Genomic DNA, 144,179 nt, shown 5'->3' on the forward strand with positions numbered 1-144,179 from the left:
TTCTGATAGGTTCTTTTCCTGAACTTAGTTTGACCACTTTAAGTGTATGTTCCACAGGCTGTCAATAATTCAAGGTGTTTGCAGGCAACCAGCTTAAGTCTTTTTAGTAAATTTTTAATGTATTCGTCTAGGGTTTTAAAAAACTAATTTACACAGAAATTGTATGTTGTAAGCCATGCCCAAACCCTTCATGGTTCATTAGCATGTATGAACAGGTTACACAGACTGCATAATCCTTTGTCATTTTAGCCAGGAGAGGAGCTGAAAGCAGTACTGTGGTGTCGTAGCAGGGAGGTGCTCTTGGTTTGTTTGCTCAGGACTGAAGAATGAAGAGACTTGAAAACATGTACTTCAGTTTTAACACTGGGCTCAGGCACTTGCAGATCTCTTTGAGATTTATACGCCTGTTACCTCTTGTTTTTCAAATCACCTTTCTTGCCCTAACCTACCTCAACTTGGCTTCACATGCTAGCCCAAACCTCCAAACCGTGGTCAGATCCCAGTCATTCCTCTCTTCTGGTCTTTCTTCATGGACTCTTTATCTGAGCTATTATCTTTTCCCCTGCCACATCTTCTTTTTCAGTTTTCTCCCCCAGCTCTTTGTCTCAGGCCTTTTGGTGTGTGAATCCTTCTTTGCTTTCTCATCCAGCGCTGTGCTATTTCATCATTTTGTACTAGCTGCTTTCTCTTGATAGACACTTAGTTGCTGGTACCCTCTTTTAGGGTCCTACTCTTACCCTGATGCCTCTTGGGACAAATGGCTTCCCTCTCCCCAGGTATATAAATTCACTAGTAGGGTCCAAGAGAATAGAGACAGAATATACTGAGTCTGTCTCTCCATACTTAGTTCCTGTACTTTCTACTGTCCTGTTTGCCTCTTCCTGCTGGGGTGTGCCTGACTGGCTTGAGAGGCTGGCTCAGTCTCAAACCTGTCTGTGAGTAAGATCTCGAAGGGGGTGGTAGCATGTATGGCACAGATGGTATCTTCAGAAACGTAGGTGCCAGAGCCTAACAAGATTCTGTAAGCACGTGCTAGCTGTTTTTTTCCCCATTTTGATGTTTTTGTCTTGACGTGGGGGGAAAAAACCCACCACCAAAAAAAAAACAGCAAAGCCCAATCTTCCTACTTGAGTCTTCTTTCAAAAACATCAGACAAAGCATAAAATAAGTCAATTTACTTCACTGAAACACCAAACTTCTCAAAAAATTCAGCTTAGGGGCAAGCATGTAGCATTGCATCCTGTAAGCTAAAATATATGAAATTTGGCAATCTTAAAAGAATTTACAGTCAGAAATGTATAAGAAAAGAGGTTTGAATAAAAACAATACTACCAGTTAAATTTTTAATTTAGAAAAAAGTATATTTCTGACAAGTGTTTTGCTGATTAAAGTGAAATATATATACATATATATATACAATATAATATCAGTAATTACTTTGTTCTGAATTGGTTATGTTTTTTTCCTGCAGAATCCTGTCTATGAAGTGCAAGTTTTTGCACCCTTAGTTACAAAAAGTGTTTGCAAGTATTTCTTTGTCTTGACTTCTTCAGTCCCTCTATATCTCAACAGATGTATTTATAAGAGTAACCATAAATATCTGCTGGTTTTTATTACTTGTCTCCTTCACCTTGGGTCTCTGTGTATTGTCCTGTTTTTCACACTGGTGCAGAATTAGTGCGTAGCTGTTGCTCTGAATTTGTAATATGTTTGTGCTTATTTTGCATGACATTTGCACCCTTTTTGTCAGCCCTCTAATGTTCCCATGGGCTTTGTTTTCCAGTTCTGTAGGAAATGCATTGATATTGAGATGGTGATCTGAATTTCTTTATATTGTTTCTGATCAAAAGAGTTTACAGGTGAAATACTGTTTTTTTTAAATGAGATTTTCTAGTTGATGATAATTTACTGTATCAGTGCCTTCCTATCCATATGGCTGCATATTGCATTCTAAGTATTTTTATGTACTTGAACTTTTATGTGTTTATAGGCTTAGTAGGGACAAGAAACACCAGTGAGAATAATAGCCCCTGAACATCCAGTCTGCAGGGTACCAGGTTACACATCTTACCTTATTTGTTACAGTTTTTGAAGGTGAGCCAGCGTGCCATGGTTAAGATTTTCTGCGCAAGTGATGAGCCACTGGAAGACTGGGGTATTACTGATTTACAGAGGTGGAGTGACTTGAGATATTCAGCAGGAAAAGGAGCAGGAGTGGTAACAAGCAGCAGTAGTGGTAGTAAAGGCAGAAGCAGGTTCCTCAGCAGACTTCCCAGTGTGAGTCAGTGACTGCACAGCATACCAGCTATAGCTGTCAGGAGGAACCCAAACCCGAGTATCGCAAGAGATTCAGGGTTTATGTTTACCATGCGAAGTCATGTGGTCTTACTATATCTTAACTTGCCAACTTAGCCTTAGTCCAGAGAAGATCCTTTGCTGCAGTGCTTAAAAAAAAAAAAAAAAAAAAAAAAAAAAGAAAAGAGGAAAAAAAGAGAGAGAGAAAAAAAACCAGAAGGAAAAATAAAGAAAACTGTGCAATGTGTGTTTATGCCTACATCATGCCGAGGAGACACTTAACAGTAAATAACCTGTGTATACCTGAGGTAAGATACTGTTTCTGCTTTCCCTGCACAGTGCTGCTGCAGCACGGAGCTGATCCAAACATTCGGAACACCGATGGGAAATCTGCACTGGATCTGGCAGACCCTTCAGCAAAAGCTGTACTCACGGGTAAGATGCATACATCTCTCAGCAGCGTTACCTGTAGTTCATTTTGTGTGTATAAGTTCAGCTTCCTAAGAGCCTTCTGCCTTTTCAGGTTTTCTGTTGTGTAAGAGCATTTTAAAACTGTCTTTTACCAGGTTTCGTGTTGATGTAACTGTCATTAATCTGCTGTGGTGCTATAGGTTTACTTATTCTACTTATGCTAATGCTGTAATTTTCTATTGTAACATCATTCATTATTTACTGTGTTTCTCTGGTTTTTTTTTCTTTTTAATTGATACCCAATAAACAGATTGAATAGGAGCCCCTAACCCTTTAAAAAAACCCAAAAATCAGGTCAATTGTTTTAAGACCTTCACTGTTGAGCAAGCAAGGACGTTTGTGTAACTATAAAAGTACCTGTGATCTGAAAGACAACCTGCTACTGATTGCAGAGATCAATAGTTACATTATATTTTGCTGCAGATTCACATGCTACCCTTTCCTTCCTCTTCTTCATTAGTCATTTTGGGTAGAACCCTTTCTCATCCATCAATTTTTTTCCTTTTTAGAGACTATTAGCTGCAAAACAATGTTTCATGAAAATATCCTAGAGATATAACTTTGTTTTTACAGAGCTTTGATTTTTTTATAAATTAACTGTTGTAGCATACCAGTAATCATGAAAAGTATAATATAGTAGCCTGTCAAATTTATTTCAAGAAATACATGGTCCTCTGTGCTGATTTTGACATCTAGGAAATAATGTTTAGAACAAAGTGATATTGGATTTTAAAATATATACAATTAGATTTATAGAGAGGGATTCAGCAACTGAGGTTCATTTGAAGAAATAGTTGTTTTTCTTTTGCCTTTATTTTCCCTAGTGTCTCTCTCTCTCTCTTTTTATTGACAGCTTAATTTATAGGTTATATGCTATGCAACACCCATATTCTTTCTTCAGATTGTGTTCAGAGCACACCAGCTCCCTTCACTTTGTCAGGAACATTTCCTCATCTTCTTTTTTCAGTGCGCTGACTGCTATACATAATTATCTACAGCGCTGCAGTGATTTGAGTGCCTTTGGAACAGTGTACTTTAAATACATGTGATTTACTTTAATTACTCAGTGTCAAGTTTAAACACGTTCCTACAGTGTTAACACTAGTATTAGCTGTGCTAAGCAGGTTAATCTGACTTTTGGCTGTTAATGGGTACAGTTGTACAGATGCTGAAGATAGAGAGGGCACCAGGGAGTCAAGGTACCTCAAAGGTATCAATGGATATATGACATTTAGTTGTGGGCAACTTGACATACCTACAGTTTGGGGGTTCCAGGCTTCAAGCTGCTCTTCAGGCTATGCAACTTCAGAGAGTAGTAGAAGATTAGGAAGGTCTGTGGTGGTGGTTTCATGTCTGCTCCACTGAGTTCTCTGGGCACTAGACTAGCTTGTGCTTTAGGCAGTGGAGAGGGCAATGTGTCATAGCAAACAAGTGGAGGTAGGTTAGAAGCAGCCTCTGAGAACATCCTGCCAAATGCAGCAAGAGCCCTGTGTCCCTGTCCCTGTCCCCGCCCCTAATGCCTCGCACAAGAGTATCCAGGGACCGCAGGCTTCTGCAACCTGCTATATTACCAGGTTGTGCATGTAGACACACATGCACAGAACCACTTCTGTTGCTATGTAAGTGTTTAGTTGTTCATAAAAAGATGTCATTTTTGTACATGTTTATTCTTCCCAGCAAGAAAATCAGCATTTGGTTTTATCAGCTTTGTCCTCAAGGTGGCTCTTGGCTACACTGGGCTCTCTGTGCTGTGCACCTGAATTCCAAGCTGTGCAAACAGGGTTTGGCTCCAGCTGTAGCTGCTGTATGATGCATGGTAACTGAAAGCTGACACTGGATGCCATTTAAATAGAAACTAGCCATTAAGAGCTGTATTTTTCTGGGTGCTGCCCTCCTTTCTAGTATCTCTGTTAGGCTGCGATTTCTCATGCATTTTCCACATGTTATAACCTTCCGATCTTGCTTCATCCCTCTGGAAAAAAGGGGTCTTAAGGGATTTCTTAGGATCTATCTGGCTGGGGATAATCTTTAGCTACAGCAGTACTTTGCAATTAGGTGCATCAGAACTTAAAGGTATTACTGGATTAAGGATGAGTAGGATATATTAACTTAATTTTCAGTATTTAATATTGAATAGTGGGATTTTAGAAATGCTCATATTTAGAGCTTTTAGAAGTGGAGTGATCCTGAAAGCAGTCTGTAATTTGTTACTATATTTGCATCTTTAAGCAGCATAAGTGTCAAGGTTGTTTTCATTATGTTATTTTTGGGTTCCTTTTTCTAACTGTGTCTATCACAGAATGTCCTGGGTTGGAAGGGATGTTAAAGATCATCTAGTTCTAGCCCCCCTGCTATGGACAGGGACACCTCTCACTAAATCAGGTTGCTCAGAGCTCCATCCAGCCTGGCCTCGAACACTTCCAGGAACAGGGCATCCACAACCTCTCTGAGCAACCTATTCCAATGCCTCACCATCCTCACAGTAAAGAATTTCTTCCTAACGTCTAATCTAAACCTGCTCTCAGTTTGAATCTGTTCTCCCTTGTCCTATCACTACATGCTCTTGTAAAAAGTCTCTCTCCATCTTTCTTGTAGGCTCCCTTCAGATACAGGAAGGCCACAATTAGGTCACTCCAAAGCCGCCTCCTCTCCAGGCTAAACAGTTCCAATTCTCTTAGTCTTTCCTCTTAGGAAGTATAATAGACCATATAACCATAACAGACTTTTCCACATTGCTGCTGTATTGATTGTTGAAGAACAAGGTTCCTCTTAAAACTTTTTGACCAAATATTTGCATAAGTTCATGCATCTGTGTTAATTGCTTTGCAAATGAACTGTGATTATAGTCTCCCTTTGACCTCCAACACAGCAAAAGTGAACAGAAAACTTGTAGGTAATTGATTAAATCTTTTAAATTTTACAAAGAATTGTGTATATGTTTTAAAAGGGACATTCTTGCTGCATAAAAATAATTTCTGCTGTTCCAGCAGCAGATGCTGAATCCACAATGACTTGTTCTTTTCTGTCTTCCAGTCTAGAATAATGTATACTGTCTTTTTCACCTGAATTACAGAAAGGATATATAATGCAGTAGTTTCTGGGATGACTTCCAGCCATTTCCCTGCAACATCCTCTTAAAAATATGTAGTTTGTAAAGAATACATAATGCAAAGGAAGGGCTAGTATTTTGATGGAAATGGACTTTGAAAATTTCTTTGTAGATTAAAGTGCATTTTATAGAAATTAAATACCCAGTACCAGCTTCTTAAAGAACAAAAGTTACATAATTGAGGAATCTGCTTCTTAGAAAGCAGTCTGTTTTTCCCCTTCTGCAGGATAAGCAGCATTTGTGTGAGCTAACCACTTCATGATTGAGAGGGTGAATATTTTGTTTCTTTTTCCTTAGCATCCCTTACTGTTCCTGAATCATGTTGCCAGAAAAAGGGTTGTAATCCTCTTTTCCTCTAGGCTGAAGTGGTGGTACAGAGTCCAAAAACATATAAGAACATATAAGAACCAGAGCTGTTAAACACATCAGATGACTATCCTAGTTAATTTTATTTTAGCTTAATTGCCTTTGGAGTGTGTGGTTTCTGAGGTGGGGACTCGTCTGTGTTGCTGTACATAGCACTGTGGGACTCCCATCCAGAACAGGGCCTTTTGGGAGCTTTTACAAGTCATATTAGTCTTCATTATTCTCTCACACTGATTGTTGCCTCTTTAAACATTAACATCCTTTTATATCTTTCTTGTATAGTGCATGAAGAGCCAATAATATCGTGAATGATTTATGCGAATTATTTTTTCTGGTTTTTTTTTTTTTCTCACACAGTGATGCTTTTTTGCTATGTCTTCCCCATATTATCTGCTATTCAGAAATGCTTTCTCTATGTGAATGGCCAGTCTTTGTACTTGAGCAGTTTCCAAAGCTGTTAGCAGGACCTGAAGGCATTTTTGTTGGATAATATATTTTTGACTGCTCCATGCCACTGTTTTGTGAGATTGGTTTTTGTTGGTCTCAAGAATTACTCCCTTGAAACAGATCAAAATCAAAGAAGTCTGGAAACTGCTGCATCTCCAGATAAAAGGAAGATTTCTTGTGTAAGAAATAATGTCTTATTTGTTAATAGAATCAATTTTCAAAGTTAAATAAGACTCCGATCTTCCTACTTACTATGGAAATGATATCATTTACAAACAAAGTGTGTCAGGTCCTACTGAGCATTTCTCACTTGTGTTTTTAGGATGTGAAGGACAGCTTGATGAGTGGAAGTACAGCTGGGCTAAGGTTACCAGAGGTGTTACTGAGGATTCATGTTTTCATCTATTTGTCATGTCAACTTTTTAATTTAAGTAGGGTGCATAGTTCATTTATTGACATATATTTGCACAATTTTTTTTAAGTGCACTGCTATTTATGGATAATTTACCTGCAAGGCAGGGGAAGATCTGATATTTCACCATAATAAGTTTACTGAACTTTAAAGAACGGAAAATGGATTCTAGGTACAACTCAGGCATTTTAAAATTAGGAGGAAGAGAAGAAATTATTTTAGTTTGAGTTTATTTTGACTTTTTTTGACACTTCTGCAGCTTGACTGTCTCAAATCCTGAACTGTTTCCTTCTGGGTTATGGTTATTTCCTTTCAGGTACTCGTAGGATATTGAAGGCCTTCTCAATAGACAATAGCACTTCATTTTGGGAGGTGCCAACCTCCTCCTCCTTTCTTTTAATTGATCTAATTCTTACGTAGTGTATGTTGAAATCAGATAATTTGCACAAGATTTAGCTTCCACCTTTAAGAAACAGTGTAATGAACACCTGTACAAAAGGAGAAGTGTTTTCATGGTAAGGGAGGGCAGGTGCTGCTAGAATGGTTTGGGCTACCCCTATGTATGGGTCATTGTTCTTTCTGACAGCGGCACTGGGATCTGCTGCCTTAGAGAAAAGAGCAAGAAATCCAGAGCAGTTGGGGTATCCGTGCCCTGCAGAAAACTTTTGCCTTATTTTGTATAAGTTCTTGACATACATCCTGAAGCAAGAGGTCTGAAGGGCCTCTTCCAACACTTGCTTGAGCTTTGAATGTATGTTTTTGTGATTGTTACTTGTTTAGCATTCAGGTAGGTTTACTCTTCCTTTTTACCAAGACCTAACAGAAGGAAACAAACAGTGAACTCTAATTCACTGGTATGAGTGTCACGTTGTGCTTTTACATTTGGAGTCCATCGTGGTGCTTTACATCTACCTTCTGGAGAATTATGAGGAGTATCAGCTTTCTTTTAGGAATGCTCTTCCAGTCTTTGGAAAGATGTGGGCAAAAGGAGCTGTGGCACAGACCTAGAACAAAGTCTACCACTTCAGTGGCCCTCATCTAGAAGCTCTAACTCTATGGATTTATAAATCTTCTGTTTTTAGAGAATATTATAATGATTACTATCTTGGTATATTTATAAATATATATTTTTAAAAAATCTTATTTCTTGTTTGGCCTAGTTCCCACTTGCTTCTTTGAAAGAAGTGCACAGGTTGCTTAGTAAGCCAGGAGTGAAATGCCTTCCTTTCCCAGTTCTGAAATAGTCATGTTTCAGTTCTTCACATTTCCTTTTTTTCAGTTTGAGAGGAAAGAGGAAGAAACAGTCCTCTCTTTGTTCTAGATGCTGTGCCATGCTTAGTGTGCACTTCTGCTGTGTTTCCCTTCAAGAAGAGCAGTCCTTTTCCATTAAACTGTCGACATACAAAGTTTCACCTCGCTGAAAATGAAGTTGCACTTTGGTGGTGCTGCTGAAATCGCTGATTCTCTTTCCACTTTCCAGCACTGCATTACTATTTCAAGATAACATGTCTTGATTTGAGCACTGTGTTCTGGTATAACATCCGATTGACTTCTGTAGTGATGATTTAATAGCTTTCCTGGTGTTTTGTTACTCCAGGTTTTATTCAGGCTAAGTTTGTTTTTATGACCTCTCTGATTGCTGAAGAGCTAAATGTTTTATGGGAGCCTCTAAAGCAATTCTGAATTCTTTAGTTTGTTGCTTATATTCCAGTATGATTCCAGATGATTTGTATTATCCATGCAGTGTTTGTTGTTTTGATTTGTCACTACTCCTTTAGTCTACCCGTTTTATTGCCCATTCCATCAATTTCCTTTAGGTCCTTCTAGCTTCTTCTGTTTTGTCTGGTAATTAAATAATATAAATATTTCCTTCAGTGTGGTAGGTTATTTAACACAAGTTGCAGTGTATTTTATCATAAAGGAAACAAGTTACTCCTACTTTTAAGTGGCCGAAGTATTTTGGTTCTGATTCCATGACTGCACAATTTCTTTAATCTCTTACTGAGGGACTTGTGCAAGGATTTATGTGAGCTGGTGTGTGTATATTGTGCTGCCTGAATTGCATTTCTGTATCTTTATGTGCTTGGATTTCTTCCTAATGTAACTTTAGCTCTGGATGCTCATTTCATAGGGCTTAGTATTAGGATAATGAGAGCTTCTCTCATTTCTCCTGTTCCATATTTTAGAGTTCAGTGCTATCATCCTTTTCTTTTGTCTATACTTAGTTGTGTGTCTTGAAGTACCTTCTTTGGAATGTGGCTTTCAGCCTGGATCAGGCAACATTTCATTCCTCTTTGTAACCTTGATTTAGGCAAGGAGTTAAAAGTTTCTAGTCTGTTGTGTAGCTAGTCAAGTAAGGACTGTGGGATTTAGGATTGGTGCTTTTATGAAAAGTATGGTTTTGATTTATATCATCCCCTTTGCCAGGTTTTTCACTATTTCACTTTTTTTTTTAAATGCTATAACCGTTTACTAATATTAAGACCTCTTCAAATGGAATCAAACTCTTAAGTTGTCAAAGAAACAAATTAACTTTTTCAAAGTTTTCACAAAACACCTTAATAAAGTCTTTTGTTTTCTGATTTTCAGCTCTGCCGTTATACAGAGTTGTGGGTGCTTTGAAAGTTTTTGTACCTGATGCACACAAATTTATTTAGCCTGTACTACACATTGAAATTTAACAACATCAAACTGAAAAGAAGCTTTTCTTCCTAAGGTTTGTTGTTATTCAAATGGACAGAATAACAAATAAGATCTCCACAGCTTGTAAGTAAAGAATCCAAAATATGTTTTTCATGCTGCCCTAGGAAAAATAGTTGCAGAAACATGCAAGAAGCGCTTCTGTTTCCATACTGCATCAAATCACTCATCTTTCTGTTCCTTTGCCTTGAGCACTGACCAGTCTTATATTTTACTGAATATTTTTCTTCTCTAAATGTTGATTAGGTAATTAAGTTTGTTTTTAAGTTTAGGATTTGTTTGTTGGATTTATTTTTCTTTTTTTGCATATTCTATGCTGTACATTTCTGGTTATTAATGGCAATTTCTACCAGTCCTGAGACCAAATACTATTTTGATCTCTACTACATTCTTCCATTGTCCATGGATAACTTCTCGGATTGTTGTACCAAAATGGTCTTTTCACACTGTATACTCTGTGTGACAGTAAGCCAGGTGTAGTGGTCAGAGGTGAGTGGTTGGAGAATATTATATTCTGTAACTTCTCATGTATTTGGTTCTGTTTGTAAATAGGATAGCCAAGCTACAGTTTTAACTATTTTAATGTAGTTTTTGTGTATTATCTTTGATTTTAATATGTAATTTAGTCTGTAAGCAAGCATGCAACTGTTACAAAAAAATTTTAGCTAGCTGGATAATTCCCACATACAAAAGTTCCCATTGCTTTTATCTCTTGTACTGTAGCTTCTAGAGCAGTCTTTCATACTTGTTTTCTTCTAAAAATGAAGCCATGTTTAAATATTGAAAGCGATGAGCCAGTCACAGCTGAAATCTGTGCAGTCTGTGAGTACATGGACAAAACATTTAAGAAGATTTTTGCCAAGCTGAGCAGATGAATCGGAAAGAATGTTAATGTTCCGTAAGCAAAATATACTGACTAGAAAGTGAGAGAGGCAGACAAGCTTAATTTTACATTTTTATGCAGGTGTTAGGACACAAACTCTGCTTATGAGACTGCTTACTGTTTCCCACTGCCTCATTTGACAGGATGGATGACTATGCTCTGGGGAGGAATCAAGACTGCACAGTGTGGCTGTGCTGGACGCTCTTTCTGTACAGAACTGCTGTACCAGTTTTGCTGTGGTGAGAGGGGGCTTGTTCTTGCCACCAGAGAAGTGCTCCTGCCTTGACGAGTAATGGGAACAGGATGCAATTCAAGTTCTCTGTGCCATAGGGCACCTGATTGGGTCAGAAACCTTGTTTCCCCTTGAATTGTACTACACATGTGCTTGATGTCATTTAAGTTCAATGGTAAGACTTTACCAAGGAGTTAACACTCTTGAAATTTAAAGGAACTTGGGTACCTGAGTTAAATTTTGTTAGCATCAATGATCAGGTGTTTTTACGGCAGTGTTTAGAAAGGAGAAATAAAATTGCTTTTTGCTTCTTTGTTTCCTTATGAGATGTTAAAAGTCTAAAAGAATTTTTGTACAAATTTTATTTAGAAATGTCTTCACGTATTGTTTGTGTAACTTTTATTTCCTTCAAAACTGTTGTGATAGTTCTCAAGTCCCTGTGCCTTCATTAACCTAAGATTTAAGGTTGTGATTTCTCTTGTGTAGTAGGAAATAGATTTTTAACAATATGTTTAAAAATCCTCTCTTAGATCAGACAGTTTACACTCCAGGTTGTGACAGTCCTCTGTGGGTTTATTTGCAGCTCTTTGCAACTTCCATGCCCCAGATTTTGTCCTGCTCTTTTGCTGGGCTTGAAGCACAGCATGTGTATTTGTCTCAGATATCCCATTTCACCCTAAGAGGCTCCATCATAAACTGCTCGGTGATGTGCACTGGACTCCACTGCTGCATTTGCTCCTTCCAGTAGTTCCCACATACTTTCCCATTTTTAAATAAAGCAGGTGTCCTGCAGATAAGATTTAGTTTGTTGTGCTGTCCTTATTCGTATACTGAATGCAGAGAGGGAGTCAGAGTTCCTCTGAAAGCAGTATGGTCATAGCAAATGAACATACATGCAAGTTGAGTTTAGTGTGCATGGGAAGTCAACCAGATAGTGGAGAGGAATGTGTTTTAATATAAATAGACCCCTGTAGCATCACTTTTTTTAGACTTTCCCCAGAATTCTGCTTTACTCCTGTCCCTTATTTGCTTAGGCGTCTACTTGCTTTTCCCTGAATCTGTCTAATCCAAGTTGCAGTCCTCAACAACCTACAGTTTAGACAGATGGATTTGGATTTATCAGGTTGGCCATACTACGCATTTCTTCTAAGTTTGAAATGTGACAGAACTCTTGGGTCATTCAAGTCTCTCCTCTGAAATGCCTAGGTATTAATGTTTCTTCTCAAAGAGAGTAGAGGAGTCCTATATTTTGTTCAAATACATAACACAAAAACACTCATTGTCTTAGAGATGTGGTGCAGTTCTTTTAGTATAATTTCAAAAAACTAGACTGAGATAAGCAAGAAGAATTTCCACCTGAAGGATTCGAAGTTGGCAGAATTACAATTGGAAACTGGTGTTTAAGTCGTAGTTGTTAAGTAACCTTTAGTTTCCTAGCAGCTATCAGAATTGCTACCAGCTCTGTCTACAACTGGTGTATTGGAAAGGGTCCAGTATTTCTTGGGTGCAGCTTGTTTTGCTTTCATGTGGTGCTGAGCTTAGACCACCTACCTTGAGGTCTTTCAAGATTAATTTCATGGCATAGGGAACTTTTATAACTGTAGAAATAGGTAATGGAAATGCAATTGACCTGACTTACGTGATGAGATGATCTGATTCAGCACATCAGATGCAGTTTACATTTCATGTAGCCATGGGTTGGTTCTTTGTTGTGCTGTACAAAACTTTTCGGAGATGAATAAGGAGATAAAAGAAGCTTATATTTAGTATCATGTAACTTACTCCATCACACAGGCCAAGCACCACAGATCTGATGTGCATCTTTTGTGCCATGACATGAGCCCAGCGTCCAGACACTTGAGGCTATCCACCCAACTTGTTCTGTTGAAGGGGCAATCAATTGAAGAGAGGAAGGAAGGGGAGGGAGGTAACATAAGGCAAATACCTGTAACCTCTTCTTTGTTGGACACATTGCAAAGTATAGTTTGAGCCTGTCAGAGACTCCATTTTCTTTCTAGAAATGTTCCAGATGCCCCTCTACAGTTGACTATGGCACTGTATGGAGTCTGAACATGGTGCCTTGGTGCATATATCTCTATTTAGAGTATACTGCACATAAAATTGAAATAGAATTGCATTGCTTTTGTGGTATTTTACATATACTTTTTAACTCTGGAGAAAGTTTATGCTGTTTTGTACTGGGACTGTTGCGTGTGGGAGTGTTGTAATTCTCGTGTGTACGCACATATGCACGTGTATGTTTATATTAGCAACAAAAATGAGGCAGTTCTCAGGGTAGGTAATGGCAGTATTGTTTTTACGTAGTTAAAGCCAAAGTGGTGTTTTTTATTGGTGCATGAAGAGACTTCGAGAATGGACACTTCTCTCTGGGTATTTTAGTGTTACAAGTTTATGAATAAACTAGTAGGTTTCTACTAAACAAAGTAGGCATTTCAGTGGTCACTAATTCATTGAAGCTATTACGAATAATCTAAGTATTGACTACTAAGTTTCAAAAGTCACAGGCTTTAGTCTCCTGAGATTCTGTTTTGCAGGGGAGAAAGAAAAAAGCAGTCTCATAGTCTATTATTAAAAAAAAAATTAAATTGTTTAATTAATGGTTAAAATTATTTAATTATCAAACAAAAATCATCCCGGGCTTTCTTTCCTTAAAACAGAATGTAGCTTTATAACCAAACCAACCAAACTGTATTTATATCCTCCTAGGAGGCTGGAGTAAGAAAGGAAAAAACCTACTTCCATAGTGTTTGTCTTATTTCTTAATTTATCCCTGAAAGGCAGACAGGTGCTGCGGTGAATAGTGCTGATGAACAAACTTGAATTTTGTAGAATATAATGTATTTTGTACTGTATAGGTAGCACTAAAAAGAATTATTAAAAATAATTATTTAAGTAGCCGGATGTTTCAGTTTGTGTGGTGCCAGTATGTGGATCTGTGACTGAAGAACATGGAAAGTTTAGTTTAAGATGAAAAAAATCAGACAGAACTGTTTTTCAAAACTTTGAGTACTTTTGCTTGTTGAAAGTGTCAGGCTCAACAGAAGATTTATTAGCTTCATTTCATGCTTTCTAACTATTCGCTGTGATCATTAAATAACAATCAAGGCTCTTTCGGTGTGATGAGAGATCGCTTGTTATACTTCAATTTTCACTGGGAAGAATAAGTATTAGCATTTAAATGGAAATTGCTAATTTCTTCTTGCATGTGTCCTTAGGGCTCAATCCTACCAGGTGCTGAGTCACCCTAGTTATGATCCAAGAAAGATCTGTGGTTAAGCTGGGGTTTATTGAGGTGTTTGACTGTTGCATGCTGAAGCAGGGCCATAATGCTGACCATATCTGGAGGGAAGATGGAGACTATTCCAGCAAAGGTCTCAGTGAGTGCTGTTCTGCTCTGGAGTGTATGATGGGTGACATGAGGGCAGTGGTTGTAGTCTGCATCTTGTGAGTAGAGAAAGCCTTGTTCCAGATTTTATAAAATGAAGCAAGTTACTTGTTTAAAGTCCTTTTTTCTGTAAGCAGTTTTTTTAGGAGAAATACAATTTGTGGTTGTAAAAGAATAAGTCAGGTCCAAGCAGCATTTCCCATCACAGTAATGAGCAGGCAGATCCATTATTTTTCTATTTTTATTGTCTTTATGTGCAAAGAAACACAGGTGGCTTTTTTCTCTTTAAAAATTAAAGTTAAATTTCTGAGCTGCAGAGAGAGGTGTCTTTAATGTGGTGTTTGAGCTTTCATAACTTTGAGCATTATCCTTGATGGCTATTCATGAATGTGTTGTGCTCAGGTATGAAAAGGCAGGACTTGCCCTTCAAACTGCATGTGTTGATGTGAGTCAGGTTCTTTTGTGTGTCTGTCCAAACATACTTCTTGGCTGCAAGATGTTTGTCTTGGTGCTCTGTAGAAAAGGGGCCTAACATGTGAAATGCTTTTAGTCCTGGGATTAACATGGGATCTCTTTCCTCTTTAGCTTTCTCCCACAGCCTCCTGCAGTCGTTGCAATGCAGTCTTCTGCTTTGGGCATGTGGTTCTTCACAGTGGCATTGGCAGGAACATCTGATAATTCAGGTGCACACCACAAGCCTTGGAAGTCTGCCTATGCTGATTTCTCCTTACTGCAAGCAACACAATGTGGACACAGAACAGTAGCCTTTTTACTGTCTGTATCTTTGGTCCCCTTTTGTACCTTTTGTAGAAATGAACATTGTTACTTTTTCTTCTTAAAGTTCAATTGTTCTTTTTTTTTTTTTTTTGGTCTTCTGATTTTATGACTAGAGTTGTTTTTTTCTAGGTGGTGGACTCTTTCTTCTCATACTTACTGTTCATCCAAAGCCTACCTGATGAGGCTAACTGCTGCTTTTTTGTTTGTCTTTTTTTTGTTTTGTACTGTTTTTCCAAGGGTAGGGAAGGAATAGGATTTTTATTGTGTGTGAGGGCTATTGTAAGTCTCTTGTGGACATACAATGAAGATTCTTTCCGGGCTATAGGAAAATAGAAATCTCTGAAATTAGATTGAATTTGTCATTTGTACATAGCTGTTTATCTGACTGTCATGAAGGTTCAAAGTTTAATTTATAATACAACAAAAATTAACTTTGTGTCAAGCTTTATGCTAAACTTCTATGTAATAATTTTGGAGGCGATTTTAAAGAGCATGACCTCATTGGGAGGTAAGAAGTCATCTCTGAAAATGCATCAGCTCTGCTCTTCCTTTATCTTTACGTCTTTCATACATGAAATGCAAACTTAGGCAAAAAAGACTCAAGTTTCCATGTCTCACAAACCTGTTTATTTCTGGTATACTTTAGAGATTTTTCAAAATTATGGAGTTGTTTTTGTGATTTTTACCTAATTTAGTTACGTTTAATCATGTGTTTTATAACTTTCCCCTCTAGTGCAATGCAACTGTTCTTATGCTTAAAAGAACTGTATGATTAAGTGCTTTACTTGATTAGTAGCATTGAACAGTTTCTAATTTTAACATAATAGTTAAGCTATTGTCAGTCTTGCACAAAGGCACAAAATTTTGAATTGGTACCACATTTCCACTGGAAAATTTTCACGCATCTGGCAAACTATAATGTAAGTTAAGCAAAACTCTTTTGTTTTGGAAATGCATTGAAAAATCATACTCTGTTATGTTGCAACTCTTACTAGAATTAAAACACAGTAGACCATAAAATATGAATGTCTGTGTGCTATGCTACTGTCTCTCATAGTTATTAGGTATCAGAAATCTTTGTTTTCCACAATACTTTTTCTATTCCTGTCCCACAAAGACAGCTACACTTTTGTTCAGTGTAGAATATTAGTTTTTAATGCTAATTTAGAGACAGAGTAGCTGAGACTTGTTACAGGTATGTTATAGATACAATAGATAGACATTGGTGGCATTTTACTTTTCCTTGCAATAACTTACAGGCCCAAAACTTGGACAAAGGAGTTTTTATCCTGTGTTGCAATTCTTGTAGTCTAATAATTTCCTTTTTACAGCCAAAGCAGGCTTTGTCCTGATACTTTATTAGTCTGAAATGTTTTAAGATTAGGCTTCTTCCTTATGGATAATAAGCTTATTTCTCTGCTGCTTTGTTCCAGACTCCACAGATCCTGCTGCTTTGGGTGATAAGTGTTTCCATAATTTTAAGCACTTATTAGACCATACATGACTCATGTATTAGTCCTCTTAAACAACTTGGGAAATGAATTGTGGTAGCAGAAATTCTGTCATTAGGTCACCTAACTTTGATCTTTTGAGGGCTGATCACATGAAGCAAGCTGCAGAGTTACAGCCTAGATTAGAAGTGAGAAACACAAGCTAATTCAGTGAACAAGAACTGTTTTATAAAATAAATGCAAATCTGCCCCCTCGCATTTATCCAGTAAATAAAAGAAGCACTTTTCCATTCTTTTTGAGGACATGGAAGAGAACCTGTGAGTTAATTCTTTCCTCTTCAGTTTTCCAATACTTCTGTGCATGTATATTGCTGACTGAAGAGGAGTGTGTCAGTGAGGAAGCTGTTTTTAACTGTCTCCTCTTAGTACTTCATGAGGAAATTATTTTCATATCCCCAAGCTTATTTCTTTGGAAATAGCAATTTATGTAGCTGTGTCTGTGAGAGTTAGGACACCTTGGGTCCTGGGAGGGGTACTCTAGGCTCTACAGAACAGAGGACAGTGATGCCTGTGTTAAGTCTGGATGAAGTCTTTAGAAGTAGAAATAAAGTAGCATTGGTATTTAATTGACCCACAAATATAATGGTCCGTCTCTGCAAACCAATTTACTTCCCTTATTAAAACCTCAGGTCAATTATCGTTTATACAGGTATTTGAAGCAAGTTTCTACAAAGCTTTTCTTGTCAATAGTTACTAAAAAGTTACACCCTTAGTAATTAAACTTGCAAGCATTGATCATCATAGCAAAGTCCAGACACTGGAAGACCTGGGTGGTTGGCTCTGTGCAAGGAGCAAACTGACAGCAAAGTTCATGTCACTGGGTTTCTCCCCTTGCACTTTCCTTAGTTCCCTGCAGTATCTTTATTGTGGCTATTCCCTGTATCCCTTCTCCTTATTCTCTTTTCACATTTCTATTTGTACACCTTGTTTCTGGCTGATGTGCCTCCTCTAAAAATTAGGTATCTTTCTTGCCTTCCACAGGCCGTTTTACTTGCTGACACATGGAAAAGGCAGGCAGACCCGACAAGCTGGGAGACAACAATACAGGGCTTGCCTAAGATTTATAAAGTACATGTTGTGATGAGCATATTATTTACAGCAAAGTAGCAGTGGGCTAAATTAGAATAATTAGACAGTGCTGTTATCTTGAAATTTCATAAAAATACCATTTTAAACAAAGCCAATAACTTTCTTCTTTGTTTCTGTTAGAAAGAAACTCTGTTCTCTATGCTCCTGAAAACAGAGAAAAGGAGGCAGTGAGCATAGGAAGCTGGTGGTCTTCTGACCAATCCAAAAAAATCTGTATTGCCTTGAATAGTGATATTCATCAGTACAGGATTAATATTTTCTGTGATGTTTGTCAGGATGGTGAACCAAGAGTCTTTTTGTGAATAAACAGATGCAAATACAGGCACCTGAGGAAAACCTACACAGTGCTAACAGATGTGTAGACTTTTTTTTTGGTAGTACCAGTTGTTTGTAGAACGAGTCTCATATTTCTTTAGTCATGTAGTTGTAGTAGATAATGAATTCTGGAGATGTTTATTAATCCTAAAGTTAAAATGAGGCCAAAAGAACTGGACATTCTCCTTTTTAAGAAAAATTCTTAAATTAGTCGAGTACCCTCAGTTTACTTTACATGTGAACTGTGGGTTGGCGTTCTTTGTCTGTTTCAGGGTTTTCTGGACATCTGAAAGATTGACTAAAACCTGTTAATCGTCATTTTAGTAATTTGGTTGCTGCTCTAGAGTGGGTTCCCCCCACCCAGTCCCACCTAGAACTGTTCCCCCCACAGTCCTTTGGGAATTAAGATTAGATTAGATTATTAGGAACTAGATTAGATATTAGGAAAAAGTTCTTCACCCAGAGAGTAGTGGAGCACCAGAACAGACTCCCAAGGGAAGTGGTCACAGCACCAAGCCTGACAGAGTTCAGGAAGCATTTGGACAATGCTCTTGGACACATGGTGTGATTCTTGGGGTGTCCTATGCAGGGCCAGAAGTTGGACTTTGATGATCCTTGTGGATCCCTTCCGATTTAGGATATTCTGTAATATAGATTCTCTAATTATCTTCTTTGATGTGGAGCCTTCCAGTGGCCTGCAGTTCTTCAAGAACTGGTCCAGCATGGTTCCCCCTGAGGCACAGCTGCCAGAAGACCTCCTTTTGTGTGAGTACTCCACAGCTTCCTTCAGGGCACATCCACTTGCTGCGGTGTGGGGTTCTCCATGGACTGCAGTGTGGATATCTACTCTGGGGCTGCAGGGGGCACCTCACCACTGGCACCTGGAGCACCTTCTCCCCCTCTTCCTTCTCTGACCTGGGTATGTTCAAGGGTAGTTTCACACTCACTCCCCTCTCACAGCTGCTGTGAAGTGTTTTTTACCCTTTCTTAAATATATCACTGCAGAGGCACCACCAACACAGTGCTGACGGGTTCGGCTTTGGTCAGCACTGGGTCTATCAGAGCCAGCTCTAAGTGGCTGTGTCCAGCACAGGACAAGCCCTGGTCCCTTCTCAGAGAGGCTACCTCAGCACCACCTCCTGCTGCCCAAACCTTGACTCCTGCACACAGTCCAGCTTGAAAACTAGGTGGGTGAAGTCTCCTATTGAGACTCAAGTTTGTTAAAGGCAGGGTTAACTTCAGCTCCCAAAATGAGCCTCTGCTGTAGTGATTGACATCTGCTATACTATATATACAGTGCTGTCAGACTAATTTGAAATACGGCCATCTGGATCTTAGCCTCGCTTACTTAACAGTGCCCATTCCAGAAAGCCCCTTGGGTTCATGGTGTGAATATATCAGTCATTCTGCTTCTATCCAGCATGTAACTGTTCTGCAATATATTTGTAATTTTTTTCCAAAATCATATTTATGTAAAGAGAAGTACTCATCTCTTCTTTCTCACTGTAAAACAGCCTAAATTTGCAAATGGCTATCTTCATGTTAAAACGTATCAGAATTGGGGATAGTGTAAACGTAGATGTACCTCCTCTGGCTCAAAATTGTGCAACTTACCTTTTCACATTTTACATGTAGTTTTTTGGAAATATTTTTAAAACATGAATTTTGGATTTTCCATTTTACATTATCTGTCCTGGAAAAACCTCTGCAGAAGTTAGACATGAAATATTATCTGAATTTCTGTGATTTGAGCTCTCAAAAGAATGACTCCTCAATGTGAATAATGATACTGTTTACTCAAGCCATATGTTTCCTTGGAAGAAACATATTACTCTAAAAAATGTGAATAGTTCAGTTCTGCAATAATTCATGAGTTTTTCTTGAGAATTTTAGCTGTAATTAAAGACATAGTGTATGCCATTATAAAGTAGTCAGCTCCTCAAAGATGACATAAGTGTAGAATGCAATAGTAATTTGTCAGTGTGCATGAAGAGCAGCTATCGTTTTTGGTATACACATTTAGCATTTAGCACTTACACATTTTGACTACTGTGAACTTCAGTCATTTTTATTGTGTTATGCTTTACAGTCTGGTGATAACTTTTAAAATGTACCTAGATTTTATTTGGCACTGTAGCAGTGATGGTTGTTAATACTTAACTAAGCAAAAAACCTCTATAATGTTAAAAGCAAAATTTTATGCTAAGTGGGGTAACACTGTCTACTCTAAAGAAAGCATTTAGTCCTCTGTATAGAGAGAATATAAATAAAGCTGAGGATATCAAGTATTGCATTTAATGGGTAAGGAAAATGTCATGCTGTGTGACTACTTACCAGAAATTTTATTTCCTGGCATTCTTCTTACCCCAATAAGTCTCTAACATTTTTCAGAGGCTTCAAAGCTAGTACTTTAGCTAATAATATTTTGATTTTGGTATCACAACCAGAATAGTAATTTAAAAGTTCACGAGTATGCTTCTAAAATGTCCTTCCACTCCCTTTCTCTAAGGGATATTGCTAGGAAGCACATAGTTTCCTGTCTATTATTGTGACATTTCCACGTCTGTTCTGTTTTTTAGGATTAGTTGGCTCTATAGAGCCATTCATGATGGGTATATACTGTGATGCAGAAAGCACAGAGGAATCCCAGGAAGAGAACAGAGACCAGTCTATTTGCAGAGGAGGTGGGATCTATTAATACAGTTACCAGTGTGCCAAAACCAGTCCTAATCTGAGAAGAAAATTGTTCTCTGAATACCTCAGGTACCATCAAGAGTACTGAAAGTGAGGGGTTTTTTCCAGGTCCAGCTCTCAGGGCTCAAGGTCGTGCTACCACTTATGTTTTTCCTTTGTACCACTGTATCTTGTGCTTCTTTCTGTGGAGTGGCATACTTAGCCAGGAGGTCACTCTTTTTCCCTGTGTTAATAGTGTTCTATATACCATGTGCTAAGTCTGTGAAACTTGCTTCAAAGATACTAAAAAGTGTTAAGTCTATGAAGATTTGTACAGGATAGGCTTTTTGTTTCCCTTTTGTGTAGATATTTTAGTCTTGCTGCAGGCCAAGTGCACAAAACAGTAAATTTGAATGCTTACTACAAGACAATTGTAGTCATTTTTTAATCAGACTTAGGTGACTTAACTCTTGTCCAGCATGGTCCTTCTGAGAACATCATGGGCATGTCAAAGACATTATTCGGCATGAGGTTGCTGCATCATATTCATATCAGCATGCTGTGTGATCTACAGATATGTTTTTTTTTTAAAGGCTTCTAAAAATGTCTTCTTGTTTTGAGTCTCTGTCTTGTTGCTGTAATGTTCTTGTTGTGTTTTCTGTTTGTTGACCCCATAAATGCTTATCCTGATTTCCCATACTTGGTAGCTAAAGCAAGCAAGTGTCGTCAGCTTGTGCTGTTTAAATCAAAATGTACTATGGGTCTATTCACAAAAATTTACTTAAATAGAAACACTGAAATGATTTAGTTCAACAATTCTGCTCGATTTTATTTCTTCCTTCTTAGTTGTCACTTGCCCTTGGGTTTAACAGTGAAACGAAACTGCCTGAGAGCCAGAAATGTCTGAGATTTATTTATTACTATTTCATTTAAACCTACCATCAAAGTTAATGGATTTGTCTTTTTCATACTTCATAGTTTGAAGACCTGAAATCTAAAATCTGGTTTGGTGTCACAGAGTTGCAGAAACTTTCAGATTGGAAGGGACCTCTGGAGACAGTCTACTCCAACCCACCTGCTCCAAGCAGGGTTGACTAGCACAGATTGCCCAGGGTCATGTCCAGCCAGGTTTTGAAAAGCTCCAAGGGTGGAGAATCCACAACCTCTCTTGGCAGCCTGATGTAGTGTTTGATTATTCTTGCAGTTAAAAAAAAAGTAGGAAAGATTTAGTAGCAACAAAGTAAGAACAATTAGCTTTCTTAATGTCTGAAACCAAGTGTTTCTGTTGAATTGTTTCAATATATTTATGGTTGGTGCAGGAACTTCAAATTTGGCAGATGTTTGCACTGGATTCAGTGATTTTTGCCTTTAGCTTCCCCTATGGAAATCCACCTCATTTTCGATGAGCTGTAAGTTTCTGAAAATTTTCATTTCCAAAACTTCCAAAGAACTTACTATCAGGTTACAACTGAAAGTTGGACACTTCTTTGCTGCAGGAAGTATTTTTTTCAGTTGACTTCCTGAGGGTACCAATTATGCATCAGAATATGCTACCATATATTAAAATGGTGGAAATTGAGAAAGTTATGCAAATGCACACCAACAAGTTTTCAATCTAAGTAGTATTTACAAAAGTTTGGAAAGCAAATGATACTGGAATGTTTCAGCTTGACCATGAGTTGTTAAAGACCTATTCTAAATCCACAGTCATTCAATGTAAATAGGGTGTATAGAGTTAAGTCGTTGTTAGTGAAATGCTTTGAACAATAAAGCAGTTAGCAAGGGTGATTTTTAAAAAAATTCCTGTTGTCAGAGGCATATTCATTTGAAATTAAGGAAACACTTAACATGAAATTACTGTTTCACACTCTGTGTAGACTCAGGCATTTCATTACTAAATGCAGATTTCAGCATTTAGAAGCATCACATTCTTCTCAATCCTTGCTCCATGAAGCTCATATGAGGATAGGCAGGGGAAGGCAGCTAAATACTGTCAGACTTCTCACCCTGATGTGCTGAGTGGAACTATGCAGTGGGAGAGCTTGTGATAAAGGTTATGTTTATTAGTACTAGGAGATAGCTTTGAAACAGTCTCTTGGCATACTTTGCTGTTGGCCTTCTTGGGTATGTCAGAAGAGCTGGCTTTGAATAGGCAATAGCATCCCTCTCCTCTCTATACTGGTGAAATTTAGTTTCAGCCTCCTCTCTTAGTAAAGTGCTTATTTCTGTATTTTCATTCTCTGTTACAGGGTGAGATTATATAAATACTGAAAAGTTCTGTGTTTGTTCCTGCTTTGCTTGAAAATTTAAAATGACAGCTCTTTAATTGTGCAGAGATGTCAATTTTTCTCACATTAATGCGTCTGGAATCAGTTTTTCTGTACTTTTCCCCTAATTCATGTTTCTTTGCCCTTTATCTTCTTTCCACTTCCTCCTCTGCCATATTTGCTTTTTCTTCAAGTTAGGGTTTTAGTTTACTGAATTTGGATGTTGTCAGACTTATCAACAGTCAGGTTCAGTTCCCTACTTTGGAAGTGCAAAATCTTAGAAGTCTTTGCTGACTCTCCTGTCAACAACTCTAAATATAAACTTGTTTTGTTTTTTGTTTGTTTGGGTTTTCTTTTAATACAGGGTCCTGTGGACTCAGCACACACACAGAGTTATTAAGTAAGGGTCTGGAGTGCATAGTTTTGAAAATTTCCTGAAATACATCTGTATGATGCACCCCAGGACTGCTACAGTAGTATATGCACAAAAGTACACTAAGTCAGGATTATGATTACTTTGAAAACCCTCTCCAGATCTAGAATAGTAGTAGTAGTAGTATGGCCAGTCTTTGCGAACGAAGATTTGGGAAGGGTCATTACCCTTCCAACCTGTGCAATGGATTTTTAGGTGAGACACAGTGTGCGCTGAACTGAGCCCACCCTTTAATCCTGAGGTTCATCTGCCGGGGCCGAGTGAGCTCGGACGGTGGCAGGGAGGTCCTCAGGACGTAGGTTTGTTTAGAGTGACCTTCTCTTAGATGGATGGCCTTGCAGGGCTGACGAGCTTCGTCTGCCCAGAGGGGTTCCCTGACCGGCAATCGAACCCGGCCGTGGCGGTGATCTAGAATAAACGCTTATGTAAATACACTAGAGTTCAGAAGTATCAGAGGCACATTTGTCAGCCCCTCTTGTTACAACCCTCTGGCTAAACTCTTCTAGGTCATTGAGCTAACCCAGACTTTTACAGTAGTTTTATGGATTAACATTGCCTGTGGCAGAAATAAGGGGAGGTGTTTCAATGTGTGGCCAAAGATGCATTCTTCTTAGAGGATTAGGTTTTTTCAGTCACTTTGCTTTTCATTCTGTTAATGCCTGATTTATTGTTCCTAATTCATTTGATCCTGCCACGCTATGTTTAATGCTATTCTATGTTATTGAAGCAGCCAAATCTTTTTTAATAAGTTGAGGAATGACATCAGTATGAATTTGCTGGTGTTTGTGTATTGCTTAAGCACAGCTCTATGCTACAGGTTGCAATACTGCTCTCGCTCTTATTCCTTCAGTCTTTGCAGGTGTTTGCTAAGCACATATGGAGGTGCGATGAGTCTTCCTATTGTTTAGAGGGGTGAAGACTTTGAGGAATGTCACCAGGTTCTGAATATATTTCCCTTATTATTGCAATATGAATATATGCTTGTGTGTATCATAGCTGTCAGATGAATAGGGTTTACAAGCCCTGTTTCTCAGGTACAGTCTTGTGAGGGAAAGACTGCCTTGAGCATGGCCTTACTAGTGGTGAAGGTAGTTTGAAGAACTTTATCTGTAGCAATGCAGTATATCAGTGGCCAGTGTTTTATGACTGCAGTCCAGGGTGTCTTAAGTGTTTGGAATGGATTTGGATGCAAAGTCCCTATTTTTTATGTTTTATTCTGTTTGTGTATATGCTGATGGTATTCAGTGAGGTTTGCTACACACCAAACTTAAACACTTTAATTCCCCTGAAGGATTCTTGATGTTTTTCTTCATATTAGAATAATCCCCATCTGTAACTCTTCTGTCTCTTGTCCTGTACCAGCTCTGCCTCTGTCCTGTTTTGTTTCTTTTCTCTGCCTGTCATATTCTCTAGAACAGCTTCCTTCCATGTTTCTAAGTACCTATATACTTTGAGAAAGTCATGTCTGAAACAAATCCTTATTTTCCCCCCTATTTTCCTCCACCTCTGGTCGTCTCCAAAGGGTTGAAGTGTACCTCTGCTTGGCAAACAAGGAGAGGTTATAAAGATTTGAAGTGAAACTGCCTGAAAGAATCAAGTCTGTATCAGGTGGAAGTTGAAAGAAGTGCTTGTCCTAGCTGGTCTGAAGTGAAGAGGATTTGGTACTCAATGCAAGTGCACAAAGAGTCCAGATTTTCACAATTCTGTACTCACAGTTGCTTATTATTCCTACAGAACGCTGAGTGCTTTAGATAGACTGATAACTCTATTACTGTTATTATTGTGGTCCCTCACTATTATACAATGCATGTGTAAACCACTTGAGGAAGGAAGGTTGGCTGTGATAATGGTACCAAGTAGAGTAATTGATTATGTGGCTGCAGAGGTGTCCCTTTCTTGGGAATTGTGTTACCCAGTCTACCTTGCTGAAAAGGCAAAATGACAGGAGTTGAAGAACAGATTAATGAAGTAGAGTTGATTTTCGCATTCTGAAAAAGGCTAATGAGTAATGCAAGAAAGGGTCTAGAGATATTATAGGCAGGTAGTATTGTCTTCCTTGAGAGCAATGATGATATGACATTTATTGAAATAAGTATGTGTTTGCAGTGGAGCATGGCAGCACAGTGCAGGATTGAGCTGAAGAACAAGGCACTTTTTTTGTGGTTAAGAAATGTGATAGCCCTTCTTTGTAGCCGCAGTTCAACAAAATGCATTAGACATGAGAATATCAAGGTCAGTGGGGCTGCTCACATGCATGCTTAAAGTTAAGCATATTTTAGAGTGATCTAACCATACTATTTTTGGGACTTGGAATAGGCATTTTATCACCTAAGCTTCGCAGGAGTGAAAAAATATGAGTAAAATTTGAAAAGTTCAGGTGAAAAGGAAAAGAGCTAAATTAAACTTGAAAGACTGAAATTAAGGGGTGTAAGTAAATGCAGAGGGAATTGATTTTTCATTCATTTAAAATCATTTTGTTACTACTTTGGTGGCCTAAGGGATCATCAAATGTGACCTTGAGGATTCCTTTACACTGCCAGACGAGAGTAAAAAAAATCTTTTTTTCCAGAAAGGAAAAAGGAGATGGCTCTTCATTATAAATATACAAAAGATGTGGGGACTGGTAAAGAATTATGATATATGAAAGGCTTCCTGGCCTGCTGAAGAAAAATTAACATTATAGTTATATATCCCTGAAGCAGAATTCCATAGCCTTGTCTGCCCTGGTTCAGTTCTTTCTATGGGGGCAGACGGTGTGGATGTTAGTGGTTCTGGATTACTTGTGTCTCCTTTGTCACATCACAACTTTATGGATTTGATTGGATTCATGATTTTTTTTTTACCTTGCTGTTGTAATTCAGTCTAATGGCAGCCTTGACATTGCTGTGGCTAATGTCGTGATCAACCCTGCCAGACAAGTGCATGAATGAAGGTATTTGCACTAAATTGAAGTTACTAGGAATAAATAATTCAAACCACAGAGTAGTCTGCCCCCATACTCTGAGCTCAGTGGTTTGCTTTTCAAGGATAATGTGATTTGTCTTCCATTCAGGTTCTTTATTGTTCCTACAGTACCTGTACTAATCCTTATCTGAACTAATAATTCTCCATGTATCTGCATGGATAAGGTAGTCTGTGTTTTCCTTTTAGCCATCAGTAGTTGCATCGAAGATTTGTTTGGGGTAATTTACCTTTCTGCAGCTGTCACATATTGTATCTGTCATCTTTCCTTGAGAATTGTTTTTGACCTGTACTTGCTGTTGAGGTCAAGGAAGTGGATCTGAAGTTGCTTGAATTGATCTCCCCTTAAAAGGAGGCACTGAACTAGCAATGTCACCCGTCGTGGTAAATTTATGGCGATTTCCTATCAGGTCTTCAATAAAAATGATGTACTGTTTACTTCAGTGCTCTTGGATGGTGCACAGTTCAGCTCTGTTTTCCTTTTGTGATGTTGTACAGTTTCCATTTCTACATACTACTATTTTTCTTTTATCTCCACATTTCTGTATTGCCATCCTGATTAAAAACTGAGGGAAGGCTGGTGTGAAGAAAACTGGTGCTGCCAAGTGGAGAAGAATGTTCCGTCTTCAGCTAGCGTTCAAGGCAAGAATGAGTAAAACATTAAAAGCACATTATTTCTTCACGAAGGAGTACATCTTTTCTATCCATAAATTGCAGCTAGTTGACTGCAGCAGTGAAATGTGTGTAGAGCTTTTCAGATTAAGCATCTCTGAAGAGCAAACTTAAGATGGCGAGGTACCAGTCTAGAGTCAGTGAGTGAGCCAAGGGAAGCTGAAAAACTGACTGGTGGTTGATGGCTTCCATGTTGGCAGAAGAGCAAAGTGTTATATTCCAGGGAGAGCAGCATAATTTTTCAGGTATTGAGGAAAGACAAGCCTGGAATTTTACTCTGCAATGAGTACAAGCAGTGATTTGAGGTTTTTTGGAGGACGCAGGGAAGAGGACTGGCTTATATAAATGTCTCAATACGTAAGAACCATTTCAAATAATTTACAAACCAAAAAAAGTTCTCAAAGATATCCCCAGGAGACTGTTATTCATTGATACTGTTCTTTTTTGTTAGGTATCTATTCTTTGAATAGAGGCTTTATACAGTGCAGTAATGCACTGCACACTGCATTGAGATAAGAGGACTGACACTATAGTATTTTCAAGCATATATTTTGAAATGTTGTCATCAGAACATATTTTTAAATAGTTGCCTGTTCTGTAAGATACAGATTTTTGAATGGCATGTTTCCCTTCTGTAGTCCTTTATTTTCCTTTGGTCACCCAAAAAGTAAGCACTTTACTCTTTTGAAAGCATTCCTTTGTGTTTTGAAATGAAACCTTCTGTATTTTCTGCTGTTTCAGTAGCGTTTTCAGCTCATAACTTAATTTGATTATTTACTGACCACAGAACATCGTGATCCATCTCCGGTGCTCTGCAAATTTGGTTTTCCTTGCCTTTTAAGAATACAATATTGTTCTTGTCTGTTTGATCTTTATTATGTAAAATGGCAAGAACATTTTGGCATAAATTCAGAATTCAGTTTATTTGTTCAATTTGGGCAGCTCTGTCCTTACACAAGTAGTGGACTCATGGCAACTTTCAGCTGACTGCCATCTTCAACAAAATCATTACCTCTTGCTATGCTTATGTGTCTGACATAAACCAAGCCAGATGACAGAAGTGACTGGCAAGGCTGCCAGCTGTTCTGGGGAATAAACCTTTCATGGGACATGTCTTCTTGTGAATACAGCATTAAAAATCCTATGATGCATATCAGTACCTTTGAATACCTTTCGGATCCCCACTGTCAGCCCTAAAGTAGCTGCTTCTCATGACAAATGACTGATTCTGTGCAGAATCCCCCAATTTTCTCTACACAGTCTACTTTTACTTTCAGGAAGGTAACATGGGAGAGGGCACAAGGGCCAAAAACCAAGCATGGAATGTCACCAAATCCAGGGAAATTGGACTATTCATTTCTGAAATGCTTTTACATAGATTTGTGCAGGGAGCTGGACTCAATAAAATAGCACCTTGCTTTAGGAGCTCTGTTCCTGATAGCAGTGGAAAAGGAAGGCAGAGCCTTGAGAACCTTCCCAGCTGAGAACTGACTATATTTGAATCTTATTTTTTTAATTAATGAATTCCAGCCTTTACTAATATTTTTACTAGTAATTTTTGATGATCATATTACTCTTGCTACTTCATTATAGTAATAATTATTACTCTAGTAGACTCTGCTTAGGGGATTAAGCACCAGGACTTCTGTAGCTAAATATTTGCTTTTGCAGTCACTGACTTTCCCAAAGTCATAAGCAAGTAGGTGTGTGTTCTGCTCCTGCCTGAACTCCTGCTGTCAGCTCCACTGGAATGGTAGGCTCTCTAGTCATCTGCCCAGGAGAGAGGCAGGGTGTAGGCTGCACTGGCATCTTGGCTTACATCCGCTGTTAAACAGCACAGTCAAGAGCTCGTTTCAGTGTGTAGTCAGTCTGAATTAACCTCCTTCAGGGAAGACTTCCTTCTGTGGCCCGGCTATTGCAGGAATGAGTGCCGGGAGTTTACATTTCAGCAATCCTTTGCCTGCAGAGTAAATCTCACATGTTTAAGGCAATTTTGTGCTGAAATTGAACAGATAATCTGATGCTGACAGACTGCTGCCAGTTAGCAGAACCATCCAGAAATCTGGGTGTTCATTTTGTAGTTGTAGAGTTGTTCTTGTTAAGCAAGTTTCTTGTTAAAAATGTAGGCAAAGCAGACCTGTGTAAAGAGACATTATTTTCTCAGGAATATATTATTTCGTGTATGACTCTGTTGGTTAGTTTTTAGTCATCCATTGCCCTGGAAGTGAAGAATTTATTTTACCTGACAGAACACAGAAAAATAACCTTTCCTTTGAAAGGATGGGGGCAGATTCTATTTGCTTTTTAGCAGTCATAGCCAAAAAAATCTTTTGTGAGCAACTTTTCCAGTAGAAAAAGACAATTTTTTTTATATGAACAAAAAAAAAAAAGAATACTTGATTATAAAATCAGAGGGATTGAAAGACCAAAATAAGACATTAAACCCAAACCAGCAACATATTTATATACTGTTTGATACTTTTCTAAAAATGGAGAATTGCTGATCTTCCCCACAAATCTAAAAGGTAAGTGTTTTAAGTGCTGTCTTTTCAAATGATGCAGTATCCTCAGGGAGCTAGATGAGAACTCTCATCAGTGTTCTAGAAATTGTTGGTCTAATTACCCAGTAAATCTTCCTTTCATGGATCTCTTTCTCTTTTGAAATTGTGTTGAGCTATGCAAGAAAACCTCTTCCTGCTCACTGGCAGGGAAAATGTAGCTCCATCTCAAGAATCCTCCTCCTTTTGTCTGCCTGCACTACTGCAAGATGGTAGATGAGCGTTTTTCTCCTGGAGAGCAAGCAGATCAGAAGGAAAATAATTTATGACTTTTGTGCATTGTGGCTTCTTACCATATGTGGCTGTATTTTCCCATATAGGATTTTCTGTCTTTGCTAAGGCTAAGAGCATCTTGGAAAAGGTGAGAAAAAGGGGAGGGAAAAGAGGAGTGTGACTGTTTGCTGAGACCCTTCTTAGCTGCTGACCGGGAATCCCTCCCTAAAAGCTGAAAGTACCGTACTTCCACATAAGATTCAAGTTGTCAGAGGACACCACTGAGGGAAGTTTTCTTGAGAAACACCATCTGTATGCTCAAGAATAGGGTGGACTTCCATATCTAAGCATAACACTGTATTTGGACCAAAGTGATAAATATAAAAACTGTCCTGACAAAAACCAGAGGCAGACTGACATCTTGCCCTGTTCGATGACTCTTATAAGAGCCCACTGCCAAGGGTCAGGACTGCTGGTGTGACTGTTGAACAGAAAAAGGGAAACCAGAAACTTTTAATACTCCCTCCCTTTAAATATTTCCTTGCCTGTTCCTTTTCAGTCTTGTGTCCTTCATCTAAATCCAGACCCATTTTGATTGCAGTAAAGGTCGTTACCGCTATAACTGTTTTAATGGCACAGTGTGATCCAGTGAGAGCTGTCCTTTCTCTGGGCATTTGTTCTTCCTCCCTGCAGTTTTCATTGTGCTGCTCTCTGAAGACAGACCCAATTCTCTTATAGCCTGTCTTTGGTCTGCTCTGCTGAGTTATGCTTGAAGGATGGCAAAAGGAGAGTCAGCATCAGGGAGCAAGCTCTTTCAGTAATAATCTCAGCATTTCCTGCATGAATAAGTGAACTTTTATAGAAACAGATAAGTGGGAATCCTAAATTGGTAGAGGGGAAGGTACAGTATGATTTCTCCTTGATGGTATGTGCTCTCTGGAAGGAGTGGTAATACTGGGTTAGCTCATGCCAAACTAACACTCCTAGGGCACAGTAGAGAGAGCCTGCCTTAACTATTGCATGGTCTTCTTTCATTTTAGGTCAAATGGAGATTAAAAATATCACTTTTTTGAAAGTTAACAATGAACGTTATCTTAGAATAACTTTGAAATAAAGGCATTAGAAAAATAGTCTGGATTAGGAACTGCTGCTAGTTCCATTACCTAAATAGAACATCACCTAAACACATTTTCTAGAGTATATTTAAGGTCATTAATTGTTGTGATGCATGAGGAATGCAGGAATACTTTCTGTCCAATTATATTTTGAATTATTTGAGGTAAGCAGAGTCTTTAAATCCAGTGAGATTTCTGGAAGTAGGTGAAAATGGAAAAAAGTATTTTTTCCTACTTCATACAGAACACAAACTAGCTTTTATTGCAGGTTTACACAGAAACCTGCAGAGCTGTCATGCTGAGGGTACATGCAGTTTATGTATTTCCTTTCTGACCTGCAACAGAGGGAGCATCTGTTTTGGAAAGTGCTTTATTTGTGGATATACCTGTGACAGTGAAGTCCTTGTACTTAGTTTTCCAGTGCAATACCAATAACGTGTGTGTGGTGTATCAACAGTGTCCAACTGGATGTAAGTGGTAACTGCTTTCCATACAGTCACCTTTCATAAGTTAGCTCTTGAACAGGCAGCCCTGTGTTGCATGCGATGAAACTTGCTGTGCATAAATGAAAAATTGAAGAAGGAATGCTCTTCTTATAATGACAGCAGTCTGGTGAACCAAAGCTTTTTAATTGACAACTTAGTATCTCTTTCCTTCAGTAAACTTCTTTTTTCCCTTGGTGCTGTTCTGTTTCCAGTCTTTGTAGTGAACCATATTGGCATTTAGGCCAACAAGTTTTTTTTTTTTTAAGAAATCATATGTGTAAACCTGTTACCTCTGAGAAGCAGCTAAGGAATTTGGGTTAAAGGAGGCTGACGGGTGACTTTATTGCTCTCTGCAACTTCATGAGGAGGGGAAATGGAGAGGGAGGTGCTGAGCTCTTCTCCCTAGGATCCTACGACAGGATGTATAGGAATGGTTCAAAGCTGTGCCAGGGGAGGTTCAGACTGGATGTTAGGAAGCATTTCTTCTCTGAGAGGAGGGTTAAACATGGGAACAGGCTTCCTTGAGAGATGGTTAATGCCCCAAGCCTATCAGTGGTTAAGAGGCATTTGGACAATGCCCTTAACACCATGCTTTAGCTTTCGGTCAGCCCTGAAGTGGTCATACGGTTGGGCTGGATGATTCTTGTAGGTCCCTTCCAACTGAAATAGTCTGTTCTATCAGGAATTTAACTAATAAAGCATTTAAAACAATAAGGTTGACACAAGAAACAGTAAATATTTACAAAACTTGAGTTATATGTAGTATTTAATTATTCTTTTATTGTTGGTAAATAATTTAACACTTCTCAGATAGACCTCCTGCATATTGACAGTAGATACTGTTATTGCTGTATTTCTATCTTGTGATATGTTATTCCAACAGGAGTACCAAAAAATACTTAAATGTAAATAACAAATTAATTCCCTCCCCAGCTAGTGTTTTAGTAGATAGTTTTTAGTGAGGACAACAGTTTGCAGATTTAGTTTCCTAACATTTTCTATAAATTCCAGCTTTCTTTCCTCTTATAACACACTCCTAGTCACATTAGGGTGCAGAGTGGTTCTTTACCTGAGTGAATATGAAGAGCCCACACCATGGCTCAGATCAGGTGAAGCTTGAGTTACTGTGACTGATCACTGCTCATGCAGACGTGTTCAGAGAAGGTGTTAAAAGATAGCTTGTAAAAATGAGACAAAACAAATGGAACCATTGCTTCTAAGTATATATTCTCTAGATCATATGATCTGATGAGAAGGATAAGGGAGGGGAAGGATGTTCAAAGTCAAACAGCTGCTCTTTATTCTGGAGTACTAGAATGAGTCTTTCATATCAATCCACGTATCCCATTTCCAGTCATGCTGCTGTTTCCTCTCTCCCCCAGATTTGTACCAAACTTTCCTGTGTTTTCCAAATGTCTTTGACCCTCAACTGGCAAATAAAAACCCACAAGTTTAGAAAATTTGCCTGTAGCATCAAGACAGAATTATTTGAGTTACATGGCCTTAATATAAGTGGAAAAGCAGTTTAGTTATTTACTACCTTCTTTTTGTTCTGGGGAAATGCATATTTTTCAAACTGTTTGAACTGAACTGTTGACAGATTAGTTTCCTGTTTGGCATGACAAATTTGTTCATTTTAACAAAATCTATTACCTCTGTTTTGTTATTCTTTTAGTAAGGATTTACTTGCTGTGCTTTGCTTAAGTGTTATATAAATACATGTTGACTCTTTTTGATGTTGTTTGTTTGTTTGTTTGTTTTTTCCCCTTTAATGATATCTCTGCTCTTAGTAATAAGATAATGTTGTGATAATTGTTTTTGCTAACTTCCAAAATACAGCTAGATAGTTTCACTGCTGTGTGTTGGACAGGTTTGCTCTGTTTCCTCCGGTTACAAAGGAGTTCTCCCTTCTGCTCACTACTCCAGGGCTCAGCAGGCAAGGGAAGCATTTTGTGTTTTTTGTCTAGGAGGCAGTGAAGTGATTTAACTGGAATTGAGTTCCTTCCAGGGTATGTGCTGCAGGGCAAGCATGGCAATACACGTGCATTTTTTATGAGGTGGCAGCCTGTGTTTTCTCATGCTTGCAGAGTAAGTTTAGATACATGGGGCAGCTTCAGATGTACAGAGGAAGGATTGTACTGTTCAGTAAAAAAATATTTTGGCAGATATATATATTTTATGTCTCATATTCATTGTCTAGCAAACATTCAAAAAACCCACTTCCTTAAATCTGTGCAATTTGTTAGTACAAAATCTGTCATGTTTGCTGTAGCTAAGAGAATATAGATTTTTTGGTTAAAATAAATGCTTTGGTTTTAAATCCAGCTATAGATTTTCAGACACAGTGTCCCCAGCTTGCTAGTATGTTTTATCTGCAGTGAGAAAACTGGAGAAATTGCAAAATTTAGTCTGCCCATATTCACTCTGGAGTTCTTTTCAGAGAAAGATTAGATGATGAAGCATAACTTCGGAGCTTGCCTTTATACAATATAGATTTCCTGAGGTTATATTTTAAATTTTCTTTCTAGTTTTCTTCCATGCTTTTTGTCAGTTATAAACAGGTATTTCTGTGGTTTCTCTCTAGAGAGTATTCTGGGGGATCAAATAATTTACTCGTTTGTGAATATTATTGGGAAAGAAAGGGGAGGAAGCTGGTTTTTGAAAAGGATGCACTAATATGAAAGCAGCTTGGCTGTCTGTCCACCTCTAGTCGAATCTTGGACAAAGAGAGTTTCTTAGTCCTTTGTCTTTCTCTGTAAAGTTTTCCTAGAAATCCTGGAGAGAAAATGCATATGCAGATGTATTACAGAATTGAGAAAAAAGTAGCAGCTGAAAAAATGGAACAGTTATTAATATTGAGTATGGCTGAAGTAGAGGGAATTACAATGGATGGTAGCTGGAATTAATACAAGGGATGAAGTGGAGAGGCATGGGAATGTTGCCTTTGCAGTAGGCATGAAAGGTAATGGGGAAGGCTCTGGGAAAAAAACAATCAGGTTTCTTTTTCCATATGTGATTTCACAAGAGATCTCATGAATATTGAACTTTAATGAAAAGATGAACCTCAACCTTGTCAATTTTTCCCTCACACAAGTTTGTTTGGAATTGCTGAAGGTTTGGATTTTCTTCACAGTTCCTTGATATTCTGCAGTCTTTTTAACTTTTCCAGTTTCAGTCTGAAGACATTACAGATGAGAGTTCTGGTGTGTCTTCAAGGTAACTACAGCATTCTGAAATAGTACAGTTGTGTTGAAAATAAGTAGTTTTTCACACTGTGAATAAAAAATGGATGTGTGCATGGTGTTTACATGACCAGCATGCACTAATACGAAAAAGAAAACTACTCGTGCAGGTACATTAAAGAGAATGAATTCTAACAGTTTTGTCAGATTTATTATTTCAGAAGAAATTATATTGTAGGGTATGGTAGCATTGTTGAAAGTAAAATGATTTATATGGATTAGCACATGATGGGTGGTTGTAGGGTTTTTTAGTTGCTTTGTTGGGTTGTTATTGGTTTGGGGTTTGTTCCTATTATTATTATTGTCATCACTGTCATTATTGTCTTGAAGTGCATGTGTTGTGTCCTTTCCCTGTCCATTTAGGAAAATTCCTCCGGCTGTTGTGAGTAATGTAACTTCATCTTTGTATCTTATGATTTAAGAGTTAAGAAATTTGAAACAGTGTAACAAAGGGACTTTTTCATCTTTCTGCTACAATATGGTGAAGGAAATCTGGTAGCATCATTTTAATAAACAGGTCAGCATCACTGAAAAGAACCCTTCTGAGAAACAGAATTCTGTTATGTGCCAAATGTAAAATTAATGATGCTATAACTGCACGAACACTGAAGGCTCATTTTGATACTCTACCTAATCCTTCTTAGTGACCAAACCCCATAATGTGCAATATGTGTAATTTATACTTAGATATGAAGACAGTGTTTAAATGCTATATCTTGTATATGCTTATGTAGTAGATGTGCTTTGAATTGATCACTTAATAGACAAAAATCTCTTCCATCACTTAAGACCCTAGCAGAGGTTTTGCCAATCTGCACTATACAAAGCTGCAGATTTTCTCATATGCTGCTTTCTGACAGGCCTTAGAAGAGATCCAGCTTTTTTCTCTCAAATAGATCAGGAATGGTCTGCATTCAAGCTCTGTCCACTTAACTGAAAGTTGTTCCAGGTAGGATGTTGCTAGCTCAGTGGTTTGGTAGAGTTGCAGTCAAAATCAAATGACGTTTGCTTATTTCTTTAATTTCCACCCCCCTTTTAAAACATATTCCTAAAAGTACTTCACCATTAGCTGAGTCATTTGTCGTTTTTAAATTTCAGTTACAAATGGCTAATGTGAATCCACAGTGCCTGACTCATCTTACAGAAGTGGCAAAGACAAAGCACCAAAACTTTCTTCCTGAGTAACATTCCTTTTTTTCTCAAACTTGTTCTTGAAGGCATTATCTCCTGAGTTGCTTTTCTGTCACTTGCATATACTAGAGTTGCTTTGGTCTTTCTCATCTGTGACAAGAGCTTAAAATTAGGGTCTTGCTGTGTTCCTGGTTTAGCCTATTAGACAGCTTATAAAATTAGTCCATTTACTTGTGAGAGACAGCTGAGTGCAGAACTGTAAGAGGCATAAAGAAATTAACCCTAAACAAGTGGGAAGTAAGGAAATATAATTACTAATAAACCCTGAAATTACTGGGGTTTTCTCTTTCTTCTCATGTGCTTCTTGTGGTACTTATAAATGACTTCCCAAAATTTTTTTGTTAGACAGTTATTCCCACAACCTTGTGCTATTCAGATGGTAAAAATAAAAATACTTTCTTGCTTTGATTTAACTCCATATTTTGGTCCCAGCCGCTGCTTTATGTATAATAAAAAGTTATATGGGGAAGAAGGAATTGATTAGTATTTTAATGATATGATTGGACTCTTCCAAAAGCAGCCATATTGAAAATAAAATTTGAGTTTGTTAAAAAAGAACAACAGGAAAAAAAACAAACCAAAAAACTTATCCACCCCCCCAATAACCCTAGTAGTCTGTCATAAGCACTGAAAGCCTCATGCTCTGAGTATAACTTGAATATTTGTTTAAATATTTCAATATTACTCCAAAGATCTGAGTGGATTAAAAAGGATGGCATATGTGGAAGTGTGCTCATTTCTCACTCATAAGTCTGTGAAGTCCTAGAGTATCAGGAAAAGGTATATTTTAATTTATTTCTACGGAGTTTCTTTCTTTGCTAAACTCTGTTTGGATTCTGGTCCATAGATTGCTTTCTTTGTAGCAATGGCAGCTCAAATGCAGAGTTTCCATTTCCCTGTCACAGCACCATCTTGTTCAGGCTCTTCATTCTGAGGGACCCATTTGGGTGGCCTCAGGCTGAGCTGGATTAAGTAACAAATCTGATGGAGAAACCTGTTCTCAACCCCTGCAGCTGCATCAGGACTCTGTTGCTGTTTTCCCAGCAGCCTCATGCATTCCTGTGCTAGCAGAGTACAGTGTTGTAAAGGTACCAGAAACACTTTTCAATGAGGAAAAGGGAGAGATTGTGATACCTGCTGTCTCTACTGCTCTGATGGAGAGTGCATGTCCTCTGTGTTGCTGGATAATTATGAATACTTATTTGGGGGAAAAAAGAATCCGCTGGACTGTTCACAAAGATCTTGTCAGTCTTCATGTGGGATGTATATTTTCAAAAGTGGTAATTCAGGTTTTCAGGGGAGGCAGCCAATAACAAGCTGTGGTCTGCACACAGTTGAGGTCAAATGTAGAGCTGCCATGTTTTCTAATGGAGCAAGATTTCACCCCTGACTTCCAGTGCTGCTAGACCTCAGGACCTGCAGCTGCCAAGAAAGAACAAGAGTTCCTCAAACATTCTATGATTCTGTGATATTCATTAATTTTCCCTCCTCAGCCTCGGGCCATGATTGCACATTCATCAGGCTCATGTCCTTTTGGCACATAGCTCAGAAGCAGGGTACCATCGGCTAGTGTAAAAATTTTCAATGTTTTTCAGTAGTCTGGGGATTTAAATTTATAATTGTGATTTCATATGATGTGCAACTTCATATGGAAAAGCCTCTTTAGTTTTTCAGTTTGATTGAGAATATGTTAATCCTTTTTGTTTCCATTTTTTTGTGCCATTATGTTGGATAATAATGGCTTTGTTTAATTTGTGTGACATTAATTTTTGGGGAAAACTGACATGCGATAGTATGGTAAAGCAAAACCTGCTTTGTCCAGGTTGACATTTTGGCTCTGGCTGATTTCTGTATTAGCTGATCTTTACAGAGAGACAGGAGAGGAATTCATCTTGGTTTTGAGTGGAGATGCATGGAAAAAGCACTGTTCATTTATACCATGCATTCAGATACGTTTTTCAGTTTGCAGTATTCAAAAGAAATTTCAGGATTTTGGGAGAGAGTGAAACAGGGTTATTTGTCTGTACAGATTGATTCATTATGTTATCTTTTTCCCAGAATTTGGGATTTCTTTTTCTGTCTTTAACACATCTGTATATGATGATCATATTTCACAGACTCATTGAATAAGCTTAGAATTAAAGTTTGCTAGTGAATTAAAGGTAGAAGTGGGTTGACTGATTATTCCTTGTAACTCTCAAATAATGGAATTGATTGATGCTGCCCTTTAGTGTGACCCAGTGTAACACCACATAATTATGTGGCATCAATACTCACAAAAATAAGAAGATGGCATCCTGAAGATGGGAATGAGAAAAAACAGGATAATGGTAGAGGAGGGCTCATGGAGACTGTCTGCAACAGGCTGGTGGTGCTTTTCTGGCTGCAGCTTTTATCATTAAGCTGGAAAGCACAAATGAAAGGATTACATTAGGAGCCTGTAAAGATTTCAGCCTGTCACTGTTGGTGCACGCCTGTCTCTCGTTCTCCCAAATACAGTGTTCCTGCATACGTCTGCGTTTGCCTCCAGCTCAGCACTCCGCTCTTTTTCGGTGCCTTTCATCTGCTGCGAATGGCTTCAAAGTGGCTGCTGACCAGCAGGTTGTCTCCGTGCAGGGCAAGGTCTCCTGTCTTCCACTGAGATCTCAATTGAGCTTCCAGCTACTGATCTGCTCAATCACCAGGTGCAAGCAGCCACTGATGTCTGATAGTTAATAAGCATTTGCTGCTAATCAGCTACTGCAAAATGCATCTAGGGCCAGGTACAGCAGTGGCTCAGTAGCAGCAGCTGATCAGAGGTCTTGGAAATAACTGGTTTTCTCCTGGGAGGGGAACAGAGATAGGGCTAGTTAATTGCCCGGTGGTAGCTGTGATTTGAAACACTGATTATCTGTGGTTACCAGTGGTGATCTTCTAATTCCAGCGTAAATGGAGCAGCACTGGTGATCTGGAGCCGGGACCAAGTAGAGAACTTCATGGTTTAAGGGATACTGAGCAAGCTGTAAGCAATGAACTTGACTGCGCGCCATGAACACCAGGCACTGAGCAGGTTCTGCTTACCTACCAGCTTTTGTCTGACAAGATAGGAACAGGGACACTGCTTTGGTATAGTGTTCTCTGCTCTCCATTTTACACCCTGTCTTTTCCTTCAAAAATTCCCAGGCCAACTGTCTCTGGGCTACCCAGCATGCAAAGGTGAGCTAGTCCAGTGCTGTCCTTGTGGGCTGCTAGGCCAATAAGAGGCAACCTTTCTGGGCTGTCACTCTGGTCTCTCTTGTACAGAGAAGGGAGGCAAATTCTCACCTACCTAATGTAGCAGGATGCATCTGGTGGTGGGGCAGTGTGTTGATTGGGCTTGCCATAAAACGCAGAAAGGACAGGTTGAGCAAGGACAGATTGAGCTAATATATGGTACAAGGGCAGGCTAGCAATTAGATGAAGATTGTTTGCAGCCTTGTGTTTCAGTTTTGGTCTTCTGTGGCAAGGTCTAACATTAACTTTCACACCTCTGGCAGACAAGCTTTGTGCTATCTAAAATATTACTGTCAAAAATCCTCTGTATTGACACTCTAATTGGAAGGATGTTTTTCTCTAAAAACTAGCAACTGCTAAGAGGCTCAGAAGAGTAATTCAGGCTGTTACCTGCACTTTATTCTGCAGATGCCCTTTTACGTACTATAAATCCTAACCTGCCCAAAGGAGCTCTTTAAATTGTGTTATGAGCTTAGTTTAAGTCAGTTTGACATTCTTTGAACAGAAGTATTATGTGAGGTTGATGGTCTGTATTCCTGTACTTCAGCTCAGAACTTGAAATTCATCTCTGCCCAAGCACACATGGTTTAAAATGCTTAGCAAATGAATATTTTATTAAGTAGCTGTGGCCAATTGCTGCAGGATGGCCTTTGATAAGCTTCATAGCCAAGCGGCGTTGGCTGTGTTGGCAGAGCCCTCTGGTGGGAGCTCAGCCTGTGCCAGCAGCAATTGGTCCTGCGGGCAGTGCCACCCGCTTCTCCCAAACACCATCAGCCAGACCTCTCTGGCTCTGTGGTATCCTACCAGCTGACAGCTCAAGTGCTCAAGGGGCTGCTCTTTATCTCACAGAGCCTGTGGAGTGCACTTGGCTGATGGTGTGCTATAAGTGCTTATATAATTTTAGGTGTTGATTTGCAAAAAAAAAAGTACTGCTTAGTAAAAGTAACTGACTTAATTAGACACACAGTGGGACGTTTCTAAGTCAAGAGCCACAGTTCCATTTCTGTTGGTCAGTAATGCTTCTGCTAATCAAGGTAGTTAAAGAAAGGGCTTTTGTGTTTTAAAATTCCAACTTACTGAGCATGAAGGAGAAATGTTATTACACTTGTCTAACCTAATAGTATTCAAACCAGAATGTGCAAACAGGTCTTGTAATCTGGTTAGATCCCTAAAGTGTTGATATAATGCAGGCCAATAACTCCACTGCAGGAAATCCAGATGTTTGAGATTGTTGCACAAGTAATGCAGTAGTAATAAAGGGTCTTTTTTTCCTCCTCACATGCTAGCCAGAGTTTTTCCATTGATTTGAAACACTCACAACTGTGCACAGTATTTTATCTTCATTAAAATAAAAAAAGAGGAATATGTATCATAGCTTAGAAAAGGCTGTTGCCTGTGGTGGTCAGAACCCCTTTCTGATTAAGTTGGAGAGTGGTGGCAAGTCAAAGGCAGTCATATTTTGTCATTTTACTTGTTTTTTGATGAAATTTTTTCTTACGACAGACATACGAATTTTTTCAAAAGCTAAATTAACCTTCATGGCCTGTATTTGAAATGCCATTTCACCTTTGCTTTGAACTTACCTACTCCATCACTGGGGTACAGCAACATAGAACTGCTCTGTTAAGAGACCCATCATGAGAGGCAGTTGCATGGTGGAACTCCTTGCTTCAGGTTGTTGTGAATTCCCAAAGTTGAACATGTTTCAGAAAGCAGTTAAACACACTTGTTAAAGGAGGAATCACCAGTATGATGAGATGCAGATACTGCCTTTGAAAATTCCCTAGCTACATCCAAGGGAATGGGGCAGAAGTGCATGGTTATGTGTACTCACTCTCTTCCTCCTTATCCTTGGGTGAAGGCAGGATGCTGAAATAAACGGGGCTGCTTAAGCAGAGGGCTGGTTTTGTGGTTCATGTCACCCTCTGCTGTTAACTGGAGGAGCTGTGATGAGGGGAGTACCAAGCTCTTTTCAATGGATGAGGACTCACCCTCCTTCTGCAGCCTAGAGATGTTCTTTGTTGAGGGATGTTGTTTTCAGACGAACCTTCCAGCTTACCTGCAGTCTTATCTGGCATTTTCCATGGTCGAGTGGCTTTCCTCACCTGTAATGAGTTTCACTGGAGACTTATTACAATTATACATAGGAGGCAGCACAAAGGTTTTTATTTCTTGCATGATAGCTTCTTCTTCCTGTTTTTTTAATAGCATTGTGGTTAGAGGCTTTAATTCTCTGGCAGATGGTAATGCAGTATGTTTTTCAAGCCCTGTACCTTTTGACTCTAGGATATACCCTAGATATACCTCTAGGATATACCCTTTGCTCTGTGACTTTATAAAGCTTCTAAAAAAGCTAGTTTCAGCATTGAAATTCCCTTCCATTTTTATTGCACAATATCCTCATGATTCAGCTTTGTAGAATACTGTTTTACTTCTATGGGTTATTTTGTCCCATGCTCTTTTTAATATATTAACATGCAGTTTTAAGCCTGTGATGCAACAACCCCTGTGAGTTGTCTATTTTTACTCAGAATTTCAAATGTAAATGTTGCTTTAACATTACTATTGGTTATCTCTAATCTCGGTCTCAAAACAAAATCTGTTGGAGAGTTCATCCTCTTTTGTCTGTGCTTTTATTTCAAATGTAATTTTTGTATTTTCAAATGTGGAAAGTGGCTGATGATATAATATCTGTGCTGGGTTTTTTTTTTTTTTAGTAATCCTTGCTCTTCTAAAGAACTTGGTAAAGTCTAATATTACCATTCAAATAGGCAGGTGAGAGCTTTTGATGATCAGTAATTTGTACCTTTTCAAAAGCCGCACTGCCTTGCTTTGTCTTGGAATTTATTATGCTTCCCAAGTATAATGTGACATACTGAATAGGGCAGGGGGTGGGGACATTGTCTTCAGCTGACATGCTGTTATCAGCGGGACTGTGTTTCTGGACACAAGATTTCGCAGTCATTGGTTGTCCAAAGAAAGCCTTTCCATCTGAGGATTGGACAAGAAGATGCGTCAATTTGCTGCCCGTCTCCAAGGTACTGGTGATGCTGCCTCCACAAGCTGGCTAACGTCACAGCTCCATCACCCAGCGGGGTGTGGGCTTTTTTCTCCTCTTCTCTGTTTTAATTCTGTATTTGCTTCCTACTGCATTTCTTAATCTGTCTTCTGCCAAATGCTAACAGCATGATATTTTGCAATCATTTAGGTGAATACAAGAAGGACGAACTCCTGGAAGCTGCTAGGTGAGTGCTGCTTAGAATATAAAGCATATTTTGGGGGTGGAAACAGGCGAGGAAAAGGGATTTTTAAAATAGTAATGTTTTGTCATTGCCTTTCCATGAAATGATGCAAGCAAGCCACTTCATTAGCATAAATCTCTTCAGACTTTACAGTCTGGTACAAATATAAAAGCCTGTTTATGTAATTGAAATCCCCCACTATGGTGGTTAGAAGGTTAATATTGAGTTTTTGCTTTAAGCTGCTTAAATCCTCTTTATCGTTTTGTGACTGTTCTTTTTAGGGGCAATTTAAATATTGGAATATTTCTTTTCTTTTGGTTTTTACTGCTGCCATAGGATGTATTTTGAAAATAAGCTTTATCAGAACAGAGCATATGGAAGCCTATACAAAAGGTGTAAAGTTCAGTCATATATTACAAACGTGCTTTTCATCTTTCCTTCTGACTGCACAAGACCATTTTATATAGACTGTTAACCCTTCTGAAAAACTGCTGGGTATTGGTATGTAGTTGTTTCAAATGTTATGGGCCATATGCTATGAAAATATGTTAAATCCAGAACATTTATTTCAGCAAATGGCTTTCAGAGGATCTGTAAAATTACATAAAGAAAATATAAAATGAGGCTAAGGAGAGAAATCGAGGTGTTTGTGCGTGATCTTTTGTAATACATTTAATTGCAAATTTAGCATTCTTTTCAGTATTTACCCTTGGTTTTGAAATGTTCGGAAGATTCTTTAGCCATCTGACATTCTCCCTGGCAGAGTACAAATTTCAATATGTTATACTTTGCAAAATACCTGCTAAGGATCAGGATATCAAAGAGCTCTGTCCTTTTTTCCCCCCCTTTTCCACAATCTTCTCTTCTCCATTTACAGGAGTGGTAATGAAGAAAAACTGATGGCTTTACTGACTCCTTTAAATGTGAACTGCCATGCAAGTGATGGGCGTAAGGTAAGTTAATGCCTGCTTCGTGTTTCAGTTGTTCAAGAAAGACCAATTTAAGCATATTGGTAAGCATAGGTGTATAAACCAAGAGAGTGTATGAGGGAAAAACCTGCGATGCCTTTGCACTGTAAAATTAAATGCTGTTATACTTGACACGGGCAGTTGTGACAGTCAGCAGACATGGATTCTGTGTGTGTCTTTTAAATGTCAAACCCTGGTGTACATGTAAAATGAAACTTTAAGACCTTTTCTAAGAAAATGAAAATATACTGTTTCAGATAAATAAAATAACTAAGGAAGGAAAGTTATTGCTTGTATTTGAACATTGAGTGAGGTGGTTGATATTCGGCTTTGCTCCTAATGCCCTGCCACATAGACTAGTACTATATTGCTATGCTTAACACCTTCTGCATTTTCTTAAATTTGACGGTATTGAGTTGACTTTCTCTGGCAGGGATGTTTGAATGAGTTAAATTAAGGATTATGCTGAAACTGGAGGAGGGAAGAACATACGGAGTGAGAAGCAGATCCTATGATTTTTGATGTTTTAGACATCAAGATGATAGTCTGTCTAGACTGTTGGATTTACAAATGTTGGTTATTTTTATTTTTTTTTTTACTGTGCACCAGAATATTCTTAATAGTCATCTGTTAAACAAGTCTCTCACATGTAACAGTACCTCTCACTTTTGGAGAGAAAAGCATAGGAGTGTTTTCTTTTATAGTTTTCTTTATTTTGGTGAAGCATGTTCAAGCATAATATAAACCTCTGCCCATTCTGGAGTTGTTGTGGAACAGCTAAGTTCCACTGAAATCAATGAAGATAGGCCAGTTTATGCTTCCTTTTGATTAAAAAGTACATTGTTGCTGAATATAAAAAATACAGCTCCATTGTACAGAAATTCCTGTTTTTTTCACATATTAAAATGTTTTCTCAGTCGTAATGCCTATGATACATACTACGTGACAGGAAACCCAGCCCGTTTTTTGCTTGTTTACACTTATCACTCATTGAAAGTTTATACATCTCTCAGGTTTGGAAAACAATTAATTTTATGATTTGAGGCCGGGCAAATGAACAAGGGCTTTTTTTAGTTTAGCAGTATTGGAACTGATAAAACACTTCCTATGTTATAAGATTAAACATATTGCCCATATTTGTTCAATTTCTTTTTTTAAAGACTTTGACATTCAAATAAGAGTGTGTTTAGGTGTTAATAGTGCACTGTGTTATAATTAAATGTGGTGGAATACAGCAGTGTGTTACTGAGTAATTGAGTCCCTATCACTATTGATCTAAGGCCAAATGCAGAGTTATGACTTCTGTCAATAGTGTGAGGGATAAGCCCTTGCAGATGTTTTCTTGAATATTTCTCATTTTAAATTAAAAATTAGAAAAAAAATGAAGCTTTTAAAATTCATATTAAGCTAGCAGAAAATATTTATGTATTATTGCAGCCTCTGAATTAGTTTAAAAATTTATGCCCAAAGCTTAGAAAGCATATTGCAGTTAAAGCTCGTGAGTATGGACACTCTGAAAATGTGGTTTTGTGTTTGGTTGTTGCTAAATGCACTGGTTATTGAAACTCCTTTTAAGATGGCTTGCCATTGATATTAATTAGCTTTTTTAAAATTATGTCCACCAGATGTATTTTTTCCCCCACCATATGTGTACAAGCTGTGGAAGGTGAAGTGACGCTCTGTAGCAAGTGTGGTATATAACTGTTAAGTATTTAATTTCTAAACCAAAGCTTTCAGGTCCTGTGCTAGTGCAAGATCACTTAGTGTTTAATCATTTTAAGCTGTGCTGCAAATTAAGGGAACCTTTCGGCCTACAGCACAGCATTCTTGTAAATGAGTCTCTGCTGGTGTAGCTGCCTCTAGTTGACCTATAGTGATTCACACTAGCTGAGAATTTTCTGTTTTGGAAGTAGCTTTTTGCATTCCTTGATGCTTTTTGTAATTATTTTCTGAAGATCCTCTGAGTATTCAAGCCTCAAACTTAGGACACTGTAGGGCCACAGAATTAATGCAGCTGTCAGGGCCAGGAAGTGCAGACGCTGCGGATTGGCCTGAGATTCTCAGCATCATGCTTACTCTGCAGCACAGCTATACCCACAAACTCCTTCTCCAGTTTGTGCATTCCTTGGTTTTCTGAGATGTCCAGCACTGTTGTGAAACATTTAGCTTTGTAGGTGAAGAAATTGAGTTCCAGTACAGTTTTTCTGTATTAGCAGGTGGTGGTAGGGGCTTTTTCGTACTTTAGGTGCAATTAAATGTAGTTTACCTTTTTTCCCCTCCCTCCCCCACCCCCTGGGGATTTTTTTCTGTGTCCCATGTATACCAACATCTGGAGTTCTGGATTTATCAAATATCACATGTGCTGTGAGGTTGTGCTTCATAGAACAGGTAAGAGAGGTGGAAAATTCTGACAGTATCTTGCTGGTTTGAAATCAGCTCAGGATGGAAATAAAAAAGACTTACTGCATTCTAGGTGCTGCTTGTAGCCTTTTTTAAAAGTATTGACAGCCAGAGTCTGATTCCTATTGGACAGGGTTCCTTGCTGCTAAAAGAGTTACAGCTGGTGCACATAACCATTGCTCCATGTGTTTATTTAGCATAGAGGTCAAAGATGAATAGGAATGAAAACTGAACTTCCTTCTTCCCCTCCAAGTCACTGTTCAGATAGATTATGGGCACTGTAGAAATGCTCACATTACTGAACCTCCTGAGCTGTTGTCTGACGAGGGGATTTCTTCTCTGTCTACTCTTGCAATTATTTTCTGGCGTGAAAAATGAAGGAGTGTGTGCAAAACAAAGAGCAATTTTATTTGTCAGCTAAAGCATTCCTGCGTACTGAGGATCTAGGTAATTTGTGGGGGTTTGTTTTGAAGACCAAGGAAAATCAACAATAGTATCTCAGGAACAGTGATTTCATTGAGCTGGGTAATGATTGAGTTTTTGAGTAAGAACTGGCTTATATACCTGTTGAATATATGTGAGGGCACAAATAATAGTGCACAAGTGCTGAGCTATATATAGTACAGTGTGTGTAAATGAGTATTATACAAAGCTAAAATTTCACGAAAACTGTTCTTTTGAAATTGTCCTATTTGCTTTTTAAAAAGCAAGGCTTTAGCTGAAATATTATTATATTTTTTCATGACAGTCTTGCTTTGATTTTCTTTTTTTAAACAAGAGACTGAAAACTCACAGGATTGTTAGGATGTGGTGGTGTATTGCAAAATTGGTGTGTTACATCACTTTTGTTCACGTTGCTTCGCAGAGTATTTGCTCTGTCAAAGCAGAACTTACACAAAATGCATGGCACCTGTGTATTCCTGATGGGTTGGAAATTTCAGTGTCCTGCCTGTGAGCTCTGCTGGACTTTTTGGTCTTTACATAATCTATAGAAGTAGTGACTTTTCAAACACAGGCTATAGTGTTAAAGATGGTACTGAATTTCATAGTGTTAAAAAGCCAAGGGACCTATCAGCCCCTGTTATTTTCCCTCAAATATTTTTCTCTGGGGATGTCTTTTTCAAGACTCAATTCTGAGTGGATTTTCAAAACCTGTTTTTTGACTATTTTAAATCACCAGGTTTGTTTCTACTGCTGGAAACTAAAGCTGTATTATTTTGTCATAGGAGCTGCATTTCTGACTTTTTACAACAGTCACTGCTTACCTAATTCAGTAGGCAAGAGACAGGTTTAAAATCGAATATGTCATGGTTGCAGGTTGAGTAGAAGCTCTTAGCTCCCTCATTTCCTTTGGAAAGCTGTTGTGAACACTTGAAAGGTGTTTCAGGAAGAAATTGATGTTGCCTCCATTTTAAAAATGCAGAAGCATCTGAGCTAATAAGGAAGCATTGGGTTTAGCAATTCAGATGAGAACCCTTTTCTACAAGACAAGTCTTCCCACATTACTCTTGATAGCTTTCCAAAGTGAACTACCAGCTGACATGGTAGCTATTAGCAATAGGAGGTTGGGGTTTTGTTTTGAAGTTGGATTTTTGCTGGTATATAATATGCTGTGCCTGTACTGCATTACACATGCTCAGATCATGCTGGCACTAAAGTACTCAGGTGTCAGTTGAATAAAATCTTTTCTTCTTGCAAGAGAACCCAACTGCTCCAGTTGTTACTCAAAAAACCAGTTTGTTTGGTCCTCTTTTCAAGGTTCATCTCGTGAAGCAGTGCAAATATCTGATATTTTGAGCTCTTTGGAGCATAAAAAAATTATTATTCTGAAAAATGAAATACATGCTTCATACTTTACTTCGAAGTTTCCATTGATTTGTTGCAGCTGCATTTTGTTGTTTACATTTTGGATCAACCATATGAAAAACAGAAAATACAATAGCATTGCCTGTGATAGCTTGGTCTTGGGTATTAGTTCATCTTGAGGCAGGAATTACTACCAGAAGGCAGCACAGAATGCAATTCCTCCACAGCTACATCATCTTTTTTCTTGCACTTTCCCTCACTACCTCACTCCTCAGAAACTAGGAATGTAGAAATTTCTGCAACAAGTGAATCAGGGATCCTGCAAACAATGCACCTCAAGCACAGGACCATCCAACACTGTGGATAAGGTAGTGATCCCATGAAAGAAAACTAACAACTTATTAATTAAAAGGCCATTTCTAGCGTGCGTGTGGTCCTGCTTCACCTAATTTCACTTGGTCTTCTGACTTGTAGTGCCCCTTTCTTTGTTTATTAGCAGTTTTCAGTCATTAACACCTCCCAGTACCAGTCCTTACTTACTTGGTATTATGCCTCTGCAATGCCTTTGTTGTCATGCCTTTCCAAACCAGCTGTAGACAACCCTGGATCCGGAATATCAGGATCAGTCCTTTTCATTAAGCTTTGTAAATCATAGGAGGCATACTTGTCTCTTGGGTATGGGTGAGGTTGTTTCTTCAGACCATTCCTGCTTGCCGTAGAGATGATTATTTTTCTCATGCATGACATGATTCAGGTTCATTGACGCAGGGCACAGAAGTCCAACTGTAAGAAGTCCAACTCTGAGAAGGTCTGCAATGCAGTGCTGAGTACCAGCATCCTTGACCTGAAGTAACCAGTGCAAAAAGTCTTGCATGTGTGTGTTTTGTGAAGAGGACGAAGTACCCCTCAGCTTTTGCTATGGCACATCTCCGATACCAAGTAACATTTTGTTGAATGGAATTGCACAGTCCTTCTCGTGCTTCCTCTCCTTTTTTCTCTCTATTGAGAGATCAGCCTGTAAACAAAGGGCTGATAAACAGAAATTGAATTCTAACAAGATCGGGTGAGTTATGTCTCCTCTTACTAGGGAGTTTCCAATTTGCTGCTGCTAAGTGAATTTGCCAGCCCCTGTTCCAGAATTCTCGTTGTTCGCAGCCATTTTCATGAAAAATCCTGCAGGTTGAAAGAAAATTGGTATACCTTCCACTTTCTGAGTCTTTATGGAACAATTGATCCACATTTTCCTTTACAGTTATTAAACCTACAGACCTGGGCAGAGGTTTAGATTCTCTTGTAATCATCTTGGCTTTAGGAGCTGAGGACTGAAGACAAATGCTATGTACTGCAAGACGTGAACACATTGTGTGCTAGTGAAACTGTAAACCTTTACAATTGCGTGCATTCTTCTTGTGCTACAGGTAGAAATGAAAACTAATACTACATAAACATATAGGTCTGTTTGGTCTGTAGATCTATGTCATAGAGATTATATTCAGATGAGTACGGAATATATTTTGGAAGAAATTATTTCACATACAATAAAAGGTGCTGTTTGAATGTTGTGAAAATATACGTTTCTACAGATGAAAGCTGCATATTTGAGCAAAAGACTTGTGAGCAGATACCTAATGCAAAACCTTTTTTGTCATGCCTAAGGGTATGTCTGAATCTCAGTATGGACTGTACATGTGTGTTTGGGTTTTTTTGTCACATGTAATATTTATTGTCACAATCTATGTTTCATCTTCCTCAGAATTTTGTGTACTTTTTCTGCTGGTATACATTGTTTGTGTGGTGTGTTAATATAGTCTACTCTCAAGGTATATCCACAACAAAAAAATAACTAGTGCAAAGGAGAGGAGCAATGGAATCATACATCATACAGAATAACAGTTGACTGTGGATTCTTGGTTCAGAATGAGTACTTTCTCCTTGATTCATCTAATAAAATGAAAGTATAAAAAATCATTTAATTAAAAAATGTCATTTTATTTCAGAAAAAAGACAACTCCACAAATCCAAAACAGTTATTTCATAATAACTTGATGGGCAAGCCCTTGCTAAATCTGCTCACTTGCTGCTTACTAGCATAAATGTCAGCTCGGTTTTGATGAAGTGGTATGAAACTGTTTTTGTGGGTGGGAAATGTGCAGATTTTGGGTTCTTTATTTGTGGTCCTGCAAATATTAACCGGAAGATTCATGATGCGTGATTACAGTGCTGTGGAACTGCAGTTATTGAAATAAGCAATAACCACGTACTCTGTTAGCTGATGTTTGCTAGTGTAAAGCTGGCCCTGGCTGATGGCTTATACACACTGAGGTCTTTGCTGGCACTGATCTTGTATGTGTTTCATGAGTGTGTAGATTGATAAATAGAATCACAGAATATCCTGAGTTGGAAGCAACCTTAAAAGATCATCTAGTTCCAACACCCCTGCCAAGGGCAGACACATGTTTCACTAGGCTGGGTTAAATATTTTAAATCAAATTCTGCATGCAAAATTAAAGGTATTTTCTGGATTTAGTTAATAGTGCACTATAAAAAAAGATGACATTTCCAACATTACAAAGAGATTACAAAACAAGTGCTATAATGTTTGAGTTGTACCTGGTGCAGAAGTGCCCAATGCAGTATACATATAAAAGAACATTCAAAAATGGCCACAACTGTATTTTGCATTTAAAACACTATTTTGTTTATTAAAAAAAAAAGATAGTTCCCAGGTTTCATGCATCTTAGAAATAGTGACAATTTATGCACTTTCTTATGCTGTGATCCCATCTTATTTCATCAGCCAAGTGTGGTCAGAGTGGGTAACACAATAATCCCTCTGCAGACTTTGTAAAGTATAGATAACTTGGCTGAATTTCTATCCCTGGTGTCACTTAAAACCCTCTATGGCCAAAGATGATACCTTTTGAATAAAATGTAAAACTGATCCATCTGCTCTAAGTTTCTGTTATGAGATCTTAAACATTTTCCCCCAGACATTTCAGTGAGTATCCTTTCACCTGTTATTTGAAGTATAGTCTGTCGTGTCCACAAACAGAAATTGTGCGCTGAAGGACTGAAAAGAAATTTTCTCTGTAGTCATTCTCTTTGTATTGTTCTGTAAAATTCAGGAAATCTTATGTTTTAGATCTTAATCAGTGTGCTCCTCAGGCAGCCTTCAAATGTTTTGAAGGTATGGGGTTTTTTTATTCATGAACTGTTTTCCCCTTGATGATTAGCTTCACACAGGAGATGACTTCTTGCATTATGCTATTATCCATCTACTGTCAAGAGAAAACAAGTCAAACTGCCAGACTTGGGCAGAGCTGCCACATAATATTTTATGTACATTAATTCAAAGCTGTGCTCTAGATTTGACTCTGAGCACCCAGAATTTGAGTACTGATGATGTTTCTTCTACTGCGATCTTGAGAGTGGAGCCCTTCCCTTCACAGAGCTTGCTGAGATTATGTTTTGAGTTGAAATGTCCATGGACTGTATGCATTTGACTTCTGTATATGGTTGACTATAGTGAATACTGTAGGTGCTATTTCTATGCTTGGTGTCACTTCTCTCTCAAAATCCCTCTGTGTGAACATGAGAAGTACTGAGAAGTAAACTGTTCTGCTTTCATGTTGCTTTTCACTTTTGAATGTGATATTAAAGTACTTTGTGGCCTTCCTCTGTTGTGGCATCTATCATTTAGTTGTACACTGTTTCCCATCTCTGGAAGATGACCTAACATCATCTTTCATATAAACCATTGGCAAGGATTTCATAGAATCAGCCAAGTTGGAAAGGACCTCTGAGATCTTCAAGTCCATCCCTTGATTCACTACCGCCGTGGTTACTAGACCATGGCGCTAGTTTCAGACAAATCCTTTGCCAAGCTTTCCTATGCTCCCCAATATGCACATGCTCACTCACCAGGATCCTGGTATGAGTTATTGTTTCCTCTAAGATGTATATCATGCAAAGAGTTCCTTTAGTTCTTCACAATGTCTTCTCACCTGTAAGAACTCCATTTCTTGACCTAGCATCACCTTGCCACACTGGACTGGCTGGTGCACTTTGTGCTCCTAGTGGGTTGCAAGAAGTATGGTTGGTCTGAATTCTTTCACCAGTTACAACTTAAACTGTTTTTGCCTGTCTACTTGTATTTCTACCTCTAAACTGCTGGAATTTGTGATCCTTGTTATTTTCTTCAGCTTGTAAATTCAGCTTTTTGAATAATGTCTTCTTAATTCTAGTAAACTCTTTCAACTTGCTGTTGGTCATGCTGGCTTCCTTCACTATATCAGCCCTTCCCAACAGAAGGTATGCATTAGCACGGCATTTCCAGTGTTGCTTTTGTTAGTAGTTTTTATGCTGTCTGCAAGGACATAATTCTCTTACCTACCACTCTTAGCTTATTGTTAAAAAATCTTGCCATTTTTTCCACAGCATCACTTTCTGAAGGTTAGTGCATCATGCTGGATTATTTTAGCAGGCATTTCCCCTGTAGATGAGTCTGAGTGTGTTATAGCTACTATTAAAGACAACTCCAACTGCAAGGTTTTGCATCAGGTGTCACTTGGTACCAGCAATGTAGTTGCATTTACCCTTGTGGCCTCCCTAGGCACCTTCTTTGTAGAACAGGCACTGATAGCATCCAAACATTTTTCACCTCCTAAGTTACCCAAAGCCCTTGTGTCTTGTACTCTTGCTGACTCTGATTTCTCTCAGCACATCAGTTATCACTTGCTCATACAAACCCATCATTGACTTTAGAGGTTGTATGGATAATTTAGAGTCATCAATTTAGTTCTAAATGAAAAGAACTGCAAATACTTACATGCAAGAAGAGGTGTATTTATATAACCATTTCTAAAAGTATTGTTTAAGTTGACTGAGGAGGCAGCAGATGAATGATAAAAGAGAAGGAAAATGCCAAAATAGGGCATTGTAATTGATGATGGATGTGTCATTGATGAACAAGAAAATTGAAGTGATTTGATTAGTCTTTTCCAAGTAATATAATATATGTCTACTTATAAAAGAAACTTATTTCTTACAGATTAAATTCTTTAGAATATTCATGTTCTAATAACCATAACTTTTCAATTGGAAGTACAAGATAAATTCTCTGCCTTTTTTCCTGTATTTGCAAGGCTTCTCTTCAAAGGAACAGTGAAGTCTGTTTGACTGGATTATAAAGGCATTAAATTCTAAAATTTGTAAATTATCACTGTAATGCAATAGGAACGTTTTGTGTATTTAATTTTATGAATTACTTTATATTTAATGTTTTAATTTGATTCCAAATTACGAGGTATAAATACTTATTTTATACAGAGCACTGGAGCTGAAACGCAATCAATTTGCAAGTGTTGTTCTTAACAGAGTTCATTCTGACCCCTGTTTCAATAAAATGAGTGAAATGCTGATTGGAATTCATGTTAGTAAAGAGAATGGTCAAATTATTGTATTCCAAGAAGCTTTTCTTTCATAATTATGTGAAAATCTTACAAACTAAAGCCCGTAAAGTTTCTAGCTGGAAGGGGAAGGAGGCAAAGCAAAGTAAATATATAAAGATGGAATGGGAGAAGTGGTAAAAATAATAAAATATGTAAAAAGAAAAGGGAAATAAAAGATTGTTAGTCAACTGTAGTCGGAAAAAGGTTGATGTACATACCCACTGGGGAGTGAGATGCTGGAAAGCAGTGCCATGGAAAGGGACCTGCAGTCCTGGTTGATGGCAAGTGGAATATGAGCCAGCAGTGCCCTGGCAGCCAGGAGGGCGAACTGTGTCCTGGGGGCATCGGGAAAAGCATCACCAGCCGGTCGAGGGAGGTGATTGTCCTGCTCTGCTCTGCACTGGGGCGGCCTCACCTTGAATATTGTGGCAGTTCTGGGCACCACAATATAAGAAAGATATTAAGTTATTAATATCAAAGGAGGACAGTGAGGATGGTGAAGAACCTTGAGGGGAAGCCTTACAAGGAGCGACTGAGGTCACTTGGTCTGTTCAGCCTGGAGAAGAGGAGACTGAGGGGAGAGTTCATTGCAGTCTACAACTTCCTCATGAGGGGAAGAGAAAGGGCAGACACTGATCTCTTCTCTGTGGTGACCCAAGGGAATGGCCTGAAGTTGTGTCAGGGGAGGTTTACGTTGGATATTAGGAAAGGGTTCTTCACCCAGAGAGTGATTGGGCACTGGAGCAGGCTCCCCAGAGAAGTGATCACAGCACCAAGCCTGACAGAGTTCAAGAAGTGTTTGGATAATGCTCTCAGGCACGTGGTTGTGACTCTTGAGGCTGTCCTGTGCAGGGCTAAGAATTGGACTTGATCATCCTTATGGGTACCTTCCAACTCAGGATATTCTGTGACTCTATGAAGATTATGATAGCAAGTAGAAAGAGACTGCAACAGCAAAAGACGCAGCAGTTTTGGTTCCCTGGTGTTCCAGTGTGCATCTTCTTCAGATTGCTTTGACACTGGTATGCAGGCCTTCCCCAGTTATCTGGCATGACTGTTTGGACAGGAACCTCTTGTTAACACTTGTTTTGTGCTGCCAGAACAAACCAAAAATATTTCCTTAAAAAGCGGGAACAGCAGCCTGAACAAATAATTAAAGCACAGGATTCTAAGGCTTCTGACCCTGGCTGACAGCACGGCTAAAAATATATGTATTGGTGCTGGAAGAGGAGAGAAAGTTGTCTCATCTTGCTCTCCTGGACTGATAAGCATTTTGCAGCTTGCAGTTTGACAAGATTGATGGGCTGAGACTTGGGCTGCAGACTGTGCTGGCTGGCACTAAGGTGCTTTCAAAAACTGCAGAAACTTCACTCTCTGGGTCTCATTGCTCAGACCAGCAGGAGTAGCATCTGTTCTTCCCTGTGCACTAAACTTGAATCACAGCTTCCAGTGTGCAATTTAACAAATAAGAAGTTCCAGCTGTTGCCATGAGAAAATCCTGTGTACCTGTGTTCTCAGTCCACCAGCCCAGACGAGTTTTTTTCTCTGGCTGGCAGATGTTACTAGCTGCTCTTTGGACTAGTAGAGGTTTGAATACCCTCTCATGACTTTAGTTAACCTCGCTGGGCCAGTTTCTTCTTCTCACCTTGGCCTCAGCAAGAGCCAGTCGTGCCTCAGTGCCTCACCTCAGACTTGAATTTCTGACAGATTCTAGGTGATGAAAAGAAGCAACAAAAATGGCCATGCTGGACACAATGATACTCTAAGTAGTTTCAGTGGAGTGTTCTGCCATGTCTTTCAAGGCAGCATACATCTCCGTCAGTGTTAAATAACATCAGCAACATTCCTTTAGGAGAAGAGAGTAGATATTTACTGTAACTTCTCTCTGTAGCTCAGTAAGCCACTATTCCCTCAGCTGTCAGCATCTATCACCAAAGAAACAGTGCATACTCCTCTGCTTCTCTGATAATCCATCTCAAAGTTCGTCCCCTTGTGTCATTGAGTGCTGCCAGAGGTGTATTCTGTGCTTCTGAATCTGGGAAAACTACAAATGCTACTTCATGTTGGAAGCTCCAGAATTTTTTGTATTGCAGTTCCATCCCCAGCTAAACGTTCATCATTTGCATGTAGAAATGGAAGAGATTCTTGTAAGGGTCAGTTTTCTGAGTGTACTGTGGTTTTGTGAGGGAGTTTGCTCAGCTTTTTTGACACATCCTCTGTGGAACTATTTTGCCAAATGGGTGGTAGGTCGAGATACGTGCAAGTACAGAAGAGTTTCAGGAGAGGGAGGAGGTGTTGCATTTTAATTCTTGTTTAGGAAGATGTCAAGGACCTGCTGTTTTTACGGGACCTGCTGTTATTAAAATCCCTCAGAGATCAACAGTGTTCTCATTTAAAGATTTAAGTGTCTCTCCTAGCCCTTTACAATTTCCCTCTTAGTCTGTCCTTCTGGATGCATCTGAAAGTAATGGCAGCACCTTGGTATGGAGCTGTTAGGGAACTAAGCTTCCTCATTAATATTTGGGAAGTTATGATGCTCTTTCAGGTTTGATTTTGTTTCCTTTTCTCTGAAATAATGAATTTGAGTTATTGTCTTTTTTTTATATAGCTACTGTTAAGAGAATAACTTCCAGAGCTATCTACATGGATTAAGGATCTGCCATCCTGGTGTAAATATAATAATCTCTATGATTTTGCGAGTCAAGTGTCATCGTCTGAAGAAACCTGCTGGTTGAAGGAGACAGGGTTTTTCTTCTGGAATTTAGTAAGGGTTTTTTCGTGGTCATCTTCAAACATGCACCTTAAGTTTGCCTCTGCAGATGAAACTTTCTTTTGTTGTGTGGTCCTGCAATGCTTGCATGTTTTCTCTCCTGTTAGGAAAGACATCTTTGCCCTTTACCCTCTTTTGCTTGGTGGCACTATACGCTACCAGGAGTTCCTGAGCAGAAAAGTAAAACCACTTATTTACTGTTCTGCCTTCTTTTAGCCTTGAGACAGAGACACTCCAGTTATTTCTTTGTCTACCCTTCTGCAAAATTATGCTTGTCATCCTGTTTGTCCTTCCCTACCCCAGGTATGTAGGTGATTAAAAAAGCTCTTCTGTGATAAATCTCCTGCCCCCTTATTTGTCAACACTTAGTCCAACTTGCAGTACAACAGGGTCACTATGTTAATGTGCGGAACTGATGCTAACTCTTGTCACACAGTCTTAGAGATTCAGACGTGGAGTCAGAAAATTGTGTTGTCTCTCAAAGGTCAGATCTACTAAAGAAACATTTAGTAGTCAATAGTGTGGACAGTACAGCCCCCTGTGAAGAAATAGAGTTGAATACTCACTGGATATGAGGAGTAGAAGAGTCCTGGTCTTTACCCAAGTAAACCTTTTCCAAATGAGGGCTTATTCTGTCAGTATGTTTGCAGTATTTTTGGTCTTCTCTTTCTGTTTTTTTTAACTCATATAATTTCCTGTGGTTTATGAACATTTTTGCCCAATGATGCTCTGCCCTAGCACTACTGTATCTGTGAAATCAAGCTGGTTTTGTCTTTGCTGGTTTACAGCTCAAAACAGTTGGTTCCTTACCACCACTACCCCTACACCTGCTAAAGGATCATTTGATATACCAGAGTGCTAAATAAAGATACCGTGTGACTTGCAGATTCTGAATTGGTGAGCTGTTCAGTTCATTTTCCCTGGCATTAGCTGTTAGGAAGCACTGTCTGTTAAATTTGTGACATGATGTTTTCCTGAATTTTACTGTACTAAGCCTGTCCTGTTTGTCTGTCTAATTAAGTACTACTGGCTGTGTTCTTAAGATGAAGCAGTGGAGTTATCACTGGAAACAGCAGAGTGAGAAATGTCCTTAAGCATTTCATAATCCTTATCTTTAGGAATTTTGTTTGTTTGTAGGGGTTTTTGTTTTGTTTACTTGTTTGTTTTAGGATTTTTTAGATAAGTAGTTTAAGCTCTTCATCCCTGTGCTTACTTATCTCTGGAGTTGTAGCTAGCTCATCTACAGTCAGCAGTCCAACATTACTAGTTTTCCTGGAGCAGCATCTATTAAGTTTGTCCCTAAAGCATAATTGTCAACCATGAATTTAAATAGCTTAGTACTGCTATAAAATGACCAAGGAAGCTGCACGATCTGGCTGGCTGAAGTTGACAAGCTGTGTGGGTGGTGAACAGCACAGGCCCTTTCTTGCTTATTAAGAGCATGAATCTTCAGCCAGGGTGAGGGACCTTTGTTTCTGTAGTACTTGGTGTGTAAGAAAGAGCATCGTAGCATGAATATAAAATAATTATTTTGAGTTATTTGAAATATGTGTTTCCAGAAGAAAATATTTTGTATATAAACCCAGGCTTGGCACCATACAAACAAATGTCAATGAGGTATTTCCCAAGAAAACTTAGAACTGCATTTAAAAACAAAGGTGTAAGATGGGTATACTGTTTAAAATTAGAATGCAAGTTGGTATCTGAGAAGCCTGATCACTTCCACAGTGGAAAAGTTCAGGAATGTGTCTGCAAGATTGCGATGTTGTTGCAACTTGTTTTCTTACCCCATTAATCAGAATGATAAAGTGGTGACAAGAGGTACTCTGCTTGCATCCGGAATGTCTTCCTGGTGTACCCTCATGATTGATGCAGTTCATTTTAGAGATGTCTGTAAGAGAGCAGCATCAAGCACAGACTATTGTGATTAAAAAGAAAGATTCTGTCATAAATTCTAACATAGTGAAGAGAGAGTTGTTTGCCTTACGAGGAGTCAGGACATCTTTCAAAACACTTTTGTATAAAACTGAAATGAAGGTCCCTTCTACAATTAGAAACCTCTCTGCTCTTCCCTTCATTCAAAGAAGGTGAAACACTCCTCTGAAGGGAGTTGTAAGACAAACTAGAAATGCTTTAGGATACTTTTATTGCTACTGTTCTCTACGGGCAGTATGGTCTGATTAGAATAAAAGTTTTGTTTGACCTATGTTAAATGGGAGTTTGCTGCATACCTGCAATTTCCAAATCTACCAAACCTGAAGATAATTATGAACATGGTAAAAAAAGTCACATATATTAAAGTCTACATAAAACATTTTAAAATTCCTCCTTCTCCCTCTTTTTTTTTTCTTTTTTAAATGTCCTTTGTCAGCATGGTGTTGTAGAAGAGTTAACAATAAGCATACAAATGTCCTTAGATATTTTTTCCAAGTGTTACTTGTTTGCCTATTTGTGTAAGAGCCATACTTACTGGTGCATATCCCTGTGGGGACCATCTGAGCGTGAGAGTAGTCATAATATGTCAAGGCCTGAACTTGCTCTCAAAATCAGGGCATTGCCTCTTTATTATAAGAATGTCCTTCTTGTAGAAGGTTAAATTAATTTATTTAATTCTAAATGACTATGTAGTGTTGTAAATAAGATGTATGATGAGACATCATATATGTAATAAGATTGTTGTTTGTTGATTTTAATAGCCTTCTGGTTGGCAACTTGAGAATGAGAGAAATGCATTGATTAAGATCATTATCAGATAGCATTATATAAAGATTCGGTAGTTGGAAGCAAGGACAGGGAATATTAGTTCTTACAACAGTTCCTGCAGCTGTTATTAATCATGCAGATAATGCATAATGTAAGATCATTACATAAGATCCCTTGGTTTAAAGTTGCCCTTAAAATGTGCAATTTGAATCTGAAAATGAAGCGTTCAGAGGCAGTGGTAGCGTTACCATCTAAGAGCTGCTGAAGACTCTTTAGCAAGATAAGGGAGGGAAGCGGATGATACTTGGAGGCAGCACTCCCACATTGCCTGTGGGCAATTTGTTGAAACCAATTTCCAGATTTCAGTAGAAGCTGCTCAGCAGCCTGCAGTGCTGGAGATTCCTCAGGGCCCTTGCTGTTTGAGGCCCGTGAGCAGGGGACAGCAAGTCCAAGGTGGCTGACCTTAAACAGGGGTTGACAAATCAGCTGTTGGTAATGAAGCTGTGTGAAAATACCTAAGTCTCACTGAAAATACTATCAAACTGCTGTATATTCATTTTTTTAAACCTAAAAAGTGCATATTTTGTATTGCCAGGCAACACATTATCAAAAAGACTGCAAGCAAAAATACCTGCTTTAATATAAATCGTAGGTAATATAAATCATAGGTATATGGGTTGACATCCTGTGTACAGTGATGTTCCTTGAAATGCACAGTACCTGCTTTGACTCAATTACAGCTGCCATAAAACTTTCAAGTAATGTGAGCATCTTGCATGAGGGTCTACTTTACTTAATAAAAATGGAGTTATGCTCTTTTTAATTAAACTAGCAAGCAAGACAGTGTGATTGGCTTGGTAACTGTGACTGTGAGTCTTGGAAGGTAAGTGCCCTCTAGGGATTTTTGTTAGTAAGTCATGCCAAGTATTGCAAGATATGGGAGGAAGGGTTAATTGATAGCTTAAATAAATCTCTTTTCTTAATACAAAGTAATTTGTTTGATATACCTTGCAGGTGCAGTATATAATACTGCTTTTTGTGATAGATAGTTTCTACTTCTTTGATGCTCTTTAAATTGCATGTTAATTTTAAAAGTCAGTCTTTGCTGCCATCATTCACTTGTTGTTGTTGTTTTTGTTTTTGTTGTTGTTGGTTTTTTTAGGGCTCATAATTGCATATAATGAGTAGTTCATGTTGCACAACATTATCTTTTAGGTACCAAGGTTCTGTAATTAGCATACAAGCTTGTAACTCCAGATTAGTATTTTTAACTGTTAACTATAATATTAATGAATTCACTTTCTTATGAGAAAGGAAAAGCAGTTTTTAAAAAAATCATGAAGGCAGGACCTTCCTGCTTTCTCCTTCCTGAAGCACTTGTAAGGACAGCATTTATAAGAGCCTTTTAGCCAAACCGATGAGCAACTGGCAATGTTGGCTTGTGGATACTGGAGGAGCAGTCCTCCAGGATCACTGCTTCTGCACACCTATGTGTGTGTGTTCACTTCTCCTTGCCCATCAGTCAAGTGGTTTCTGTGGCCCTCTAAGTCCCTTCCTCTCCAGCACTGAGTGTTCCTCTGGGATACATGGTTTGCAGTTGCAGAGTCAAGCATGCAGACCAATGGAGATCTCAGCTCCATCTCCAGGGATGATTACAGGGAGCATCAGTTGACTCTTATTTAGAGAGGCAGCCACAGCATGGGATGCAGCTTCACTGAAGTTGCTGTGGATCAGAAGGCCAGATGTCAGGTGCTTGGCTGCAGCTAAATACTGCTGGTGTGTTGGGGAAGACATGGAATGCTGTGTTCATTCGTGGGACTGGGCTGTCTGTGTGGCCTTGCCCAAGGAGAAGAAAGTAGCTTACCTTTCTGAAAGGCAGGGATATAAGCTGTCTGAAGATTTGGTATGACACTGTTTTCCTTCACTTATGTTGTCTTGCAACTATAAACTTGAAATGTTTTGAGTTCCTTCTCTTATGAAGTTATTTGGCAAGTGCAGGTCTACTAATCCTAGAAATACAAAGTGCCCAGTCCCAGCTTGGGTCATAATAGTTTTTCTTTTAATTTTAAGGAATGAACAAGACTCTGGGGTTGATGTATCTTTATTGAGAACATCTCTGTTAATAATGTTTAATATGAGTAAAACATCATTTTGGAAGTCTGCCATCATTGTTTTAGAAGTGGCATACAGACAAGAATGGATGTAGTTCAATCATAGTGAGATTAAAGGATCCTGAAGTGGTCCAAATTTTTAGTGCTTGCTCCAGTTCCTTCTGGCATTTAGACCTTTTAATAGACTTACTTTTCTGCAGCCCATTTCAAATTCCTTTCAGGTTTTCTGAGTTACTAATTCAATTGATAAAGCTTGATTTAGTAACCAAACCAAGGCAACTGTCAGAACAAACAGTACTGAAGTATTCTGCTAATATCAATAGTGTCATCATCGTTATCCACATTTTCATTAGTGTTTATGATATTCATAAGCCAGCTATTTTATAATCAGGGCAGATGTAAAAAGAATGTAATGCCTTCTGGATCAATGTACGTTGTTAATTCAGTAGTAGAAGCTTCTTAGAGTAATAGATCCTAACAATTTGAATGGGCAAATACTTAAAAGGTGGGACATGTTTTGTTGCTGTTGGTATTCTGTACTTTGGAAATGCTTTGGGATCTTTGGGTTAGGGATGTTAGAGATCCTTATTTTGAGTATAGCTAATTCTGAAGATGGGTCTTATGGAAACTTGCATAACTGCTTCCCTAAATTAACTGAGTTATCCAGATGTTTTTCTCAGAGATGCCCTGTGCTATCATTTCTGATAGTACAAGCTGTGTCCTCACTGTGATACACAGGACACATGGTAGGTGCCAAAGTAGTTACTCTTTCTGGAGCAAAGTAGCAATGTGTTAAGACTTTAATGAAATATAATACATACTACTACAAGTTATGGACATACTAAATGTGTATTCCTGGAAATAATAGTGAAATGTGATGTCTCACTTGTAATACTGTATAACACTGTTTTAATGCTGACAGTAAATCTGTACTTGGCATAATACTGTGAGATATGTAAATTTTCCCATGTTTCAAGCTGGTTTATGTATGGGGTATTACTGTAATAAAATTGTATTGTTTGGTTGCATGCCACAAATTGCAACAAAGATTGCTTTAAAATCGTCTGCTGCTCAGCCTTGGGAAGAAGGAAACAGTGTTACCCATTTGTGTAATAAACCAGTCCTTTCAGACTGAAATGGCACACAAAATTTGTTTTGTAATAAAAATCTTTTTCAAATAAACTTCAAGGGGAATTACTGTTGTCAACTCAAAAGCTTTCAGTTAAAATTCATACAAGTTATCTATGGAGAAAGGTGTTATTGCTCTGTTATGCAGCAAGGTGCATTACTGCTGCAGATCTGTATTTTGCAAGAAACTGCAAACTGCATACACTTTGCTCTGTGTCTTAGCACAGTACAGAACACACATAGCTACTTTTTTGGTGAGGAGCTGAAGACAAACATTCCTGCTTTGGGATAAATGCGTTATTTCTTGTTCTGCAGTCTGCTTCTTGTGCACTTGTTGCAACAAGTGTACATACAAGCAGTCTTGTAACCAGTGAGTATGCAGCCTAAACTGTATAAATTTACTTGTGAGTTAAAAAAACCCCAAACTGTAGCATTTTAAAACTAAAATTATGGCATCAAAAGAAAAAAAAAGAACCAAAAGAAACAAACAAAAAATCCCCAACCAAACCAAACGTGGGCCATAATTTAAATTAAGTTTTAACTAGGAGGTTCTTATTGCCTTAAAGAATACCTGTATTCTTCTCCACCTTAAGGAACATTTTTTTGGATTGACAAGAGGAGGGGCCTGCACGTGCTGTGTATTTGTTAATTTGGCTAATCACAGAAGGGAACTGTAACTTATCTTGATGCAATGTGTAAGAGAAACTAACAGTACTTCAGTGGCAGAAAGTGCAGGAGTTAAAATTTATGTGGCTCCCATTCTTCATCTTTTCTTTTACAGTCCACTCCTTTACACCTAGCAGCAGGCTACAACAGAGTTCGGATAGTCCAGCTTCTGCTTCAGCACGGTGCCGATGTGCATGCAAAGGACAAAGGGTATGTAAAATTAACTGATTTATTATCTGTTTGCAGCAGAGGTTTTGTATTATTCAAGATGAAGATTTATTTCTCTGGTTCATGTTGTAGCATAATCTCAAATAGTTGGCTGAGAATGTGATACTTGCTTCCAAAATCTGAGTGTGGTTCATCGTAAATGAACCTTTGTTAGAGCCCTGATAGCAGACAGTTATTATTACACTTGTTTTAGGTCTTTTTTTCACAACTTGAAATTTTTTTCCAGTCTTTGTTCTTTACTTCCATGCACAGACTACCCTATGAAATCATGGACTAACAGCATTATTTTACAGAAGACAGTGGGGGGAAGATACGGGGGCTTAGTGAAAAATGTGCATTGAAAAACCTATCTGTAGTTTCATTATGCTGTTGGCTATGCATGGATGTAATTCCAAGTAACATCAGTAATGCTCATGCACTCACAACTTGGGGTCCTTGGAGATGTATCTTGATTGATGCTGCCAGCAAAAATCAAGATGTAGTAGAAGCTAAACTATTCTATTTTTACAGTAAGAATGGTAGTTAGGTAAGATATCACAAAAAGTACACAGCAGTCAGAAATCTGGAATTATACATATTGTACATTGTTCTCAGCCACACGTTTCTTATCTGTAAGGTGATGATTTTCATGATGATCTGTTAGAAGGGCTTATTCCTCACATTGTAGAAATTGAGCCCCCAGTTAGAGGCATACATTTTGTATTCAGAAGTAAGATATTCATGTGTGTGTGTTCTGTCTCCATGAGCAAACTTGAGGCACTTCCTATATTTTCATTTTCTACTGAGTCCAGCCTAGTGTTAAAAGATTTTTAATCAACTTCTTAGCTTTTTTCCTTTCTTTCCAAACCAGTCCTCAGTGTACTTAAACTCTTGAAGTTTGGCTAGTTGTAGCACTTCAGTCCGTCCTTTCACCCCAATGGCTTTTTAAAATCAGAATTATTGTGAAATTCATAATGACATGTTATGCAAGTAAAAAAAAACCCACCAAAAACCACAAGAAGAAAATAAGACACAAAAATCCCTCAATAAAGCTTTATTTAGTACCTGTTCAGGTAGATCCAGCACTATTAGGCAAGTTTGAGGTATTTTACATCTTTCAAAAATTTCAGCATCAGTTGGTAGAAAATTCCAGTGTGGATACTGTAATGAGGTTTGAATGATTTGCTTAGAAAATGTAAAAAGTAACTAAGTTGAACTTGAACTGTGTGCTGGAGCAGGAGGGGAAAGAAAGGGAACAAAGAAAGGAAAACCAATATGCTTACTCTGTATTAAACTTTAAATTAACCCAAAGGTATTTAGAAATATCTAATATCCTAGTAAGCTCCCACTTTTTTTCAGTGGCATCACACATTTACAATCAGTGTGTTGTTTTGTTTTACCTTACTGTTTCTTATTTATACATAATTTATAGGTAAGTAATGCTATAAATAAATGTCACTTTTCATTTAAGGAGCTAAATTAGGTTACATTGATTTTATAGACCTCTTAGGTTCTCTTCAATGGGGTCAATTTAAAGAGAGCCCTTAGGAACTGGGCTGCATTTTCACAATGGTCACCACTTCTGGTTACTCCCAAAGAGAAGCCTTGCCAGGGAGGCAGCTCTTTTTCCACTGGTCCTTTCTTTCCCTTACAGTTGTTATGCACAGTTGCAATGTGCTGGAAGAGGAAAGGGGAGGGGATGCTGCAGAAGTGGCCAGGTGCATTGCTGTAGTGATTGTCTTTGCTGACTGGCCTTGAGATGACCATCATTTTGGAAGAGGGCAGGTTTTTTGAGTGCTCAGTGGACTGACTAGTCTCTCTCTGTCCCACACATGCACCCATAAGTTGTAATTAAGAAAAGCGATGATAGAAAAATAACAGTTTGGAAAATTTCCCCAAACAAATTTCCCTCTCCTGTGACAAATGCAGTGCTGCTTCTCAGAGCAACTACTTTAAAAGTAAGTTCACTTAATTGCTGTCCTAATGCTCTTTGAGTTGATTTTGCTCTTTGAGTTCTGGGAATCACTCCCTGTATTTTCCATAAATGGCGAAGGGTTAATTGTTGTTTTCAGTGTATTGTGCATAGTTGATCCGTAAGTAGCCTGTCTTGCTTGGCTTGAATTAAACTCATTTTGTCCTCAGCAATAATTGCCCTTTTTGCATCTCCTTTTCAATGCATGACTTTTTTATTAAGTCTTGTGCTTATGACCAAATCCCTGTTATTTACTTTGCTAGTGTCAGTTTTAACTATGGCCTGCAGTAACATAGCTGTACAAAAAATTACAGGGACTCTCTTAGAAGTATCATGAACAGTTAAATAGGTTGTACTATAAAAAATGGAGTAAAATCAGGTCATTCCACCGTCTAGAACAGCAATTTGAGTCTGCTTTCTATGGATATTTCTACATCTTCATAATATACCCAGGAGTTATGTTAGTGTTATCTGGGGAATTTTGCTTTTCACTTATCATTTTAAACAGGAGTTCATATTTAGGCAAAAGCAGAACACTAGTGAGCGAATGGAATGCAGAATGGAACTTCTCCCCCTCCTTAATAGCTTCAAGAAAGATCATGTCAAAGCCACTTAATGCAAATCTTAATGCTACTTAAATAAATGTCATTTGCCTTCTTCCATACAGTGGTCTTGTGCCTCTTCATAATGCATGTTCATATGGACACTATGAGGTTACAGAGCTGCTGCTTAAGGTAAGCAGAAGGATGGAAAGTAATTACTGTAGATTTAGGTATTCATGAGATATGAACTATTTATACTAGAGTTGAAAAACAAGACCTTTGTTTTTGTAGTAACAGGTTTCAAACATCCTATTGTCATTTCAGAAACCTGCAACTTTAGGTCTTTGTGTGGAACAGTGTGCTTGTTTTTTCCCCACCTAATTTCTTTGGACTGATAGTAGAGTTTAATTTATTTGAATTTTTCCATGCAAAAATTAGCTTACATAGAAATTCCAAATTTTTTTTGAGGATTCAACAGTATTTTTGTGTATACTGATATCTTAATTATTTTTTTTGCGTATGTGTTCATATATGAAAGAGTGGAACCAACTTTATTTAATAAAATGAAAATTTGTAAGCTTTTTAGTTGTAGAAGATGATTTCTTACTAACCCGAGGCTTTATTTGCTGGGCTAGCACGGTGCCTGTGTGAATGCTATGGACCTGTGGCAGTTCACCCCCTTGCACGAGGCTGCTTCCAAGAACCGTGTGGAGGTCTGCTCCCTCCTGCTGAGCCACGGCGCAGATCCCACGCTGGTCAACTGCCACGGCAAGAGCGCCGTCGATATGGCTCCGACGCCTGAGCTCAGGGAGAGGCTGACCTGTAAGTGTTCTCAGGCTGCAAACAGTTGGTGGTGGGTGTAAAGGGATGCTTTCCTTTCAGGACAGCTTCCTTGAGTGTCACAAGTGGATGCAAAGCAGCAGAGGAGCTGCAGCTGTGCTGCTCGCTTTGAAGTATGCAGGTACCTCTAATATACTGTTTGTGATATTGCCCAGTTTTCTTAAGTTTAAAATTATTAAGGCACTGCTGAATCAGTGACTGTGGTTTTTTTAATGCTTGAAGTCCAGTTGAGTCACATAAGAGCCTCTGTATTGAGGCTCTTTATTGCACTTAAATGGAAACTTCCAAAACGTAGGTACCTTCGGTGTGCAAACTTGGAGATTGAAATTCCATCACCTTCTTTTGCAGTCTTTGCAATTCTTATGCTGCTTACAAAACAGTCTTTCAGCTCTAATTTGAATTCCTATGTCTTTGAGGGATTTGTTTTCTCAATGTAATAAACTGTAAAAGATAATTAAAAGTATGGAAACAGAGTATTATGAAGTTACAGAAAACTGCTTGAGAACTAGATTCTCAATTATAAAGTTTTTGGTTTTGTCTGTCGCCTTTCCAGTAGAGCAGAAGCCCCCTGATGCTAATCATGTGATCCTGCACTACTCACAATCACAAGCAAAAAAAAAAAATCTATTTAAACTTCGTTTTATTTCTATATGTATAATTCCTCAAGAGTAATGGGGAAGGATTCATGTCCATTAATATCCACTGAAATTTGTATACAAATGTGACCGTTATGTCAAATTTGACAGTATCTTGATGGGACATCTTGTATTTTCATATGCCAAGTATCATGTTTATCATCTTCTTGAGTTGTTTGATTTTTGTACTTTGGGAATAAAATTACATTATATTTGTTATTTCAGGATTTATTTGTACTTGTGCTTTGAGTAGTGCTCTGTTTACAAAGAAATTTGAATTACATTTGAAATTAAAATTTAGAAGTTATTAATATTTATTTCTATGTATAAATCCACAAATACACAAGATGTTAAAAGAAAACTGGAAGAAAACCCCTCTTTAACAAGTTTAGTATTTCAAGCTTGCTTATGAAAGAAAAATACTGATATTTTTACTGAAATCAAGGTGTTTTTTTTTCCTAGTTCCCAGGGTCAGACATCATTTTTGCTAACCTACCTTTCATATGTATATTTTAAGAGAAACACTCTCATTCCTTTTCACATTCAAAGTTATTTAAAACTAAACGAACTAGTTGCTGACCTAAACAAGATGTGAACATAACAAAATTACTTCTCTGTACTTGCAAAGACATATCTGCTGTCAAAACCTGTCTCTCATCTTTATAGCAGACTGGCTTCAAATGCTTAACCAGTTAGCTTTCTTTAAGACCAATAGTTTAATATTTTATGTATGCATTGTTGTTATTGTTATTATTTATAATTTTATAAATTATGTCTATTTAGGCTCTACAGTAAATTTTTTGTCATTGTAGATACAATAGGGTTTTTGAAAAGTACTGTAATGCATTTTTTCTGAAGAATATGTCATAGCACTGTGCTTACTTGAACTCATACATAGGTAATTTAGAGGTCACATATGCATTTAATGTCAAGTGGTTGGAGGATAAGAGGGGGAAAAGCTATAAGGATTTTACTCAAGGAATCACTTCCCCTCCCCTTTAGACTGTCCCCTCTCCTTTAGAATGTCCCTTTCGTTTCAGCAAAACATGTTTTATGTTCTGTGTCCAGGTCAGCTACTACCTGAAGACATGCAGAAACACTCCTATTTCCTCATAATTGAGTATAGCTATCTGTCTCCTATAACATTTATAAATGTGACATGTTGCTGAATATTAAATGCATCTTTTTCCTCTAACAGATGAATTCAAAGGACACTCTTTACTGCAAGCAGCCAGAGAGGCAGACCTAGCCAAAGTGAAAAAGACACTTGCTTTGGAGATCATTAATTTTAAGCAGCCGCAGTCTCATGAGACTGCACTGGTAAGATTATACAGTCAATTCATTTATTTTATGATAAATGTGGTGGTAGTTTGGCAGTCAAGGAGTTTTATTTCTACACTATGAAAATACATTCATCATCTGAGATTGAGGATTTGCCATCAAACACTTTATATATTGAAATAAAATCACTGTTACAGAAAAACACTATATAAATTATTTTATCACTTTTTTCTTCCTTCTAGTAGATTACAGAAGCCCTCCAGCCACTCCCCACCTTTTCTTTTTCCACTTCTCTTTCTTTTTTCCCCATCACCCTCTTTTTTTGTTGGTCAGTTGCTGTGTTTTTTCTGGGGTTAAATTCTGTCCTGCGGTCCAGTGTTTCCTTCATGTTTTATATGGACAAGCTTGGATTACAATTTTTCTTCATAGGATATGTAAACTTGTTCTGAAAGGGTCTTACAGGATTGGAATAATACTGACAATGCCACATTAGCTATGGAAACAGGAGTCTTTGAGACTTTCCTGGCAGTATCCTGCTCTTATTTCATTATTTGAAGAAGCAGTGGAGGCAAAGAACACAGCCAGTATCCCTGATGCAATGAAGATATTGAAGCTGAGGGGGACTGATGGTATTATTAAAACCACTATAGCTATGATACTTTATTCCAGTGGAACATTTTCTTCACAGTGGTAGATCTCAGCCGTAGGCTGATACAACTGCACATTTAGTGTTACAAACATTGTGATTGTGATCAGAACACTGTGTGTTGAGTACCAAGCATCCATATGTTTTGTTTCCTCTGTGGAGGACTCAGCATCCTAGCCTGAACTTAGAAGCAAGATAGAGAAGAGAGATTTATAGGCTGAATGTGAAAGCAGTATGAAATTTGCAATGACGTTATCCTTTTCTTCCTGAGTATATCAGCTGCTGCTGTGTGACATCTCTTTAGCTGTGTAATGATCACTCCATAGTCCTGTGATGTTCTTTGCTCTTTTCCACCTGCTCATTCTGCAGAGACATCTGGACCAAACAGGATATTTTAGCTCTATTGATGTATTTGTTTCAGTATTCTGTAAGTGTTTGACTGTGATTTTTCCATTTTTGCTTCCTGTACTTGAGATTTCCAAGTGGTCTCCAGTCCAAGTGGAAGGCCTTATTTTCCAGGATCGGGTGACGTTAACTGAGCTATTCCTGCCCTAAGCATAATATTGTTTACCATGGGCCACTGGGATGTGTGCCCTATTACCCCACAAAGGCCAAAACAAGTATTTGGGTTTTTTTCAGTATTGCTCTGAAGTTTGGCAGTATTTCACATTTTTGTGTGTTTTAGGGCTTGTTCATCATATTAGCAGGAAATATAGATAGGATATTATCTGCAAAGCCTTAAAAATGCTGCTACTCTTCAAAGCAAATGTTGATCTTTGTGTTTATTTACAAAGCTTGCCTATGCAAAACTTGGATGTGCCCTGCTGACCAACAGAAATGTGAAAGCTTGAGTGGAAGTTACTTCCTAATGAAGGATGAAACTGGGCAAAAGATGGTTATTGGTACTATTGCTGCTTATTAGCATTGGGTTTGGGGTTCTATCTCATTGTAAAGGCTGTTGTTTTGCTATTAGAAATTTAGAGAATTCTGTTCCAGGAGTCTCTCTGGTTTTTATGGGTTTTTATGGGTTACTGGTTTACAACATAGGTAAACATGTTAACCTAAACATCCAAAAGTTTCTCCTTTTTCTTATAGTCTGCTTTCTTGAGACATCCAAACTTGAAACAGGCATTTCTGGACTGATTTTAAAGCCTGCTGTTCAATCTTATCTGGAATCATGCTGGTAATTTCAGGCCTCAGCAATGCATTGATAGAGCCACTGTTGAGAAACAGTGGCAGATGCCAGCTGCATTTAGTAGAACAGTTACACCTAGCAGGGCACTGTGTGGGCTGTGTCCCACAAGGGCAGGTGTGAGCATTGAAAAGCCCTGTGTGAAAGGTCTGTCTTTCTCACAGCGTGTTAAAAAAGAGACTGTAAGAGAAATTTATTGCCTGTTTGCTTATTACATAATCTGTAGTTGGGTTTGTAACACAAATAGCCAAAAACAAGTTCAGGACACTTTGAAGTAGAAGGAACAAAGCAACATACAAGTCATGTCAATTTGACAAGAGCAGCAGAATCTTAAGGACTCTTTTGGAAGACCTCTGTAGAAAGTTAGGCTGTTTCAAACCGTTTGTCTTTACCTCCTTTGTGCATTTTGTCCAGATAGCTGGTTAATGTATTTGGGACCATAACACTTTTTTTGTAAGTGACAAATAGCTTTAAAATGAACTGTTTTTCTGAGTAGAATAATTTAGCATTGATCACTAGCTTGTATTTGTTCAGTATGTTAGGTTTCAGCAGAAATATGATGGATTCTGTTTGTAAATTTTGTCATCTGATTTTAGCAGCGTAATTAAGAGATGAAGTAATGTATCTTTAAGTTCTTTGTCATTGATGTAGTTGAAATATAATTTATATTTACTTTTTTTTGCAGCACTGTGCTGTGGCTGCTGTGCATCCCAAGCGGAAGCAAGTTACAGAACTATTGCTCAGGAAAGGAGCAAATGTTAATGAGAAAAACAAAGAGTACGTTTCTGAAATTTCTGCATTTTCCAAAAGACTCTGTCACACTAGGAGTGTAAAACTAATATTTTTTTTTTTATTATTTCTCTAGCTTCATGACACCTTTACATGTTGCAGCTGAAAAAGCTCATAATGATGTCATGGAAGTTCTGCATAAACATGGAGCAAAGGTAAATATACTTACATGTATTTTATTTAAGGCAAAAGGCAAGAAGAAGGGTTATGTTGGTTAAATACCATGTTAGTTTTTATGATAGTTATTGCTTTTTATTCTGTATACCTTCTGCTTCTTGTGTTAACCTTGAAGAATGTTTATCTTAAATCAGTACAGGATCTTCAGGAAGTGCATTTGAAACTAGGTCTTCTCTCCAGATATCTGAATACAGGTTTTAGGAGTCTAGCTTACTAATTTTTAATGAATCTTGCTACTAATTTCTAATAAATGTGGTCATCTAGGTGCCTCTTGTTGCTTTATTTTGTTGGCTTTATCTTGTTGAAAATATCCAATGTCTGAGGTTGCTGACACCGAGTGTAGTAGTCTAATGCTGAGTATGCCTTAGCCCTTGCTTGCTTCTTATTCTCTCAGTGAGATCCTTTTGCTGTGCCCTTTAACTGTTGATAAGTGCTGACCGAAGTAATTTGTGAACTTACAGTGAAGCTTGTTTAGAAACACATGGTTCAGCAAATTATTACTTAAAGGCACAGAAAAGTATAACTTTATTTAGAATGTGGTTTAAGCATCTTTCAGAAGTATTTCAGAATGATATTTTTCCAAATTTCAGCAGCAAACTTGACGTTTATGGTAATGATATACTTAGCTACTTAATTTTCTCAGAAATTCTTCTTGGTGGATAATTTCTTTGCATGGGTTAAAATATAAATAATCTCCTTATTTTTGCTTTTAATAGGGCTCAGATTACTCTTTTTGAGCCTTCATTGTCATTCAGGAAGCTAGAAATAAAGAAATATACCTGTAATAACAAGCTAATGTCACTTTTGCTGTGATAGGACCGCAAGAGCAATGTAGTTGTATACATAGTTAATACTAAGTCTTTTTATTTTGAATCAGTGGGTTTTAATTTATAAGCCTGTCTGAGATCTCACTGTCAGAGTTCAGTATCTGATTCACTTCCACAGTACATTAATGGCATCGTAAAATAGCTTGACAACAATACTATGGCATCACATTTGAGAATCCTGATGCAGTGGTAACTTCCCAAGAAAGCAGGGACAGAGATGTCACTTATAGTCATTAAAACTATTCATTATTATTTTCCCAGATTCACCCTTAGTAGCATATCTATGCACTGGAAGTGAAAAAAATTAATTTTGCCATATTTTGAATAGACACCTCATGGCTTTATGGATCTGATTTTGCACAGGAATTGAGTACTGATAGTATTTGGTCAGGCACTGAACTGGACATGCCAGAGTTTCAAATGTACTGATACCAACATACTATCTGCTTTGAAATACAAGTAGTTGGTGTGCACTGAGGCTTTCTGGAAAGCCTGCTACTATACTTCAGGTATTTAAATTAGTGCTCCCCTGAAAATCTAGCTCAGTGTAGTCAGGTTAGGAGTAAGCTCAAAGATCCTTACTGGAAGGCCAAATTTTATTGGTTTTGTCAGTAGTGTGTTCTTTTGATAGCTTTTATATCCTGAAGTAGGATTTTCTGAATCATGATCTGTGAGTCACTTGTGGACTGAATGCTGGTGGTGAGTGGCCCACAGTTATCTACAGAATAATGCTGCACTGTGTTCTGTTGTTTATTCCATCGACAGTATGCAAATAGAGGTGGTCATTAAACCTCATTCTTCATTCGTATCCTGTATCCTGTGTTATTCTGAGGATAGCCGCTCACATTTATGATCTAGCAAAGCACTTAAGTGCATGGCAGGAGACCAATTGAAGTTAATATTAAGTATATATTTCCATACTGCAATGGATCAGGTCCCTCTTTATCAGTGTCCAAAGTTTCTTAGCTGTAAAATGGTACATAATGCAACCATAATTTTTAATGAGAGATAGATCGTTAAGGTTTTATGAGGCACTTTGAAGTTCTCAGATGGGATATGCTCAAGAGTATTTATTAGTTAACTAGGCATATTTAATTACTCTAAAATGTTTGTCTTGCTTGGATATATCATTTGACCTCTTGCTTTCAAGATTGTGGACATGCAGTTCATCAGATACTTTTAACATTGATATTTCTTTGTTTCTAATTGTTGGGACATGGTAGCTTTAATCCCTGAAGCGTGACACAGGTTTTTGATTTTTTTTTTTTTTTTAATTTATTGTGTTTCTGAAATTTTTTATTAATGTTTACTCTTTTTGTACCTTGAATTTTAGTTGCTTCATAAGATGTAACCAGATGTACTAAGCTGTTTGATCATGTTTAGTTGGTATTTTTTACAAGAGAGGGTTCTCACAGGCTGGTGGATCTAGTCCTACTGCAGTAACAGCTTCGAACAGCACTCTCCTGCATTTTAAATACATCTTTTCCATTTTGATGCTTCCTTTGGTGAGGTATTTGCAGTGAACAAACTGATTCTTCTAAGCCTTTGTTTTTGTAGGCTAAAAGCCTCTAACACTTAGTCATCCTTCATAAGGGAACATTGCCATTTCCTCTTTATGCTTATAACCCATTCTCTTTACTACCACCAGAAGAAATCTCGGAGCTCAGGCAACAAAAATGGAATTCATTCCCCCACTACCTTCCATGATGGCACTTCCATATCTCTGATGTAAATGCTGGACTGATGCATATTGGGATCATGTTTGCCTTTTTAATAGACATAAGATAGTAATACTCAGATCCTTCCTATAATCTTGTAGTGCACAGAGAATCTGGATTTTTTTTTTTTTTGCTAATTTTGTGTATTTGTACCCCTCAACACAATTCTCCTGTGCCAAGATCATTAATGCAAATAGTAGAATAAAATTGTCCCACAACCAACCACTGAGCAGCCTTCCCACTTTCAATACATTCAGTTCTTCAACCAATCCCTATTTTTTCCGTATAAAATATTTCACATGTGATCCCATATCAAATGCTTTCTGAAGTGTGTATGGATGGCAGCTACCATGTCTTTTTTTTTACTTTACAGTAATTTCTTCTCTCAAAGGAGAGGTACTATACAAGTCAGCTTTAATCTACCTTCTGGAAGTAACTACTTGTTATAGAGAGAGTAACAATTTGAAAAAGATGTATATTAGGGCTTCAAAGAACATGGAACTTTCTTCTTCTGAAATTCCATGCCAAAAGGCAGATAGCTGATCCACAAAATAACCAGTAATAGATTTAGGAGACAAAGTCATATCAAGTTCTGAAGATTGAAAATAATTTGCAATATTAGCAATAGAGAGGAAATTCTGCTGTTTCCTTGAGGAGCAGCTGAGTCAGACAGCAAAAGTGGGCTAAAGTGAAGTATGCATGTTTGCTTAGTCTTTTCTTGTTCTGCAAAAAGGGCTGTAGCATGGCAAAGACTGCTTTAGGGAATTTTTTGGGGATGAACAAGAGATGGTTCCTGGTCTTGGAGCTGGATTTAATTTTATCATTGTGTACATTTGCTGTTTGAAGTATGTTAGATGATAATAAACAGTGAAAGACTGCTTGAAAAACATGTGCTTGTTCTAAGAACGTTAGCATTGGCAAGAATTAACCTAAAGTCACAGCTTGCTTATTTTGGTGTGTGGTGCTGGCCCTTACTGACAGCATAAACTAGGTTTGTAATTTGAACTGTGAAGAAGTCCTTGGTGCATCTCCCTTGCACATCAGCGTGTTATTGCTAAGCAATACACGTACCCTGAAAGATATTTTCATTAGCTTGTTACTTGAGTTTGCAGAAGTTGACTGTCAGTTGTACATCTAAAGCACAAGTAAGAAACCTTGGTATTTCTTAGAATTTTCTTCAAGAATGTTGATCATAAATATCTGTGGTTTTAACTGTCATATCCAGTTTTTACTTGCTTGCCTGAACTGCAGTGTCAGACAGCATTTCACATCACAGCTTATTTGATGTTGAATATCCTCAAAGTACCATATGAAAAATAAAAGCAGAGCATATTTAAAGAATCCTCAAACATAAACAATTTTTATTAGAACGATGAGCAAATCTTCAAATGCCACAATTTTGTCTTTGAAGATGATCAAAATCCTTTGTTTAAAAAGAAAATAATTTGAAGGTGGTGAGCTGGTAAAAAAGTGAGTTTTATCCTGTTTTGTTGTATTGCTAGATAGTTGAATATTTTTTACAACTAACTCCTTGTCCGAATTTACAGATCCATGGGAAATTTAATATGTTTGGAAAGACATTGAGCTTTGTAGTAGTGCAGAAGAACGGAATTAGAGTTTTCCTGAATCAGAATGACTGTTGGAAAGAAAAACCTTTATGCATGCAAGTTCACTGCTATCTTGGGCAAGTGTGGAGATGTCATGAATGCTCTTTAACTGTGATACACCTCTAAAGGATACTGTTGAAACCATTCTTCTGCAAGAGAAAATGAACATTTCTAAGGTCATATCAGAGAGATAGTGTCCCTATTCATGATGGTAGCAGAAATGACTTCATTCTGCTCTGCTGGGAGGATCTTGCTTTATGGATCTTTGCATAATACAGATGTTTCTGTGCATTGGAGTAGCATGTTGTCAACGTTTCTTGATCATGGATTTGAAAATGCTCACCATCTGTCTAGACCAACACAACAAACTGAAATGGTTTTGAATAACCGTGTTGTATAATACATTCGCATCCAACATTTCAGGTAGAGATACGATTTTCTCCGTAAACAGTAAACACTGAAAAATTAAATTTCCTTTCATAAAGTAGGTTCTGGACTATGACAGTTAACATTATGTGAAGAACTGTGTGATCTATTGTGATTGAGTGGTTCAACTTTTCTCACTGCTGAGACACGCAAACATCCTGACATTAATCTTAAGCTTTTATGCAGAAGAGGCAGTTGTGGAACATCTGACTGGATCATGTAAGAGCTTTCAGAGTGAAACTGACCCTTTTTTTACTGCTTTTTTTCCTGCTGACAGAGCTTAAAATTGTCACCAGTGCCTCTTCACTCCTGTCATGTTTATTGTTAGCAATGCACAAAGACACAAGACGTACTGCAACTTGTCTTCAGAATTAATGCACCAGGAGAGCAGTTGGAAGACTTGCACTGCAGGGAAGGATACTCTGATACTGGAACTGTTGTCTGAGCGCAGGTTTCACATGTGATTTTTAGAGTGTACATCTTCTAGAAAGATCTCACAGAGAAACTTGCAGTGCTTGGAAGCTGTTGCTTTTTGTGCTGCTGTAGTATCAAGGAGTAGGAGGATATTTAGGGCATTTGATATTGACAGAAAGCTGATATGATTATGAAGTCTTGCAAAAAATGTTTCCTGAACAAGTCCCAGCTGTTGAGCTGCCACAAGTGCCTGGCAGCCAAGGGAATATTGCTATAACTGTGTATATTGCTCCAAGAGAGCAGCAGTGGGGGGGAAGGGGAAATCTCTGCAGTGTCTGATGGTACATGACCATTTCCATTTCTCTACTGTGTCTATTCAGGATGGGGAAAAGGAAATGAAGGGGATGAAAGGAAAGAACAGAAGGAAGTCTACATTGGGAAATACTGTATAGGACAGTATCCTTCTGTGAAAAGCCTTACTTAAAAACTCTTAATTTGATAACTGCATTCTGTGTTTATGTTGTGTTTTGAGCAGTGGAATGACTTCTTTCATGCTAAAAGGTGAAGAAATCAGATTGAAAGCCAGTGAGTGTCCTGTGGAATAAAAGCTGTCAAACCTGTCATTTTTAACTCCTTGCAGAAAACTTCTCTGTAAAATAATTCAGAACTGCAAGCCTTCTAATTTCAGACTGCCTATAAAGGGGACCAAATGAATATTTATCATTTTTTGATAAGTGCAGCTGGAACAATCTACCTTCCCAGTGCACAAATAAGGCAGTACGCCTTGGATATTTTATATTTTGTCAAATAGGGCTTAAACATTAGCTCTGAATTTGAAGAGGCATATGTTTTTAGACCTGGTATCAAACACTGGTTAACCCAAGCATATACTGTACCAGGTTTGGTTTTTATGAGACTTTAATCTCAGTTTTGTATTTCAATTTGTAGTGCTCAAGATGATTTTCATTTGGAAATAAATCCCGTTGCTTCCAGCCTTATTGGAGTACATTCTTTGGTTGGTTTTAGACAAGTGTTGTATTATTGGTGAGAGAAGACCCTGCCCCAAAGTGAACACATTCCCAGTGAAATTTCCCTGCAAAGCATTATTCTGCTTCTGAGGGTAGAGAGCAGCTGCATTTGGTGCATGCATCCCTCTGTCAGCTGCAGCCCTTTTTGTCTCAGAAGCAAACAGGTATTTCTTCAAATGGCTGACATTCTTCTGCCACTAGAATTGATTGTTTGCAAAGATAATGATTTGGAAGTGAAAGGAGACCTGGATAAGACATGTGAGATGATGGCTCTGATGACTGTGACAGTGTTCTTTTCAAATGAATATTAACATTTTTTCCAGGGACTTAGTCAGTATCAAGTTCTGCAGTGTGAATGCCTTGCTACTATTGCTCTTACAGTTTGTTCAGTACAGGCATGTTTAACACAGGAATTCAGTGTTAAAGAAGACATTACTTATGATTTTCTTTCTTGGATGAACAGTGTTATCAGCTACTTCCAGAATTCACAAGTCTCATTTCATTCTGCCTCTACCATACTAAATGTGTGTAGCCCCAGACCTCTGCTTTTCTCTGGGCCCTTCTCATTGCTGAAAGGTATCCAGTGTCCTGAAGTAGATGAGTATCCTCATCTAAACAAAATGATGGATTTGGGACATTCAGCATCTATTTAATATTCATGATAGCAGTAAGTTTTTTATTTGAAACAAAACTTTTAGGGCAATCCCATTAGAGTGGCATGAGCTGAGCACAGTTAGAAGAAAGCAGAACTGTTCTCCTGTCCATCTTCCTGTAAGAGAGGTTTGTGATCTGAGACATTTTTGCTTCATCAGTCTGTAAAATAGTTTCAGACTATATTGAATCATGCTTCTCTTTATTCAGTTGGTTGTTCTTTGTGCTTTCCTGTGGCTTGATATTGTAGTATTGCAGGTATTTTACTTATTTTTTTTTACCCTATTTGGTAGTAGAGCTTTACATAGTTACTCCTCTAATTAAATTTCATTTAGTTATAGAACATGTGTCTTACCCAAGACGTTTTTTCATTTGTTTTTGTGGAAATGTAGTAGGGTTTGCATACTGCATTTTAGGTGATAAATAGCAAGCAAAACCTTTGTTTGCTGCCACCACAAAGATTTTGAGAAGGTAGAAGGGTGGGGTTTTTACAGGACAAAGTCTATTATGCATGCAGTTCACAGCCTGCAATCTGTAGGCTTGGAAACAGATAACAGGTTCTGAGTTGCTTGCAGAGAATATAGAGTAGTTCTGTATTTCATACAGTGGTAAAAAAGCTGTTGGGCATTAGCATTTAAATTTGTAATGAATTGCTGCTAGGTACAGAGTATCTTCTCAAAAGGTTATTTTTATGGGGGTGTTTTCCGCTTTTTAAAGCTCTCTATTATTCTTTGCCTTTTTTTAGTAGTGTACCAGTGGAGATGCTTCTAGTTATTTAGGTACTCTTTTAGATCTTGACAGATAGATATGTTTCCATTATCTCATACTCTTTGAAAGCAATACTCCATTTTACCTGTTTATGCAATCCTGTATTGAGTAGAATTATATCCAGTTATACTTAACATTTCTGTAAAGGTACAAAAAACGAGGAGGAAATGGACTGTTGTATCCAAGTTTTTTCCCCCACCCTTCATAGAATTCCTAGTTTGACATCTTTGTTTGGCATTAATTCTTGGTAGTGTGTAATGTTGAGTTAATTCTCCTTCTGAGAATGAGAGATGGTAATTTCCTTAAAGCTGGAAGATCTTTGAATTGTTTGGTAAACTATTTACATCCTTCTCCTCTTTTGTGATAGTTTTGCTTTTCTTACAAAAGGTCGACTTCATTGAATTTTTCAAAAGCTTGATCACTACTTTAAGTATGGTTTTGGGGATCCTATGTTGTCTGCTAGCTCTGCAAACAAATAACCTCTGTTGTTAAAAGACACGAAAATATCTATGGTAAATTATTTTTCTTTAGGAGTGTTTTCCTGTTTTGTCATTTGGTTTTGTTTAATTTCAGTGCAGAGGAATTGAAAGATAAATTTGTCTGCTAGAAAATTCTTCTTATTAAGGACAGGGACAGGTGCAGGCTTTTAATTATAGCAGTGTTTTATTTTATATTGCTGCTGATTTTTCAGATGAATGCACTGGACACACTTGGTCAAACAGCATTGCACAGGGCTGCATTAGCAGGTCACTTGCAAACCTGCCGGCTGTTGCTGAGTTACGGCTCTGATCCTTCCATCATCTCTTTACAAGGCTTCACAGCAGCACAGATGGGAAATGAAGCAGTGCAACAGATTCTAAGTGGTGGGTAAAAATAAAGGATTGTGTATTTGAACTTCGGTTTCTCCCTTTACAGCTTTGGATCTTATTTCTTTTTCAATGTAAGAGACTTGCAGTAGTTTTCTCATCTATCCCTGTGTGATACTTGTCAGAAAATAAAAATACGTAAATAAAGAGCACTGATCAGTTCAATGATTTTGTGCAAATTGGGAAGAAAATAAACCTCTTGTAGATTTAGAGCATGCTACTATACAGGGAGCTTGCAGGAAGGCACATGTAGGGAGTTTTGGGGCTTTTTTGGTAGCAAGTTCCAGGGCAACTGGAATATCGCTGAGCATGTGGGAAACCTTCTTCCCTTCACTGGCCTCCCTGTTAGGTACTCTATACTTTAGCAGTCAGAAGTAGAGTGTTACAGGCAGCAAAATTCTGATATTTGCTAAGCTGTTTGGACTTTTACTTCAAATCCCTCTCTTGTCTAGCAGAGAAAGATTTTGTTGTTAAAGTGCTTAGATAACAAACTGCATAGATAACAATTTATTTATATCTTGCATTGAAGAAGTGAATGAATGTTTAAAGAGGGTGCCACTGTTTTTCCTGTAAGTGCTTAAGGGTTTGCATCCTCTTACGCATGTTACATTTGAATTTTCGCAAGTACAGAGAAGAATAATTGCATCAGTAGGAACTACAGAGGAAGTAACTCACCTTACAGTGAGATGTGCAGGTAGTCAAGGAAAGGCACATATCTAGATAGATGAGAAGATCTGTGGTAGCTAGAAACTCCATTTCCTCCAATGTTTTCAACGTTATTGCTTTAAAACAGGACAAAAAAAAAAGGCATTTTACAGCAGTACAAGGAAGGACTGTTTTGAAGTGTACCCACTCTTGAGATGTAGCTGGTTACACAGATAGCATTACCAGTTTAAAATGTGCACATGAATGTATGTATGTGGATTGAGAGAGAAGAATGTCAGCTCTAGAGTCGAAAACTTACTGGTTTACACTGAAACTAAGACTCCTTATTCAGCTTTTTTGTTGAACATCACAACCCCAATTGCATTTTTACAGATTACAACAAACCAACTCTATCCCACAATTTTGGAAAATATGTTGAGCACAAGTTAATATAACTTAATTATCCTAAGTAATCCTAAACATCTTTTTCCCTGTGTAGAAAGTACACCTGTGCGCACATCAGATGTGGATTATCGGTTGTTAGAAGCATCTAAAGCTGGAGACTTGGAAACTGTGAAGGTAGGTTTGAGCAATTCATAGTAATTTTCCACTTTGCATCACTGTGCAAGGCTTGTGGAAGCCTGTGTTATGAGAGTTGTGGAAGTAATGCCCAGTGAAAGGTACATCATACAAAATACTGAGGTGTGTTTCTCTTGAGTTTTTGGTTGCTCATTTTACCAGTCCTTCACACAGCCTTTGATGGACTGAGATGTAACCGTAATTTTTTGAAGTGAACCCTGTGATTTGCAGAATCAGTTTAGTAGAAACAAACCTCAAGTGCGTGATTGAATCAGAAGGCAAGCAAACACTATTAACAGGTAGCAGACTTCTTATTTTATGCCATCCTTTATCTGAAGGTGAAGGATCAGGCCATGGACTCCCAACATCATAGGAAGGTTTGATCTTGTCTTTCATACTTGGTGTGTGGGCAAAACGGCCTGCATATAGACTGTTCTGCATACATTCCCGCTTTGAGCTTCAACGTGATATATATTAATATTCAAACAGCAGCAGTTTTGTGCACCAGCAGCTCCTCTGACTGCTAAGCTCAATATTTCTAGATTTCTGAAGGCAGCATGGGGTGAAAATGGTAACATATCTGGAAAAAATTACATGGCCTTGAAACTGGTACTTGATGTAGAGGTTCATCCTTTCTAATACCTTAGGAACTTCTTCATACTGCTTCCATCATTTAAGTCTTGTTTGTTATAGAGGTACTTTCAGCCATAAATTTAGAGCAGTTATTTTTTTAACTTTATCTAAGTGCAAACAAATTTCCTGATACTTAACTTCTGAAAATTTGTATATAATAATATATGGTTTGGGGTCTTTGGAGGTGGTAGTTCAGGCTTTTTCTTTTGGGTTTGTTTGTTTGGTGTTTTGTTGTTTTTGGTTGGTTTTGTGGAGTTTTTCTATTTGTTTGGTTTAGTTCTGTACTAGATTTTGGCTATTTTTGTCTTTGCAGCAACTTTGCAGCCCTCAGAATGTGAATTGTAGAGATCTGGAAGGTCGTCATTCAACGCCACTGCATTTTGCTGCAGGATATAACCGCGTATCAGTGGTGGAGTATCTGTTGCACCATGGAGCAGATGTGCATGCCAAAGATAAAGGGTACATTGAATTCCATGAGATGCTGTTTTCTATTAGTGGGAGACTTATATCCTGCATATTAATTTGGCTCAGGTCTCAGTAACCATCATGTTTTTCTCTTGAAAATTTTTCTCTTTCCTTTCTTCATGTTCTACTTTGTTCCTATGCTGTAGGGAGATTTACAGACCATTAAGGCATACTTTGCTTTTTGGCAAAGCCGTCATCAAGTACATGATGCTTCTCCCTTTTGCCCATTTTGGAGACTTTGTTGTGCTTAAAAGCAGCCTTTAACTTGTTTTAGGTGATCTAAAATTAGTTTTGAGTAGAATGAGGTAAAATACTAGGGTTATCTCTGGTCATTTTCCTAATTCTATTAGTTAGCTTTTATTATTAAGTTATTTATTGAGTTAATATTCAGTTAAATTATATGAACCATTTACAGGTTTTTGCATTAATTGCAAAGCAGTCATGTAGAATAGCATGATTATGTTTGATCTTTCACTCCAATGTATTAGTTCAGGGTGGGGGATAACTAATTTCCCATACTGAATTTTCAGACTCTTCCTGAAAGAAATGTTTGAGCATCTTCCTGTATCTGTCAGGTGTGCAGTGCTTACCTAATAACTGTACTTCAAACACTTTATATAGTGTTATATCTTTTCTGGAATTTACACTCAGTATCCAACTGAGAACAACAGTGAGTCTTGCAGTTTAGATTTTGGCTGTTGTTAACAGCATTGAAGTTACGTGCTTGTGGAAGCAGTAACAGCTGGGCTTGCTAAGTATTTAAGAGTCTCGTGGATGAGAACTGAAGGAGGATAATTAAGTTTTAATTGATATTTTAATAGCAGAGAAATAAAACCATGAAAACTGGAAAGACTGAAAGTTACCAATAATGCCTGGTGAAGTGGGAGTTTTATCTACTGGAACTTTATAGGATTGCATTTGGATTTTATTCTCTTTAGCTATTAATACTTTCTCTTTGATTAGTGGCTTAGTACCCCTGCACAACGCCTGTTCTTATGGACACTATGAAGTGGCTGAACTCTTAGTGAGGCACGGTGCTTCTGTCAACGTGGCCGACCTGTGGAAATTCACTCCTCTGCATGAAGCAGCAGCAAAAGGAAAATATGAAATCTGCAAACTGCTTTTAAAAGTATGTGCTGGACTTCTCAGATGTGTATTTGTCCTGGTTTTAGCTAGGGTAGAGTTAATTTCTTCTCAGCAGCTGTTACAGTGCTGTTTTGGAGTGGGGGGAAGACAAGGAGGGGTTGAGAGAGTGGCTGCATGGTGCTTAATTTCCTTCTGAGCTTAAACTACAACAGTCCTTAAATTCATGTATGTTTATTTTTCTGAAGATTAATTAATGCAAAGTTAATAGCACTCAGTGAGTTCTTGTGGTATCTTTGAATCAGTTTTCATCTGACAATTGTCAGATGATTTCTTGTGTAATGTTATTCACTTACAAAGAATCATCAGTACAGGTACTCTTTGCAGCACATGTATTAATACTATTAGCCAAGTAGGACAAGACTCTCAAACTGGAAAAACCAGCTGAATTTGTGTAGAAATACAAAACCCCCACCTTGTCCTATCCATCCTTTTCTGGAACAGTTACTTCATTTAAGTAAATTTTGTTAATACTTATGCAAGAGCGTGTTACAGAGCAATAACTGAAGGTGGGTCCTAAATAATGTTTGGTATGAGAGAAATTTAAAACTGTTATGTTAATGTATGATTTATCAAGCTTCTGGAGGAAATGCATATTAATATACTGTGGCATAAATATTCATTATACTTACTGGAAGAACCTGTAAAAAGCATGAGGTAATGCAAAGATGTTTCCAGTGAGAAACATAAGTCTGAGTAACTTCTTAACATAAGGTCATATCCTGCCGTGGGAGGGTGAGAGAGGGTGCTAGAGTAGAATTTCTTGTCAATCCTATTTCCTGGCTTCAGCCTTGCCTACTTATGTCCCTCTGAAGCACAACATTTAAAATGGGAGTAAATCAGAATATGGATAGTCTTAAAATAATGAGGATCTTCCCCAGCAGCCTTTCATTTGCTACTGCAAAGCCCTGCTATTTCCCTCCTATCTCATTCATTATTTCACTTAATTGCCAAAAAAGCAGTTAGAGAGAATAACACATTAGTTTGAAACACATCTACAGCAGGAACCAGAAGACATTCAAATATGTCTATGGTGTAGGCATGATGATGGCCATGGAAGTAACAGCTGAATACAGAGATTAGCTCAAGCTATAGGAGTACTCATAATCTCTGAAGCACAGTGTTGGTTTATAGGCACTGGAGTTCTCTGGCCTTTTCTGATCATTCCACTGGGAATTTAGCCATATTTTGTGTTCAAAGGATCCTGAATGGATGTGCAATGGGAAATAGAAAAGTGCTGAAATTTATTTTTTTTTAAATCGCTCTTGCACAAGAGCTAAAATATGCCCCTAAGGTGACAGATTTGTAAAGGCTCTGGGTGTCCGTGGAGATGTGCTCACACTGCAGCTTGCACCGGGTTTCTCCTCTGTGTCTCTTATGCCAGCTGGCAGTGTTGTCAGTTCCGCTGAGTTGTGGATGTTGAGCTTGAATCCTCCTGACTTGTGCTCCTTCTCTTCTGGTCTGCTTGAAGAAGGACAAAAATATACTGGCATTTTGGAGACACTGTCTTTTTTCATCACCTTTCTTTAAAATTACCACCTTCATTTGTTTCTATGCCTTGGAAGGGGTCTCAGAAGACACTGCCTCTTCATTCAGATACTTATTCTGGAGCATATTTGAATAGTTCCAATTTTGATGGGTTTTAAATTAAGAGATTTAAGGTCATATATTGGAGAAATCATTGCAGTTTAAAGGACTTTGTGCAAAGAGTACTCTCTTCCCAAAAGAACCACAGATGTGGAACTGGTTCTGTGTAATCAATACTCTGTACCTTTCTGTCCCTTACTGTTTATCCTTTACACCCTGAGCATAGTTGTACTGCTTCCAAATACAAGGCAGTTAATTCCTTCTGTTCTCCACATTCCCAGCTCATTCCCTGTGGCTCACACTAACACAGATTTGCCAGCATGTCCAGTGGGAAATGGTAGGGCAGACTTGCTGGCAGGGGTTGGACCACTTGTTTGATTATTCTAAAGAGGCCAGTCAGAGAATACAATGCCAGCAACTGCTTCTGCCTTATCTATCTTTGTTTTTTTCCACTGCTGCTGAGAGTGAACAGGGAAGGAGCTGTCCTCCCACAAAACTGAATGTGGACATGACTCACACCATATGCTCTATATAGCTGTATGTTCCCCTTCTCATCTGCTAGTGCTCCAGTTCTGTGTTCTTATCAGTGCCTGATCTGCTTGTTTTACCAGCAGAGATATACTCCAGCAGTCATCCACCTCCACTTGTCCACCAGAATTTTTTCTTCACTGCTTTCGAGGACCTATAAACTGCTTAAGATGCTTCTGTTATCTATTGGAATGTGTAGAGAAGAGTATTTTTCTAATTCCCTTCTGAAACAGGTGCCTTTTAATAGCAGGGTGGCATTTAGTAAAACTTAGAGCCTGGCTTTGCTAACTCAGAAAGTTGTGCTAAGGAAAAACCTCTGCCAGCCATTTGATTCCTGCCAGTTTTCAGGAGAAGGGGAGGACTGGCAGCAAAGTGCTTGCAGTTGGCTTTTCTTTAGCACCTGCTGTGACAGTAGGAAATAGCTATGCAGGACATGATTCTGAACGTACTTCAGTTGCAAGCAGAGCAGTGGCAGCTCTTGCAGAGGGTTGCCATTCTTGCCTATAGTTGAGATTCATACAGCTGTGTTTCAGACTAGTGCTGTTAGGCTTCAACTTCCTGAATTTAGTCTCATGTGCAGTTATTTCATGATGGTAGGTCAGCAAAATCTAATGCCTTCTATCTTGTTCCATGAAATAGCTGCACACTTATGTTCACTGCTCTGCTCATGATTGTGACAGTAGCATTTGGCTTTGCAGCATGGAGCTGATCCAACAAAAAAGAATCGAGATGGGAACACTCCTCTAGATTTGGTGAAAGAAGGGGACACAGATATCCAGGACTTACTGAGAGGAGATGCTGCCTTGCTAGATGCTGCCAAGAAGGGGTGCCTGGCACGAGTGCAGAAGTTATGTACTCAAGAAAATATCAATTGCAGAGACACCCAGGGAAGAAATTCAACACCACTACACCTTGCAGGTGGGTGACTCACCAGGTTTTTTGGTATATTTGTGGCTTGTATATTTGCGGTAGGCTAAGGGTATATTTCACCCAGGACTGGTATAAGAAGAGTTCCGCAGAGAACTGTCCTGTACAAAGAGTTAACCGTGGCACCTATATTTCAGGAGGTAATACAGTTACTAGGGAAGAGGAACTTTTGTAGCTGAAAAATTGCCTTAACTTTTCTGTCTAATATTTTTCTTTAGTTTAGCTCTCCTAAGTTCTTTTCCTGTGCTTTTCTACAGCTGGTTACAACAATTTGGAAGTAGCTGAATACCTTCTTGAGCATGGTGCTGATGTTAATGCCCAGGACAAAGGAGGATTAATCCCCCTACACAATGCAGCATCCTATGGGGTAGGTGCAGGCATTCTTGCCATAAGTAAACCAGCAAGGAACTCCTTGAAATCATATCCAAAGCCAGATATTTTGCAGCTGTCTTTCTGTGAAAATAGTTCAGGTTTTGATGGCGTGAAGTATTTGTTGGGCTAAGTTGCTGTTGTGAGTGCTGTTTGCAGTCCTACAGATCTAAATAAGACACAGATTCAGGTGTGCTGTAGCAGTTAAAGGCTGCAGTTTGGAAAGATCACTACAACATATCTTTTATGCAGGCAAGCAGATGCACAGGATTGAACACTGTTAAGTTTGAGGTGACATTTGAAACAGAAAAGAGCTCAAGTTGTCTCTGAAGGATGTAGATGGAAGGAAGAGAAAAATACCCGGGGATCATGTGCAGGTGATGATAGGGAAGTGGAAATCTGTTGCAGCTGGTGTCTGGTGGGAAGCTATTGCTACAGCATTGAAGGGCTACTGTCTTTGTAATATGGTTGTCCTTCAGGGCAAACCATCTGCTGCAGTGGGGGTCCAGTGGTAGATTGAAGCCATTTTGGATGAGGCAGGCCCTTCTTCCTCCATATAGAAGGGAGCATCTCTGTACCAGTTGCACAGATGCCTGATAGATTGCTTATAAGCAGTTGTTAGTTGTGGATGAGGTCAGAAAGAAATCTTGTGCAAGTAATTGTACAGAGACAGTGCTTGAGAAGCTCCTAGCTGTGTGCTTGCAGTCAAACAGAAGACATGAAGCTCAAGAAGTTGTAGTGGTTTTGATGGTCTCATGATGTGCTTTGTCTGTTACTACCTGGCCTGGCACAAGACCATCAAAATCTGGGAGAGATGACCCTAATAGAGCCACGAGTTGAAATAAAAAGTACAGTGTTCACCTTGTTTTTAAGAAGAGCATGAATGAAACTCATTCTACATCATTTGCATTGGTTATTTAGGTCAATCTGGGTTCCTACTGTCCTAAAGAGCAAAATGCTCCAAATCCTGATGAAATATGAGAAATGCAACACAGAATTCTTTTATGTTACTGGGTCTAATACCAAGCAATATTGTTTATCATATACTTACTGCTATAAATATTAATTCCGAGGATGTTGCTTAGATCTAGAGATAAATTCTGTTGCAAAGATTGTGTTCTGGCATGGGAAACTATTATATGTGAAGCCAAAGCATCCCTTACTGGCTCAGATAAATGTTAGAAATTCGTTTGAGCTGATTATCACTTCTAAAATTCATAATGCCAATCTAATTACTTTCTCTTGGAAGAGTTAACTAGACAGTGTTTAATGCTTTTCCATCAGCTTATTTAGTTAAGAGTGGCTGTATATCTTTACTGTGGCATCCCACACTTCTCTCTGAGCTGTCATCAGCCTGTTTAGATCTCTGTAATGGGAGGTAGAGAGATGACTACTGGTTTCACAAGTTCATAGCTGGCAGGTTTCACAGGCTCTGCCTTTTCCTCACAAAGTATCTTCAGTTCTCCCATCCAGTACTTCATGCTGTGTGACCCTCAATAGGTCTTCCTGCAGCAGAAAAATCACAGTAACAACAATTGCTTTAAAAGTTTAAAAGTTGCAGAGAGGAAAAATAAAGTCTCCAGTATTTTCAAATCACACTTGTTCAGAGAGCAAGCTGTTTGTGAGAGCTACAAAGAGTCATTTAATTGCCAGTGAGGGGAAAAATGAAATCCATTGGCAAGTGTTTGTGCTTCTGCTTACAAGTTCAGTGTTTCATCCTCCTACCCACTCATTTTGACTATGTGCTTTTTTATTTCTTAGCTCTATTGCACAAAAAAAAATCTACTGGTCAGAGGCAGGCAAAAATTTTATTTGCCAGTTTTCCATTCTCTTATATTTCTGGGGAGACTCTAAGGATGAGATATTGATGGAAGTGTGGGGTTATAAGTTCATTACTTTTATAGCCCTTGTAAAAACAGTTGTCCCTTATCACACTCATAAGGCATTTTATCAATTACAGCTCTCATAAAATATGATTGAAGAAAGAACTAATCTGTGCTGGCACAGATAGGTTCAAAGTCTTGCAAGAAATTGCAAGAAAAAGTACAACAATAGAGACTTCTGTGTACAGACAGTACATATTCTTCCGTGTACAGACAGTAGCACAACACATTGATCTTCAGAGCTTCTAGTGTTGTATCACAAATGTAGCAGCCATGTAAATTTGCCGGTTCAAATTTGTCCATGAATATTTTTTAAATGCAGGATCAAGTATCACGTCTGCTTCTGCAGGTGACACAAACTTCATGCCATGTACTAGGGTGATTTGACAGAAATATAATGCTGTGCCTGATCCCAGTTGTTAATGTACTGGTGAATGATCTGGTAATGCACAGATCCAGATGACTATGGAGCTGCAATATAAACTGATACCTGAAGAAGTGTGCTGCTACATAGACACAGAAGGCAGAATGAGTTAAAGGAAAGAGAAACTACGGGAGTCTCTAGGCACCATTACCTCCAGCATGAAAAAGGAAATATATATTTTACCAGTGTCATGTTGATTAAGATGTTCTTGTGTTTTCCAGCATGTGGATATAGCAGCACTGTTGATCAAATACAATACATGTGTAAATGCAACAGATAAATGGGCATTCACACCATTGCATGAAGCTGCACAAAAAGGAAGGACACAGCTCTGTGCTCTGCTGTTAGCTCATGGAGCAGATCCAACCATGAAGAATCAAGAGGGTCAGACACCACTAGACCTGGCAACAGTAAGTTCATGTTAGCATGCCAGCCACAGTCTGCTCTGGAGGATTTGTTCTGCATGTTAAATTCCTTTCTCTGGTTCCATGACATCAGGGGTCCTCAGCTTTCATTGTGCTGAGGTGGAGAGAGAAGAGCATCTCCAGAATGCCTATTTGTGACTTTTTACCCATCAGTCCAGGCATTTTCCTTTGGCTGAGATCTTAACATGGCTTGTGATTTAAGATTTGCTTCTGCTTAAGGATTTAATCCTGGGATCAATCTCCTCATTTCCAGAAATAAAACTTTATGAAATGTCCCTCATGATGGTCAATCTGTATACTGTTGATGATCATTTCTTTGAACCTAGGAGGAACACCAGATGGGCCTTTAGAGAAATGGGATCATTTAGAGGATGAGTATGCTCAGTGCCTCCACATTACCTCAGTTCTTTTTTTATTTTTTGTAATTCCAAAACAACATTATGAAATTTGTAGGTGGCTATCAAACTTTTTCTGAAACTGGCATCTGTAAACTTTCTTGTTAGTGGTGCCTGCTTGAAAAGCCTAATAAAGTTACATGAACATGTATGTCCCAGGTTAACCAGTCTTGGTAGAATAGATCATGAATCCAAATTGGATGCTCTGTCTAGTTACACTGTGAGTATCTTTTAAGGTCATTGATTTATTTATGGAGAGTTCAAGAAATATCCCCCAGAGAAAACTGAACTTTAGAAAACTTGCTTTGTGATGAAGGATATGAAAATTACTTGATTTCTCTGAGGGTAAATAAGGATGTCTTATTTTGTTCTGTTCTACAAGAACTTGCAAGGGGAAAATTCTAGAAGATGAGGGTCTGTCTTAATTTAGTCAATAAAGGCTAAATCCAGTTGTTAGCTAAGTTCATACTTCTGAGCTCATGTCTTTTTTTTTTCCTATTCTAACACTATGAGATATGGTTATAGCAAAGGCAGTGGTAGTCTTTCCATTGAAACCTTGTTCCAGTGCAAAGTGCTTCAGCTGAAGTTGAGCCTGACAGAGAAATTATGAGGTGGCATTTCCTGGCCTAGGTTCTGAAGGATTTCAGATAAAGTTGCTATATTGTTCTTCCTGGCTTTAACACCTATAAAGTCACTGTGCCAGAAAGGAAATTAGGTATACCTTCTTATATACCTTTAGAAATGGGGAGAACCTGATTCACTTGTGTCTGAACAGTGAATCAAAATGTTCTTGCAACCATGAATTCCCCTGTAACAAAAGTTCGAGGTTCTCTTTCCAACAGGGAAGAGACCAATCAATTAAAACAAATGAAAATAAAAATTATATATATTTCCAGAAATTGGTGACTTGTGATAGTAGGACCTTATGTTGGATGTTCTTTCTGTTTTTCAGGCTGACGATATCCGAGCTTTGCTGATAGATGCGATGCCTCCAGAAGCTTTGCCTACATGCTTCAAGCCTCAAGCTACTGTTGTTAGTGCCTCTGTGATCTCGCCAGCATCCACACCGTCCTGCCTCTCTGCTGCCAGCAGTATAGATAACCTCACTGGGCCACTGGCAGAACTAACTGTAGGAGGGGCATCAAATGCTGGTGATGGAGCAGCAGGAACTGACAGGAAGGAAGGAGAAGGTGCATTTGCTGCTGGACAAGTTTACATTGCTAGAATTACAGTAGTTTAGTATCACAACAGGCCTTGCTTTATCTTTAAAGCATTTCCAACTAGCCAGAAAATACTGTGCAGCTTGAACTGTTACCTACATTTTAAAGTGCCTGATGCTCACTCTGTTTTCACATGCTCTGCTAGGAGCACTGTTGACTGTTCATCTGTGTTTGCTGTCAGTGATTAGGTCTGACTACAAAGGCAGATCTGATTAGGTACCCAGATGTTCGTTGTTGATTTTATAAAGAAAATCCAATAAGAATTATTTTGATGAAGGAATTATGATTGTGATGGCTGGGGGACTTTGCTAAGGCCTTTTAAACCCTTTAATTGGTATCTGGAATCCATGCTTTAGGTCAGCATCTAGGTGATCACATAGCAAAAATACACCCACTCTTCCTTTCCTTCTCTTTACAATACAAGCCTGCATTTGTCACAGATGGCTTGTGCTTTTAATAGTTCATTCTGAAGAGGGAATAGTGATGAGCTTTGCACAGAGCTTTGACACAATGGAAGTGGATTGTTTATTACAGGCATGGACAAATTGCAAAAAAAAATCAGAGTGTGGAATTTTGAGAGAATCAGTGCTACTGATTATTTTTTTAAAGTTGGTTGGTTTGGTTTGGCTGTTGTTAATTCAGATGCATAGGATATAAATACTCATTTCTTCTCTTGTAGTTTCTGGTCTTGACATGAACATTACCCAGTTCCTAAAAAGCCTCGGTCTTGAACACCTTCGGGATATCTTTGAGACAGAACAGGTAAGTGGCCAGCCTCATCTCTGTTTGTATGTTTAAGAGGTAAACTAACCTAATAAATTTGAGCAACATTTTTGTTTTGTAATTGAAAAAGGGAAAGAAAAAACTCCAATGTCACATCTACAGAAAAATAAGTATGCCCAAGTTTTCTTTCAGTTTTCCGCAAATGAGTTGCCAGATACATTACGGTAAAGTTGAGAAACCTCTGAAAATATCTTCTGTTGTTTGATTCAGGTGTGCAGTAGCTTTCACTTTCTTATACATATGCTATGACTGCCAATTTGGCTTGTATTCTGAAAGTTATATTGGACCTTGTGAACTTTGAACGTGATGGATATAACAAAGTTAGGTTGAAATGTAACCTACACTTGTCCTTCAGCAGTCTCAATAGCCAGAAAAGCCTTTCACCACCTGTAGTGCTGCATGTGGTATTTTGGTTAGATCTAGGAAACACTCCAGTTTGACTATATGCTGAAATAAAAATCTAGTTTGCAAGGGCATAGTCACACTAGAGAATCAGAAGCTACATTTCTATTAGGTTTGGACCATAGCATTAATTGGGTTTCACAGGGCTAACAAGTTTCAAATGGCATTGAGAGATAGAGAAAAAAACCTGCAGATTTATCAGTATTTCACAATATAAGAAAGGAGTACAACTAATGTAAGTTTCTCAACCTTACATAATGTTTTAGAGCAGAAGTCTCTGTAATGTATTTGTAGACCCTTTTTATGTACCATTTCTTAAATTTAAGATGTTACAGTTGAATAAATTTGTTTGTTTACATGGATTCATGGTGGAAGTGAAAAGTACAAGTGCAAGAGACTGGATAGGATGATTATTTTTTCTTCCAGCCTCTGCTGCTAATCCTTTATTGAGGGATCAGGAAAAAAAGGGTTGAAATGTAATGTATTGCTTACAGAAAAAGTTCCAACTATTTCTGTGATATATTCTAGGAGGTATTTCTCCAAAGTTAAAATACCACATAATTTTTTCCCCTTCTTGTATATGAAGCATAAGCTTTTTTCTTTAATTTGGAACTGTTTCTATTAAGAAGGAAACCAACCTCAAACCAACCTATACTCTTCTCACATTTCTCTTTTCTTACTATTTTTCACACCTTCCTATTGCCTTGCTGGTTTTGTTGTACTTTTGCTTCCTTAACTCCTAACCTGTTTTAAGATTTTCGCTGGCTAATAAGATTTAATAATGCAAATTGGATTCACTGTATTCATCATTTTGAAACCATTTAGGTCCTCTTGTAAGTTTCTTTGCAGTAAAAACAAGCTCATCTTCTTTAAGATTATTGTTTTAAGCTGGTTTTTGCCAGCACTGCAGTAACTTTGCGTGCACTTTTTCACCTTGGCTCTACCCTACTCCTGATGCTTTCTAGGATTTGGGTTTTTCTGTATTTTTTAATGTTCTGCTGCACATGATGAATGTCTGCAGTGGCTTTTCCACAGTGATCCCAGTGGGATTGTTTTCTGCTCAGTTGGACAGATGTTTAGTGTATCTATTAATTCCTTGCTTGAGATGCTTTCTTTTGAATTAATGATATTCACTTTGTAGTGGACAGAGTTTATACCTGCAATTCAAATTGTGCTAGTAATACAACTTCTTTTTAATCAAGTTCTGTGGTTTTCTATTATTTTCTGAACTCCCCATTCTAGTTTAATGAGTAAATTCACAAGTAGATTTTATGCAGTTATCTCCTCCAGTTGAGATAGTTCTGGTTTTCATAGAATCACCACAGTACACAATTGATTTATAGTGCACAGTACTTTATTTAGCCTTTATCTCCTGTTCTTGACAAAAATGTTTATTTGGCATCATGTTTTATTACCTTTTTGCTTCCACCATTAATCTCCACGACCTTGAAATTTAAAACCTTGTCAGGTGACTGTAGATGTATTCATGTGTTGCAACCGAATGAATAGTTGTGTATGTCCTCACAATGTTAATTATTTCCAAATATAGTGGAACAGTTGAGCATGCCTTAGCATAGCTGACACACTGGTTTGATACACATGCAAGTGCACATGTGTATATAGATATATAGTAATAGCACACCATAACAATGTTGATCTGAAAAAGACAATGTTTATCAGTAAGATTATAGATTATTAATTTCTGCTTGTGTAGTGAAAATAATGAATTGCACAACACGGTGAAACTTTGAACGCTTCAAAAATACTCCCATATTTGTCCCATCATTTCCTTGCATCCTCCTTCTACCTAAGTAAAAATGCTTGTGAGAACCTTTTATGAGAACAGGCTCATGCTAATTGGTTTAAGAGAAGTAAAAGTTTTGCACAGCTTCACACTGTAGCAGCTGGGTATGGTCCTGCAATAGGGAGAGGTTTGCCAGAAGGTGGCAGCAATTAGAAGTGAAAAAACCATTAAACATATATAAGGTTTTGGTTGCATCATGAATACAGTCCATTTTCTGAGGTGATAGGTCTTCAGCCTTGGAAGTTGGGCTAGGTTTGGTAAGTGATTTTTGTGGTCTTACATCTTTCCAGATAACCCTGGATGTGTTGGCAGACATGGGGCATGAGGAGCTTAAAGAAATTGGGATCAATGCTTATGGACACCGCCACAAATTAATAAAAGGTGTGGAGAGACTTCTAGGAGGGCAGCAAGGTAAATATGACACTTTTACTGGTTAGTCTAACTGTTGCATATAACAGGCTCCCAGATGTAGATCTTTCTCTAAATGTAGGCATTGTCACCAGGACTTGAAAGAATCTAGATGTCAGGAAAGTGTATTTGCTGGCAGACATGGTGGCTGAGTGGGTTGTGACAGGTAAAGAATATATTCAGGAGATACAGGACCAAGTGATCACTTGCCTTTCCAGGGAATGGACACCCCTGAGGCAGCCTTGGAAGCTGTGCCTGTTTCTTGGCACCCTGTTTCACCCAGGCAGGAGCTATTGGATTGGTTTGCCCTATGTACCTACCACAGGCCAGTTGTATCCTGAAGGGTGGATCTGATGGAGTTTTAGCTGCCCCACACTTCTGAGATGCTTCTGTTGAAAGCAGAAGCAATAAAGTGCAATTATGTCCCACATGCATTTTTCTTCTCTCTTTTAAAGCCTCTGCTGCTAACGAAAGGCTTTTTATTTTTTTGAGGTTATGCTTCTGCCTTGTGTTTATTTTTCATTTCCTGCTGTGCTGGGGTTGTTTAAGAAGAGTAATGATGATGATGGATACAAATAGAGCTGGTATTGGTTTTTCCTGTTGATTTGTGCTCCTTTTCATTCCTTCTCTTTGCAGGCACTAATCCTTATTTGACTTTCCACTGTGTGAGTCAGGGGACCATTCTCCTTGACCTTGCTCCTGACGATAAGGAGTATCAGTCCGTAGAAGAGGAGGTAATCCAAGTCCCTTTCTTAATGCTTCAGTGGCTGTATATTTCTCTTTTCATTTATAACCTGTCAGAACTAAAGTGTAATACATTTTGAAAGTGATGAGATAGGCTTTGGTGTGTGAATTGCGTAGATCTGACATGAAGTTTAGGCCTCGTCATTTGTCTTTTCACATAGAGCAATGATAGGAATTATTTTGCTGTGTCCTGCTAATTTTTTTAACGAGTGGTCTGTTTGCTCACTTAGTGTTATTCCAGTTTGTTGTTGTTGTGTTTTGAATGTTGTCTCATAGGAAGGGTTTCCACAGCTTTCCATAGATAGGTGGACCTGCAAAAGTCAAAAGCTGTGCATAAAGACCAAGAGATCAAGACCTTGCAATTCTCTAGGTATTTTCTGTGCTCAAGCTATTTCTGCAAGTGAACCAGCTTGTTTTCTCTTGTCTCAGTGGCTTGGTTAATCAGTAACCCAGATAAACAGCTCTTGGATAATTGAGCATTGACTGCAATTTTGCCTCCCACACACACATGCTCTTTTATTTAAGTAAACTACAAGCAGATACGATTTTGAAAGCAAAAATGACAACAGAAAAGAGACTTCCTGAAGAGTTGTATTTGGAAGAAACTCCATTTTACTGTGCATCTGCTATTTGTGTCATGTTCCTACACTATAGCACAGAAATCTTGTAGTCTTTTTTAAAGTCTAGATATTCAGTATCGGTGCCAGTTAAGGCAGGAATATTTTTTATTAGTAACTTCATAAACTGGAGTTTGTGCAGATTGTTTTTATAAACTTTTTCCGACAGAAAGGGTCACTTGTTTGCCATAGTAAATTGGGATGTTTATTTGAACTGTTACTAAATATTGTTGCTGTAGCTATAAATACTTCTGGAAAAGACACAATGAAACCATTAAAATTCTCAGGATCTGCTAACGACATAGGAAAATTTACAGTACAGCCATTTTCCTATCACTAAGAAATGCAACCTAAACTCATTAAAATCACATTTGTTATTACTTCAAAGTGATATTTTTGTATATTCATTTTCAAGGATTGTTTTTTTCTAATCTAAAGCAGATTTTCCAGTCGTATATAATTTGGAAAGCAAGTACCATTATTCTCCTTTTTCCTATGTAGATTTTTATTACAAGATTGGATAATTGCATCATCCAACTTCTTTACTGTGGAACAGTGTAGGATGTGGGGTACTTGAGAAATTAAGGTGTACCTCAGTTTAAAATTGAAGTGTTTTTTTACACCTTTTAATTAATTTTCAGTCAAGATTGCCCGTTGTTGTCAGTGATATTCTGAGACACTGCATGGATACTTTACCTTGCTAGCAAGCTTTTGTGCTGAACATTCAGTTGTGTTCTTTTATGTAGATGCAAAGTACAATCCGGGAGCATCGAGATGGTGGAAATGCTGGTGGTATCTTCAACAGATACAATGTCATCAGGGTAAGTTTCAGAACCTCTTACTTTTATGGGGTAAATTATGTTAGTATCTGTGCCAGCAGGCAGAATTGGTTTAATGGATCACCCTTTTATATTTAAAGTTCTTTGTTGAAATAATATTCAGGAACAGAGTTAAAGCAAGTGCTAGATGCTAAAAATAGACTAAATGTGTGCTCTGCATGTGAAATGAGGGAGAAGTCCACTTGGGCTCTTAAAGGAATCTGAAGAACTGTTGTTGAAGACAGAGGTGGTGAAGAATCTGACTTTTTCACAACCTGATTAAATTTCAGAAGTCTATAACTTCTGTATTTGACTTTGCAACCCAGATCTGGTTTTTTTTCTCAGTGTAGTCTTTTTTTGTCTCTTTAAAGAAGATTTGGGGGAGGGGTGTATGAAAGGATGGTCGTGACTTTTAATAAATGTTTCTCCCTATGCAGTCTTAGATCTTGACACCTCCTTCTTTGCTTTTACTAACTATAAAAATATGTTTTATAAGCCCTGTTATTTCAGAAATCAGTATGTTGTCTTTCTGAGGGAAAGTACACTTTCTGGTTGCTTTTTGGGGGGAGAAAGAAATAGAAGAAATGAGAACAGAACTTGATTTCTGAGCTCCAGAAAACCCATGGTGCCTATCTGTTTGAAAAGTAAACCTGTGCAGAGCCTTTGCAACTTGATCCAGTAGATCATACATCCCAAAGTAAACTTTGCTTTCCATCCCACTCCCAACCAAAGGTAAAGTCCTTAAGAGAAACCACAGTAGTATGAGCGTGTGGCTGAAACAATATCTCAGGACAGATTAAACAGCACATCCTTATTTTTTTCCTCAAAAGTTGTTTCTTTTCATAAAAAATAAACCTTGACTAGACAGCTAGTTTCAAAAAGCTAGACTAGATTGTTCAACAGAGCTCAAAGCAGAGAGGGAAGGAGTTTCAGACAGTTTCTAGTTCTTTGTGGTATTGCAGGCCTCAAGAGAAGAAGCCTGAAAGTTGTCCTTAAACCTGACAACTTAGGCTGCAATTTCACACTAGTTTTAACCGTTTGTAAGTGTGCACTACAGAGCTGTTTGAAAGACTTCAGCCTTGTGTGCAGAACAGGCTGGGGGTTTCTTTGTACCCTTCTCATGTCTTGCTCTCAGTTTCCCTGTTGAATTTATGTGAACTCTGTGAAACTGTATTCCATTTCAATTCCAATTCAAGTATGGTTGGACTTATTGTACCACTGCAGATTCAAAAGGTAGTGAACAAGAAGTTGCGGGAGAGATTCTGTCACAGACAGAAAGAGGTCTCAGAGGAGAATCATAATCATCACAACGAACGCATGTTGTTTCACGGTAAGGAAGTAGTGTCTCTTTGTATGTATTGGAATTTAACAAAAAACCCTAAGCCCTACAAGGACCCACAGGCAATATTAATGTTGCTATGTCACTATCCTGTACAAATAATTGTATATCTACACTTGAAATGCAGAGGGTGCATTGGGGATGGGGGAGTGGTGGAGTTAGTCTGTATGGTTACTGCAATTCAAAAAGCTACACTAGGTAAAAAAATACTTTTTGTTGTTGTTGTTATTTTAAGAAAAAGGAAGGTTTTTTTGCTAAGCCATATCTTAGTCATTTCCAGTAAAGCTGCTGGGCGGATGTTACATTGCTATGAGAAAAACATGGTATCTTCTGAATGAGGAGAGCAGCACACAGTAAAAGTGTTTTACCCTGGTGCTGATTCAGGCAAGCCATCAGGGAAAGGAATCAAAACCAGCTATGAGTTTCAGCAAGAATTCTTTAGAAGTGCCTACAAGTGACAGTTGCCTGAAGGTCCTTCTGCCCTAGATTCTTCTATGATTCTGTATAGGAAATTGGTTTTGGATATGGTTGTCTTGACATCTTGCCCCATCTTAACCAGTGCTGACTGCTGGAGAAGGTGTGCATTGACAAGATAAATTGCACTGAAATGCGAGTAGGGGGAAAGCCTTTTAATGAGATCTGTGAAATGAGTAAGAAATGAGTCACACGTGGGATTTTGGTATATAATGATAAATCCCACACATCACTGCATCCTGCTGGGTATCGCCCCCTTCCAGCTGACTGAGCACGCTTTCTGGTATTTAATGGTCTATTTGAGGCAGATAAACTCCTCTTGACATGGAGTCCTGTATTACTATAAAACTTAACAAGTATGTATCTTTTTGTGTCATTCTCTTCTAGGGTCTCCTTTTATTAATGCTATCATTCACAAAGGATTTGATGAAAGGCATGCATACATTGGAGGAATGTTTGGAGCTGGAATTTACTTTGCTGAGAACTCCTCAAAAAGCAATCAATATGTGTATGGAATAGGGGGAGGAACAGGCTGTCCCACACACAAAGACAGGTCCTGTTATATCTGTCACAGGTATGAGTCCAGCAGAGTTCCCCATATGTAATTTTGGCTGTCCTGGTTTTTGCAATCCTGGCCCAGGATGACTTGTAGGGAAAGAATGGCCACTTGAGCTTGGTCATGGCAGGAAAAACGCAGTTTTCCATTTGTCAAAGCTGAACAAAAAAGGATATAAATTCAGTGAGTCCCACAGGAAGGTCAAAAATTACATGTAAGCATGCAGTGAGTATAAATCAAAGTGAGCTGTGGTCAGGAAAGAGGCTTGAAACAGCAAGTTTGAAAATGAAGAGTCAGGGGAAAATAGCAATTAAACTCCAGGCACTCTCAGAACAAAACTGCAGTGCAAAGTGGTGGTCAGCAGTACAGTGTTGTACTGTGAATCAGATAATTCTGGAGGTAGCCAGCAGGACTTAATCACAGCTTTGTTTTGTACTGGAGTAGATCAATGTGTTTCTCGCACTTTGACACCTGTCCATACCCTGCTGATAGGAACACAGAGAGTTTCAGCTTCTTTCAACAGCTTTATATAAGGTGAACTAGAACAAGCCTCCATGTGAGGGCTAAATGAAGTGTGTGTTTTCCCTTCTGTGTGTCGTGAAAGATTTTTTGTGACAGGTTTCATACAGTCTTAGAACTGGTTTCTAGAAGTGTTTCTCTAAAAAGCCTTGAAAAATGAATTGTAACAAAGTAAACTCAAAAGACTGAAATTGTTCTGGAAGCATACAACTCCTAGTAAGATATTTGAAAAATTATATTTTCTTTTTTCCTTTTAGACAAATGCTGTTCTGTAGAGTGACCCTTGGAAAATCCTTTCTTCAGTTCAGCACAATGAAAATGGCTCATGCCCCTCCAGGGCACCATTCTGTTATCGGCAGACCAAGCGTGAATGGACTTGCGTATGCTGAATACGTTATCTATAGGGGAGAACAGGTATGTAAGTTAGCAAGGACTGGGCTTATGGAAGGACAGAGCTTGGAGCTGGAGAGGGGATGTGACTGACTTCCAGACCAAGTGTGCTGTGATAAGGTGGTTGATTAGATTTTTAATTTTTTTTTTCATTTAAATGTGGAAATAAACTGTATCTAGCCAGCAAATGCTACTCCCATCCACTGAACTGCTCTGATTTATACCATGCAGAATTTCCTGATTTCCCCTGTGCTGCACTGCTAGAGCCTATTAAGAATTGTGGTTTCTCTCAGTAGGCTCTCCTTCTCCCATTCCATTTCACTGCATTACTGCAGTATCATGATCACATGCATTTTTGGGGCTCTTGTACATCTTCAGGATTCTGGGCTTTTTACATCTATATTCCCAGCAGTGACAGAGACTGCCCTTAAATGGCAGCTGGAGTAGCACAGCAATCTTCAGAAGCTGATATTTGATCTAAATAACTCAGCTAGACCCTGGCTCTAGAAAAGTGGTTTGCTTACTGGGTGGCTGTAAGACCACTGAATGACATTGAATAGCCACAAGTCTGTGGGGCCTGATGACATGCATCCCAGGGTCCTGAGGGAGTTGGCTGATGTTGCAAACCATTCTCCATCATATTTGAAAAGTCATGGCCACCAGGCGAGGAACTCAGCAACTGGAAAAAGGGAAACATCACTCCTATTTTTAAAAAGGGGAGAAAAGTAGACCTGGGGAACTACAGACAAGTGAGCCTCACTCCTGTGCCTGGGAAGATCATGGAACAGATCCTCATGGAAGCAGTGCTAAGGCACATACAAGACAAGGAGCTGATCCAGTACAGCCAGCAGAGCTTCAGTGAGTGCAGATCGTGTCTGACCAATCTGGTGACCTTCTATGATGGAGTGACTGCAATGGTTGACAAGGGAAGATGGACTGATGTCATCTACTTGTCATGTCCCACATGACATCCTTATCTCCAAGTTTGAAGGGCGGACTATTCTGTGGATAAGGATTCGGCAGGATGGTGCAGCCAGAGGGTTGTAATCAGTGGCTCTATGTCCAGGTGGAGGCTGGTGATGAGAGGTGTCCCTCAGGGCTCTGTCTTGGGCCCTAGAACAGGATGCCCAGAGAAGCTGTGGATGCTCCACTCCTGGAAGTATACAAGGCTAGGCTGGATGGGGCTTTGAACAACCTAGTCTAGTGGAAGGTGTCCCTGCCCATGGCAGGGGGCTTGGAACTAGATGATCTTTAAAGATCCCTTCCACCCAAACCATTCTATGATTCTGTGCTAAGGTGTTATATAATCTTAACTTCAGGTTCAAAGGAAGCTTGGGGAGGTCTCCTTGACCAGCCTCTTGTTCACACTGAATCCAGGCCAGATTGTTGAGAGTTTGCTTTGACCAGGCAGGTCTTGGAGGCCTCAGCAAATAGTGTTTCACAGCCTCTTACAGCAGCTTGTTCCTTTGATTACTTATCCTCGCAGTAAAATAATGTGTTCTTTGTATGAAATAGAAATCTTCCCTGTCTTAATTAATCACATTCTTGGGCTGTGCATCTCAGAAAATCTGTGTTCTCCATTTTATACGTAATGGAAGACTGCTATGAGGTCCCACAAAGCCTTCTCTTTTCTGGACTGAACAAGCCCATCTCCCTTAGCCTCTTCTTGTTTATCCTGTGCTCTCTCCCCCTGACTATTTTATTGGTCCTTTGCTGAACTTGTCTCCAGCTTGTTGGCATCTTTCTAGTATTGGAGGGCCCAAAAGTTGTATGCAGTTTTCTAGATGTGGTCAAGTGAATATTGAATAAACAGCAGTCTGAATAAACATTGCTGCTGATGTACCACAGGATGATGGTAGCCTTTATTGCTGCCAGGACATGCTATTGATTCTGCTTTAGCTTGCTGTCACCCAAGGACCTCCAGCACTTTTTCAGCAGAGTGGCTTCCCATCCTGCAGTGTTACAGGGACTTCGTCCCAGGTGCATTTGCCTTTGCTGGATTTCATGAGGCTTCTGTAGGCCCAGTCTCCTCTCATCTGTCTAGGTTCCTCTGAATGGGGCTCTACCCTCCAGCAACTTTAGCCTTGTTCTGGGACTGAACCGACTACCAGCTGTCTTCAGAAAACACTGGACAGATGACTGACTGGGTTATGTGCTTTGGGTGGGCCAACTGTCTTACTGCCTGTAAAGGAATTTGCAGGTCACATGGCAAGTTAGTGAGCCTTTTGGGGTCAGACTGTCTGAGATTTTTGAGTAATTTATAGGCCCTGACTGATCTGTAGGATTAGCTAACAAGGAGAGTAACTCTGAGTTTCTGTTACACACAGAATTTCTGGCAGTACCTGCATGGAAGAAACATCTTTCTTTCTACTAGTATATTAACCGAAGTATTAACTACATTGAGCAGTTCCCACTTATTGCTGGCTAGGTTTGAAATCCACTTTTTCTTCTGCATGCTGTGAACACAGAGCCGATTCTTGCACTGTCCTTTCTGGGCACTGTTTAGTGAAATGCAAGAAAATGGGAACTTGCTGAGTGTACCCTTGCATAAAGCACTGTTTTTTTTTCTTGTTTTACTTTCAGGCATATCCAGAATATCTCATTACATACCAGATTGTGAAACCAGAAGCTCCCTCACAGACAGCAACAGCAGCAGAGCAAAAGACCTAGTAGCTTCAGAGCAGTGAAGAAGGATGTGGCTTCAATCTTGGACTGGATGGATACATGTTTCAGAAAATCAGTATCATAAAATTCTTAACAACCTGGAAATAAGCTGTATGTTTTTTATAAAGCATTGCTGTCTTGATGAATATGATACGAGTAACTCTTGCATACTCAATTGCTACTGTTCCTTTTGAGGAAAGTTTACAAGGGACTGCCTTTTAATAACATATCTCAGGCTCCTAGTCTCTGCAGTTACCGTGTATAAAATAATATTGTTTTGATCTAGACCTTGGGAACATTATTGTGCAAATGGAAATCTTTACTGGTGCCATCTCACATGTTAAAATTTCAGACACTACTATTCTAGTTATTTTATTTGCAGATAAATTGCATTAAGCCCATCATTTTCTTTTCAACATACATCATTGATTTTCTGTTGTCAAGAGATCCTATTTATTCTTCTTTTGTATTCTGAAGTTGAGCCGGAACCTTCTTGAAGATATTTTGCACAAAAGTCGAGTTGACTAAAATCATTAACAATGCAATATAAATTTCATCTGAGGAGGGGCTAGGTCAAGTTCTTCAATATAGGGGTTTTTTGCACACCTCTGAGCAAACAATAATATGAGTGAGTGTAACTTTAGAGTGGAGACAAATCATGATAGTTCTCTGCTTTGTCTGTGTGAGTTTTCTGGGGAAAACCAGAAAGTGTTTGCAAGGGTAAAACCAGCTCTTGTGTGTGGAAGAACATCATAAAACAGGTCCATGTCCTCTGCTGGCATCCCTAAAAGAACATTTTATAAGGCTCCTATTAAGTACATGCAGCTTGTGAAATGTTCTCCAGTTACAGCGGCGTATGGGTTTCTGGGAGATAGCAGGTGAAAAGTCAGATTTCATACACAAGGGCATATCTAGTTCATGTTCCTCTATAATATGAGACCCAGTAAATGGGTTTTAGGCTGGTAAGGGAGAGTGTGTTATAGTAGTTTCATGTCACATCTTTGCGTGTGACATCACAGTTGAAGAACTTAAGGTATTTACAAAAGTAATAATTATTTTAGATATCCATTTTACATTTTGATGAGAATGAAATTTTAAAATATCAGTTGGCAAGTGGATTTGTTTGCAGGTATACCAGAGAACAAAGCTAGGATTTATTCACTTAATTCCCTTCTTCCCAAGTTCCCAGGTTTACTTTACAGGGTAGGAGAAAATTATTTTTAAGCATTGCGTAGCACAGAATCAAACAGTTTCAAAAGTCCCCTTCATGATGGACGTGCACTTAACAAAAGTAGCAAGCAATTTCTTTTTTTGTGGTGTTTTACAGTTTCAGAGAAGGTTGAAAATCGAGACCTGTTAATTTTTTTCCTAACAGCCAATACCAGGACATGTGCTTCAGTGTTGACCATGTAACAGCTGGAGGAAAAAATGTTCCTTTGAACACAACACGCTGTATATTTCCCTATCAACCAGCACTATTTAGTATCTGATGATCCAGTTCATGCACTCAGGTTTTATCCCCCTTAAAGCAAGAAAACGACAGAATAGTATGCTTTTAATTTATAAAAATATATGTGCTACTCACAAGTGGGATTTTGCTGACATGTTTGGATAAAATAAAGCTGAAGAGCTTTTCACTTTCAGCATTAGGACACAACATTTTTATTTTTAACATTAAGGCATTAATGCTGAAGCAAGTTATCTTCATAAGGAATTTCACCCACTGTAAAATCAGTCACTTGATGCAATATGTCTACCTGAACATCATCCGCTTGTAGTATCTCTAAAGAAAACCTTAGAAATAGCAATACTCCAACAGATCTTGAACTTTGAGTTTTATTTTTCTTGAGCTGGCAGTGGATATATGGTTCTCACTTCATTTTGTGACCTGATTAAATATGTAGCTTTAAAGTCCCAGCCAGGCTGTAGCCTAGTTGTCCTTTTAAACAAATTTCAGTAATAAAATCGGGTGCTTGTATTTTGGCTACTTGTTTCATAGTGTTAGGATTGCAGAGATCACCACTAGGCTTTGAAGCTTTGTAATCACCATTAAAGTTTGGGGTTTGTTTCTAATTTAGTTAATAATGGAATGAGGGAATGTGCCTATCTACACTAGGATTTCAGATAGTGGCCAGAGCGAGTATTGCTCACTGTCCCCAGTTAGACATAGTTTTAAATGGTGAAACAGTTGTGCTGCTTAGGTGAGCAAAATGGAAGTTAAAAGCTTTACATCTTTCAAAAACAAGAACAAATCTAAAAACGGAAAACCCCATCAAGCCCGCACTGGATGCTGTTCTTGCTTGTTGTTTCCTGTGTGCTGATTGAACTAATGGCTAGTCTGGATTTCTTCTGCAGCCTTGAACTTCTAGAGGATAAAAATAGCCTAGAGAAGAGGAGACTAAGGGAGACCTCATTGGTGTCTTCGACATCCTCATGAGGGGAAGCAGAGGGGCAGGTACCTATCGCTTCACTCTTGTGACCAGCGACAGAACTCAAGGAAAAGGCATGAAGCTGAGTTGGGGGAGGTTTAGGTTGGATATTAGGAAATGGTTCTTCACCCAGAGGGTGGTTGGGCACTGAACAGGCTCCCCAGGGAAGTGGTCACAGCACCAAGCCTGACAGAGTTCAAGAAGCATTTGGGCAATGCTCTCAGGCATTGTGGTGTGACTCTTGGAGTGTCCAGGAGTTGGACTCGATGATCCTGATGAGTCCCTTCCAACTCAGCATGTTCTGTGATTCTCTGATTCTACTTTCCAGTATCTTTGAACTGCCAGTGTTAACGTATCTGATGTTCTGTGCAGAGTAAAGGTGCTGTGCGAGGAAATAATTTTGCAGTGGTTTTTGTCTTGTAATGACGTGATCTCATATCTGTTTGTGGCCAGACATAGAGGAATACCCAGGCCTGATGATGCGTCCGTGTGTTGTAGAAACCTGTGCAGGAGTAGCGTATGTTGTTGTAGCTCCTCTTACAGTTTCAAACAAAGTGAGGATCTGCCCATCAATATCAAAGTTACCCATGAAAAACCTGGTTGTGGTTTTGGTGGTAGAGCTGTATTTGGCAGATTGGTACAGATGCTGCTGCTTTAGCTGGGGGAGTTAACTTCAATGGGACCTTAAAAATGCCATGCCCCCATAACCAGGCAGCTGCTGCCTCCTGAGAAATTAAGCTTTTGACCTCCTGAGAAGTGCAGTTCCCTGACAATGGGATGCTTAATTGCAGCATTGAGTCACAAGTGGAGGCACAGTAGGAGCTAAGGCTGTACGAACACTCTGGGCTAAGCCATCTCATAGGCTGGGGAGCCTGGGCACCCCTCACGGGCTCTAGAAAGAGCTATTCCCATTGGGACAGAACACAGTGTGTGCTGGGGAAAGGGGCAATTTGTCTCTCAGGCCTGTTGATTTTTGTCAGTGTCCCTTTGAGGCAGCATTTTGAAACTTCTGTGCAGTTTGAGACAGGACTTTAATAGGCAAAACTGAAAGAAACTTCACCACATAACAAACACGGGAGGATTCTGCCCTCCATTGCTGAAACTGTTTCTATGAGACTGATGAATTATATATCTGGTGCAGAGCGACATTGTAATCTGAATGCTGTCAGCAAAACTTCTGTTAGGTTTAAAAGCAGAGTACAGTACCTTAATAAGGTATATTTTATTTTCCAATCCTTATTTTTACCAACCAATCATGTTTGATCCCAGCTCCACAGAGACTGTTACAAACCCCTTATACTAGTTCCACCATGTTGCAGTCACTATGGGTCTGTAGTCCAAGGAATAAGCAATGGTTTTCTAACTTCTGTTATGAGTGTTTGCATGTGATGCAATTGAATCCCACTGCATTATATAGCAGGAATTTATTTTGCCTGCAAACTTACACTTTGCTTGTTGGTAACCAGAGTACCCCAAAATTCTACACTGAAGCAAAAAGAAAGCCCCACAAAATGTTGTGCACTGCTGGCCTTGGTGGGCAGCAGGCACAGAAAAGGAGTGTGGTATATGGGACAGAGCAGCTTCTGGAGAAGGACACTTTCTTGGCTCTGGAAAGCAGCTGCTCCTAGTGTTTGTTGTAGGTTACAGGAGGCGTCTGCTCTCTGTGAATTCCTGAAGTGCTGAGGGATGCTAACATGTGCCACCGCATGGCCTTTGGGAACTACTTAACAGTGGCAAATCTCAAAAAAGACTCCTGCATCCCTGCAGTGACATCAGAGTTCCTGCACAGTTCAGGCACTGCCTAGAATTTCCATATGGGACTGTTTACAGAAATTGCCCAGAAGAGGTTTTTACAAGATGACTAAAAGGAAGGGTTCAGCCACAAAACAGATTAGTTTGAGCATTGCTAATCATTCTCAGAAGCTGAATGTCAGGAAATGTGTGAATTTATTTTCAGTGGGATTTCTCCGTTTCCATGCTGCTTTGCTACAGAAAATCTAGCTCAGAAATCTAAAAGGAGACGCATCTAAGGCATGCTTCAGTCATGTTAAGGTATTTTTGCAGCATTTTAAGCTATGCTGCAGCCCCGATAGGGAAGACATGAGAAAGCACAGATTCAGTTCTTGCCTCAGGTAGGAATTGGCTTGTGAACCTCCACAGACTTGAATCCATTGTTCAGAGGTGGTGGCTTGGCACAGTCCCAGAGCATGTTCTCCTGGTCTTTCAGAGAGCATCAGGACACGTGCACAGAGGTGCAGTGGTGGCGTTCCCACCTGTCTTGAACACGTAGATGTGAAACCCAGAGGATCAGGGAACAGTGTATGTGTGTTAAAATCTCTGTAGCAAGGTGAATGAGCCCATGAATCAGTAGGGGATGTGAGAAGCAGATGCCTTTCCTGTTGCGCTAACACATATGCCTGTCAGGTTGTATTATCTGACTGGTTTTGATGTACTGGTCTTGCTGGACCTGTTGGTGGTGAGTTTTAGTGTTGGTCCCATTAATTACTAATGTAGAGTATTAGAGTCTCTGTATTACAAGATAATTTTGACACTTTCTTAACATCTGCAGATGTTTCAGCTTTGGAAATTGAAATGGGGATTTTCTGTGCTGCAGTCCCATGAGCTTGTGCATCGTCATTCCTAATTGCTTTCTCTGGCAACCCAAATGGCAGTGTACCTGGGGGACTGAATTTCTAGACCTTGTTTTGTAAAACTTGTTTTCATAACTAGCCCTGTATGTGTCCTCTCTTGGTTGCCAATTACCTGAAGCTGGGATATCATTTATTTATTTCCTCCTTTACCTTCTCTCTAAGTTGAAGACGATGGGCAGGTTCTCAGCCTACCTACATGGTGGACTTTAGGTAACATCTCTGTAACAACTGAGTTTGATCTATAAATGTGCTTGGCTAAATGTCTGATCTGCAATACTTGTAATAGTTTAAAATTCAATAAATACATTTTTAACAGTTGCTCTGTGAAAGTGAAGTGTGTACAAAACCAGCTATTCTGTTTTGGTCTTAGGACAAACCTGCTCCAGCCACAACTGTTGAAAACAGTTTTATTTTTATTTTCTCCAAACAGTGTTTCCTCCCTCCCTCAGGCAATAAATAAAAAGTTAATTTCTAGAAAAAAAAAAAAGAACAAAACCATACATATGTACATCAGCCACACAGGCATCTTGTGTGTTGAACTGGACTGCAGGGAAGGACAGAGGTAGGGTGGGAAATAAGGCTCCAGGTGGGCTGAAGATGAGGCATTTTCTAGGCTTGGACCAAAAGCTGCAGAAATGTTGCACAGGTGAGCGAGACGCTGGTCATGAGGTGGAGGAAAGCTTGAAAATGCTGGATGGATGACATCTCTGGGCCAGCCTGTCCTCCACCCAGCAGCTACTCTCTTCCATTACAGCCCACCCATGTTCCATCCTGCTTCTTTTGGAAGAAGAGCAGCAGTGGGATGGGTGGAGAGGAAACTCAACAAAGTGATGAAAAGCAGCCCAGACTGCTGCCCCACCCCATTTTTCTCATCTTAAAGCCACAGGAGATTGGACCTAGGCTTTGCAGAAACCAGTGATCCACAGAGGCAAGAAAAGGCATTTCAGACTGTATTTCCCCCTCCAAACCACTTCCCAACCACAGAGACTGCTCTCCCCCACTGGAATGGAATGGGCTCAGCTGGTGATTTGGCAGGTGCCTGCCAGCTACTGCCTGATCTCCCCAGCCACTGGCATGGCTGAGGTTGAGTGCAGGCAGCCCCTGCCACCACTCATGCTTGCCCCATGGCCCTGCCTGCAGCTCTGCTTGTCACCCAGTCTACCTGCTGCTCAAGTGAGCAGCACCCACGACACACACAACCCAGGTTTCCTTGTGCAAGGGGGAAGACTGCTGCACAATAAAAAGAGGGTGTGCTCCCTTTTCACCCTGGGTGAGCTAGGGGCAGAAACGTGGGGAGAAGGGGAGGTGTATCTTTTTTTAAAACACAAGACAGTAAAATATGGATGGAAACAGATGAAGACCAGGCACTTGAGGAAACCCAGTATATAATTTTTCTTCCTCCCCCAAAGAGCCTGGACAATGTCAGGGTTTGTGGCTTTTACAACTTTCGTGCTTTCAAAACATGACAATAAAAAGCAAACAAACCAAGATGAGGTAAGAAATTTCCCTACGAAAAAGACGTTGAGTCCAGGATGAATGGCAGTGTCCGGCACTATTGCTTAACATCACAGGGCTCTGTGCCTGTGTGCCCCCTCCACGCCTGGCACTGTCTGCCTGGCTGGCCTCAGCCCCTGAGCTAACAGCTGGGCGACGTGGTGATGGGGCTGTGCAGGTATGGGAGGCTGCTGGGGGTGGCATGGACACCAACAGACACTGGGAAGCTGAAGACAAACTGAGAGGTGGGGGTGGAGGTGGCCTTGCCCCGCTCCCGCAGTGTCCCCGAGGGGCTGACAGCTTCCACTGCGTATGAGGTGGCCAACACCTGTGACTCAAACTGCAGCAGCTGCCCCATGAAGCTGAAGTTAGGGGAGATGATGCTCCGGCGCTGCTTGACAAACTCAAAGGCCTCCTCTAGCTTGACTCGCTTCTTCATCATCAGGTAAGCCAAGCAGATGGTGGCTGAGCGGGAGATACCAGCCTGGCAGTGGACCAGGACCCGGCCACAACACTCCTTCACTGAGTCTGGAGGGCAACAGGGAAGAGACATGAGACTGACACCCAGCAAAGCCCAACTCCTCACCAAACCTGCAGGTGGGTGGCTGACCTCCCTCCCACCAGTGCGAACAATGGCCTGGACCCTGCCAGACACCAGCCCCCTCTGAGCCAAAGGTTCCAGGTCTTTGAGGCAGGAACCTCCCCGTGATAAAACACACATGGACACAACTCCTCTGCACATGCACTCACCAATGTACTCAATTGCCTCCATGAACCAGGAGCTGATGTCAGCTTTGTGGTTATCCTCCACAGGGATACACTTGTACTGGTAGTGCCCCTCAAAGTGGTTGGGGCAGTCTGAGGAGACGTTCAGCAGGGCTGTGATGCCCAGGGCATCAAGCATGTCCCGCCGGGCGGCATGGTAGGCGCTGCCAAGGTAGAGGAAGGGAAGGATTTCCACAGGCCCACCCTGTTACAGAGAAAAACAACAGATATGGGGGTGACCAGAGGACAGCCGTGGGCAGGACAAACATCCAGAAGGCTTGGAGACCCTGAACTGTGCAGGAACCTGGCACCTGATCCAGGGCCCTCAAAAGAGGGAGCAGAGGCTGCCTTCCCGAGCTGTTAAACCTATTTCAGCCCTCCCCTTCTTCGTCCCGTTCAGAAACAGGCAGGTGTGGGTTAACAGGATTTGGGCTTGTCCACTCCCCAAGGCTTGCAAACACCCTGGGACCAGGAGGACCATCATGCTCTCCCAGGAGAGGAAAGGAAGCAGGGCTCTGGCTCTGCAGGCCCCAGCTGAGAGAGAACAGAGAGACTCCAGCAGGACCAGGTGGCAATGCTGGAAGGAGCAGTCAAAATAGCTAAGCACTGGCGTTCTACACATACCTGGTCATGAAAGGGGGTCCCACAGGAACTGCAGCCCAAATCCAAGGGCTCAGCACTGGTGGGGGGTGACACATTGCTCAGGGACTTGGTTTTTGCACAGAACTCAGGGTACTCCGAGGAGAAGCGCTCATAGCCCCCTGTAAGAAGAGAGGAGCAAAGTATTATCCCAGGCTACATTCACTGTATTCCAAAACAGCACAGCTGGAACTGATGTGTCTCACCATGCCCTTGGCCACTAGATGATGCTACAGTAATAGAGAGTGGTCTGCCCCAGGATGAGCAACCAGGCTCCTGGCAGCAAGAGGGGAATCCTTGAGGCCCCCACTACTCCCTTGGAGCAAGAGCACCAAGAGCTCTGTAATGATCTTGGCTACCCAAAGTCTCTGGTCCAGGGTTTAGTCCCCTACACACCGCTGGCCAAAACCCCAGACTGAGGCCAACGTTACTCTCTTAAGATGATGAACAGAGGGTTTGTTACCAGCATCCTCAGACTTAAATGGGAAAACTACTTCACGGCCAAAGACTGTTTTCAGTTCCCAGCTCCCCTGGACACATCATTCTGTCACAAAGCACAGGCAGGTCTGCTACTTTCCCAGCTTGACCCTTCAGCCCAGAGCTCCCAAAACAACAGACCACGGAAGCCTTGGCACTGGCCAGGTACAGTGAAGCTAAACCCACAGCAAAGCTGCCCTCCAGAGGTGTCTGCTGCCTCTCAAGGACATGGGAGCAAGCTGAACATAGAGCACCTTGTTCCTTTGACCTGCTGCCAGAGGCATAAGCAAAGGTGACCTCAGATCTTCCTAATGGCACGCAAAACAAAAGCAAATCCCACTGAGTTCCCAGGACAGGGAAACTGCAGTGTTGGCTGCAAATAAATGCTTCTGGTGAGATCTGCTTCTCTCATTCAAATCAAATAACAAGCCTGACATCCGTGTAAAGTCTGACCTTGAGCCTTAAAATCAACAAAAATCAGGTATTTTACTATCACCACAGGACACTAGCTAGTCCAAGCCGTGACTCCCAGGATGGTTCCTGAAGACTCAACCCAACTGCAGGACCTATGACTGCAGATTTCAGCTTACTAGAGCACATACAGCAGGACACATATTTCTTATCCAGCCTTAGCTCTGAGACTGCCCCGAACAAGGCATTCAAAAGATTAATGGCAAAGTAGCCCAGGAATCCCCAGGCAGCTAGAGACCAATACTACCAGCATCTCAGTGTCCTTTGTGGTTTCCTCCCCCCACTCACGGAAGGGCTCTAGTACCTTAAAGCAGAGCCAGCCGTGAATATGCATCACTGCACTGTACTGTCCCTCCCACGCAGGCAGGACAGTTTGCAGAGCCTGCATTTCCATGGCCTGACATCCCTTTACAGTCCACTGCTTCGATTTGACAGAGCATCCAAAACCAAGAAACCCTGTTAGACAACTTCAAGGGATCCGGTCCTAAAATCCCTGTATCTCCCACATCCCAGCATCCTGAGAGGGAAAAGCTGCCCAGGGTGATGGGCAAAAATGGGCTCCCTCCTTGGAAAGAAAAAGAGGCCCTTTCCAATAGTCAAAGATGTTTCTCTTCAGTATATCTCATCAGACCTAATGCCTGTTCAGCCAAGCACCACATCCAGCAGTTCCAGGCAGGGGTGTGCAGCTCCAGGCTGCCCGGAACAGGAACTGTGCTGCACAGGTCCCCACTGCCAAGCAACACGCAGCCAGGCCGCTTCACAGTGAGCCTGGAGCATCCTGATGTGCACAAAACACATCTGGGTCTTCATCATGACCCACACCCAACAAAGCTGCATTTGGGCATGCACAGCTCTGGGTTAGTGTGGCTCCTGTGAAATCAGAGCAAGACTGATCTTTTTAGTAGCTCTGTGGTAAGCAAGGAAGAAGTCTATAGTGCCGAGACTGAGTCTCTAGGAGCCCACTCCTTAAAAGTAAAGGACTGGAAACCCCAGACAACCTCCCATGAAAACCACAGAGGCACCAGAGGCTCTCAGCTGACACAGGCAACCCTTGAAGCAGAGCAGCGTTTCCTGCCACATGCATGGCTCCCAGCACCACAGTGGCTCATGGTGAAGGACCCAAAAGCCTGCTCCCAAGTGAGCCCTTGCTGTGCAGGCACTCCCACAGCAGCACATCGTATCACATCCTCCGAACAGCTCCTGCTGTTTTTACTGTACCTAGTACAACAGAAGTGCTAGCTCCTCCATCTATCAAGCCTCTTAATGGATTTGCTACTCTGCATACACATCCTCACCCCTGCTGTAAGTAAACCAACGAATAAATTGACTCTCAGGCTGTAAACAAAAAAGAAAAAACCCCACAGAGCTCATCCAGGAACCCCAGCTGAGCATCCCTCTCCTCTAAATCACCTCACGGCAATTCTCAGGACCAGCAGCTCCAAATGCACACAGCTTCTCATTTAATACACGGCAGAGAGGGGAAGCCTTGATCCTTGCTGTAGTGGCAAAAGGCATCCCCGGGGTTTCTGCCCACTGCAAGGGGACATCGGCGTGACAGCAGCTATTTGGTCTCGCATAAACGCCTTCTCTGCACCGCGGGGCTGGGGATGAACTCAAACAAAGAGTGGGGGGATTCCCTCTCCCCACTTCCACCTGGGTTTGTACCTTGCCTCCCGGAGTCCCTGTGCCAGCCCTGCCCAGGGCCGGTCCCAGGCAGAGACACGGGACCTGTCCCACCCCTCGCTCCCCCCAGTCCGGCTCGGACTGCGTTCCGCTCGGGCACCCACGCGCGGGTGGAACGTCGGCGCTGCCGATCGCCCTGGGATCCCACCTGGGGGCGACGGCCTCGGGGGGGCGCGACCCCCCCCAACCTTAACCGCCGCCTACCCAAACTTCTGGCAGGACCGCCGTAGGGGGGGGGAGGGAAAAAAAAGGGGGGAGCCCGGAGAGCGCCCTGCCCGGGGCTCAGCGAAGGTCGGACCCCCTTCCCGGGCGGAGGCGGCGGTGGTTGCTGCCCGCGGGCCTCGTCCCATCGGACATTCCTGGTGTTCCCTCCCCGCCCCATTGCGCTTCCCCCCGGTACCTGCCAGGAGGCGGATGTCGGCCGCGCCCGTGCGCGACGGAGGCGCGCGACACGAGCGCCACGTGCTGGTCCTCGCGCAGGGCCTCCGCGGCGCGGGCTGCGCCTCGTCGACACGACCACGGCGGCGTTAAGAGCCCGGCGCGGAGCCGCGCCCGCACCTCGCCCTCGGCCGCAGGATCTACTGCTCCAGGCTCACGGGCGCCCTGTCGCCCGCCGCCGCACCGATCGCTGTTGCAGCGCACGTTGAGCGCCCGCGGATGTGGCCGGCGCTGTGCGCCAGGAAGGGGCGGGGGCAGTCCAGCACCAAGCACCGGCCCGGCGCCGCTCGCCTTGGCCCCGGCCTCGTCGCGTGGCACACGAGCCGGCGCAGCGCGCTGCCTCCATCTTCCCGCAGCCCCTCGGTTGGCGACCATGGCGGGGGAGCGGCTGACCGCGCCCTCGCGCCCGCCGCCGCGCCGCTCGCGCACGCCCCGCGCGCGCCGTCGCGCAGCCTTTACTACGCCGGCGGCGGCCGGCGCGCGGGGGGGGGCCCCCGCCCCGCCCCGCCCCGCCCGCCCATCACCCGCGCGCCCGTGGCCGCATGAATGGAGGGGGGGCGGCGCGCGGTGCGCGGCGACGTTCACCGCCTTCCATTCACAAAAAAAATCCTCCCGCCACCGCATGTTCGCCCCCGTTGTGATATGGCGCGAGCGCGGGCGGCGCCGCCGCCTTTGTCACGCGGGGCAGCGGGGTGTCACCCCCGCCGGGACCCCTCGGGTCGCACACGCTGCAGGGCACACGCACCGCTGGGCACACGCGCATACATACACGCTGCAAGGCGCGCACTCGTGTGCACACGCGTGTACGGGCACACACAGTGCAGCACACGCACACACACAGAGACACGCATGGCCGGGCACACGCTCTGCACGCTTCTGTGTCTCCCTTTGTCCCACTGCTTCTGTTTTGTTTGGACTGCTTGCTGCGAGGGGAGGGGGGCAGGCACTAAGCAGGCCCCGTTGGCAGCTCTGCAGGGTCCCTTTGAGTCCCTCTGACTCTGCTACAGCCACGTTTTCCCTGTCAGAAAATTGGATCTCATTAGCTGCAGAGCCTTAAAAACACTACAGCACCCTGCGTGGGTAGTGGCCCTGTGGAGGGCTCTTTCATGTGATTCCTCACGCGGAGGAACTCTGTTTTCAGCTAAGAGCCAAAGGAGCAAATTCACAGCCCTGAAGTGTCCCAACGGGGTCTCACCTTCACCATCCCCCGAACACCAAGCAGTCATTTTACCCAGAGGTCCCCTTTTGGACTGCGTTCAAATGAAAGCAATGCTGAAAACCCCAATGATAGTGACTGCACTCGGGGTGTTCCCTGCAGACACTGGCCAGTCCCAGGTGAATCTGCTTCAGAGACTTGCAGGTGCTCAGATATCCCAGTGTGGACCTGGACATGGTGGGGGTAAGGTTAAGGGCCCAAAGGATATTCAAGCCCATCTGCCCCATCACTACTTTTCACAGAGGGCAGCATTTGAACAGGCAGCTTGACTTCCCCTGCACTGCGTGCCAGGTAGGTGTTTACTTGGGCAAGGCAGGGTAGTACCTTGCTGTGTTGTGCCTGCCTGGGAGCAATCCAACCTACCGTGCACGTTCAAGACCTACAACTGGTGACATTCCTGTGTCCCGCTGCTGCCTCTCCCTTAGACTCTGCTCTCCAACTGCTGTCAGATTCTCCCCTCCATCTGAGTCAGCCTGATCTTTGCACCTCTGGCTTTCGTGTGCTGTGCCAAACCCTTGCCAGCCAAGTCGAATCAGATGAGCTATGGGGAAAACATATCTGCCATTTGTGTAATACATCCCACTCCAGGAATGTATTTGAGCCTGTTGCCTAATACAACAGGGGTGGAAGGCTAATTGTCTTCCATTCCAACCTGCATCAAAGAGAAGGATAGCAAAAAACCTATTTCTACTGAATAAAGCAGAATTTGGCTGGCCAGCGACGTGCCGGGGACATTCTTTCTTCCTTTAGAGAAGGTTGTCAGAGACAAAAAACTCAAACTGAGAATCTCATTACAAACTAATTGAAAATTTTGCTCTCAAAGCAACATGACTTGAACTCAAGCTGGAGTATCAAAAACGTCTTAGAAAGTTTTATTCAAGAGCTGATGCCAAAATATGTTGTTTTCACTATCGTGTGACGAGCTATCCTACTGTCTGCAATGTCTTCTGCACTATTCAGTCCAGCTTTTACACTAAAATTGGATAACCAAGGACACAAAGCGTATGTCCTTGGGAGCAGGGCCTGACATCCTAATTTTTCCCTCCCCTAGCGGATAAACTCAATTACTACTTAACTGTGGGCCTTCAAGCAGCCACCATTAAAGAATGCGTCAAAGCTCCTCTCCAGTGTGTGACTGGGCCAAACTGATCTGAGGTAGGAGAGGAAGGCAATATTGGCATGGGTGCAGGAAGGGCCATTTGGGCTGCTGACTCTGGATGTTTGCATGAGCATTGATGGAGGACATTATGTCAGGATGGAGTGTGGAAGGGTGTGTGTGCATGTGCAGCTGGTGGAGATTTCCAAGTGTTTCCATGTGCCTGAACCCTTTCCTTATTGTTCATCCCTTCCTGCTGGCTGTCTGGAGGTGGCAGGTTCTTGGCTCTTTCTTCCTGGAAAATAAACTGCACCCAGCCAGGCTGCTGGAAATACCACTGTGCACCCATGCCAGGCATTCCCACAGCTGTGCTCCTGGCTGGTCGTGTCTGGAGCTGATGCTGTGCTGGGGATGGTGGCTCACAGGTAAAAATTGAAGGAATTGAACCCAAAGGTGAGAGTGCCCAAAATTAACCAGGCCAATGCCACTCAGCCAGGATAAAGACTGAACTCCCTCACTGCAGTTAGCTCAAAAGGAAATCTAGTTAACTTTGCTTATAGAGGTGTTAAGATGAGAGCCACTAAAAATGCTTGCAAGGCAGAAGCCGCAAGGCAAAAGAAGCAACACAATTACAATAACGTGGGGTGGAGGAGCAGGGGCAGTGGAAAGGACTGGGGATAGGGGGTGGTGATGTGAGAAGGCCATACAGCTTCATGTCTTGACTTTGCAAACCTGGAGAAGCGTGAAAGCTAATATTGCTGTCAAACAGCATCTGCATGGTGCAAACTGAAATATATCGTGCTGGAAAACAAACAACCGAAAGAAAAGAGAGAGGCAGAGCAAGAGACCATTCATTTCCTTTTCAGCAGAGTCAAGGAATCATCTTTTATAGGGCCCTGGCCAGAAGAGGCAATTGTTGAAGGAGGCTGAAGGGAAACGAATTGTCAAAGGAGGTGCATATTTGGATGATTAAATGTCAATATGTACCCTGAATTAAGAAAAAGGAATTTACACCTCATCTCACTGTGGCACTGAAAACCAAATTAGAGCCAGGCTGTAAATCTGCCAACCAATAGATATCAATTTGTTTGGCTACCTAAAGGCTTTTGCTACCCAGAGAAATGCTGAAGCATGAGTCCCCCTGGGTGGGCAATAGCTGCTATGGGCATCTCTAAGCTGCTGAGCCCAGTGAGCCCTCTAGGCTTCTCCAGGCTTTCCTAGCTCTGCTCCCCTGGGTCCTGGCCCCAGCATGCACATATGGGGTCCTGGCACACTGTGTCACGCTGCAAGCCTCAGCTACCTGACAGATGTGCCTGCTTCTGTGCCACTGGCCAGGACTTTGTTGTGCTGGGGTTTTCCCAAGACCTTGATTCCCTCTATCCTCCTGGTCAGCCAGTCTGTATGGCTGTGGATGGACAAAGCACAGAGGGATATCCCCACTGCTCTTGGCACATGGCAGAGGCTCCAGCATAAGGATGCTGCCACCTTTCTCCGACAGCTCCCAGCGGTTTGCCAAAGGGTTGAGTGATTTGCCCTGGCATGTGCAGTAAGCCTTTGGCAGAAATGAAAGGCAGAATCAAGATCTTAGCAACTTGCAGGTCTGCATTTACTGACAAAACTCATCCCACACGGAGTGCCACAGGGTCATTGCTCCCTTCTGTCCTCATACAGCACCTCACAGTTCTCCTTTCATGGCACCTCTCTTTCTCTCAGCTTTCCAGGCTGGGGAATGCATCCTCCTGTCTGCAAAAGGAAGTGCAGCAGTGACAGAGTTAAAAGATTCATGTTAATGCATTCAGACTCTCTTTTCCTCTAGGGCATATTTGCATATTAATGGAGGGGGATTGTAATGAACCTGTCTAGGGAGGCTAAAGGGGAAATTATACAAGGTTGGCTGACAGGGTGGAGGAGGGGAAAATGTTCATTTCCAGTGCTTTCCAACCCCTCTGCTGCAAAAGCATGTGAGCCACCTGAGCTACAGGGCAGCACCTTGCCTGCCATGGGACATCCTGGGAGCACCCGAGGGCATGTAGCTATTTAGACCCACCTGCATCCCTCCTGCACTGGCTTCTCATGGCTAAGTTTCACATTGTCCCAGACATTGTTTTAAACCCAGGACCACAACAGCATATTATCATCACCCTGTCCTCCAAGGCATCAAGAAAAAATTCAGCTCTTGGTGGGCAATCAGAAGAGCAGCTCATCCACAACTGGTTTTCAACAGACAATCCCTCAGGGCTTTTCAACAACACTGTATGTGCTTGGTGCAAGAGGCAATGGAGCCAGGAAAGATTTGTCCCAGACTGGGTTGAAGTGCTTCCCCTTCCCATCCCTGCTCCTTCATACCAGGCTGCTTGAACCCTGCCACAATCTTTGTTGCTTCAAGCGCCAAAGACCTGCATGCCAACCCAAAAGCCTTTAACAGCACATGAAAAATGCCAGGAGCTTTGCCAGGTCTGCTTTCTCTGCTCTCTGCTGAGGCCTCAGTGTGTAATCCCCACTCCAGTGAACTGCCCTACAGATTTTATCTCAAGAAGAACAAATAATCTGTTGCTTTTGCCCTGCAGTATCAGAGCTATAAAACACTAGGTAGGAGAGTAATTAGTGGGCCCCTGATCTGATTTAGATTGGGAGATGGAAAAAGCAGCCTTTATTCCTGAAAGCAAAGGAGCTCTTCTTCAGAAGAGCAATGGGGTACTCCATGTACCTCAATGGCTAGAGATGGTTTATGCCCATGCAAATGTGATTAGGGAAGGATCTAGTCAAATTAGAAGCATACAAAGTGGCCCAAGCCATTTTCTGCTGCAGGTTTGGTTTCTCCTCTCTCTGTCACCTCCCTGCCTTTTGCCACTTCCTCATCTCTGGTTGTAAAAGTCAGGGCAGCTCCAGCCCTCTGGATGAGAAATGTGAAGTCTGATCCAGGATGGTCAGTGAATGGCTGAAGGATTTTAAGAAGATTGACAATTTCTGCTAAATGGTTAGATCATGCAGTTAATTAGGGCTGGTGGTGTGGGGAGAGGTGTTCCACAACAGGCCTAAATGCTACTTGCAGAAACAGGGAGGCTCCCTCCCCAAAATCCCCATATTGTTTCTTTTTGACCTGTCTGGCTGTGGTGGGAAGTGTGAGGTGACTGCAGGGTTTGGAGGTTAGCTGCTGGTGGGATTCCTGAGGACTGGATGGTGGATAAGAGCACACAGATCTGATGCATCGCTCCCGCTGTTAAAAGGACTTAAGAGACCAATGATCCCACAGATGTGGCAGACTTGGACCCAAAGACCAGCCCTGATATGGGTCCCAGCAGGTGCAGAGCCAGTCTGGCCATCCCCTGGGCACAGCATCTTTTAACATGTGGTTCAAATCAGGTGGTGGTTTGTTGGGTGCAGGGTCATTGATGAATGTTTCTGCAGCCTTGGCAGACCATGGTAACCCACGCCTGTAAGCTGATTCCTGACATAAGAATCTGCAGGAGCTGTCCTTGACATTTTGTCATTTTTTATCAACTGTGGTGCTGTGCCAGCTGTCAGACCCCATCAGCAACCTGTGCCCATCCCCATTGGTCTTCTGCCTTCCACAAAAGCCCTGAAGCTTTCCCCAGGTGTCAGGACACACATGGTCTGTGGTCATGTTATTACAACCACGGATTATAAAGCAGATGTATATGAGGTGGATAAAAGAGGCACATGGGTCGCTTAATCCCAGAATTTTAAGTGCCATGGGGATTAGTCACATCTTTGGCTGCAGGATTTGAGGATGCAGCAGAGCTAGAGAAGTGAATCTATGAAAGCAAGTTGATCCCCTCCTCTCAGTTTGCTGTAACACAGGCTCAGTGTAAGGGATCTGCTTTGAAAATTAGATTGAAGCCAGTGAAAGATGTGGCATTTTAACCCCTAACATAGCCTGTGACATTTTGTCTTTAACATATATTATATCCCACATGCTTGTGAAGACAGGGATCACTCCTGAAAGCTTTCCAGCCCTGGTGCAGTATTTAATGACAGGCATGCAGGTCCTAGCAGCTGCCTTCTTTGGGGACATCACTGTTTGCAAGTCGAAAGAGAAATGCCTCTCTTGAATTTCCCAGTGTTTGGTTAAGCATCCGGCCTCAGTGACAGGATTGAAGCTGAGCTTTGAATGACGTTTTTTGCCAGGAAGAAAGGACGGTGGATGAGACATTTCTCCCTTGGGCTTAAGATCATAAATAAGGCAGCGTTATGTAAGTGTGACTATAACCTATTTATACATAGTGTCAGACTCATACACTCAGGCTATGAATGAAAAATGTCCCACTAATTTTTATGAATGTAACAGTGGTAACTGTATGAGTTTTGAAACAGCAGTGGAAATGCAGGTTGTTCTGTGCCAGCAGTAACTGGGACACCCCTCCAAGTTATACTGAGGGAGGGGTGACTTGTGTCTGGCACTTCTTCTTGTATTGCCTTCTACAGCAGGTGCACTTGGCTTCAGGTAGCTCCCCTGTAGCATTCTTGATCCCAAGGCCCAAATGGCAGGCACCAGGGGAACAGGGAAACCAGGGATTAAGCTGGGCTCTTGTCCCTCAAGTAGTGGGCCAGGCAGGAGCTGGGCTCCTCGGTGGCTCTTTCAACACGACAGTTCCCTGTTGTGAGGGGTGGAGATGCTCAGCAATCACCCAGGTGGCAGGACATGGGAACTGAAATTGTCACAGCTGGCAAGGTCAAACCCACATAAGGAGCATCAGTTCACATGAAGTGTTAACCAGGGGAACACCTTACTGAAGGACCCTGTGTGTGCTCTGAGTATATAGGGTTTCAAAAGTAAAAGGATACATTCCTGGATGTAAAGCACATCGGTGGTTACTAAATACAGAGAGATTGCTGAGCCAGAAATGTTCAGAGGCTAGAAATGTAGCTGAAAGTCCTATTTCTGTGTTTCTGTCCCTAATATTGGTGTCACTCAGCGTAAAGTTTCTGAGCAGAGCGGTTGGAGCCAAACTGGCCACACTTAGGCTGATGCATCTGTGTGCCTGCCTGGGACCAAGATAATGGCAACTGTAAATGAAAAATCAAAGGAAGATTTAAACCCAGAAATTACTCCCAAGGCACAGAGAAGCAGTCATCATAATTGCGACAAGACAAAACCCCAAATCAGCTTCAAGTTTAGAGGCAGGCTTTTTCCATCTCCATCACCTCCCAGTCTAGGCTCTGCCTTGAGCGCTGTGCCTGCGCAGCAAACAGTCGCACATCCCTCTCATGGCCTCTGTGCCAGCAGCCAGGGACTCCAGAGACCCGAGCAGCACAGCCATCCATGGGAAGCTATGGCAAGAAGAGAAAGTCTGAAATCCCCATGGGGCTTCTTTGTGCCTCCAGTTAATCTCCCTTCCCTGCTTCACAGATGATCTCAGCTCCCGCTGCGGCCTGATCACACAAATCGGGCGGGGACGCGTGGCTCTGGCTTGTCATGCCCTGCTGTCCCCCACCGGAGATGAGGCAGCCACAGGGTCAAGTGTGGATGGCCCAGGGGGTCAGAAGTGACCACAGCTGCCATGATTTTTTCTTAGACACCCCCAGCAGAGCCCTGTGACTGATTCACCTCCTGTCTTGGTGCATCAGGCATTGACTCACACCCGAAAGTGCGTCAGATGATTGTGTCCGTGAAGGGTTTCATGGACTTTGCCCCAAGTGTCCCCACTGAACTTTAAAGCTAGACCTTCTTTCAGCAGGGGAGGCAGATAGGAGACCTTTACTGGTGATGATCTGCGCCTCTGGAGGAATGTGAAATGGAGCTGGACAACTCTCCAGCCTCCTTCAATTTGCTTGTCAGTGGTTTCCTGTGCCAATGTGAGGTGTCTCTTGTAAAAATAAAGACCTTATGCAGAAAGGCCTGATCCTGTTGCCTTTGCTTTGATAGCTCCATCAGGGACAGAGGAAGCAGCAGAGACCTCAGGCTTTCAGGCTGCTGCCAAACATATGCTCTCATGGCTGAAGTCAACTTCTGCAGCAGTTGGCATGCACACAAATAGGCACATGTCACAGCCTTGCTGGCAAGAGTTTATGCCCTTGAAAATCTCTCCCAGGAGCTCTCTTTTTCTTTCTTTCACTCTGCTTTGCCCAATGGATTAAATAAAGAGAAAAGAAAATCCCAGCAGATTAGGACACACTCCAACAGACTACTTGCCAGCCAGAGCCCATCACTGACCTGGTGACTCTCGGAGCAGCCAGAGGATTTAAGCCACCCCAGGAGTGTTGTCAAGCACCAGCAGCACTGACTCAGCATAAATAAGGCAAAAAAGCAGTAAAGATAGTAAGAGTAGAACAGCAGGAACATCAGAAACAGTAAAACTATGATAGGTGCATTTACTGGATGTCCCAACCAGTCCCATAGCATGGGAAACACTCAAAGGATGTTTGTACTCCAGTCATAATAAAAAAGATATAAAAAGTCCAGCTGGATGAATGACCTGGCTGCAAGGGCAGCTATCCTGCTTCAGGCAACTTGGAAACAGCATGAACCTGAGCAAGTGAGCCAGCACTTCCCAGGCAACTCTTCCCATCTTGTGCAATGTGCCTGGGGGACTTCCTGAGCCAGCACAGGGATCTGTGCCCCTAATAACCCCTAATAGGTATTTCCTCCATGAATAGGCCTGGGTGCTTTTTGAACTCATGCAAATGTTCAGCATCCACAGCATCCTGCAGGGAGGAGTTCCACTGCTTCATTATGCCAGAGCCACTTCCTTGGGCTTGCTTTGAACCTGCCACCTCCTTGTTTCACTGCTCTTCTCCATTTCTGTCCTGGAAGAGTCAGTCATTTCAAACCCATCCCCGTCCAGCTATTGGAGCAGAAGAAATGGCATCTCACTTGCTGCACTTGCTGTTTGGGGGCCTAAGAGTACTGCACTGAATTACCTAATAAGACTAAAATGTAATTCTACCTAGGAGATTCAGGGAAATATTTCTCTTTTTGCGGGGCAATTTTTCTTTGTCACATGAAGGATGCATTGACATGTTTCAACTCAGCATTTGTAGACTGCTCTTCTCCATCAAGACTTGCTAAATAATTCTATCAGGAGATCATCTTCTGAGGATGACACCACATAGTACTATGCTCTTCTCAGGGGATGGAAATTATTTATGGAAGTGAGGGCTCCCCAATTTGCTGGTCATTCAAGCTCTGTCATTCTGGGCTCTTAGCTCCAGCTCAGTGAGCTCATGGCATGTAACATGATTAGCAGAGAGAAAGTTTTGTTTTCATAGAGTTTGGCTTGACATGGAAGCCCATACACATTTGTGATGGTCTGTGCTGCCAGCACACCTCACCAGGGCTGATAGTAAAGGGAATAGTGCTCAAGCAATCCCCTCTGAAGGCAAAGATGAATGAAAAGATAGCCTATAGGAAACTTTGCATAGGAGGCAAAATATATGGGTGTGACAAGTCCTGTACACACACAAATAGGTATGTCAGGTCTGGGGGTTGTTCTCGCCTGTTTTCAGCATCAGTGTTGTAAGTCTTCAATACACAGCTCCAGTGATAAGGCCATCTGTTTTGCCATGACAGCTGGCAGCTAGCAGAGGCCAGTATGAATAGTCTGCCTCCTTTGGAGCCAAACTTGCTAAGAAAAACAATTTCAGCCATGCCAGATGAAAGCCACCTGCTGCCCTGGCCAAAGGCACAGCACATGTGGGCACCACGGCACCAGGTTCTCCCAGCTTCACACCACATCCCCCTCATGCTGCAAGGCAGCAAAGCCCAGTGGCATTTCTTTTCACCCTTGCATTTTAGCAGGGAGAAGCTACAGTAGAGATGTTTGCCCTGGGTGAACTTTCCCTGTTTGTTTGTATTTTTTGGTAATTTTCTTTTGAAAAGTGAAGAGTTTCCCTCTCTCTCTCTTTCAGTATCCCTGGTGTGACCATAGCTCAGTGGCTGAGAGTGAGCATGGTGAGTAATGGTACTGGGTGTGAGGAAAGACTGACGTAGGAAATGAAGTGAGGAGAAGGAAGGGGTGCAGACAGTGTGGCCCCACAGGCTCTCCAAAGGGCAGAGCAGTGGTGACAAAGTGCACAGAAGAGGAAGCAAAAAAAAGGGAACTGCCAGCCCTCCATTTGACATCCTTTGGGGAAGGTATGCAAGACCAAATCCCCAGAGTGAGTTATACAGCAATGTGTGGCCAGCTGGTGACTAGAGGCCTCACAGCTGTCTGCTCCAGTCCTGTGCCACTTCTGGAAGCCTTTTTGGGAGACACTGCCCTTGCTATACCACAAACATGAACCCTCTTTGCTTGATGTTGATCCCACATGCCTTGTTACAAGGGTAGAAGGATGGTCTGTAATCACAGGATCCCCTGGGGATGGCCACCTCCTTCCCAATATTTGCTAGGCTTCCTCATGCAGAGAAAGGACCTGGCACACCTTCTGGGAGAGACAGCCCCAGCCACTGCCTTTAGAGCATTCTACAACTTATCAGCATCCTTGGGGCTCTCCAGCTGGTGGAACTGACCTAGGTCTGAATGCACTGCTTGTAGGAGTTAATCTGAACTATAATTTCAAATGTTGCCTTAAAAAGATGGCCAGATGCTTTTTAAGAGAAGTAGCCTTGAGACTATCCCAATAAAATAGGGGCTCACAGGAATTTTTGTGCAGGAGGAATGGACCCATCTGCCAGCACCAGTGATGCCACCAGGAGGCTTTGTTTGAAGATGGGAAACTGAGACAATTTGCCCAGAATCAAGGACCTCAATAGGGTTATAACCACATTAAGGGAACCTCATTGATCAGGGTTAGTGCCTGGGGTCTCCCACTGAGGTAAAAGTCAGAGGTGCAATTGCAACCCATGACCGTCCTTGCAGCCCCCTTGCACCATGTGCTGGTTTCAGTTCCACACAGACTCCTCCTGGACTCATGTGTGTGGTATAAGACAGAAGAGAAAAGGAAAATTTCCAACTGAAGGGTTTTTTAGAGTTGCCTTTGTGTTTGTTTGGTCTTGTAAAAACTCATTTTCATCTGCAAGTAAAATTTTGCACACAACAATTTTGCAGGAAAATTTTGAGGGCCACAGCGGTATCTCTCCTGCAGATGTCCTTGGCCAAGGGAAAACCTGCCTGACTTTCCCTCCCTGTATTTGGAGAGCAAATTGGAAGGGATATGCTTTTGCTTCCTTATGTGAGGACTGGCCTCTCTCTTTCTGTGTGCTTGGGAAAAACTGCAGAGGTCTCAGGGCAAAGCTGAGCTTTCTAATTCTCATCAAATCTGTTGTGGTCGTTTTCACCCTTTCCTCTCTGTGTTACACATGTCCCTGTCAGCTTTGCTGCTGGAGAGTTGAGAAAGCCTACCCTGCATCACTGAGATGTCCCATCTCATACTACCCTGTTCTGTCCATCAGGACATTTCTTATACCACCCATTCATTTTTGCTGAATTTCCTTGACTGAGACTGTTGGAAGAAAAATGCCAAAGCACTAGGGACTGTAAAGAACTTTGAAACACCAAAACCATGAGCACAAAACATCCTTCCTCCCCAAGAAAGTGCAACCAGGGCATACAGCAAGCACTGATGTGTACGTGCCCATTGTGTAAGGATCTCATGGGGAAAGGGACTGGGATAAACCAGTGGTTTTAATTGTACACATGACTTTTTGCCCCAGTCTTACCAATTCAGTGCTATTTACAGATCTGCCTTCTCACAGCATCCCTTCCTTCATCTGAAATCCCTGGCAGGCAAAATGTCCTCTTTGTCCCTTTTTCCTCCAGAAGCTATGCCATCCTGCATTGTTCATGGCTCAGCAGGAGGTTTTCTGGCGTGACTGCAGGTGCTGGCAGGGAGGTTGCATAGCTGCTGTGGTCACTGGCCATGAGACACAAAGTCCCAGCAGGGAAGGCTGGCCAGGCTCATGAATGACCGCTGCTTGCTTGATGTAATGAGCAAATATCGTTAACAGGCAACTGTAATCTCCTGGCTTTGCATGTGCCCTCCTCTCCCCTCACTCCCTTTCCACCCACAGAGGTAATGCCAGGGAAGATGTGTCCCTCCTTGACACCCTCTCTGCTTGCTACCCAGGACAGGCAGAAATGTTCTCGAGTTGCACCAGCCAGCGTGGCCCCTTCCCCCTTCCCTTGGCCCTGCAAACTCCAGGCCAGCATTGGATTGTTTAGGGATGCATCTGCTTAAGCCCAGACACCCACCCACCCAGACCAATTTAATGCCCATCTCAAGTGTAGGGCAAGGACGAAGATATTCAGATACTCAAACAGATATTCAGCCTTGCTGGCATATTTGGGCCATAGATGCTCCCTCTGAGGGACAATGCTCTTTGGCATTAAGGGCTGACTCCAACATTATCATTTTGTTGCTGGAAGAGATGTTAGGATTAGGTGCAGAGGAAAGAAAGGGTTGGAAACGTGCTCCATTTCCTAGGGACGGCGGCTTTTTTCTCCTCCCAGATTGCCCAGTCAACCACAAGATGAGTCACTGGTCTCCCGCATTTCCACCTGACCCACTTTTGGCTTGTCAGGGCTGACTGCAGAGCTTTTGTTTCTGGGATGCACATATGCACAGCCATGGAGCTGTGATGCTTTGGGCTTCTCTTGTGTGAAAAAACCTGGAAGAAGGGAAGCTTTTCAGCCCAGGGCTTCCCTTGAAGGCACAAAATTATGACCGTCCCAGGCACTATCATCCAGGCTCCACTGGGAAGGTCCTGGATGCCTTGCCTGACCTCTGCAGAGAGGTTTGACCTCCCAGCAGCTCCAAGCTGAGCCTGGGGATCTGGGGTTGTGAAGCCGTTATCCCATAGTTAGGTTTCCCTCTGGGGAAGCTGAAAGGAAAAACAGCAGATGGGACAGCTTGTTCCGCTCGCCTGCTGATGGGTTTCAGCAGGCTGTTACTGATTTTCATTGCTTCTGTCTATGGAAAGGTACTATCATGACTCAGGACACTCGTGCAGCCCAAAATAAAAGCACCTCAGAAATTCTCAAATGACTGTGCCCACCAGGTCACTGTTTGCCTCCTCAGTGCTGTGCCTGGCATGAACCTCTCCTCTTCCAAAACCAGGACCAGCACTGTGTTGAACCACAGTTGAAAAGGAGAGATGAGAAACACAGATTAGTGGCTGAAAGCAGAAATGGTATCCCAAGCACAGGAACAGCCCTGGGTGGCAGTATAAATAGTCACATGTTTGCTCCATTTTATGCATGGTGATGTCGTTTTTTTCCACCACCCAAGGGAAATTCCCAGGGGTGAAATGTCCATGCCAATTGTATTTTCCATGTCCAACTCGCTGTACTTCCTCAGCCATCACATCTTGAAGGATGTAGCAGGGGACTTGCCTTACAACCAGATCAAGCCTTGCTTTCACCTCCCTTTGCTGGCCAAAGGCACAGCTTGTTCCTCTGTCCCCAGCTACACTTACGTGCCTGTCTTTCTGGCTCCTGGTGCAGTATCTCTCTGACTTCCTGAAAGGCCTGGCCTCTGGCCCCTGGCTGGCCTTTGGCACCTGCAGCCAGTCCCTGGCTTACTTGCCTCTCACCATGCTTTGTTGGGGTTTCTTGGGATCCCAAATTCAGCTAAGTGTCTCAACACCTCTACAGCACTCATGGCTCAGGTGCATGGCAGCAAAAAAAGTCCAAACCTACCCACAGGGCATGGTGGGACTCTCAGAAAAAATCCACTGAGAGGGGCAGTGAAGGGGAGGATTGCACTTATTTGGCTGCTAAAAGTACAAGGAATAGTCCTTCTACTTTAGGGCTGCAAAAGCCCTATTTGACCCAGTACTGACACACGGCAACATCCAGGTTATCCCAGATCCATCTCTAGCTCCACTTTTGCTAAATGGAGGACATTTGGCTTTAGACTTAAAAACCTCCCCTAGCCAGCTGCCGACAGCTGTACAAGGTCCATGCCCATGCACTGTCTGTTGTGTACCTCAAAGATGCTTACAGCCCCCTCGAGCAGGGCAGCTGTAAAGGGGCACCTTCTTTCAGCTGTTCCCAACCCCTGGAAAACCCTGTGAGCGATGGAGCCAGCAAACAAATAGTGCGGTTCCTGCCCACAGGCTGTAAAACGTGGGAGAAGGAGGCCAGGCATCTCCACAGGCGGCTTGCCAGGCATCTGACCACAGCGAGGGCTGAGGGCTGGGTGCTGATGAAATGGCCTGTTTATGTTTTCAGTGCACATGGCCCTAATTACTGGTGTCTGTGCACTAATCCATGCTCTGCGGGCAAACCAGAAGGTGAGGTTGGGCACACCTGCCCAGCATGCAGGACCCAGCCCAGAGTGCTGGCAGGGTCTGGCAGGACAGTGAGGTGCCTGTGCAAAGCACGTGTGCAAAGCAGCAGTCCTCTGCCTATGCCCTGGTTGTGTGCACTACCCCACACAGCAGAGCTGTGCTGCCCAGCATGAAACCATCTACAGCCACCCTGAAGGTCATGTCAGACCCTGTCTCACAGATTTTGAAGAGATTTGGGGTACGAGGGTTTGCCTGGACTGGAAACGTGATGATCAAGGCAGGGCTGTGGCTAAACCCCTGCTGGAGTTGGATGCACCCTGGCTTCCATCCGAAGAGGTGGCTCCCTTGGCCAAGGTACACTCCTCCACAAATGCTTACAATATTTGGCACCAGCTAAGGCCCTAACACTCTGCGCCAAGATTTTGAGTGGTGTGACAGCTATTTGTTACACCCTGGAAAACTGAGAGACTGCATTTGTTTGGAAATTGGCTGTTGTTTATTTGACTCTTCCCATGATCATCTCTGACAAAGGAGAATTTGTTTCACCATGGTTTCCTCTTTTTTTTTGGTGGGAACTACAACTTCTGACATGACATTTCTCACATGGGCCTATAACGCTAGTACCTATGATGAACTGCAGATACTTGTACCCTCATAAAGCAAGAAGAGCCAGGTCCTTTTCACGCCCTTCCCTCCGTCCCTAAGATCAGCCTGTGTTAAAGTCTGGTCACATCCATTCTATTAAGTTTCTTTTCACTCCAGAGCAGGGCAACCCAAACTGCTGACTGAGTTTCTTTCCCAGCCCCAGCTTAACATGTACCCCACTGCTGATGTCCACATCTGGGAAACTCTTTCCCAGGTGACTCGCAAAGATAAAACCCACTCCTCGTTTCAGGCTCTGAAAGTACATAGCAAAGTGTTTGCAGGAGCGTGCAGATGTGCCTCAGGTCACTGACATACAAGCCACTGCACTCAGCCACATCTGGGAGCAGTAATGAAGCTGGTCGGGATTTACACTGGCACAGAAGAACAAAATTTGGGCTTTGATTAAAAAAGAAAGAAATCAAGGAAATCCCACATAAATGTAATAGGTTTCAAAGGAAGATGATGGCTTTTCACTGATGAGAAATAAAAAATTGTACTGAAAGTCAATTAAGTGAGCAAGTCATATGCTTTTCCCCAGTCTTCAATTTGGGAATCATATCAATACCCTAAATCTCCCTTTGGAAATTACTTTTAGCTCCACTGTTAAATAACATTGCTGGAATTGCAATGAAAGGAAATCAGTGGAATTCACTGATATATGGACCTGCCAGGAGAGAATCGGGTTCATCTGAAAATGTGGTCATAATTCTTCTCTTTGCATTATATCCCTGCTTCCTGTACTTTTCTGCCTCTCCCTTTGTACACTGGTAGTCCAAACTGAAACCTTCAGCTCAGCTCAACTCCCTTCACTGCAGCAGAAGTAGGGTGCCTCCACAGAGACAGGTCAAAGGGACACCTAAGAGGGACTGAGCAAAATTTGAGCTGAAGTCATCAGCTCCCGGGGCCCTCCCCAGTACGTAGGGCATAGCTGTTAAATACCCAGCCACCACTTCCTTGGCACAGCCTCCAGACCCCAGCCCCTGGAGTCCACCCTGCCTGCTGGTGTCTCAGCTCACTCCACTTATCCCATCTTTGGGATGATGCCCGCAACACCCAGAAATTACTCATTTTTGGCAAGTAATTTAGCAGCCCCTTGTTGCTCGTAGTGCAGCGAACATCCTGTGAGTGCCAGAGGAGAGGGGGAGACCACAGGATGTGAAGTGCAAAGCTTATCAGAAATGCCCCCACAGGAAACACAGTGATGAATATAGAAACCTGATCAAACCACAGCCGGAAATGGGCTGCTGAAGGCTCGGGGAGATGCTGAGCTCTCTTGTGACCTGCCAAATAGCTATCTACTTCCTTCCAGCAAAATTAAAGGAGGGGTAACATTATCTGAGGAAGAAAGTTGAAGGCACATGGGGAGAAGGTGTCTGGCCCAGCAGAGATGTGTGCACGTGTACCTGCTTTTGCAGGAACCTGCTAAATTTTAACCCTCCCTCATATACATGCCAGCTTCAGCCTGTGCTTCTTCATTAGGTTCTGAGTCAGATCCTCAAAGTGGGAGGCTATCACTACCCCTCCATGGTGCACTGGCCCCAGCCCCAAGGTGCTGCACCCCACTCCCATCCATCTCCCACAGTCTGTGCAGCCACCTGGGCTCTTCCACGTGCCTGAGGCAGGACCTGCTCATGTTTGGCAAGGATGTTTGGAGCCAGTTCTGCCCCACGGTGGGTGTCAGCTGGTGATATCAGGAGACCTGCTGAGGCCAGTGGCTCGACAGATACCGACAGGTGCATCTTTAATGGGTGAAACACAGAGAGTGGGACTGCCTGCAGGAATAACAGCTTTGGCTGGCAAGTCAGAGGGCCCCACTGCAATGCCCATGGTCACTGGGTCTCTGCCCTAATGCCCAAGTGGGATGTCCATCACAGCGGCTTCAGTCCCAGAATGAGTCCACCTCATTCACCCTGGGAACCCAGGACTAGAAAGCAATTGGAAAAGAGACGTCTTGGCAGTCTAAGCTCACCAGAGTCCATAATATGTCGTTTAAAATGTTTCCCCTCCCTGGGGATAGTCTGTTGGTGTTGAAATTCATTTGCATTAGCTATTTTAAGTGCTGGCCTCTTATTCCAAAAAGCCCTGGAGCTGGAAAGCTTCTTGGGTTACCTCATGCACTGCTCCTCTCTGGCTTATGCCAGTTCCTAATTCTTTCTGCCTCTCCAGTAAAACAAACAGGTTTTGCCTGCAGATCCCAACTTATCCACTTCATGCCACACAAACAGGTTGGCATTCAGCTTGAACACAGTATTGTCTCTGCTTCAGCCATGGAGAGCCTTGTAGTGAGCTCCCACACTTATTCACTTGGGCCTCGTAATTAATCAGCTAGTAAGGGCAATGGTTAAATGGCACTCAGTACCATACATAGGCACATAATGGTACAATTAAATCTTCTGACTAGTTGTCAAATTACTTCCTTAAGATAGCTGCTAAGCTCAGGCAGTTCAGAGAGTTTTTAACACCAGATGCTAATGGGCAGTGCTCAAATATAAGCCTGGGTTAATTAAATCGTGCCACATCAATCAAGAATGAACACAGCCTCGTTGGCATTTCCAGTTTATTGTTAATATGTGACCCCCACTAGGCTCAGAATTAATCAGTACAACCAATTATTCTGCCTCTACCAGCAACACTGGTGCTCACCAGGCCCCCTCATGACAGACACAGACCAAACACAGGCTGCTTGTATGGTGGGTGCTGCTCCTCTGCCCAAGAAAAGCAGACTGTATGGGAGTGACTGAGACCTCATGGGGCTCACCCTCAGCTCAGCCACCTACACATGAGGAGGACCTAGAGCACACTCTGGAGACAGGCACTTCTGCAGTGGGAAGGTGCAGCTGGAGGGAGCCCATCTCACCCAGAGGAGCAACAGAGGAGGAAGGTGGCCCAGAGAACACAGCAAAGACGGGTGAACTCTGTGTTCTGCCAGAGGATTTGAAGCCATGTGTCAGCAGGCCTTTCTACATGTTTGTTTCCCCATCTGTAATAAAATAAGTAAAATAGCACTTAGTTGCCTCATAGGGTGTGTGAGCTGCACTTAATTGATATGTGCAACCAATTTAAAGGTTCTGGGAACAGGGGAGAATTGAGAGGAGCTAAAAGGTGCTCGTGCTCTTGCACGATGCTGTGGCCTTTTGTACTGCACCCTTCAAAGGATGAACTGTCCCATGTCACCTTTAACAGTAAACCCCCTTTTGAAGCCAGGCAGAGATATCCTTCCCTGTCTTATCTTGACACACGAGATCTCTCTGTAACATTGACACATTGATCGTTGTCATGCAAGGGTCTGTCCTGACCCAAGGAGACAGATGTGGTTTTTGTACGCAGAAAAACACTGGAAGTTAAATTGTCCCTCAAAACAATGCACCTCAAGACACTGGAGCGGCAGGATGGAGGTGAACCGAGGGAAAGCTGGAGGGAATCTGGGCTTCCAGAGTGCTGCAGCTCTCTGCTCTACATCACTGTCATGAGATAGTACAAATGTATCACCATTCCTTGAAGGTGGCTTTTAGTTTCCTTTGTACTGATACATTGGTAATATTATCCAAGAGTCACTTAAAATACGAAATAAGCACTTTTTTACAGGTGTCATGTTATTCAGGTTGTTTACTACCACCGTCCTGGGCTGTACTCTGAAGTGCATTATGACACCCTCTTTTTCCATGTGCTCCCCTTGCTCCTCTGGATGATATAAAAATTTGATTTTCCTTTGATTTTGCCTCATCCTGGCCTCCAAAAGTACCAAGATGCAACAAGTTTTCTAAACCACTTGAGTTGCTGGCTGCAGGCATAGCTTCACAACTTTCTTGAACATACCAGTGCCAGGCCTATATGCAGAGGACTAGGCTCTGGTGTGCCTGTATGACTAGGTAAGATAGAAATGTGTGCACAGGAACAAAACTGAGCTTTAAGAGGTCTTCACTGCCACAGCTGTTCCTGCCCAGGGAAAACAATTGAAGAGTAATGATAGACATCACTGGCATAACAGTCACTGAAACAATCTCACCAAGATAATGGGAGAGCTGCTCTGTAGACTAGATGAAATAACAACCATAAAAGGAACCCATAACAAGATGATGGGGCAAAGGAACCAGGATTGCATCTGCCAACTCCTTATGCAGCATGGAGAAACAGAGTAACACATGGCTCATCAAAGAGCAGCTGTGAAGCTAAGAAGAAAGGTGGAAGAAGAGAAAAGAAAGAGAAGGTGATGAAGAAAAATAAAATCAGCTGATTCAGCTTAGGGCCATGCAGAGGCAGATTTAGTCTCTGCGACAGTATTGACTCAAAGCTGAACAAGTGAAGAGACAGGGCTTCTACCAATGTTCTCTTGTACCCAGCCACTCGTCAAAATCAGGCAGGTTAGTCTTTTTACACATATGCAGGTAATTAATTCAGACATCTGGTAAAAATCACTGGAGACTTATTGCTCACTTAATTAAAGAATATAAAATGCTTAACCACATCTGGAGATGTGCAGGCTCTAGAAAAGGCCCTGCAAGATAGAGAGCCCTCCCAGTCCTGTGAGCTGTTGGTTCATGAGTTCAATTCACCTCTGATTTTATCCTTCTTTCCCTTCAAACCCTGGGGTGTGCTATCCCTCTGTACCTTAGGATGGAAAACTCAGAATTGGAAGAGATCTCAAGGCAGGACCCAGAAATTAGTCATGGCTGGGACCTGTAGGCTGCTGCTGTCCCCCCAGGGCAGCAAAGCACAGGTAGTTCAGCCTGTGTCTCAGGAGACATGGGGGAAACTGAAGGCCCAAACTGCAATTGCCATCTCACATGTCATAAGCAAGGGAGAGACCCAGCCACTGCCAGCCAGTGATTCATTCTTCCTAAGACTGTTCAGATGAATCATCTGATGCAGATATCTGCTCCTCTGCATCAGCCACAAGAGGAGTTCAGCTGTCCTGCTTTGAGACATTGGCTGTTTGCTATTGCCCACCTCATGTGAGACCTCTAGCACGATCAAGTGTCTGAGGAACTACCAGAACTTGACTTTCCCCACAGCCCTTCACACAAGTGTAAGGGTGTTGAGCCCTGGGCTGGGACAGTGGGTTTGTGATGTTAAAACACCTTAGCTGAAGGCTAGCCTTATCATATCACCGTTAAGCCCCACCACACTTCAGTCAAAGAGGCCTGCATTGTGGATGGGACCTAGGCTGCAGGTGTTACTCAAGTTACAAACCACATTGACCTGCTAGGGAAAGACAAGCCAGGAAGAGGTGGCTAATTTAGCATTCCTCAGAGCAGTAGAAAATTCATTCACCTAACCAACACTATTTTCCATGCAAGGCTTTTTTGAAGGTTTACTATTAATGCAATTAAACTGGCTTCTCTGGCTACAGCTGGGGTATCTCTACCACTGACCTGTGTTGCTTTGGGTCAGATGCCAATATAAATAACCAGAACTGGCTGAAATTCGAAGTCTTGGCTTGTTTGAGGACAGCACTATGGCTTGCTGGGTGTTTTCAGTAAGTCATATGCTGACTCTTTACCTGACTTTCCCCATTTGTCCAGTAAGGTTAACTTCTCCACCTTCAGAACTGCACAGAGACTGAGGGTTGTTCTTACAGGGAGATTGTCTTTTGCTCTGCCTTTAGCAAGAACTATTTTAAAAACAGTTTTTAAACTTCTGTGGGAGTTAGACACGACCTCAAGGTGAGGTGGGCACACCAGCCTTGCCAGGAGACAGGAATACAAAATCCCAAAATTGAACATCTCCTGTTCTCCCTGGCATAGCTCATCCCATCTGTGACACTGTTTAGTCAGCACAACATCCACAAACCTACTGGAAAAACAACTGAGTCATTAAAAACAGAACCCAAACCCACTAAAACCCAGGGTCCCAAAATGCAGTTATCCTTGCACAGGCCTCTCAGGCTCTGGTAAAGCGCCTTGTGTCCATCAGATTTAACAGGCAGCTAAGATCAGCCATGCAGGATGTGAAGAAAATAAGCAAACTATTTAGGCATTTGATATGGGAAAGAAACCCAACAAAACCCCCTCACCATTCCCACAGTCTAATGTCACTGTATTACTGGGAGTTTAAAAAAAAAAAAAGTTATTGTGCAGGTGACCACACAGTCAAACAGGTTGCTCAGAGAGGTTGTGGAGTCTCCTTCACTGGAGATATTCAAGAACCGCCTGGACACAATCCTGTGCCATGTGCACTAGGATGACCCTGCTTGAGCAGGAGGGTCAAACCAGATGACCCACTGTGGTCCTGACCAACCTTACCCCTTTTGTGATTCTGTGAAAATGCAGAGCAGCTGATATATACATAATGTAGCCAATTAGAAAATATTACAGAAGTTTCTTGCCATTTCAAGACATTAATCATGGGAGATACTACAGACACATTGACCAGTAATGGTTCATTCTTTCCTCTACAACTAAGAGAAATAAAAAAATGCATGTCAACAGGGACATCCTTGAAGATGTCCCCAGAAAGCCCCCAAAAGCTCACGTGATAGATGAATCCTCATCAGTGACATGGTAAAGTCTCCTGGACTGTGTAAATGGATTAGGATTTACAACAAGTTTTCTGTAAAACCATGCAACAGTTTATAAGACAATGAAAGGGCAGAGAAACTATGTGGAGAGGAAGCCAGGGACATGGAGGATATCAATATATTTAAGGAGGACTACCTGTGAAAGCCAGGCTAATCCTTTTAACTACACTAGAAAACCACCTTTTCCAAGGGGAATGGATATTTAGGCTTGTTGACGAACCTCCTTCTATGGTACGTCTCTCTCTTTGCCTGATCCTAGTCCTATACTGATGGGAATGGGACAGAGTATTGCAGCAGCTCAGCTTTGCACTTGGCCCATTACTACCACACAGTGCATTGCAGCTGCTGTGCAGGGGTTGCTTGTAGCTGATGGCACCAATAACATGTGAGGTTTAGTCTGCAAAAAGAGGATTAAGCCATAATCATAATCATTATCCTTATCTGCGATTTCAAATCACCTACCATGTACCTTTTCAATCCGCCATCACCAAACTATGGATGTGACAACTCTGACTCATGTTACAGCTATGGTTACAGAGTCTGCAAGTGCAGTGACCTACCAGGACTTTCTGTATGGTCTCAGATATGCAGCCCAGGAGTTGGGCTTCCTTCAAGAGATTGTTCTTAATAAAATGTTTAATTGCCATTCAATTTCCTTCATGGCTCTGATTGCCTTCTCTAGTATCTATAAATAGTCTGGTGATCCTGTTCTTGACACATTCATTCCACAGGCTGATTCCTGTTGCAAAAGCTGACTTAGGCAGTAGGACCACAAAAGGAAAAAATGTAGATTCAGAGCTATGCACAGTCTTAGCACTTGACTGAATCACACCCACAGTGATGTCCAGATCCAACCTGGTAAAACTGATCAGTTGTCTTAAAAATATGTTGACTTCCCCTGCCATGTAAAATTTAGCTCGGATCCAACAGAGTTTCTTGTGTGTGTGCTTGTGGCTAATTTCTTGTAGGAGAAGCATCTCAGAGCGCACCTGGCCCTATGCTCCTTGGCTCACATGTTGACTAGCCCGGATGGTTCAGGGGTGGGGAGAAGTAAATGACACTAGCTGACAGTTTCCAAAGAAGGGACATCTTCGCACAGTGCATAGTTAAAGCATGGACGCTGAACCACAGGATGTTGCGCATGCTAAAAGCTCACACAAGTTCAAAGAGCAATTAGACAAATTCATGACAGAAAAATCCATCAAGGGCTATTAATTGCAAAGATGGAGCCTCTGCTTCAGGAAATCCCCCAGTCCCACACACCTGGAGGCCAGGACAGTACCCTGGGATAATAAGAGAACATGCCAGCCTCATGCTTTTACTTCTTGCCAGGCATTTTTTTCCAGCCCTTAGTAGAGATAGGGTGGATGGGCTGAGTGGTGTCATGTCAATGTGTGGCCTTGAGATGTTGGAAATACCATAGACCTACACAGGACTTCCTGCCTGTAAAGAAAAAAAGTAACAATGTTGAAACACTACAAACAAAATTGCACAATAAAAAAAAAACCTTTTCTTTTTATCTTGGAGTGTATCTATAAGCACTATGGAAGTCCCCAAGAGCAAGATCTATTGCTAATGGGAGGAGGCAGAGAGCTATGCCATTTTGCCTGAGCTGCCCCTCTGATTTGAAGGCACCATCCCTACCTCCTGTTGATTTTTTCTTCCCAGAGGCTAAAATGCACATGAATCATTAACAAGCTTGTAGAGTCCATGCGCGTTATCATTGCTTGCGTAATTAATCCTGAGCCAATGTGATTTGGCGAATTAATAAAGCTGCTGTTGCTGGGGTGGAAATTCCTGTTACCTGCAGTAGGGCTGGATTTGCTCTTTGTCTGCATCTGCACATTTGCATATGCCTGTGATCACAACAGTAGGAGTTATATACAGGATTTATAGATAGGGACAAATATGCGCAGAGCAGATGAGAATGAGAAAAAATGCATCATGATCCAAAGTTTTAGTGGCTCATTTTTCCAAGAAATAGGATTTATCATAACTTCTGTGCAGATCAGGTTTGTCATGATGAGTTTTGGTGTCCATGTATCACTTCTAGAATCTAGGAAGACCTCTCCAACACTTTGGTCTTTTGCTTTATCCAGCTATTCAAACAGTTCCTTTACTTAGCATCTTCTCTTAGTCACCTTTATCTGAAAGATCCTTGTTGAGAGGAGCAGAGTAAACAAGCCTCATTAAAAGGAAGTAACTTTGTAGTTCTAGGCAGGCAAGAAGTCCATGTCCTCTCATCTCCCTCCATTGTCCATCCGCACTCTGACACACAGAAGCAAGTAGATGTGATGCTTAGGTTTTATCTGAGTTCCAGAGCTTGGTTTGATTTCAGAATATTCAGCTGTGGGAGAAAGTTGCACATGCTTCAGACACTATGTTTTATGCAACCCCCTCTTCAACGTTTGGCCTGTGATTTCTCCAGTACCATTGTCCAAGTGAGCTGTCTGGATTTGGCTTCCACTGAATTTAAGACACTCCTGCAGTTGAATGAAAAATCTGCATTCTGAGGACATCAAAACCCTTTTGACCATTTCCTCCTTAATGGTAATTTTGTTAATTCCTGCTTGGCAGCTGCTATGGATGAGTCTTGGTCCTGCCACTGATCTAGACAGATCTGGAAGGTCTCGGTAAAGTGCTGAGCATCTGGGCTGGAAATGTTGAATTTGATACCCTTCTCTCTCCATGCGTCTTGAGCACTGGGTTAGATGTCTGTAGCTTTTATTGATCTTATTTTTGTTCTTTCTTGAGAGTCAACAGGCACATGTTCCATGCAGCCAAAAAGCCTATCTGACATTGGCTGAGTTGATATCCACCCCTCCCTGGGTGCAGAGCCCATCTGTACAACACGAGCAATGCATACCTGTTTCTGACACCAAGACAGCTTTTCTGCATCAAGAAGACATTGTGCTTTCAGTGAGTGAGGAAGAAAGGAGTCATACAAATATAGTCACCCAACCTTCTTTCCCCACACAGGTTTCACAGACTCCTCGGTCACCATTTGCCAGATATGGTCTGCACAGTCAAGCAGGCAGGTCTGAGTGTACACAGATGGATGAGGTTTGAGGTGCTCTTCTGCTTTTCTTTTTTAAATACAGTTTGGTTTCTTTCATAGTCAAAAGTGAAACCTGGGCTTGAAATGTTGAAAAAACAGCACAGTAATGGAGAGCTTACACAAAACCAGAGCAGTGAATTTTTTATCAGTGTTAAGTGATAGAAAAACTCTATCAAAACTCTGTTAAGTGATAGAAAAACTCCTATGCAATATGTCCTAAGCAACTTTCTGCTCACCATCAAGGGAGGGAAAAATGTTATTTGTCCTAAACGCAGATGTGGTAAAAATAGAAATTGAATCCTAGGCCATATTTAGCATTTCAGTTAAATGACCTCATTTTTAACAAGCATACCTAGATGATTCACATATTAGAAAAATCAGGCTGTATACAGAGCTGTCCAAATGGGAAAATACAGCTTGCCAAGATAGAAGTGGAAGATTAAATGCATCTTGGGTTCAGATCTTCATACCACTGACCAGATTTCGGTGGTGGTCTCTCTGACATTCCTTGCTTTTCTTTTTCCAAATAGATGTGGACTGTAATCTACCTTGTGCTACAACAGCTTCATAACTCCTCTCCACAAAGTCAAGAGAAAGGAGGTGAAAGGCAGAGTTGCTAGATCTAGAAGAGAAGGGAACAGCCTGTGCTAGAGAGGTCAGCTAAGATTGGGGAAAAAATAAGAAGGCAAACATGGAGGAAATAAATCTGTTGCAGAAGAGCAGGACAGCCCTGGATGGAGGCCTGGGGGCATGGTGGCATCTCCATCCCTGAGGACCATCCACTATCAGACCTGACCCATCTGTGAGAGTGTGAGGGAGAGAAGGGGCAGAGAGATCCCCAGACCTCCCTGCTAGCCTAAACACTCTGTGACTTCACAAGCCTGTAAACTGCCCACATCTACCCTAAAGGTTGAATGCACCAGAAAGTGAAACCTAAGCAGCAAAACTTTGGCCCTAAAAGTATCATAGAAAGTAACTATCGAAGCAAAATGATTGTCTTAGGAGACTGGCTTAAGCATTAGTATAAACCTATTCTTCTGTCAGAAAGAACAAATATTTCCTGCAGAGTTAATACAGCTCTACTGGGTTGCTCTTAATAGTTGTTTATTTTATTTTCTGCTGTTTGTAATAAATCTCTGTGCATCTGAAAATAGCTCTCTCTAATTACTGTATGAGTACCTGAGTATTATCAGTGTGCAGGGGTGTGTTTGTGTGTGCTGATGACACCTCAGGTATATGTAGAAGGCTACACAGCTTCACTGAAAAATGTATATTTACTAAGAAATCTGAAATGTTTCTGGTTCTCAAGAGTTTCACCAAATCCAACACTGGGTAAGCACGTTTGAAATCCCTGGCTGTCAGATCTCTGCCTTTGGAGGACATGTACAAGAGAAATCCTGCAAGGACATTTGAATAGAAAAATCAGAAAATTAAAAGAAAGGTTTGCTGTGATTCAAACCAAAATTAACTGTCATAAAAATTATGTTTCCCCTGTGCATGAAACATTGCTGTTTTTCTACAGAAAGACTACAGTTATATCCTCTGCCACCTCTCTCTTGAGATTTTTGTCACAAACTGCCCTCCTGATAAGATTCAAGATCCTGACACGCAAAATGAGGCGAAGAAGATGAATATGGTGGGTTGGTGATTTCCAGCAGTAAGTCTTGGTGCTACATGAAAGTCTTAAGTAAAATATGGCATGACTTCTTAATGAACAAGTTGTTTTTTATTTCGGTTAAGGCATTTCAGTTCATCGAGATACCTGGACAACATCTGGGTTGACTTAAAAGCAATGAGTGCCCAAAACCAGGATTCAACTAAAAAGCAGTGAAGGAGTGGGACAACCTGAGAAACAAAAGAGAAATTTGACTCAAAATTTTGCACAGAATTTGGTCAATGTAGAGAAAATCAGTGCTGGAGAAAGAAGATGGGTGAATGCTCAGCAATGTGCAACAAATAGGGAGCACACGTGTTTAACTGAAGGGGGAGAAGGTCTTTTTAAAGGGCTCCTGGCGGAGCTTCACATTTTTATTTTGGCTTGGTTGAGTGCAGCTGAGGAATTAATATGGAAATACTTGCACCTCATGAATCCCTAAGGGACTATACCTGCAGCAACTACCTCCATTCCAGGTAAAGCAAATTAAAAGAAATCAAGGGTAAATTTCATTAAGATCTTTTCCAAGTCCAGCACTGTCTTTGGCTGCATCAGTGGATTTTATCTCTAGGCCCACTTTAGAGCTAGACTAACTCCTTGTAGATGGAGTATCTATCACACAGCATTAGAAGTCCCTCTTTCTTTCCACTGCCTTTTTACAGGTGACCAGTCTCTGGAGTGGCTGTCTATGCTGGGGTGTACAACCTCCTCTTTATTTTATCCAGCAATGTCTGTTGCAGCATGCTTTCACCTTGCTGAACTCTTCAAAATGATGTCCACAACTGGAAATAATGACGCCTGCTGAGAAATATGGGACCAGCTGACTACACTGTTCAACATGGCCCTCGTTGTCTATTATCTCTGTCAGAATAAGGGCAGTGGGGATGATGTCAAAATGGATTACTTTTTCGTGGGATAATTCTACCCAGCTCTGAAACACCCTTATTTCTGCCCAAAATATCTCTTGTCCTTTCAGCTGAAGTATCAAGAATTCCTTCCCACTGAAAATACTTGGGATTTCTTTTGGAATTGCACTCATGGGATCGAGCGTGTGGGTCATGTGTGTTGTCTTTTGGTGATGGGGCAAATCTGACAATGCCAGAGACATTGTTTCCTGTATGACAAGTTTCTATGTATGCAGTAGCGTGCCTGTGAAAGAAAAGACAGAAACACGATCCTAACCGTGGTGATCCTGGACACCTCCCATCTCTGTAGCAGGCTGCAATGTGGGTCAGAAGCTGTTTCACAAAAGCTGTCTCTTGCACTGTTTTTTCTCTGGCTGATGCTCTTTAAGCACCACCACTGCCAGATCACGTTCTCTAGAGGAAGCAGAAAAATACCAGGTCTGTGAAGCCAGTTTGGTCTGCCAGCTCAGCATTCAGGACAGGTAACAGCATCCTTGTTCTCACTAGATTCAGGTAATTGAAAGCCAGAAAAATAAAACATAAAGTAAGTGCCATCCATGCCCCTAGGATCTGCAGGCACACACTGCTCAGTGCCACTGTGCTGCTGTCAAGACAGCACAGAACCAGTAATTTAGCTCCAAAACCTTGTCTAGTAAATCAGCAAAAGTGCAGGATGCCCCAGCTAATGGTACCTGGACAGGGTACCTGGGACGAAAGAACTTTTCAAAACAAAACCAGGACTTGTTGCTTAATATAGGATAACAGGAAGGTTTCTAAGTTTTGAGGGATGCAAATGGACAAAGTCACTCTTTCACCTGCAGGAGTGGTTCTTCTGTGCCCAGCAAGAAGGCTAAACCCCACCCCAGGTGTGATGCTTCGCTTCCTTTTCACCAAACCGAAGAGGCTGAGCTGGTGTCAGTCTGCTCTGTATGTGTGTCTCGGGTTCCTTGCACAGCCTGGGAAGGGGCTGGCAGGGGATACCCAGGTTCAGCTTCTTGCTCTCTCTCTCTCCCACCTGTCATCCTTTCAGGAAAGCCGCTCAATGGAGAGGAGTGCTTGAAAGACAAGGAAGAAAAGACTGCCACTGGAGCACCAAAACCACTGAGATACAGCAGCTGGCTAGTTTTTCTTGCAGGCAAACAGCCATCAAGTGCTGGCTGATGAGTTTGCAGGCATCTTAAAAGTCCTCTGGGAGAGTTCCTACCAGTCTGCTCTCCTGAAGTCCAGCTGGCTGAAAGCACCTCCAAGCATCGCTCCACTTCCCATGGTGAACTGCTGCCACTGCCAGAACACACATCAGATCAGCAGTCATGCCCCAGCCCCAGGAATAAGGTGTTAGGGAGGCAAAGTGGAGATGAAATATCCTCTGAACGATTCATGTTCCACTGCAGAATGAGTGAAGGGGAGGCCCTGCCCTTTGAGAGCAGTTCCCCGCAATATCAGCATCTCAAGTCTCATCCCTTGGGTTCTACTTCTAGCTGGCCCCAGCATTGCATCCTCTGTCACACAAAGATACACAAATCATGCAAACAAGTGACATGGCGGAGCTCACAACCAGTACAGCTGGTATGGCACCTTGCTCTGGCCCTCACTTCATTGCAGAGAGTTATTGGTTTGGTTAAACACCCTTTCCCCTTTGTAAGTCTGTGCTGATTACTTCTGATCACCTTCTTGTCCTTCATGAGCCTGAAAATTATTTCCAGGATTAGTTGAGGTGAGGCTGGCTGGCCTCTAGTTCCCCACATCTTCCTGAAGACAGGAGTGGCGCTTGCTTTCTTCCAGTCTCAAGGAACTGGTCCCAGTTGCCATAACAGCTGATGCACTGAAGGTAGGAGAAGCAGTGGACAGGCCCTGAATGTCATGCTCAACAGTTTTTCACTTCTTTACTAATATTTCCTCAGTCAAATTAAATCAAGAAACAGGGGTGTTGAGATCTTACAGTTTTGTGCTCTGATACTGAGGATTTTCTTGCCCTATGTGCTGCTTTCTCTGCAAAGCAGAGCAGTGTGACACGCAACTCCAAATTCTGCTGGGCCAAGGTTTGCAGCTCATTAGATCATTGGTTTGTCTTTAACTGAAGCAGATGCTTAAATTTAAACTCATAGTTAAGGACATTTCTGGATCTAAGGGAGAGGGAGAGATTTCTTCTGTGAGCGATCCCACTTCTTCTCCTGGCCACTTCTGTGGTCTCTGTTCCAGCCCACACTCCTGACTGCCTCTGTACACATGTGTGGCCCTCTCTGCGGAAATAAGATCAGCACTTTAAACCCTTAAGGTAATTATTGGTTTAGCTTCAAAGCACATACACCCTGCCTAGAAGAAGAGTTTTGAGCTCACACCCAAAGCAAGAAAAGCCACATGGGGATCGCTGGAATAGCTGAAGGAAGATCTCTTTAAAAGCCTCAGGTTTTGAGAAGATGAATAAACATTGGAAGTCAGCTGCTTGGCATTCACTCTCAACTCTCTGTATTTTACAAGTGCCTACCAACCTCTGAGGATGGAGCAAAGGCTGACGCATCTGAAGGGGATGCTGAAATGACAATGATTTTACTTCTGCAGAGAATCACAAAGCTGTGGCCATAGGGAAAACAAACACGGCAAATCTGAAGAACAGAGAAAAAAAAAATCACAAAATTTGACCAGAAAGCTCCCTTCTATTTTGTATTTTCCATGAACCACAAGCCTACATGCTACTGTTTTGGTTTTGTTTTGTTTTGTTTCGTTTGTTTGTTTGTTTTTGTTTGTTTGTTTGTTTTTAAAATATATCCTCTTATTCCCATTATGGTGTTCTACAGATTTTGGATTGACTTTACAATTCCCACTCCTCCCATCAAACCACATCAAAGACCAAATCCAAGTCCTTCTCCCAAAATGCCTGGATTGGACAGATATTTTGGATCTGAAGGCAGACCCATGGGCTGCGGAGCCTGACAGGCATTGGCAGGTCTCCTCCACACACAGGGCAACACGTGAGGAACAACAGGGCCCTGCCAGGGCTGGGCAAGAGGGAAGGCATGTGGCAGAAAGACACAGTCTCCGTGACCCATGTGGGTGGATTTGGCTCCTTTCTTTGGAAATGCTATCGACAGAGGCAGACACTCCCTCTGGATGCTACAAGCCAGGCTACTAAACCACCCTCACATGTGCAACGTGGTTCTCTCACATTCTGCCAGGCAGAGCCTCCCATGGGCAACTTACCAAGTACTGGGGGACAGGAAGAAAAGGTGGCATTAGGGGCTTCAATATGTGCTCTAGTCTATGGGGCAGCAACATCAAAAAACATGGAAAAAGAAATATTTGGAGCTACTTTTTGCTCCATTCCCCGCTGGTGGATGATCTTGAAGGCATTTTGCACCTTTCTACCAAAGAACGGGGAAGTCTCTGGGAAATATCCCCGTACTACACAGCAGTGTCCAGATGCATAATGTTCAGAGCAGCACCTGCCAGGTTGAAGGTCCCTAAGGTCCCTCTGATCCCCCAGCTAGGATGTGGCTTCACCTTGGTGATACGGCTAGCAACAGGTATGTTGAAAATCCCCAGCAATTTCACCCGTGGGAGACAGCAGTGATCACCTGGGACAGGTGAGCGCATCCTTGTGTATTTGCTTTCTTTCTGAAACTAGTCATTAGAGAGGGTGTCACTTGCTTTCAGCTGACAGCAAGCAAGGCGTTGTTACAGGAGTCTTCTTTGCATGTCAGAACTTTCTCACGGTCAGAAATGCTCCTGGGCATGGGAAGGGTAGAGAAGGGAGTGGTGTTGCCCTCTGAATGTATGTCTCATGCGTTGAGGAAACACTCACACAAACCAGGAGGAACAGGAACTGTGCTGAGGTGATTGCATCAGGTCCTTTACACCAGTACCTCACCAAAACAGCTGTTTCTCTATGTCTTTCTCTATATTGACTTGCTTGTCTTAAAACGAAGAGGGCTTTCTTGTGGATTTCTCAAGCTCTGTTCCCTGCTTACAGGGCACTTTGCACTTTGACTTCAGCAAGCCTGCCAGGCCCTATGGTACCATGGGAGCTGGTCTGCTTTTAGGTGTCTCTGAGCATTTCAGAGCAATGGTAGCACCTTACAGTTGATCTGGAGAGCACAGCTCCAAGGGATAAGCTACTGTACTGCCTCCACAACATGCAGCTCTCCCATTTAGGAGTACTGACAGACCTAGTCCTGCTGTAATAGCTCTTCTTGTTGCTCTGCTGTGAA

General features: G+C 41.1%; 2 protein-coding genes across 2 annotated transcripts; one reads left to right on the forward strand and one right to left on the reverse strand.

The window, feature by feature from the left end:
• Positions 1–2,537: 2,537 nt before the first annotated feature.
• Positions 2,538–101,754, forward strand: TNKS (tankyrase). The gene is made up of 25 exons (XM_029960982.1): positions 2,538–2,730; positions 42,284–42,320; positions 43,195–43,270; positions 62,435–62,529; positions 65,166–65,232; positions 65,676–65,862; positions 67,714–67,835; positions 70,320–70,411; positions 70,500–70,578; positions 78,731–78,902; positions 80,050–80,129; positions 81,076–81,221; positions 82,191–82,356; positions 85,184–85,403; positions 85,670–85,779; positions 88,310–88,498; positions 89,861–90,098; positions 90,808–90,890; positions 93,408–93,528; positions 94,162–94,259; positions 95,633–95,707; positions 96,929–97,034; positions 97,905–98,091; positions 98,850–99,006; positions 101,566–101,754. The coding sequence occupies exons 1-25, from the start codon at positions 2,538–2,540 to the stop codon at positions 101,650–101,652; spliced, it is 3,183 nt and encodes a 1,060-aa protein (XP_029816842.1). The 3' UTR covers positions 101,653–101,754.
• Positions 101,755–107,119: 5,365 nt separating this feature from the next.
• On the reverse strand, positions 107,120–113,456 carry DUSP4 (dual specificity phosphatase 4). The gene is given in 7 exon segments (XM_029959471.1): positions 107,120–108,748; positions 108,971–109,190; positions 109,610–109,746; positions 112,656–112,696; positions 112,698–112,905; positions 112,908–113,052; positions 113,313–113,456. Coding segments are annotated over 7 exon segments (1,281 nt in total). The 3' UTR covers positions 107,120–108,362.
• Between the last annotated feature and the right edge of the window lie 30,723 nt (positions 113,457–144,179).

The sequence above is a fragment of the Manacus vitellinus genome, unplaced genomic scaffold (genome assembly GCF_001715985.3).
Source record: "Manacus vitellinus isolate BGI_N305 unplaced genomic scaffold, ASM171598v3 scaffold_0_pilon, whole genome shotgun sequence".
Taxonomy (NCBI): domain Eukaryota; kingdom Metazoa; phylum Chordata; class Aves; order Passeriformes; family Pipridae; genus Manacus; species Manacus vitellinus.

Excerpts from the sequence above, each read along its gene's own strand:
- TNKS (XM_029960982.1), top strand. The coding sequence starts at position 2,538 with ATGTGTGTTTATGCCTACATCATGCCGAGGAGACACTTAACAGTAAAT. Across the intron at positions 62,530-65,165 it reads GTGCATGCAAAGGACAAAGG|TGGTCTTGTGCCTCTTCATA; the intron begins GTATGTAAAATT and ends TCTTCCATACAG. Across the intron at positions 65,863-67,713 it reads GCTCAGGGAGAGGCTGACCT|ATGAATTCAAAGGACACTCT; the intron begins GTAAGTGTTCTC and ends TTCCTCTAACAG.